General features: G+C 50.1%; 7 protein-coding genes and 1 long non-coding RNA gene across 35 annotated transcripts in view; 4 read left to right on the top strand and 4 right to left on the bottom strand.

Annotated features, from left to right (window-relative positions):
• Positions 1-4059: 4059 nt before the first annotated feature.
• ZMYM3 (zinc finger MYM-type containing 3) lies at positions 4060-19498 on the top strand. Of its 7 annotated transcripts, none has more exons than XM_072815885.1 (25): positions 4060-4110; positions 5519-6204; positions 7166-7209; positions 7527-7599; positions 8041-8335; positions 8605-8782; positions 9134-9352; positions 9647-9797; positions 10052-10167; positions 10347-10433; positions 10584-10734; positions 11031-11203; positions 11415-11580; positions 12463-12560; positions 12642-12804; positions 13091-13206; positions 13349-13523; positions 13708-13854; positions 14306-14409; positions 14731-14899; positions 15264-15415; positions 15911-16025; positions 16709-16963; positions 17792-17909; positions 18038-19498. In XM_072815885.1, the coding sequence occupies exons 2-25, from the start codon at positions 5538-5540 to the stop codon at positions 18228-18230; spliced, it is 4125 nt and encodes a 1374-aa protein (XP_072671986.1). In that variant the 5' UTR covers positions 4060-4110; positions 5519-5537; the 3' UTR covers positions 18231-19498. The 7 variants fall into 7 exon arrangements, with proteins under 7 accessions (XP_072671986.1, XP_072671991.1, XP_072671987.1 ...); XM_072815886.1 differs by lacking the exon at positions 4060-4110 and adding an exon at positions 4304-4326; XM_072815884.1 differs by lacking the exon at positions 4060-4110 and adding an exon at positions 4621-4762.
• Positions 19499-32722: 13224 nt separating this feature from the next.
• GJB1 (gap junction protein beta 1) lies at positions 32723-64740 on the bottom strand. 7 transcript variants are annotated; one of them, XM_072815904.1, is made up of 3 exons: positions 64391-64740; positions 63131-63202; positions 32723-34263 (listed from the first exon to the last, which is right to left on the bottom strand). In XM_072815904.1, the coding sequence occupies exon 3, from the start codon at positions 34245-34247 to the stop codon at positions 33396-33398; it is 852 nt and encodes a 283-aa protein (XP_072672005.1). In that variant the 5' UTR covers positions 34248-34263; positions 63131-63202; positions 64391-64740; the 3' UTR covers positions 32723-33395. The 7 variants fall into 7 exon arrangements, with proteins under 7 accessions (XP_072672005.1, XP_072672002.1, XP_072672000.1 ...); XM_072815901.1 differs by lacking the exons at positions 63131-63202; positions 64391-64740 and adding an exon at positions 41931-42061; XM_072815899.1 differs by lacking the exons at positions 63131-63202; positions 64391-64740 and adding an exon at positions 39756-39910.
• On the top strand, positions 38747-45277 carry LOC140627527 (uncharacterized). 2 transcript variants are annotated; one of them, XR_012026222.1, is made up of 4 exons: positions 38747-38893; positions 40433-40700; positions 43861-44099; positions 44486-45277. It is a non-coding gene; the product is annotated as an uncharacterized lncRNA (long non-coding RNA). The 2 variants fall into 2 exon arrangements; XR_012026223.1 differs by having other exon boundaries at positions 43861-43933; positions 44486-45276.
• A 10669-nt stretch (positions 64741-75409) lies between the features above and the next one.
• NLGN3 (neuroligin 3) lies at positions 75410-97030 on the bottom strand. Of its 4 annotated transcripts, XM_072816282.1 has the most exons (8): positions 96872-97030; positions 93519-94172; positions 92830-92889; positions 88755-88814; positions 86808-86957; positions 80743-80928; positions 77897-78686; positions 75410-77277 (listed from the first exon to the last, which is right to left on the bottom strand). In XM_072816282.1, exons 2-8 carry the CDS (start codon positions 93973-93975, stop codon positions 76434-76436), a joined length of 2547 nt encoding a protein of 848 aa, XP_072672383.1. In that variant the 5' UTR covers positions 93976-94172; positions 96872-97030; the 3' UTR covers positions 75410-76433. The 4 variants fall into 4 exon arrangements, with proteins under 4 accessions (XP_072672383.1, XP_072672384.1, XP_072672385.1 ...); XM_072816283.1 differs by lacking the exon at positions 92830-92889; XM_072816284.1 differs by lacking the exons at positions 88755-88814; positions 92830-92889.
• Positions 97031-98812: 1782 nt separating this feature from the next.
• On the bottom strand, positions 98813-125522 carry MED12 (mediator complex subunit 12). Of its 9 annotated transcripts, none has more exons than XM_072816280.1 (47): positions 125504-125522; positions 119805-119944; positions 119153-119257; positions 118750-118941; positions 118453-118612; positions 117727-117908; positions 117427-117537; positions 117035-117289; positions 116539-116685; positions 116279-116378; positions 116019-116155; positions 115669-115800; positions 114975-115101; positions 114285-114514; positions 113829-113909; positions 113529-113699; positions 113189-113333; positions 112972-113022; positions 112540-112658; positions 112200-112343; positions 111569-111732; positions 111230-111361; positions 110577-110804; positions 110257-110401; positions 109962-110082; positions 109475-109576; positions 109231-109344; positions 108803-108978; positions 108440-108619; positions 107307-107378; positions 106718-106851; positions 106386-106547; positions 105986-106097; positions 105732-105821; positions 105150-105259; positions 104841-104976; positions 104420-104581; positions 103077-103451; positions 102692-102842; positions 102336-102538; positions 102093-102167; positions 101935-101989; positions 101772-101859; positions 99990-100236; positions 99569-99682; positions 99297-99378; positions 98813-99081 (listed from the first exon to the last, which is right to left on the bottom strand). In XM_072816280.1, the coding sequence occupies exons 2-47, from the start codon at positions 119901-119903 to the stop codon at positions 99038-99040; spliced, it is 6462 nt and encodes a 2153-aa protein (XP_072672381.1). In that variant the 5' UTR covers positions 119904-119944; positions 125504-125522; the 3' UTR covers positions 98813-99037. The 9 variants fall into 9 exon arrangements, with proteins under 9 accessions (XP_072672381.1, XP_072672380.1, XP_072672379.1 ...); XM_072816279.1 differs by having other exon boundaries at positions 99569-99679; positions 102093-102170; XM_072816278.1 differs by having other exon boundaries at positions 102093-102170.
• IL2RG (interleukin 2 receptor subunit gamma) lies at positions 122984-126890 on the top strand. Of its 2 annotated transcripts, none has more exons than XM_072816289.1 (8): positions 122984-123180; positions 123378-123531; positions 123745-123929; positions 124143-124282; positions 124903-125065; positions 125586-125679; positions 125937-126006; positions 126353-126890. In XM_072816289.1, exons 1-8 carry the CDS (start codon positions 123042-123044, stop codon positions 126551-126553), a joined length of 1146 nt encoding a protein of 381 aa, XP_072672390.1. In that variant the 5' UTR covers positions 122984-123041; the 3' UTR covers positions 126554-126890. The 2 variants fall into 2 exon arrangements, with proteins under 2 accessions (XP_072672390.1, XP_072672391.1); XM_072816290.1 differs by having other exon boundaries at positions 122989-123156.
• A 608-nt stretch (positions 126891-127498) lies between these two features.
• On the top strand, positions 127499-129621 carry CXHXorf65 (chromosome X CXorf65 homolog). 3 transcript variants are annotated; one of them, XM_072816291.1, is made up of 6 exons: positions 127499-127725; positions 127842-127928; positions 128130-128264; positions 128594-128662; positions 129136-129242; positions 129465-129621. In XM_072816291.1, exons 1-6 carry the CDS (start codon positions 127701-127703, stop codon positions 129564-129566), a joined length of 525 nt encoding a protein of 174 aa, XP_072672392.1. In that variant the 5' UTR covers positions 127499-127700; the 3' UTR covers positions 129567-129621. The 3 variants fall into 3 exon arrangements, with proteins under 3 accessions (XP_072672392.1, XP_072672393.1, XP_072672394.1); XM_072816292.1 differs by lacking the exon at positions 127842-127928 and having other exon boundaries at positions 127500-127725; positions 128099-128264; positions 129465-129620; XM_072816293.1 differs by lacking the exon at positions 127842-127928 and having other exon boundaries at positions 127500-127725; positions 129465-129620.
• A 407-nt stretch (positions 129622-130028) lies between these two features.
• Positions 130029-137639, bottom strand: part of FOXO4 (forkhead box O4) — a 7959-nt gene continuing 348 nt past the window's right edge. Inside the window, exons 1-3 of the mRNA XM_072816288.1 lie at positions 137089-137639; positions 131831-132890; positions 130029-131486 (exon numbers count right to left, since the gene is read on the bottom strand). The exon at positions 137089-137639 is cut by the window's right edge and continues 348 nt beyond it. Coding sequence (XP_072672389.1) covers positions 131479-131486; positions 131831-132890; positions 137089-137550 — 1530 coding nt within the window. The 5' untranslated portion in view covers positions 137551-137639 and the 3' untranslated portion in view covers positions 130029-131478. The remainder of the gene's footprint in view (positions 131487-131830; positions 132891-137088) is intronic.

Raw genomic sequence — 137639 nt, forward strand, 5'->3', positions numbered from 1 at the left:
CAAATACATATTTCCTTTTCTTCATTCCAGGGTACTTCAGAATGGTATAAAACATTAAAGGAGAATCCATGTGCTTCCACTGTTGGTTCTAAAGAGTGAACCTCACTCTAATCAAATGATTGCCAAATAGTACTTCCATTTGTTTGACTAAGCTATATGTAGGCTTGACTGTGGTGCAAAAATAAAAGTTTGACATCCAGCAGTAATTAATTTAAAAAATCATGGTACATCCAAATGATGAAATAATACAGTCATTACAGTTGTGTTGTAGAACATGTTGTGCAAGAGAATTCCAATTTTGCAAAAAACATGTATGCAAAAAAGGACTAGAAAGATATATATCAAAAAGAACAGTGGTCATATCCAGATTTAATAGGTAGGATACAAGTGATTAATGCTTTTTTCTTCAGACTTTTTATATTTTACAAAATTTTTACAGTGAACATTTATTTTTGTAAACAGAAAACATGTATATGTATATATATATATATAATTATATATATAATTAAAATTAAGGAGCTCTCAGGAGGACAGGGATTGAGTTTTTACCTGTCTTATAGTGCTTGCAGCACTTAGGTGCTTTATAAATGATGAATAACAAGTAATAGAATTGAGTACTATGTGATAACTAGCAAGGCCAAAAATGAAAGTGTTGAATTGCAGGCCACATTCTTTTTTTTTTTTTAATTTTTTTTTTAATTTATTTATGATAGTCACACACAGAGAGAGAGAGAGAGAGAGAGGCAGAGACACAGGCAGAGACACAGGCAGAGGGAGAAGCAGGCTCCATGCACCGGGAGCCCGACGTGGGATTCGATCCCGGGTCTCCAGGATCGCGCCCTGGGCCAAAGGCAGGCGCCAAACCGCTGCGCCACCCAGGGATCCCTGCAGGCCACATTCTTAACCAACTCCCCACTCTATTCTATATTACAGCCTTTCATCTATGGCTGATACATATTCAGACCTATCAACTGTGGGCACTCCTGGCTTAGTCAAAGACAAAAATACATTTATTTATTTATTTTAGGGATATTAAGGTTTCAGAGTGCAAAGTCCCAGACCATGCATGAAGTCAGATATATTTATTTTATAATGATAATAGTAATCTATGAAGCAGTATCTATTGAAAACCTGCTATAGGGGATCCTGGGTGGCTCAGCGGTTTGGCACCTGCCTTCAGCCCAGGGCGTGATCCTGGAGTCCCGGTATCGAGTCCCACATCGGGCTTCCTGCATGGAGCCTGCTTCTCCTCTGTCTGTGTCTCTGCCTCTCTCTCTGTGTGTCTCTCATGAATAAATAAATAAAAATTAAAAAAAAGGAAACCTGCTATATGTCACAAAGGTGTACATCCCACTTAATAGCACTCCTTTGAGGTATTAGCTCCAGTATTTCCTTCCATTCTTTTTCCATGTATACATGTACAGTTGATCCTTGAAAAACAAGGTGGTAGGGGTGCTGACCACTCTGTGGTTGAAAATTCAAATATAAGTTTTGACTCCCCCAAAACTTAACTACTATGGTTGACCAGGAAGCCTTACCAATAACATAAATAGTTGATAAACACATATTTTGTATATGTATTATATACTGTACACTTACAATAAGGTAAGCTAGATAAAAGAAAATATTAGGAAAATCATAAGGAAAGGACAATACACTTACAGTACTATACAGTATTGGAAAAAATTCATGTACAAGTGGGCCCATGCAGTTGAAACCCATGTTGTTCATAGGTCAACTGTATATAGGATTTCTGTACAAAGTTAGCATCATATTTTAACTCCTTTTTAGACAATGTAACATGGGGACATCTGGCTGGCTCAGTCAGTAGAGCACAGGCCTCTTGATCTCAGGGTTGTAAGTTCAAGCTCCACATTGGGTGTGGAGATTTCTCAAAAACAAAAGTAAAAAATGTAACATATCAGGAACATTTTTGTGTGTCAGTTCTTTTAATAGACTAAAGTCTATTTTTAGAACAGTTTTAGTTTTACAGCACAAGTGAGCTGAAGTACAGAGAGTTCTCATATATTCCTTTTGCACCCCATGCCCACCCTCCTGGCACAGCCTCCCTCCTTAAACAGCCCTTACCAGAATGGTACATTTGTTACAATGGGTGACACACCATTATCATGCAAAGCCCATAGTTTACATAGAGTTTACTTTTGGTGTTGTACATTCTATGAGTTTTGATAATGCATGACATGCATTCATCATTATAGTACCATACAAAATAGTCTCACTGCCCTAAAGATGGTCTGTGCTGTGCCGCCATTGGTTCTTTTTTTTTTTTTTTAATGTAACCACATCTTAATGAGTATGTCTGTTGCCTGAATAGAGACAAAAACTGATTTAACCAATCCCGTTACTGGACATTTCTATTGCTTTCTTATCTCTGTTTTAAAGGTGAGAAAACTAAGACCTAGTGACTTGACAAGTGACTTGTCCTAAGTCAACCAGCTAAAAAGTGAGAATTGAGATCAGAATCCTCGTCTGTCTCAGGGCCCACATACTTTTTAAAAAAAAAAGATTTATTTATATTTTATGATAGAGAAAGAGACAGACAGGCAGAAGGAGAAGCAGGCTCCATGCCGGGAGTACGACGCGGGACTCTATCCCGGGACTCCATCCCAGGACTCCAGGACCGCACCCTGGGCCAAAGGCAGGCGCGAAACTGCTGAGCCACCCAGGGATCCCCGGGCCCACATACTTCTATGCAACCACAGTGCCTCTGAATTAGTAATACACAATTTATCCTTCCTCAGTCTGTGCCCCTTCAACTTGAAACCAGGCGTTCTCCACAACCAGACCAGCCAAGGATCCAAGCATGTGTTGGAAGGGCAGGCAATATAAAAGAATGAGGTGGATTAACTGAGGTCGAACAAATGGGGAGGTACAAAGACATAGAAATAAGCAGAAGGTGGGAAATGGGTACACAGAATACCCCTTAAAATCTAAAGGAAGCTGGGTTTCAGAAACCTGAAGGGGAAAACTCTTGCTTTTATCTCTGTATACAGGAGACAGCAAAGAGAATCTCAAGGCCATGTGGGGAGCCCGGAAGTATTAAGGTGTCTGGGAAGGTGCATGAGACAAGGGAGGATAAAACTCCCTAGGACTATAAGGCTAGGGAGGCTTAATGTGGGAAGGAAGGCCCAGAGCAAAGAGATAAGCTAGAGCAGGCACCGGACAGCAAACCTATGCGTTCCTAAATCCGTGACACGACTCTCCTCTGGCCTGAGCCTCCTCCAGTATCTCAGATACTAAAAGCTCTCCAGCCCTTAGGGGTTGGAAGAGGAAAGTAGGGGGCGGGGACTGCAAAGTGCTCTAACTATAATGGGGACTGAGAAAGGATCCTGGCACACATATTTTTTTTAAAAACCAGTAGGCCTAAAGCTAGTGCCCCCTCCCCCTACCCCACTTCTCAAGCTTCACCCTCAGCCACACCCACATGCTAAGGACCATCCGGGAGGAGGAGGGAGGGAGAGGGGGGAAAGCGTGTGTGCGCGCGCGTGCGTGCTTGTGCCTACGAGAGGCAGAGACAGAATGAGACAAAAAGAGACCCGCAGAGAGAGAGAGAGAGAGAGAGAGAGAGAGAGAGAAGGAGGAGGAAAAAGACAGGGACAGAAAGAGGGAGGGAGGGAGGGAGGGAGGGAGAGGCACTGAGAGAAAGGAGGAAACGGAGCTATCGGCTTCGGTGAGGAAAACTACTGAAGAGATAACGCAGGGAGCTCCTGCAGGAAGACTCGGGGAGAACATCCCAGAACTTACCCCAAGACCGTTGAGGGAGTGGGGGAGTATCTTTGCTGGGCCTGGTTTTGGGGTCATCAGGCTGTAACGGTTACTGCATAGGCATTGTCACTGAGCCAGAGCCATTTAACCCGCCCTGGGTGGCTGGAGACCAAGCTTTAGACACCCCACAACTATGACATTCAGAATGGTTAGGGGAGCTTAAGGCTGCAGACAAGGGAAGGAGGGGCACGTGAGGGTTGGGTCCCTGCCTCCCCTTCCAACTCCGCTGTCACTCATTACCCCAACAGTCGCCCAGGGGGCGGGCCCGGGAGAGGTGGGGTTGGGGGGAGGGTAATCTTGGCAGGCGCCTGCTGCATGGCGTAGGTAGGCACTGTTGAGGGGGTGCGGACGCTGGGGGGTTGAACACGAGTGGGAAGCGAAGAGACACGGGGAGGGGGAGGGGGCCGGGAACCATTTGAATGAGAGGAGGGGATCACGGGTAGAGTGGGCTCTAGGAGGCAGGGCGGGCACGGGTGTGACGGGGGGGGCGGTTGGTGGTGGCAAGGGGGAGAAGACTCTTGAACCAGGTGAGAGAAGCAGGTGCGTAGATCTATTTTTTGTGGGTTAGTGTACTTGGCCATTCTGTGGAGAGGAGGTGCTGCCTTTCCCGAGGGCGGGCTTCAAAGCTCCGGAGGCTATCTTTTCCTCCTCAAGTAACGGGGCCCCGGGCGGGGGCTCAAGCTCCATCTCCAACGACTACGCTCCACTCCGCAATTTCCAGGCGGCCACTGGGCTGGGAGTCTCGCGCCGGGGGCCGGCGCTGTCTCGCGAGCCCCCTCCATGAGCCAGCCAATGGGGTTGGTTGCTGGCGCCGCCCGCCCGCCTGGTGCAGAGCGCTGGGCGCTGTGAGCGGCGCTGCCATTTAAAGGGGCCGCGACCCCTGTCCCGGCTGCTAGGGAGGGAGGTGGAGAAGGAGCGCGGGGCCGTCGCTGTCTGCAGTTCTAGGCTTGTAGCCGTTACACTAACCCTGCCGCAGGTAGGGGTCGGGCCTGATCAAGCCGAACCGAACCTGCTGGCGGGATCTCGCAGTAGCTGGGGGGGGGGGGTGTCTAAGAAGAGATCGTAGCTCCAAAATGTCTTCCTGTAAATGCCTGAGATGGGGGGTGGGCAACAGGAGAAGGAGGACTAGGGGAGCAATAGGAAGGGGGGACGGGGCTGAGGAAGTGGGCGACCCTGAAAGGTAACTGGGGGGGAGGGGTTAGGAAGGGTAGTTTGTGGGGGCGAAGGAAGGGCTGAGGGAAGACCTTGCAACGCGGGGAGGGGGGGTGGGGCCAGACAGGGTGGGTAAAGACAGGGGAGCTGGGGGGGCTCCAGGGGAGAGGGGAGGGGATAGGAACTGAGACCGCGGGGGTGGGAAAAGCTCTTGGTGGCAAAGGCCCTAGGAGACTCTAAGGGGGCGTTCAGCCCGAGTTGGGGGGGAGTGAAAGGTAAGGGGGGAGGGGAACTGGGAGTTGCAGTGGGGTGGTGGGGACAGGCGGGAGGGTGGAACGACGGACTGCCTGGCGAGTGTGGGCACCCGGCCAGGGCGGGGAACGCCTCTCCCCACAGGGGGCGCTGTATGGGGTGGGGGGAGTGGTCATTCGGACCAAAGCCGATGGAAATGCTTGTCGGTTGTGGTTGGGGCTGTTCATGAGAAATCAAGTGGATGATGGGGTGTGTCCCAGAACCTGTATAAGAAGGAATTCTGGCGAAGACCACCTCTTCTGCCCCCTCTTCTACTCCTAATCTACAGCCCATATCGAGTCATCCTCATGGACCCCAGTGATTTCCCCAGTCCGTTTGACCCATTGACCCTACCAGAGAAGCCCTTGGCTGGAGACCTCCCAGTAGACATGGAATTTGGAGAGGACCTACTGGAATCCCAGACTGCCCCAACTCGAGGATGGGCACCCCCTGGCCCTTCTCCATCCTCAGGAGCCCTGGACCTGCTTGACACCCCTGCTGGCCTGGAAAAAGACCCTGGAGTCCTGGATGGAGCCACTGAGCTGCTGGGGCTGGGGGGGCTGCTTTATAAAGCCCCCTCCCCCCCAGAGGTGGACCACGGTCCTGAGGGGACCCTTGCATGGGATGCAGGAGACCAGACCCTAGAGCCTGGACCAGGGGGCCAGACCCCCGAGGTGGTACCACCTGAGCCAGGGGCTGGGGCAAATCCCTCTTCACCTGAGGGGCTACTAGAGCCTTTGGCTCCAGATTTGCCAATAACACTGCAGTCCCCCCATATTGAAGATGAGGAGACCACCAACATAGCTACAGGGAGAAGGGGTTCCCCTGGGCAGGAGGAGGAGCTTCCCCAAGGGCAGCCACAGAGCCCAAATGGTCCCCCCAGCCCTTCAATGGGAGAGACTCTGGGGGATGGAATCAACAGTTCTCAGACCAAACCTGGGGGCCCTAGCCCTCCTGCACACCCTTCCTTGCCAGGTAGGTTGCCTAATCAGCTGGAGAATACAGGATGGTGAGAGGGTATGGATAAGGAGGCCATGGTTGTATGTTTGGAGGAGGAGGAGGAGGGTGGAGGGATGAGAGTAGGGAGATATAGAGAGTATAGAGGAGTTGGGAGTTTGGAAGGGGGTGTGTGGCAAAGATTAAGGAAAGTAGGGGTAGGGAGGCAGCTCAGTGGCTGTAGGAGAGGAATAGGGGTGAGGTTTCAGGGGGTGCATTGGGAAGAGTGGATTTGTTGGGAGACATTCCCTTTTTCTTACCCCAGTGAGCTGTTGGTGCCAGGGTCCTTCAGAATTTGGAGAGGACACCCTGCTTCTTGGTGCTAAGATCTTTGCAGCTATTTTGTTCTAGAGGATAGCAGGGTTTCTGGGTTTGATGAATGAAACTGGGTTCTGGAGCCACCAACAGTATAGTGATTTCAGGGGAATGGGAGAAATGCAGAGCCTAGAATTGTGTCTCTGATACAATTCAGAGGGACAGTCTGAACTTGAGAGGCTCTCATTTTCCCCCTGTTCTTCCTCTCCCAGGTTGTGACCAGGGTCTTAGGGCTTATATAACCACCTGAGTCCAGGGGAACCTATCCATACCTTAATCTGTCTTCCCCCTCCCTACATTTGGGTGGTTGCATTTGTTTTTGTTAGTGAACTACAAATTTTCTGATGAAAGATGTGCATTACCTGATTTTACTTAACTCCCAATGATTGGGACAGGCTGGTGGGGAGGCTAGGATTATTTTTTTTTCTTGGAGAATAGCCACCCCCCTCCCCTTAGTGCAGAGCTCGAGGTAACCCTGAGAGGGGCCCCAAGAAGCCACAGGCACTTGAGTTTTCCCTTTCAGTTCTGAGCAAGTCTTTCCCCAGGAATGGAGGCAGAGGTTGGGCCAGGGAGGGAGTAGTGAAGGCAAGCTCAAGATTTAGGCTGTTTTCTGCTTCCTTTGCAGGAGACGGCCTGACTGGGAAGGCGAGTGAGAAGCCGCCTGAAAGGGTGAGGGGGGAGGGGATTGGAAGGAGTCTGGTTCCCCCTATAGCTCTGGGAAGGACAGACCCTTCATTTTCCCTCCCAGATGTTGTTCTATGGAGGGTGTGTGTGAGGAGAGTTAGGAGGAGGGAGGGAGCTCTTATGTCTCCTGCTTCTTAAGGAGAAAGTCCAGCCTCCTTTTCTTCCCTCCTCCTAAGGGCTGGGCCAAGGGTCCCTATTCTCCTTTCCTCCTCCCATCTCTGTACCCCCCCCACCCTGCACTAGTGCAGCAGGCCATTTAGCCTGCCCCTGGTGTCAGCTTTCCTCCCTCCCGTGTTTCTAAGGTACAGAAGAGAAGCGAGCGCGTTAGAAGAGTAGAGCCTCCAAAACCTGAGGTTGTGGATTCCACTGAGAGCAGTGAGTAGGACTTGAGGAAGTGTGACTATGTGGGATGTGGCGGGCCACAGATCCCCTGGTTCCTGTGGTGCTGCGCCCTGCAGAGTGTGAAGTGCCTGTCTCTGCCGTGGGTTGGCACGAGAACCAGGGGCAGTAGGGTAAATTGAAAACAACAGCAGCGAGAATGGAGTTTCCTGTTTCAGCTGAGCCATCCCTGTCTCAGAGTCTTCTCACTCAGAGCCCTCCCATGCCCTTCTCAGGAGATCCTGGAGTTAACTGAGGGAGAGTGACACCAGTGGCTTGAGATACCAGTGTAATGGGCGTGGGGGTGGAAAGGCAGGACCTGGGGGATGGGGAATCACTTGGGGACCCGGTATCAGCTGAGCTACCTGTTGGCTGGGGGACGGCCAGAGACCTGGTCCAGCAGCCTTTGCTCCCTGCCCCCTCTCCCCACCTCCTCAGTTCCAGTGTCAGATGAGGATTCTGATGCCATGGTAGATGACCCCAACGATGAGGACTTTGTGCCATTCCGGCCCCGGCGTTCCCCTCGCATGTCCCTACGCTCAAGCGTGGCACAGAGGGCCGGGCGCTCTGCGGTAGGCGCCAAGATGACCTGTGCGCATTGCCGGACGCCACTGCAGAAGGGCCAGACTGCCTACCAGCGCAAGGGGCTGCCTCAGCTTTTCTGCTCTTCATCCTGTCTCACCACTTTCTCTAAGAAGCCTTCGGGCAAAAAGACCTGTACCTTCTGCAAGAAGTATGTGAAGGCCCCAGGTGTGGGGAGGGCGAGGGAGCAGGCTAAGAATATTGGGTGAGGCAGAGACCATGTTGGCAAGAGCCTAGCAGAGCAGAACTGAGAGAGAGGCAGTGGAGGGAGCCCCCCCACCAGAGTAGAGAATATTTGGGGCCCCATTGTGGTCATTGGTCTCCCAACACCCGATCCCCAGCCCCCAGGAGGGATGGGAGTTGATGAAAGGAGAGGGTGGTGCCTAGTGAATGAATACTGAAACCTGTTCCCACCTCCAGGGAGATCTGGAACACCAAGGACTCCGTTGTGGCACAGACTGGTTCAGGAGGCTCCTTCCATGAGTTCTGTACATCTGTCTGTCTCTCCCTGTACGAGGCCCAGCAGCAGCGCCCAATCCCCCAGTCTGGGGATCCAGCTGATGCCACTCGCTGCAGCATATGCCAGAAGACTGGAGAGGTGAGGAAGCTCGATGGGGGCTGATTTGCAGAGCCTGGCTAGCCCTGACCTGCCCCTGCACTCCTGGGGCTGCAGGGGCCAGGCCCTGTGGAAGAGGGGAGTGGGGAGGAGAGGCAGCCATCGTGAGGGAGCATATTCGAGGATAGAGCTTCTCCAGGATGTATGCAGCCGGCCTTCCTTGCCTCCTGGGACCTCACCATCAAGTCGGCAGCCTGATGTGCAGGTTGGGGGGTCCCTGGGCCCACTGTCTGCTGTGAAGGTGTAGGGTGAGGCGGGGTGGGCCATCCTTGCTTCGGGGTGGGTGGTGGTGCCCAGGCCCTAGCTCAAGGTGTGCATGTATGTGTATGGCAGGTCCTGCACGAGGTCAGCAATGGCAGCGTGGTACACCGGCTCTGCAGCGACTCTTGCTTCTCCAAATTCCGCGCCAACAAGGGACTGAAAACCAACTGTTGTGACCAGTGCGGGGCTTACATCTATACCAAGACCGGGAGCCCTGGCCCTGAGCTCCTCTTCCACGAGGGCCAACAAAAGCGGTTCTGCAACACAACCTGCTTGGGGGCGTACAAGAAGGTGGGGCCGAGGGAGTAGTTTGTTAGAGGGCTGTGGAAGGGGGTGCGGTTCCCGGGTGACGAATAAAGGTGCCTGATAGGGTCGAGGGCTGGGAGGAATAAAACAAATAAAGGGGGCTTCGATTGTATCTGTTATGTTTTATTTTTGAAGCTGGCTGGTGGACACACAGGTCTTTGTTATATCATCACCTATACTTTTTTTTGTATGCCTGAAATCTTTCATGTTTTACCAAATTTCACAAATAAAAGTGAAGGGACAAATCCAGCCTCAGCCTCTCCTTCCCCATCCTCACAGAAAAACACACGTGTGTACCCATGTGTCTGGTGCAAGACCCTCTGTAAGAACTTTGAGATGCTATCACATGTGGATCGTAATGGCAAGACCAGCTTGTTCTGTTCCCTGTGCTGTACCACCTCTTACAAAGTGAAGCAGGCAGGGCTCACTGGTAGGTGCAAAGCCCTCTTCTCTGAGACCCCTGCTGGCCTTCCTTCTACCTCCCATACTCCCTTCTTCTAAAGTAATCCCTGCTGCCCGACCTCAGCCCCGGGCCACATCTTCCCATGGGTTTCCTGTTCCACCTCTGCCCTGCCTTACACCTTCTGTGTGCTCTCTCTTTCTCTCTCTGTCTCTCTCTTTCTGTCTCTCTCTCTCTGTCTCTCTCTCTGTCTCTCTCTCTCCCCCTTTCTCTCTGTGCCCCAGGCCCTCCCCGACCCTGCAGCTTCTGCCGCCGCAGCCTCTCTGACCCCTGTTACTACAACAAGGTTGATCGCACAGTCTACCAATTCTGCAGCCCCAGCTGCTGGACCAAGTTCCAGGTACTCCAAACCCTGGACCAGGGATTAAAGAAGGGTGTGGTGACAGAGAATGGGGATGAGAGAATTGGGGTAGGTAGCCCTGGGCAGAGCAAAGAACAAGCCCGACCCCCTCCCCTCACCCTTCCCCGCCACCACCACCACCACCACACACCTCCCTTACTTGTCTTCCTTCCCTCCAGCGCACAAGCCCCGAGGGGGGCATTCATCTGAGCTGTCACTACTGCCACAGCCTCTTCAGTGGCAAGCCTGAGGTCTTGGACTGGCAGGTAAGACCCCCGCCCATCCCCCGCCCCGCAACAATGACTTCTGGCCTGGCCACACCACCAGACATCTGTCTGAAGGGCTCTTTCCACTTGGCTATCACCAGACCCAGATGTCACAGCTCTATCCTCCCTGCCCCTGTGCCCTCATCTCAGGACCAGGTGTTCCAGTTCTGCTGCCGGGATTGCTGTGAGGACTTCAAGCGGCTTCGGGGTGTGGTGTCCCAGTGTGAGCACTGCCGGCAGGAGAAACTCCTGCATGAGAAACTCCGATTCAGTGGAGTGGAGAAGAGCTTCTGCAGTGAAGGTAAGGAGGTGGGGAAGGGGCAGAGAGCCCTGTAACCTCACCCCTCTCCCACGGACTGGGCAGGGAAGGGAGGGCTGGAAGTGTGGCCTGTGGGGCACATTCTGGGCACATTCTGCTCAGAATGCACTCCTCTTCCCCTCCCATCTCCTGCTCCCCTCCCCTCCGTGTCCATCCAGAGGCTTTGGGCTCAAGAGGCTGTGGGAACTTTTACGTGGACCACCTTGAGAAGGTGGGGTCTCAGGGGGCCCTAGGTGATCTCTGTGTCTCAGGACTCCTCCCTCTTGCCCTCTTTCCAGGCTGTGTGCTGCTGTACAAACAGGACTTCACTAAGAAGCTGGGGCTATGCTGTATCACTTGTACTTACTGCTCCCAGACCTGCCAACGGGGGGTTACCGAGCAACTGGATGGCAGCACCTGGGACTTCTGCAGCGAGGACTGCAAGAGCAAGTACCTGCTGTGGTACTGCAAGGTGAGGGGTGTGGTGCGTCAGAGAGGGGGGACAGGGGCAGCAGGAAGCAGGGGCTGTAGCACTGACATGGGGGAGGTGAGTGGGCCCATCTTCAGGGAGGGGGCTCCAGCTGGCCCATCTCCCAAGGGGAGCAGCATGGCTTCTCCTTGGGGCCAAGGGCCCAGAACATTTTAAGCAGGCAGATCTGACCGTGTCCCATCGACACCCCCAGGCTGCCCGGTGCCATGCCTGTAAGCGCCAGGGGAAGCTGCTGGAGACCATCCACTGGCGCGGACAGATCCGTCATTTCTGCAACCAACAGTGTCTGCTGCGCTTTTACAGCCAGCAGAACCAACCCAATCTGGATACCCAGAGTGGGCCTGAGAGCCTTCTGAACAGTGAGTCCTAGGCAGCGGGTGGGGGCGGCACACTCTGTTAGAACCGGCCTGGACCCTTCTGACCCTGGGCCTGGCCCCTCTTTTCTTCCACTCATGATTACATCTCATCCTTGGCCAGAGCTCCTGGTACTGTGGTCTCTTGTAGCTTCTGGATGGTGCAGCTACTAGGGGGAGCCTTGTTTGAAGGTTCTTAGAGTTTGAGTCTACTATGTCTCTATCAAGGATGTGTTTTAGGGAATGAACCCACCCAGGTGGAATGGGGGATGTGGGCACCGTAGTTAGTTTTCCGAGAGAAGGGAGCATCAGCATAAGCTCTACCTTTAGAGAGACTGAAGACCATTGTTTCTAGAAGGTTACCTCAGCCCCTCCACTGTTTCGGGGGGATTAAGCTTCTGAGGGTCATCTGCGTGGAAGGTCTTAAATTGTGAGTTCTTGGGGAAACTATTTTTTGGTCTTCTTGGCAGCCAGGAGCAAAGAATCTTCTTGGCCCCCATTGCTGGGGCCCAGAGAAGACTAGATCTGGGCTGGCAAGGAGGAGACTTTCTAGGTATCCATTTGCATTTAGTGCAGCTCTTAATGGAGCTCTCCTGGAACAGGGGAGGAGAACTGAGAGCAAGGTCCCCAGATGAAAGCATTCATCTGTTGTTGTTGTTTTTTAAAGATTTTATTTATTTATTTGAGAGAGAGAGAGAGAGAAAGAGAAAAGTACCAGCAGGGGGAGGGGCAGAGGGAGAGGGAGAAGCAGACTCCCCACTGAGCAGGGAGCCTACTGAGGGGCTCGATCCCAGGGCCCGGGATCATGACCTGAGCCTTGACCTGAGCCAAAGGCAGACGATCAATTGACTGAGCCATCCAGGCGCCCCTATCTGTTTTGATCTATAGGTCATTCTTCTGAGTCAAAGCCCCAGACACCGTCTCAAACCAAAGTGGAGAACAGCAATACAGTGAAGACCCCAGAGGAAAATGGGAATCTGGGCAAGGTCAGGGCCAAAGCCGAGGGGTTGGATGGCCTCAGAAGAAAGTTTGGTGAGTTGGCAGCACTGACATTCCTGTCTCTGCAGATCCCTGCAAAGACCCGAACGTCTCCTACTGCTTCCACCCCTCCTCCACCCCCACCGCCCCCAGCAACACCCCGCAAAAACAAAGCTGCCATGTGTAAGCCACTGATGCAGAATCGGGGGGTTTCCTGCAAGGTGGAGATGAAGTCCAAAGGGAGTCAAACAGGTGAGCTGGGGTACCTAGACATCGTGGGCTGTGCATTCTGTAGTCCTAGGTCTCTAGTCCTGTGCTCAGGAACCAGATAAAGGTTTTTTTTTTTTTTAAGGTGGCTGAGGTATGGTGCATATAGTTGTCCTAGATCCATAGAGTTATCTCTCAACCTTTGGTGCGAGGGCAGGTTTGTCATGCTGAGTGGGTATTAGAGCTTTTTGGGGCAACGAGCAAGCATCAGGTCCCAGGCCAGCTGTGATAGATCTGGCAGAGGCTCTGAGCAGACCCCCTCTCTTGTCAGCAGAAGAGTGGAAGCCCCAGGTGATTGTGCTGCCCATCCCAGTGCCCATCTTCGTGCCAGTGCCTATGCATCTGTACTGCCAGAAAGTCCCGGTGCCTTTCTCAATGCCCATCCCGGTAATTCTCCCTGCCCTTCGGCCGCGGTTTTTTCTACTCACTTCAGGACCAAGACCTACCCTCCTCCACACTCTGCCAGCTGCCCCCACCCACCACCTGCCGCTGCCGGTTATTGGTGGCTAGTTGGAATGTGTGCCTCCAGGTACCTGTGCCCATGTTCCTACCCACTACCTTGGAGAGCACAGACAAGATTGTGGAGACCATCGAGGAGCTGAAGGTGAAGATCCCTTCCAACCCCTTGGAGGCCGACATCCTGGCTATGGCAGAAATGATTGCAGAGGCTGAGGAGTTAGACAAGGCCTCATCTGACCTTTGTGGTATGCCATGGATGGTGGTAATGAGGGACACAAGGTGCTACCAGTCTTTCTCAGCCTCAGGGGGTGGAGCGTGGTGATCATGGTGCCTTCCCGGGACTAGGGAGTAGTTGGGAGCAGCCCCTGAAGGCCTGTGACATCACTGGGTAGGAGTTGCGGTGATTAAGCCACCTTCTCCGCCTCCCAGATCTTGTGAGCAACCAGAGTGCAGAGGGGCTTCTGGAAGACTGTGACCTGTTTGGGCCAGCTCGAGATGATGTCCTAGCCATGGCTGTCAAGATGGCCAATGTCTTGGATGAGCCTGGGCAAGATTTGGAGGCGGACTTCCCCAAGAGTGAGTAGGATGCAAAGTGTGTCCAGTGAATACAGTAGCATTCTGTGCCATCAGGCGACCTGAGCATGACCTTAAACAGTGCTCCTTGTGACCTGGGGCCGAAAGGCTCTCCTGGGCACTTAGTGCCAGAGATACTGCAACAGGTACTGACAGGTATGCCATTTTACAGCTGGGTCTTGCACTTCTCTTCAGTCATGGTAAGGCACAGAACCTAAAACTTACCATCTTACCTATGTTTAAGTGTGCAGCTCAGTAGTGTAATGAACACTCCCATCGTCATGAGTTTTGGTATTTGTGTGCCCCTGAGCATGTTCTTGGGATGACTTTGCTGGTTCTTCTTGCAGACCGTGAAGCTGTGTAGGAGGCTCACCTCCAGGTGAGCAAGTGGGAGGCTCACCTCTGGGTTGAGGTCTTAAAAATTGAATTTCTTCTTCCTTTCCTCTCTTCACAGATCCTTTGGACATTAACCCTAGTGTAGACTTCCTGTTTGATTGTGGCCTTGTAGGGCCCGAGGATGTGTCTGCTGAACAAGATCTTCCCCGCACCATGAGGAAGGTGAGGGTTGGGGTGCTGGATCCACCAAAGAGGGGAGGAGGCTCAAAGAGCTTGGGAGAGGATCCCATAGCCAAGCCAGCAGCCTTAGTTTGACTGCCCTGGCCTCTGTTCTCTACCATCATGAGAACCAAAAAATAGCCAAACTTTCTCTTTCCCCAGTTCACGAGGTCACCAGGGCTGTTTCTGGGGCTCTGTGCTCTGGAGGCTGGCTGTGCTCTTACACCAATCCCCAGCTTCCCTGGTGGTCCACGCTATCCTAACTAGCTTCCATGGTGCCTGGGCCTTGCCTCAGTCACGCCTCTCTTCTCTCTCCCCGTCCAGGGTCAAAAGCGGCTGGTGCTTTCAGAGAGCTGTTCCCGGGACTCCATGAGCAGCCAGCCTAGCTGTACCGGACTCAACTACTCATATGGTGTCAATGCTTGGAAGTGCTGGGTGCAGTCAAAGTATGCCAATGGAGAAACAAGCAAGGGGGATGAGCTGCGTTTTGGCCGTAAGTACCGGGGCAGAGAGGGTGGAAGTGGAGGAAGGTACCCTATGGGGAGGAGAGTGGGGAGAGGAAGAGGAGGGCCAGTGCTGTGAGGACATGAGAGTGTCTAGAGGATAAGGCTGTGGCCACCCAAGGATATCCTGTGAAGATGGGGAAAAGCTGGAGTTATAGAATAAGGGGAGAGGCCATCTAGGTTTCAAGGCTGAGGGCTTTTTTTTTCTCTTTCTTTTTATTTTTCTTTGAGATCGGTGGGTTTGTTCTGGAGCTGGATGTGACTAAGGGATGAAAGGATTAACAATGGAGCTAAGTGCAATTCTCCATGTGCAATTTTCTTAATCCCATCCACCTCTATTGCATATCACTGCAGCCAAACCTATGCGTATCAAAGAGGATATTCTGGCCTGCTCAGCTGCTGAACTCAACTATGGTCTGGCCCAGTTTGTGAGAGAGATCACTCGACCCAATGGTGAACGATATGAACCTGATAGTATCTACTATCTGTGTCTTGGCATCCAACAGGTACTCCTTCCACACCGCCTAACTTGCCATCATTCTCCACAGAGGAGGCAGGGTCCCACCAGAAATGATTCTGTCCCACTCCGTGTTCCTCACACTGTCTCTTACCCTGAGCAGGTCCCCTCGGTAATCCTCAGACCCATCCTACAAAGGGAAGGATGGGTAGAGCCAGGTTTCTTGAGTCAGGTGGTGGTGGTGATGGTTAGTTCCCACTGAGAGAGGTGGGCTGTGCATTGTGTGACGGAGGGGGCGCTGGCCTGGTGAAGAACCAGCTCTGACACATCTCCTCCAAACTCCCTCCTCTTCTAGCAAGGCCCCAATACCTCAGAGTGGTGGGTGTCCTCAGGAAAGAACATTCTGGGTCCCATAACCAAGCAGCTATTTCTCCCACTGCCTCCTCATCACCAAGGGCGCCATGCTTGGGGCCTTCAGCATCATGTCTTTCCTCTAGAACCTAGAGTCTAGCTTTTGTATGTATGTCTGGTTTTCTTTCTTCAGTACTTGCTGGAAAATAACCGAATGGTGAATATTTTCACGGACCTTTACTACCTGACTTTCGTTCAAGAACTCAACAAGTCTCTGAGCACTTGGCAGCCCACACTCCTCCCCAACAGTAAGGGACAGAGACATAGCAACCCCTATGCCCTTTCCTTCACAGTTTTTCAATATGCCATTCCAAGGGTTCCTGAGTTCCTTGGTCTGCCACTCTTTACAAAGGGTCAGAGGGGAGGAGTTATATACCAGAGGCCTCAGGGTTTAGAGCTAAAGGAGCCAGAGTCCCCATCCTTGGATGTGACTTAGGTCTAAAGAGCCTATCTCTGGGTCTGAAAAAGGTGGCCTAGGTTTGGTTGGTAAGTGAGGAAAGAAAAGAAGGCATTGTGGGACCACTCGAGATTTACATCTACCTGCCTATAACGAGGGTGATGCGAGAGGCCCCAAATGCAGGTGGAAACCATGAAAAAATCCAGTTTGGGTTGCCTAGGTAGTTCATTCAGTTAGATGTCCAACTCTTGATCTCAGCTCAGGTCTTGATCTCAGGGTCGTGAATTCAAGCCCGGCGTTGGACTCCACCTCCATGCTGGACGTACAGCCTACTTATAAAGAAAAAAAATCCAGTTCTGTCTCTACTCTAGCAGAGTATGGGGGAGGGGCTCTTACATGCAGTGGCCACTTACCTAAAGGGTACGGCATGGGAAATGCTCGTGAGCGGGTTATCCAGGGTCAGAAGTGGCTGGGTGTGGGTGGTGGTCCAGTCACTATCACTTCTCACTGGCCCTTTCCCCTTGACTGTTGCAGATACTGTGTTCTCCCGGGTGGAGGAAGAGCACCTCTGGGAGTGCAAGCAACTGGGGGTCTACTCGCCCTTTGTCCTCCTCAACACCCTCATGTTCTTCAACACTAAGTTTTTTGGGCTGCAGACAGCGGAGGAACACATGCAGCTGTCTTTCACCAATGTGGTCCGCCAGTCCCGCAAGTGTACCACCCCCCGGGGTACCACCAAGGTGGTGAGCATCCGCTACTACGCCCCGGTCCGCCAGAGAAAAGGGCGAGGTATGAGGCTGTGCCCACCCCCTTATCCCTGCCTGCTCTCTGCGCCCATGCTACACCATCCCCACCAGCTTGGCCCACTCCTTTGCTTCCCTACCCTTCCGTCCCTGGTCCCCATGTTCACAGAGCCATTATGAACAGCTGGCCCTGCCACCTGCCCCAGCAGTGGCTCTTGCATAAATAGGAGGTGGCTCAGCTGCCTGTTTCCTGGCTTTCCTCAGTTCAAGGTCATTTACTTTCTCTGGGGGCAGGTGGTGTGGCCAAGGGAAGCTAGGTAGGAAAGCTGTTGGGTGTGTTTGGCTGTGGGGGAGAGCTGCCAGTGTGCAGAAGAGGCTCTCCAGTGTTCTTTGGGCATGGTAGAGACTGCACCTTGATTTCCATTCTGGCCCTGGAGTGCCATGCCATCTGAGAGCAGTTTCCAAGGTCCCTGCTTTGGACCCGAGCCTCCACCGGGGTTCCACTGGGACTCATGTGCTGGGGCTGGCACTGTTGCTACTTCTCTATCCTGGAAGGTCAGCCTGGCCTTGCTGGCAGGGCCTGTCTTATGAGCATGTGTGCATAACTTCTGAGGTGACTTCTTTAGGAAATCAATTTGGGAGAGATTATAAAGAGAGGCTTTGGTGGCGAGAACCAGGGAGGCCTGCAGAGCAAACCCCTCACCCCTACAGAATATCTGCTTGGTGTGGGGAGACTGACCGACTACTTCTGCCTTTATTTCTCTTTGAGGCTGTATTTGGTGTCCTCAGGCCTTCTGTGTCCTGAACCATGCTCTTGGAGGTGGTTTTTGCCACCACACTTTTGATGACTCTGGGTCATTTGCCTCCTCTATAGACACGGGTCCTGGGAAACGGAAGAGAGAAGATGAAGCCCCTATCTTAGAGCAGCGTGAGAACCGCATGAATCCCCTCCGCTGCCCTGTCAAGTTCTATGAATTCTATCTCTCGAAATGGTGAGTTGGAGGGTTTGCAGGAACGGCATCAGCATGGGGACTATGGGGACTCCAGGGGTCCGCCTTGCCCTGGTATTGATCTCTATCCTACCACCCCTCCCCCACCCCCACTGTCCTTACCATTGCAGTCCTGAAAGCCTCCGGACTCGCAACGATGTCTTCTACCTGCAACCTGAGCGGTCCTGCATCGCTGAGTCACCTCTCTGGTATTCTGTCATCCCCATGGACCGCAGCATGTTGGAGAGTATGCTCAACCGCATTCTGGCTGTGCGTGAGATTTATGAGGAGCTGGGTCGTCCTGGGGAGGAAGACCTGGACTGAGCCCGTGTGCTATCCATGTCCGTCTCTCACACCAATATCTGTCCTGGGACGCGTCCCACAGGGCGACTGGCCCAGGAACCAATGCTACTCATTCTGAGGGGCCTCGACTGCCCTCATCCATTCCCTGCCCTCCCTAGGAACCCCTGGCTTTTACCTTCGTCCATGCCACTTGACAACCACAGGGCCCCAGTCCTCTGTACTCTGGGGCTGGGCTCCCAGTGATGGGCAAAACGCGGCGAGGCCATTTTCTTTATGCTTCAGAGCAAACCCCTTCTCCTGGGGCCAGACCCTGGATAGGGAGTTACTAGCTCTGGTGATCCTGTTGGCTTTGGGTTTCCTGACCAATCCCACATAGGTAAAGCTCCCCAGTTCCTAGGTGCGGCCAAGGGAAGAGCCCAGCTGCCTTTTCTGCCTGTGTCCACTGCTTTCTCTACTCTTCTCTGGTACCATGCTGAAGGGTCTTTTATGAATGATCTGAAAGAAACTCTGAAAGTGATGAGGGGACCATCTACCTAAAACACAGAGCTTATTAGATCATCTTCCCCTCCCATAAGATAACTGGTGGTTGGAACCCCCTCTCCACCCCTGCAAGCACCAAGCCTTGGTGCTGCAAGTTAAAAAAAAAAAACTTCTGAATGCTTTCTTTTCCTTAAAGGCAGAAAATGACTCTAAGTACGGAGAGCTGACTCCTGTCCCCTTGGTTTATGTGTTTGTCTCTCTCTGCCATCTTAGGTTGGCATGAGCCATGATGTCAACATGCTTAGCCCCCCTTCTGTAACTGCCTCCCTTTAGTTCAATGGACAGAGTTTCCCAAGGCAAAAACTACCTTCTGACCTGGACTGGGGCTGGGTGCCCCACCCTTGTTCCTCCCCCATCGTTAAGAGCCAGGCCAAGCCTGTGGGGGCCCCAGGTCATGCAGGATGGGATCTGTGGTCAAAGGATGGGTGAGGAGCCGTGGGCAGGGGTCCTGCCCCCACTGCCTCCATCTCTCTTCTCCATCTTGCCTTTGTAGCTCCAGAAAACTGTTAGTGTCCAGCAAAGGGGATACCCAGTTCTTTCCCTGTGGCTTTGCTGTTCCCCTGCCTCCTTTTTGTGTTTTTATAACTGTCACCAGTTTAGCCACTGTTTAAATTGTATATATTGTTCTGAGGCGTCTGGCCTATCCCTTCAGTGAGCCATGCCCACCCTTGTGTTGTAGTGAGAAGCTGTTGTCATGACTAACCTTCTGTCTCTGGAATTGTTTGTTTCAAATAAAGAATTAAAATTGTCTTTTGCCTTCTCTGGGCGAGGGAGAGCAGTGTTTGGAGGCATGAGGGATATGGAGGACCAAGGCCAGACAGCCTCAAAGCTCTCGAGGGGTGAAGAAGTGAGGTGTCCTGCCCCAGTTTAAGAATCATTTGTACCTGCCTCACTGAATGAATCCACTAGGAAGATGGTCCTCTTTAAGTTTCCAAGTACTTGAAGGGAAAAAATTCAACAGCTACCTGTTAAGGACCTACTATATTAAAGACCTAAGATGACGAGCTTCAGAGAAGACAAAGTTTAATTAGACCAGAGTCCTATCCCAGCAGGCTCCCAGGATACACAGTTGAAAGACAAGCAGAATGAAATAAATCTTTTTTTTTTTTAGATTTCATTCATTTCAGAGAGACAGAGTGAGAGAATACAAGCAGGGAGGAGGGGCAGAGGGAGAGGGGGAAGCAGATTACTCACTGAGCAGGGAGCCCGCCAAGGAGCTCAATCCCAGGACCCTGGGATCATGACCTGAGCTGAAGGCAGCAACCTAACCAACTGAGCCACACAGGCACCCTGAAATAAATCTATCTAGTGCTATGGGAGAATAGAGGAATAAGGAACTCATTTCCAGCTTATGAGGAGGTGTGTGCACTGAGCTCCCTGAGGGCGATGGCATTTGACCTGGGCCTCAGTAAGTGGGAGGGGTTGGGGGACCCACACAGTCAAAGCCACAGGGAAGGGAAGTGTGAGGCTGAGGTTTGAGGTTTTCCAGCCAGGGGAATGACTGGATCCAATCTGTTGCTTTAGGGAGGAGATCCCCACAGCAGTATAAAGGATGGGGGGTGGAGGCAGGTAGGAACTGGGGCTGATAGGTTCTGTGGGCCTTGATAAGGGCTGTGGGGATAAAGAAGAAAGAGGATGGATTCAGATATATTTTTTAAAGGTTTTATTTATTTGAGAAACAGAACACAAGTAGAGGGAGTGGCAGGCAGAGGGAGAAAGAGAAGCAGATTCCTCGCTGAGCAGGGAACCTGACACAGAACTCGATCCCAGGATCCTGGGATCATGATCTGAGCCAAAGGCAGATGCCTAACCAACTGAGCCACCCAGGTGCCTGGATTCAGATATTTTGAAGTCTGCAGGATCTGAAGGAGAGGAAAAAAGTGAGCGTGAATCCCATATTTCTAGCCTTGACAATTAGGGGAGTGAGATGCCTTTAACCAAGTTTAGAAATAAGGGCAGGGTGGTGCTATTTTGTTTTTGTTTTGCTGGGGAGTAGGAGAAGAATGGGGTTGGTAAGTTGAGGTTTTGGTTATGTTGGATTATGAGACTCTCCTGAAATACCTCGGTTCTGGCTGTGCAATATGGTGAAAGGAACACCCAAATTTGACTTTCTACTCGTGGCTCTGCCACTAAAACCTGGACAGGCCTACCTTTTTGAGCCTCACCTTAAAAGTGCATTCATATTCTGCTCTTTCTCACAGAACTGTTGTAAAGTCCAGATGGAAAAACGGACATGAAAGAGCAGTATCAGGGCATCTGGGTGGCTCAGTCGGTTAAGCATCTGACTCTTGATTAGGGCTCAGGTCATGGGATTGAGCCCTGCAATGGGTGTGGAGCCTGCTTAAGATTCTCTCCCTCTCCCTCTGCTCTTCACCCCCTAAAAAAAGAGAAAGAGCAGTATGGACGCTAGATGCTACCGTACACACTAGGCAGTTGGAAATGTGGGTCTGAGGCTTAGAAAAGAGATAAGGTGTTTATTTTTTGGATGGGCTTTATTGGAAGTACACATGGCATGTAACCGAGTATAGGTTTAAGGGTTATGGCTATGCTGATTTGATATATTTAATATATCACAAAATGGTTACCACCATAGTGTTAGCTAACACCTCCAGCCCGTCGCAAATTACCATCTCTTTGTTTTGGGGGTGGGAACATTTAAGATCTACTCTTTTAGTGACTTTCAAGTGTATAATATTGTTGACTATAGTCACCATGCTGTACATTAGATTCCCCAGAACTTATTCATCTTATAATTGGAAATGTAGAGCCTTTGACCAAATGCTTCCTCATTTCCCCCACCCCTAGCCCCTGGAAACCATTTTACTACACCATTTTACTCTCCATTTCTATGACTTCATCTTTTTTTAGGTTCCACATCTGAGTGAGATCATACAGTGTTTGTCTTTAACCTCTTTTACTTCACATAATGCATGAGATGTTAATTTATAGGTCATCTGTAAAGAGCTAGCTAGCCTAAACTCTGGGATTGGAAAAGATCACTAAGGGAGAATTAAGAGAGAAGGGGACCAAAAAAATGGTACCTGGGAAAGTATCTCCAATTAACCAGACAAAGGCACCAAGAGGGAAAAATCAGAGAAATAGGTGGAGCCCCAATCCGCCAGGTAGAACCACTTGATCAAAAGCACAAGGCCCTCGCTGTCAGGATTATGCAAGTACAGGGTAGGCATTCCCACAACCCTGAGAGGGAGTGCCTCCTTAAACTTTGCACTCTGGGTGCCTCAATTGGCTTATCCTAGTCGTGACCCTGGAGAAGACTCACACATCAATAAAATAACCTGGATACAATGCAATTGTTACTCATTGTTTCCCAGGAAATCAAAAAGCCCACAGAGGTGACCTGGGTGCTGAGTTTCCATGGGAATGAGCATAGTTTGTCAGGCAGAGTAGAGAGGTGGGGATCAATATGCACAAAAGGCATGGAGGTAGAAGAGAACACAGTGTCTTTAGGGGTGGGTGGTTGGGCTTCAGAAAAGGTAGAGGGTATGATAAAAAAGGGTAAGAAGTCACGGGAGATGTTGCTGAGAAAATGGGGACCAGGGTGTGAAAGGCACTGAATGCCGTGCTATGCCCTGCTATTGTGACCAACCAATCTTACTTGGTCTGGGACTTTCCCATTTTTTCCTTTTTTTATTTTTTTATTTTTTTAGAGGGAATCTAAGCTCAACATGGGGTTCGAGCTCATGAACCTGAGATTGAGACTCACATGCTCTAACCCACTGAGCCAGCCAGATGCCCCAGGACTTTCCCAGTTGGGTAATGAAAAGCCAACATCCTGGGAAACCCCTCGGTCCTGGCAAAGCAGGCCAATCATATTGTATCCTCAAAGTAGTGGAAAGCCGTTAACGGATGTTTGCACAGAAATGCAAGATTCATGCTTCAAGGGGACCCTTTCATGTCTAGATGAGGAGGATTGGATCTGTAACTGACCGGCCAGTTACAGGAAGGCAGTGCTACAAAAATGGTTACATGCTTCACCTTTGGCATCTGGCAGACGTGAGTTCCAGTTTCCCGCTCAGCTCCCTTTTTCAAAAAATTTATTTATTCGTGAGAGACACACAGAGAGAGGCAGAGACACAGGCAGAGGGAGAAGCAGGCTCCCCACAGGGAGCCTGATGTGGGACTCGATCCCAGGACTCTGGGATCACGACCTGAGCCAAAGGTCGACGCTCAACCACTGAGCCACTCAGGTGCCCCTCAGCCCCCTCTTTCTGAGCTGTGGGGCCTGGGCAAGTAACTTAACCTAATGTAGGCCTCAGTTTCCTAATCTGTAAAATGGGGACAACAATGCTAGTTACCTCTGCGAGGGTTGAGGAGGGCAGGAGATACCATTGAGTGCATAGCCCAGCACACAGTAAGCAATTAATAAATGTCAGCTTCTCTCATCCAAATGAGCAGTTAGGAGATCATCATCGCCAGGTCCCAAGGAAGGCAGGAGCACAATGCTAATGCTAAGGGGGAGAGGAGCTGGAGAAAGATGTGGGACACAGAATTTCCAAGACTTTGTATGTTGGCAAACTATATTTTCACTTGAATGATTTTTTTTTTGAATGATTTTTAATTGGTGGGAATTCTCGGGGGGATCTGCATCTTTAGACTGCATTATGAAAGGCTTTGTCTCTTGGAAAGGAAGCTGGAGGGAAAGAGAAAGGGGCAAGGGGACACCGCTGGAAAACAAAGTGTGGCTTTGAGATCCCTCAGGTGAAGGCAGAGAAACCATGGCAGTTTCAAGGTTGATCTTGATTTTACAGGCGGGGGGGGGGGTCGGCGGGGGTGGGGAGGAAGTAGGGGTTTTGTTTTAAGCAATCTCTACCTCCAGATTCAAAAGTTGACATTGATTTAACAGGTCAGGGCAGCCTGGGTGGCTCAGCAGTTTAGCGCTGCCTTCAGCCCAGGTCCTGATCCTGGGGACCCAGGATCGAACCCACGTTAGGCTCCCTGTGTGGAGCCTGCTTCTCTCTCTGCCTGTGTCTCTGCCTCTCTCTCTCTCTCTCTCTCTGTGTGTGTGTGTGTGTGTGTGTCTCATGAATCAATAAATAAAATCTTTAAAAAAAAGTTTTAACAGGTCAGGAGCGTGGGGTTTTTTTTTTCATTTTTGTTTTTAAGCAATCTCTCCATCCAGTGTGGGGCTCAAACTCACAACTCCAAGATCAAGAGTCACGTGCTCTACCCACTGAGCCAGCCAGGAGCCCCCTTTTGAAATTTGTATTCTATTTTGTTCAGGTAGAAGTTCTGAATAACCATTTCTCGCTTCTCACTGTCTTTCCTGCACTCTCCAAAGTATCTTGCGTATGGACAGTTTCTGAATCCTGCTCCAGGCGGAGCTCCCTGGAGAAGCCCTCTCCCTCCAGACTGCCCTTCTGTCTGAGCACAGGACAGCCTCTTCCTCAACGTCCATCATTTCTCTCTCTTAACCTTAGGGATCCCCAAATGCATATTTCATTTGCCAGCAGGTTCACATTGAGGGATACTTTGATATATCACACTGAGGTCCTCCCATCCACTGCTGTATCCTGAAACACTTCCTAAGGCAGTGTAGCCCTCTATATTTTGGTATAGAGGAGACAGAACAGATTTTGGATTAGAATAGGTCTAAATTTTGATTCTAGTTTTGCAATTTTAGCGTGTGCAACCTTTAGACATATTACTTAACCTCTCTGAGCCTCCATTTGCTATCTACAAGGACAGGTAGAGCTACCTGGCCATTATTGAGATTATGTATGTAAGTGCTTAATGTAGTACCAAATCTGGTCCACACTGGGTGTTCCATAAACACAGCCTCCTTTCCTTTGATCCACTTACATTCTTTCTTTCTTTTTTTTTCAAGTAGGTTCCATGCCCAATGTGGAGCTTGAACTCATGACCCTGAGATCCAGAGTCTCATGCTCTACCAACTGAGCCAGCCAGATGACCCCACTTACGTTATTTCTAAGTCTGGTAATAAAGTTTAAAGTTTCAGACTATGATTGAGACACATCCTTTTCTTAAAGTGACATTAAGAATTGAGACACACCCCTCACAGCCATCCTCCTATGTATATGTAAATATGGTCATGCAGACTGTGACATATGTATGAAAACATACAGATTTCCTTACTGAAACACACACACATGGCAATTGACAACTGGGCAATCAGGAAAGCATGTTATTGTTTTCTTTGGGTAAATACTCCGTAGTGGAATTACTGGATCATATAGCAATTCTGTTTCTGTGTGTTTTTGTGCGTGTGTGTGTGTGTGTGTGTCTTTTTTTTGAGGAAACTCTGTATTTTTTTCCACAGTGGCTGCAACCAATTTCTATTAACCATCAACAGTGCATAAGAGTTCCTTTTTGTCTACATCCTCACCCAAGCTGCATTATTTCTTGTGTTCTTTATTTTGGCAATTCTGACAGATGTAAGGCGATATCTCATTGTGGTTTTGATTTGCATTTCCCTGAGGATTAGTGATGTTGAGTATCTTTTCACGTGTCTGTTGGCCATCTGTGTGTCTTCTTTGGAAAAATAACTCCTTGGGTCTTCTGCCCATTTTTACTCAGATTATTTGGGGTTTTCCTGGTGTTGAATTTTATAAGTTCTTTATGTATTTTGGGTATTAACCCCTTATTGGATGTATCATTTCAAAAAGATAAATGCACTCCTATGTTTATTGCAACATTATTCGTAATAGTCAGTACATGGAAGCAACCCAAGTGTCCAACAAAAGATGAATGGATAAGGCACCTGGGTGGCTTAGAGGTTAAGCATCTGCCTTCGGCTCAGGTCATGATCCCAGGTTCCGGGATCAAGGCCCAAGGCCCCTCAGGGAGCCTGTTTCTCTCTCTGCCTATGTCTCTCTGTCTCTTTCTGTCTCTCATGAATAAATAAAGAAAATCTAAAAAAAATGAATGGATAAAGAAGATGTCCTAGACACACATACACACACAGATATTACAAAGCCAAAAAAAAAAAAAAACAAAAAGACTGAGATCTTGTCATTGGCAACAGCAGGGACAGACCTAGAAGGTATAATGCTAACTGATAAAAGTTAGGGAAAGACAGGTACCTTATGATTTCACTTGCACATAGAATTTAAGAAAGAAAACAAATGAACAAAGACAAAAAAGACAAACAGAAAAATAGACTCTCAAATATAGAGAACAAACTGATGAAAAAAAAAACAAACAAACAAACAAAAAAAAAACTGATGGTTGCCGGGGAGGAGGTGCATGGAGGAGGGTGTGTGGAGAAACAGATGAAAGGGATTAAGAGTACATTTATCTTGATGAGCACTGAGAAATGTATTGAACTGTTGAATCACTATGTTGTACACCTGAAACTAATATAACACAGTATTTTAATTATATATATATATATATATATATATATATAATTAAAATCCCAGGGGAAAAAAGAATAAAGTTGAATGTGAAATTTTTAAAAAATACAGCATGTTACTTTGGTGAGACAGAGGTTAGCTCAATAGCTGAGAGAGTGAATACAGCTGACCCTTGAACAACATGAGTTTGGACTGTGTATTGAACTGCATACATAGGTCTGCTTATATGTGGATATTTTTCGATAAATACAGCACAGTACTGTAATATATTTTCCCTTCCTTACAATGTTCTTTTTAAAAATATTTTATTTATTTGAGAGAGAGAGAGAGAGAGAGAGAGAGAGAGAACATGAGTGTGGGGGAGCAGCAGAGGGAGAAGGAGAAGCGGACTTCCTACTGAGCTGGGAGCCAGATGTGAGCTCAATCCCAGGACCCTGGGATCATGACCTGAGCTAAAGGCAGATGCTTAATGGACTGAGCCACCCAGGCATCCCTCGTTATGATTTTCTTAATAAAATTCTCTTTTTTCCAGCTTACTTTATTACAAGAATACGGCATATAATACATATAACACCAAAAATATGCATTAATCCATGCGTTAATCCACTATGTTATAGATAAGGCCTCCAGTTAATGGTAAACTATTAGTAATTAAGTTTTGAAGGAGTCAAAATTCATACAAGGATTTTCGACTGCACAAGCGTTCAGCGCCCTACCCCCACATTGTTCAAGGGTCACTGTAGTTGAAGGATGGCACAGGTAGTGAGATGAAATCATCATATCACATACTTGTTTTTTTTTATTAAAGATTTTATTTATTTATTAATTAATGAGAGACACAGAGAGAGAGAGAGGCAGAGACACAGGCAGGGGGAGAAGCAGGCTCCATGCAGGGAGCCTGACGTGGGACTCAATCTTGGGTCTCCAGGTCTCCAGGATCATGCCCTGGGCCGAAGGCGGCACTAACCCGCTGAGCCACCCGGGGCTGCCCACATACTTGTTTTTTTAAATAAAGTTTTTATTTATTTATTTATTTGAGAGAGATAGTGAAAGAGAGCATAGAGAAGGAGAAGCAGACTCACCACTGAAAAGGGGGCCCCACGCAGGGCTTGATCCCAGGACCTCGGAATCACGACCTGAGCCAAAGACAGATGCCTAACTGACTGAGTCACCTAGGTGCTCCCATACATCACATACTTATATAGAACTTACTATCAGGGCACCAGTCAGTTAAGTATCCAACTCTTGATTTCAGCTCGGTTCATCATCTCAGGGTTGTGGGATGGAGCCCCACATAGTGCTCCATGCTTTTTTTAAAAATTTTTATTTATTTATGATAGTCACACACAGAGAGGAAGAGAGGCAGAGACACAGGCAGAGGGAGAAGCAGGCGCCATGCACCGGGAGCCTGACGTGGGACTCGATCCCTGGTCTCCAGGATCACGCCCTGGGCCAAAGGCAGGTGCTAAACCGCTGCGCCACCCAGGGATCCCATGCTCCATGCTTAATGTGGAGTTTGCTTGTCCCTCTCCCTCTGTTCCTGCTCACACTCTCCTTTCTTTCTCTCTCTCTCATATAAATAAAGTCTCTTTTTATAAAAAGAAAAGAACTTACCATTGACTAGGCACTGTTCTAGGTTCTCTACATATAATTATTACATCTAATCTCCGCTATAGCCCTTTGATATAGTATGATTGCTATCACTGTTTTACCGGTGAGGAAACTGAGCTACAGAGAGGCCAAGTAACTTGGTTAAAGTCATACAGGTAGGAAGTGGAGCATGCTCTTAATCACTATGCTATACTGACTTTCCAGAGAGGTTCCAATTGAAATGTCAAGCCATCTTGGGGCATCTGGCTGCTCAGTTGGAGGAGCACATGACTCTTGATCTCGGGATCATGTGTTCAAGCCCCACATTGGGTGTAGATATTACTTAAAATAAATAAACTTTAAAAAAAAAAAGAAATGGAGAACCATCCTGTGTAAACTATCCTTTCTCCGTGAGGTCCACAGTCAGATCACTCTGCTCATTCTTCCATAGGTCATCATCACTCTTAATGCTTCTGTTTGTGCCAAGGGCTGCCCTGACCTGGATCTCCTTGAGATCTTCACAGTCTATATGAGTACCAAATTGCCTGTAAGTCTAGGATAGTGTAGAGTCTAAGCTCCTGTGCACACTTCTAGGTATGGTATATGAAACCCCTCATGGACTGGCCCCAACCTACTTTGCCAGTCTCACCTCCTACTATGACACCCACCCCATCCCATGCATTCTATGTTCTAGTCACTCTGAACACACCCTACTCTTTGTAGACTCTGAACCTTTGTGCATGCCTCTCTCTACTTCCCTACTGCCCTTAATTCAACAGGCTAAGCACCTACTGTGTGTTGAGGTTATGCAAGCAATTTCCATACAATTGGATAAGCACTCTAATGAATAGACACTACAATGTACTGCAGGAATTCAGAATGAGGGGAGGACTCATTCTCTCTGAGGTACCTGGCGGGGGACTGGGAGGAGAGAAGAGAGGTGAAGCCTTCATACGGGAGATGACATTTGAGCTGAGTCATGAATGGTTAGGAGTCTGCCAGTCAAGGAAGGAGAAGGAAACCTCCAAATCATCACAGGCTCCACATGGGCCATTGCAACAGGTCTGTAACTGGTCATTCTGCCTCTCATCCTTCCTGTCCCCAGTCCACTCTCCGTGTGGCTGCCAGAGTCGGCTCCCAGACCACAAATCTGAAGGTGGCACTCCTCTACTCAAAACCCTTAGTGGTTTTGGGGCACCTGGGTTGCTCAGTGGTTGAGTGTCTGCCTGCAGTTCAGGGCGTTGTCCTGAGGTCCTGGGATGGAGTCCCACATCAGAATTCCCACAGGGAGCCTGCTTCTCCCTCTGCCTATGTTCCTCTCTGTGTGTATCTCTCATGAATAAATAAATAAAATCTTTAAAAAAAACCCTTAGTGGTTTCCACCACCGGTAGGACAGTTAAGACTGTCCTCTTACAGTGACACACCAGGCCCATCACAAGCTGGTCATAATTTCCCTTTCCTGTCTCCTCTCTAGCCATTCCACCCTCCAATCCTCCACAGTGGATTATTTGTCTCACTCAAGATAGCATCACACCCTTTCAGATAACCTGTCTGTCCTTTGCCCACCTTATCCCTCTCCCTAGAATGCAACAATCCTTTCCCTGCCTGACAGTTCAGTGGCCCGGCCTAATCCAGGAATCAAAGGGACCCCAGCTCAGGGGGCCTTTATGGCTCCCACTCTCCCATAGGTCACATCTGGCATTTTCATATTGTGGAATCAGGAAATGGAGCAAGCATTCTCCTCTAGCCACCACCGTGTGCACCCAGGCTATCTGATTGGGCATCTGAATCAGTTCATGGTTGCCATGCCAATTCTCTGTGGATACTGCAGCCTGCTTTGAAATTCCAACCCAGTTGGGAGGTGGGGCTTGACTATGCTCCTAGTGTAGCCACTCCCCTCATCCAGAAGCTGACTCTTTTCCTTGTCCCCAGCTCCTAGTATCTCTGCACACGGATGCCTCTAAAACCCCATAAATGTCCCTAAAAGTACCAGTACCAGGAGAAAGAGTAAGTAAGAAGTTCCTGTTACTCAGCTTTTTCTGCCCCCAGATCAGATCCCTTGAATATGCAATATCTCTTGAACTTTGCTGTTTGGATTGTTGTCCACTCCCCAGGGGATCCAACCTTATTATCACCAAGTTCCTTCCGCTAGCCCCAGTCCCACTGATCCAGCCTCCCTCCTTTCTAGCTCACTACAAGTCCTAGCATGCCTTAAGGCTGTGGTATCTGCATTTCTGATAGTATCTTACCTTACTTTACAGTTTCTAACCAGTTTTTGCACACATCTTCTTTGATTCTCACAAAAGGTCTGTGGAAGGAGAGGTAGAGAGGTGATTATCCACCTTCTATAGCAGACGAAGAAACAGAGAACTCAGGGTGAGTATCAGGTGTCCAGGGGGACAGAGCTAATAAGATGGCCAGCCTGGTCTCTTTATTGACAAGCCCTCTTCGCCACTGTGGTCACACTTCGTAGTTTGATTGTCTACGCAGCAGGTGCTATACCCACTTGCCTCCCATTTGGCCTTTACACACACTCTTGGGACAAGCCTCAGATCAAAAAGTCAGTCCTGGGTTAGCCCTGACCGACCCTCCTCCCTCCCTGCAACATCATGTGCTCCAGCCCTCCTCAGAGTCCTCTGGCCCGCTCCCATCTGGGTCACAGGACACAAGGGTAAGTGTCCTCCCTTTGGCTGCATTGCCAGTTTGTGGCTTTACTGTCCCACCACTGCCCCCTGGAGAGGAAAGCCTTCATCTGGAGTTGGAGCTTCTCTGCCGAAGGAGATTTGTAGGATCTTTTGAAGAGAAAACTAGATAATCTGAAGTGATGGGAGGTATGGAGCTTTTCAAATGTGGGGAGGGCAGGAGGTTCTTGCGTGGAACCAGGAGGACGTTTTTAAAGAAAATCATTTTCTTGATGGCCTTTTGGACAGAGAGGAGAGATGCTCTGTGTTCCTTGTGCTCTGTTGGGCTCCAGGGGCAGGGGGAGGATTTTGATAAGAAAAGGAATTTCTGGCACCTGGGTGGCTCAGTGGTTGACCTTCTGCCTTTGGCTCAGGTCATGGTCCCGGGGTCCTGGGATCGAGTACCGCATTGAGCTTCCTATAGGGATCCTGCTTCTCCCTCTGCCTACGTCTCTGCCTCTCTCTGTGTGTCTCTCATGAATAAATAAATAAAATCTAAATGAAAAGAAAAAAGAAAAGGAATCTCTCCCACCTTGGGAGACCTGGGGGTGGGGACCTCTTTTGTCGCAGGATATGGTGGCATTTTCTAAAGAGAAAGGAAATCTCTTGCAGAAAAGTAACCTCTCTCTTTTAAGGAAGGGGGAAGCTGTCTCTCAGGGACTGCTGAGTATGGGAGGGTGGGGGGCAGCACAGGCAGGGGAGGCTTACTCTTTCTTCTCTAAAGGAGAAACCTCCTCGAATGAGGAAACCTTCCATGCTTTCTGTCTGAAGGGAAAAGACTGTTTCTAGAGGAGAACAGTTCTTTTTTAAAAATTTTTTTAAAGATTTATTTATTTACTTATGATAGAGAGAGAAAGGCAGAGAGAGAAAAAGGCTCCATGCCGGGAGCCTGACGTGGGACTCGATCCTGGGACTCCAGGATCGCGCCCTGGGCCAAAGGCAGGCACCAAACCGCTGAGCCACCCAGGGATCCCAGTTCTTTTTTTTTTTTTTTAGATTTATTTATTTATTTATTCATGACAGGGAGAGGGAGAGGGAGAGGGAGAGGGAGAGGGAGAGGGAGAGGGAGAGAGAGAGAGAGAGAGAGAGAGAGAGAGAGAAGCAGGCTCCATGCAGGGAGCTCAATGTGGGACTGGATCCCGGGTCTCCAGGATCACACCCTGGGCCGAAGGCAGTGCCAAACCACTGAGCCACCTGGGCTGCCCTAGAGGAGAACAGTTCTGATGAGATTATGCCCTATTTGTTCTTCCTTTCTGACGTACCTGTCACAGTCACCATACTCTGACAGGGAGTGGCAAATCATTTTTTCTAGTAAGAGGTAGAGGAACTTGCTAGGGAGGAGGTGGGGAGACTTTTACTCTGGAAGGCTCCCTGGTGAGGGCAGCGACTCTAAGATGGGGAAAACCCTGTGACTCTGGGGAAGCCTTTTAGGAATCCCAGAAGCCTAGAGTGCCAAAAGGAGCTTAGACATGGGTGAGGCCAGCCTTCATTTGCTCGCAAGGAAACTAAGGCTTGGCGCAGGGAGTGTCTGACACCTAAGGGACAGAGGTAGGACTTGAACCCAGCCTGGGGCTTTTACCATCACAGCTGCCAGAGGGTGGGGAGGTTACCTGCTGCTTGGGAGTGATGTGATGCCTGATGCCCTGATGACAGGGAGGAGACCTGGCTGTGAAATGTCTGACCTGCATTTGGAGACATCTCTGGGATGGGAGGTTGATTCCTGACAGAAGAAAACTGGGGACAAGGGTGGAATTAGAGGCTCTGTCCAATCCAGGAGAGGGGTCAGGGTCACAGTGCAGTCCAGTGGGTAGCTGGCAGGGGGAGCATCAGTTTGCGGTGAGCACCCAGTTTCAAGGGAAGAGGGGGGACAGTTCTCCCAGGGGTGTGGGGGAGGGGCCCTCATCCAGGGAATGTGTGCTACCCTTTCTGAGACTTGTGAAATCTATCATTTCCTGTCTCTCCAGATGGAGTTGTCATTTTGATGTTTTTCAAATCAGAGGAAGGTGCCCAAGGAAGCTTATTGAGGTAATATAAATGTTTTCTAATATATGGTGGTCATGTTTACAAGACTGCACGCAATTATGAAAAACTTGATAAACTATACTTAGACTAGATGATAAAAATAAAATGAAAGAAGGAATTTAAGGTATTTGTTCTCATAAAGCTGTTATTTAAAAAAAAATGTTAAGTCCCCCCTCAAAAACAAAACAAAACAAGACACACAAAAAAACCAGACAAGTGTGGCTCACGGTGTCCCTATGTCTGTTGCCCATTGCTTTCTAGATCAGCAAAAAACCAAGGCCAGCTCATCCAGGGGGAGGTCAGAGGTTGCAGGAGAAAGAACTTGACAAACACACAAGCCACCTCTTCGTTTACTGTAAAATCCTGTTTAATGTGTAACATTCCAGGCAGAGAGAGGCCTTGGGAACTAGAGGCAAGGGTGGCCCTGACCAACTCCCACTTGAACTTATCTGCCTGCTCCTCCCTCCCTCCCTAATTCCTCCTCCCCAGACCTGTCCTCCTTTTCCTCAAGACCGGCACGCAAAGCCCTATTCTTCCTTTTCTTGCCTCTCCTACCCTCCCTTCTCCACCCACACATCCACACCACCCTCCTTCCATTCCACTTGCCCACTTCCCTCCCCACTGATGTGACTCCAGAAATAGGGTATCTGACAACATGGGGTTAAGATTAGTTTCACAATTGGATGCTGTCAGAGCATCCTATCTCCTGTCCCCAGTGGCCGCAGGGAGAGGGAGAGGGAAGAGAAAGGGGGTACAGATGAGAAGAGCTGCCCACACCCCCAACAACCTTGAGCACTCATGTGGGTGGCCTCTGGTTCCCCACTCCTGGGGCCCCCCAGACAGAAAGCCCTGGGGTGAGGGGAAGGAAGGGAACGAGGGAGAGAAGGACAATTTTGATCCAGCAGTCCCTAGCAGGCAGAGGCCTGCACCCTGGCAGAGGGGAAGGAGGGGCAGGCCTGAGGCAAGGTGGTAGAGGGGGTGGGGGGAGGCGGGATGGGAGGTTGCCTGGTGTGTGGCATCAGCAGGCCGAGCAGCGGTCGCTCTTCTCAGCCAGCCCGGCCCCAGTGCCGGGGCTTCGGCGCAGTATGTCCTTCAGAGAGCCGTCCTGCTCGCTCAGCAGCTTGTTGATCTCATTCTGTTTGTATTCAGGTGAGAGGCGGTGGCCGAAGCCCGAGCCCTTGCGGGAGGGCGGATTGGAGCGGCGCTGGGCCCGGCGGGCGCAGGCCCGGATGATGAGGTACACGACCTCGGCCACGTTGAGGATGATGCAGATGCCAGAGGCGGCCAGCATGAAGACAGTGAAGACGGTTTTCTCCGTGGGGCGGGACACGAAGCAGTCCACTGTGTTGGGGCAGGGGTAGGCCTCACACTTGACTAGCCGCACCATGGCGTAGCCAGGGTAGAGCAGATAAAAGACGTACATGAAGGCGGCCTCAAACAGTAGCCGGAAGACCACACTGATGACGTAGGTCCACCACAGCGTCCCTGAGATGTGGACCTTGTGCCTCTTCACCTCCTCCAGGTGCAGCGGGTCCCCATGGCCCTCGAGTCGCAGCATTTTCTTTTCTATGTGCTGCTGGTGAGCCACGTGCATGGCCACGAGGAGCGCTGGGGTGGAAACCAAGATGAGCTGTAGAGACCACAGCCGCACGTGGGAGATGGGGAAAAAGTGGTCGTAGCAGACGCTGTTGCAGCCAGGCTGAAGGGTGTTGCAGATGAAGGACGACTTCTCGTCACCCCACACACTCTCCGCGGCCACCACCAACACCATGATCCTGAATATGAAGATGACGGAGAGCCATACCCGGCCAATGGCGGTAGAGTGCCGGTTCACGCCACTGAGCAAGGTGTACAAACCTGTCCAGTTCATCCTGCCTCATTCACACCTGCAAAACAGGAGCCACAGGGCAAGCTGGCAGAAAGCTGGGGCAGAAAAGTGGGTGCCGTAACATTGCCTGACACACCCCCTCCTGCCCCCGTCACCCTTTCCGAGAGCCAGTGACAGGAAGGGAAGAAGGATAGTCATCGCTTTCCTCATCACCCCATGTCCACTGCCAGCCTCTCCTCCTCCTCCTCCACCTCTTCCTCCTCCTCCTCCTCCTCCTCCTCACTTGACTTGACTTCCCTGAGCCCCATCTGCCTTCTTTGCTTTCATGCAACGTTCTTTCCTCTCTAGCCCCTTTCTTCACCAGGCCCATTTTGTTCTGCCATCAGCCATTCTTTTTAGCTCCCCATCCCCCAGCTCCTTAGCTCTGGACCTAGGGCGAACCCAACAAATCCCGTTACCTTGGGGAGCGCCTATCCCTGAGGCCACCCAGACAGGTCCCCTATGGTCTCATGTCTGTGCAAGGGGAGTGGTCCCTGGGTCCACGCCTGCGTTCCAATTCATCGCCGCCCGGTGCTGGGGAGTCATATGCTGCTTTATACCCAGTGTCTGCACAATGGGACCTTTGTGGAGCTCTGAACAACGCCCTTTAGAATTCAGATCAAACGCCCTGACTTCCGCCCACCCTACACACAGAGCACTTGTGTCCCAGCGCCGGACACCCAGCCTGCACCCACCTGTTCTGTGCCCGCCCGGTCCATCGCCGCACCCGCCCCACAGCCCCACCAGAAGAATGGCCATGGCAGTGGGGGGTGGGGGGAGATGGAACAATACAGGTGCATGTACAAGGGGACCCAAGGGGACCAGGAGACTCTGGGCTGAGGCCGTCCCCCATGACTCTACTAGAAACTTAGGGTCAGCAGGATTTTACCTAAATTGAGATCCCCTACAGGGGATGGGTGAGTTCACTCATCTGTCCCAAGCCAGGAATTCTGTTAAGCTTTTTCCCATACATTCTCTCCTTGGACCCTCTCAGCAAGCCTCCAGGGACTTTACCCCAGTCTTTCCAGATGAGGAGGCTGAAGCTCAGAGAAGTTAAGTAACTTACTCAAGGTTACACAGCTAAGAAATGTTACAGTAGAACGAAACACAAAAGTATCTGAAGCAGAAGTTTCAGCTCTTTCCACCATATGCTCTTTGGACTTTTGCTGCTGGTGTTGGCAAAAGCAAAAGCCAGCCATTCAGAACGACAATGAAAGCAAGGGTTAATGCTACCCATTAGGACACAAGAAACATGGGAGCAGAGGACCTGTAAATACTTTCCGACTCCAGTGTCACGGAGCAAGGCCTGACCATCCCTCCTTGAGCTTCAGGACAGAGAACCCCCAGTGGACAGGTGGGCACACAGGGAGTACAAACCAGAGGGAGAAAGCAAAAATTAGCAGGCAAACAGAAGGTTAAAAGATGGAATAGGTAAGAGTCATACACCTTTGGGTTCGAATCCTGGTTCTTCGCTTGATATGACCATGGGCTAGATCCCGACCTTCTCTGAGCCAACTTGCTCATCTACAAATGGGGTTAGTACCCAGGGTTATCATGAGCTTCAGTGAAGCAACCTGCAAAAGTTCTCAGCTCCAGTTTCATAGCTGATGATTAAGGGAGGTAAGCACCTTATCAGGAAGAAAAAACATGTTGCTCCAGGGACTGGGTGGTCTGCCAAACCCAACACCCCTCTTTTTGCTGCCCAATGCTGCCCATTGACCTATGGTGTCTGTCCTGAGATAGAACAGACTGTTCTGTGGCTGCCCTGCCCCCAACATCAAATGTACATTGTAATCTCCTGGTTTCCTGAGCTTGGCTATTGCTCTAGGGAAGAAATTCCCCTTCTGTGCTTTAGGCAGGCAAAGAAGGCCTCCTCTTACCTCCCACCACTTATTCCACAGCAGGAAACTGGATGTGAGGAGAATACACAGGCCTGCACCCCTAGGAAATGTAGGGCATTTCCTGCCCCCAGTGCAGGGGCAGTGCTGGTGGCAGAAGCCCTGTATTCAGGTCAGTGGGAGGGGGGTTCTTCTCTGTTGTAGTGGGGAGGGGGAATATATCAACCACAGAAAACTTGGGGAATGGGATGCAAGAAACTAGAGGACGGAGGGATGGTCCACGGGACATAGATTACTTCTCTGAACAAGGTTTTATTTTTTCAAAAAAAAAAAAAGCCTGAGTGACCAGCATAGGAACAGGGGTGCCCTTTTTCCTAAGCCCCTGGTTCCAAAGGCAGAGCTGCCACAGGAGGTATAATGGTTAATGGTAAAGTAATGCTTCATCTGGTGACACACGTTAGTTCACAAACAGGTGGTTGAGGAACATTATTAAGAATAATCATTTATGGGGTGCCTGGGTGGCTCTTGGTTAAGTGTCTGTCTTTGGCTCAGGTCTTGATCCCAGGATCCTGGGATGGAGCCCCACATCAGGCTCCCTACTCAGTGGGGAACCTGCTTCTCCCTCTCCCTCTGCCTGCTGCTCACTCTCTCTGTCAAATAAATAAATAAAATCTTAAAAAAAAAAAAAAGAACAACCATTTTCTGAGCACCTGTGAGGCCAGGCCTTGTGTAAACTTCAGAAACTCATGTAAACCTCAGAACAACCCCAGGAGGTAGGTGTCCCTTTTCATCTTCATGTCACAAAAAAGGAAACTGAGGTAAAGAAAGCTGAAGGGACTTGTCCAAGGGTCACATGGAGTTAGTGCAGTTAGTATGTGATGGGAATGGGATTGCAGCCAGGCCAAGCTTACTCCAGAGCCCATACTTTTTCCCATAAGCTCTACCACCTTGGCTAGAATTCTAATTTTTCTTTCTATGAGTGTTTTTATTTTGTATTTGTCTTTTGAGAGAGAGAGCTGGGGGCGAGAAGGGGGGGCAGAGGGAGAGAATATCAAGCAGACTCCGTCCCCAGCACAGAGCCAGATGCAAGGCTCGATCTCACAACCCCAAGACCCCGATCTGAACTGAAACCAAGAGTCGGACACTCAACCAACTGAGCCTTGCAGATGCCCGTCTATGAGTGTTTTTAGAAAAAGGGAGATCCAAAACTGGTCTGGCTTATATCTTCCTCTAGCCCCTTCTCCCCTTTCCTATTGACTGCTAACTCATCCCTCTTCCTTCCTGGGGCTTGCGGCTCACTGCCTCTGTATCTGTTCTATTTTCCCTGCCTTACCTTTCTCAGACTGCTTCCTCAGACTCTGAAGCAAACGTCAGCTATTCTCTGTGCTCCTCAATGGTGCCTCTCAGTCAGCCTGGCCACTCCTGAATTTTTAGGTTGTGAGCACTCCACCTCTCATTTTGCGCCTTCTGGGACATAGCCAGCAGCTCCCTTTGGGGCCCCTAAGCACCCTTGTGTGGGCACTGAGATCTCGATTTTTGCTCTCTCCTTTGGATGGAGAGCTTATCCCTATGTCAACATCAGTACCTCAAGGGTCTCATTCTAAAAACATCCAGGGGAATGACCTGATTTTGAAATCCAAACTGTTTTTGTGACTTTGGGTTAAAGTCCATGCACTGATATGCTCTGTGTTGCTCCAGACCTGTTTTTACCCTGGTGTTTCATTAGACAAGACTTCTCTGGCTGTGTCAGGCCCTGGTCTTGGCTTCGGATTCACATGTGCCCGGGCACTCCAGCACAGTTCAACATCAGGAGATCGCACTTAGTCCATACAACAGTCCTGTAATACTATCCCCATTTTTTGGACAAGGAAGTTGAGGCTCAGAGAGGTTAAATAACTTGCCTCAATGGCAACTCTGCAAAAGGGTAGAGTCAGGTTTCTGTTTTCTTTCTGCTCTCAGAGCCTTTACATCGCACTGCCTTTAACAGCCTCTCTTACTCTGCGTTCTAACAGAGACCAGGCCCACAGCTCAGAACTTCTACTCCTTCCCATGTGCACTCACCTGTGCAGGTCTGGGCACACACACGCACATGCATATCATACATGCTCATCAAGTCTCTCTCTTTCTGCCCCCACCTCTTCCCTGTCCCTCTTTCCAACTATAGGAAATCCTGGTGTTTTTTGGTTCAAGAGGAGGGCCCTGACTGGACTGGATGAGGTTATATTCAGTCTCAGACTCACACTTGCTCCCCCATTTCATGAGCAGTCCCCGGCCAGGAAAGAACCAGGGGCTTCCTTTGAGATTTCTTCCTGAATTCCAGGCCACCTTCATCTGTTTGGTGTGGCCAAGGCCAAGCTTCCCTGGCCCCCTCCTTCCTTCCCCCGCTGCCCTTCCCTGCCTCCACCCTTGTGGCCTCACTGCACCCAGGGCACTTGGCTTGTCCTCTCCACCCTACCATATATGTATTGTGGCCAGGCTGGGGTCAGGGTCACTTCAGCTCATTCCGGTTTTCTCCTTCCCTCCCTCGGCCACGGTCTTTTCCTAGGAACTGTTAATGTCAGCTCCCTTCCTCACTCTGGACTATACCCTCTTAGTCCTCCTTCAATGATCAGACTTCCTGTTGCTCTCTACTTGGGCTTATTATGACAGCCACCACCTGTGGAATGCCTATAGTGTTCTAGAGGCTGTATGTTCATTAACTCCTGTCCTCACAACAAGCCTGTGAGCTGTGGACTATTGTCTTCAAGTCACAGGTGGAGCTACGGGGGCTCAAAGACACTGAGTAACTTACTAGGCAGCTGCTAAGCAAAGGTGCTGATAGTTAACTTCGGACTCACGGACTCACGTTGATCCCTCACCAGAGCCGGCAGTGGGGGGGAGGTGTCCCTCCCTATTGCTCTTGCTGCATTCTCGTATCTCAGTCTCTCTCTCCAAACCTCTCTGGTCTATATCCTCTCCCGTGTCTCCTTTACTTAGTCTGTGCCCTCTGCTGGGGCCATCCCCAACAGCTGCAACAGCTTTCAAACAGCTGGGGGGCTACCCCTCCTTTCCATCACTAAAATCATCAAAGTTGCTCCAGGCTCAGCTTGAGTCTGCCTAAACTCCCTCAGGAGAGAGGAGAGCCATGCTCCTAAATCCCGGCCCCATTGGCTGTCCCTCTCCACTGCTGAGTGCCCTGCATTCATCCGTCTGTCTGTCCATTGGCAGCCCTGGGTTGTTGCATGCCTGCTTTACCTTCTAATGGGTGGGGGGAAGAAAACAGCACCTGGAAGTGCCCAACAGTACCACCAAACCTTAATCCTATTTGGCAGGAAATGTCTGAAAGAGAGGAACTTGGCCACCCTGTGCCTTGGGGGTGGGGTTGGCGGTGGGGGGCTCAAGTCTTCCTGGGAATTGAGCCCTGTGAGGATGAAGGGAATCCATGGCTGGGAGTAAACGAGGGAGAGAAGAAGCAACTCTGAGCCTGAAGAGAGGATAAGAGTTGAAGGCTCCAGAGAGAGGCTAAGCAACCCTGGCCCCTGGCAGGAGGGGCCTTGCTCTACCCAGAGGGAAGCACAGAAGGGATCTCAGTGGCTTAATGCTGAGGCCCAGAGAAGGCAAAGCCCAGGCCTCTCTCCAGCCCCCATCTCTTTCCCCCTGTGCCACACCAGTTCCCCCTCCCCAGCCTCCTCACCTGGTTGCTGCTGCCCTTTCCCAGGGAATGTCTGCAGGTGTGTCTGCACTATGCCACTAGGTGCTGTCAGCCCAGGCCAGGGGAGGGACAAAGAGCCCAGGGCCGGAGCCAGATATGGCCCACAGCCCAAGAGGAACCAGACAAACATTAACCAGCCCCGCCTCCTCCCACAGTCATTAAATAAGATTGATCCCCTGAGCTCCCAATGGGTTTGGCAAGACAAATCACATAGCCTGCAGTTACTGCCCTGTCCCAGAGGGAGAGAGGCTCCATTGTCACCCATGTGCCCATGTTTAGCCCATCTGGGAGGCTGCACTGGACCTGGGCTCATTAACAGCCCTCAGGCTTCCCCCATCCCTGGGCCATAGGTGGATCTGGTGTGTGGGGCGAGTTGCAGAGAGGGCTCTTGCACTGGGTGCCATCCCTCTCATCCCTTATAGGTCCCAGCCCCTAAAATGATATGACTATGGGGAGAAAAAAAAGACATGGGCAGTGCCTACTTGTACCTACTGACATCAAGGCGGGGGATGGCAGTGCTCCCTCCATACAGCAGGACCACGATGTTCTTTGGCCTTCTGCTTATTGTCTGTGTCCCGAGTGGCTGGACATGGACCAAAGTATTTCCAATCCCATCCCAGAACCCTGAAACCTCTTCAAAGCTTGCCTTCTACCCTCAGGGCCAAGGCAGTTGAACCGCAAAGCATATCGTGTGCAGCAACAGATCTTGGCAATCATTAAGGTAAACAGGGAGTGTCAACCATTAATGAAGGGTCATCCAGTTTGAAGGAGAGTTTGCCTTTGCCTGAAGACCCTGCTAATTCTGTGGCCTGAGCAGCTGTGAAGAAGTGAAGTCAACAGAAACCAATCCCCTGGCTTCTGCTCTTCCCCATAGCCCAAGCTCACTGCCAGAGTGTCAGAGCCTTGGCTTCCCTTGACCAGACACAGGTATGTGGACACATGAACCAATAAGTCTTACTGGACACCAGCTGGGCACCCAGGCTGAGAAAAGTAAGGAAGGGGTAGGTAGCAGAAGAGGGGGAAACCTCCCAGCTGTTTTTAAGGAAGTTATCAACTTCCCAAAGAGACAGGACCAAGACTCAGGAAGTCACAATGAAAACTGTTTAGTTATGTGGTTCTGACTTACACTGCTGAGAAAGTTGAAGGAGGGAAAGTGGGTGTTAGCTGAAGCGATCGGGGAAGGCTTCCTAGGGGAGGTGAGGCTTGAGTGGAGAAATCAAGGATGGGTAGGAGTTTGAAAGGGGAAGGGCAGGGCCAGCATTGCAGGGAGGAGAAAAGGTGTGAGTAAAGGCCCAGTGGTAGGAAGGAGCAGGGCATGTTTGAGGACAGACGGGAGGCAGGGCTGTGGTGGGGTGGCTGTGGAAGATACCATCCATCTGCTAAAGGGATCAGAGTATGAAGGACCCTTAAAGCCAGGTAGGAAAGTTCTTTAGTGAGTGTCTGGTAAACTTGGTATAAGGCAAAATTGAGCCAGATACCATGGGGGTGAGGCTGACTGGGGGTGATCCTTTGGTACCTGGTGATTCCCGCTTTAATGTACGGTGGTGCCGAATAGATAAAGAGGAGTGGCACTTTCTGAGTGCACCATGTCTGAAAGGCAATATTCCAGGCACTTTGCAAGTGTTACTTTGGTTGATCCTCAGAGTAACCCCATGCACTGGGCATTATTAATATTCCCATGTTACAGGGCATTGAGGCACACAGATGTTAAATGACATAACTGAGATCACCCAGCTTCGTTGTTAGCAGTCTGGCTCCAGAATGGGTTCTTTTAACCACTACACCATAGCTTGATGAGCTCTATGGGTCCCACTGAGAATCAGAGTAAGGACTGGTTCCTGACTCTAGAAAGTTCTTGGCTAGCAGGAGAGGTGGGTACCTACAATAATGGAGGTATATGTGGCTATATATATGTAATGTATATGTAGCTATGAGGTGCCAGAAGGCATTTAGAAGTATGAAGAGGGTAGGTTTAGTGGAAGAGGCAGAGTTGAAATTGGATCACAAAGGAGATGGAGAGTCCAAGCGTTCCAAGTGACAGCAAGCAGTGAGATGTGTTTAGGGAATGGTAGGCAGACCTGTTTGACCAGAAGAGAGAGCTCCTTTAGCAGAGCTCCTAGGAAGGGAAACTACAGGTCAATATCACTATGTACTCACTGTTCCTTGGAGTTCTGGCAGGATCTCTTTAGGGTGAGTCTAGCTGTGTGTGTAGTTCTGGGCTACAGGAAATCTATTTGAATAGTTTCTAGCTGTATAAAAAAATAGTCGCTAGTATCAACTTGTCCTCTTCCTATTTACTGCAACTTGCACATGTCTTCTGGATGGGGTCCTGCCACTGCAAGAGAGAAAAAGAAAGAGGACGAGCGAGGAGCGAGAAAAGTGGGCATGGTGGGGTGGGGGGAGACATGAGGAGAAACTGTACTACAGTGAGCAATGAAAATCCATTTGCTCCTGGGAAGCAGCTAAAATCAGCTTCTGCCTGGAATCCTAAGCACGCTTTCTGCTTACAATGGGTGTTCGGGGAGAATATTTTTTTAAAGATTTTATTTATTTATTCATGAGAGACACACACAGAGAGAGGTAGAGACATAGGCAGAGGGAGAAGCAGGCTCCATGCAGGGAGCCCAATGCGGGACTCAATCCCGGGACCCCAGGATCACGCCCTGAGCTGGAGGCAGATGCTCAACCGCTGAGCCACCCAGGCGTCCCATGGGGGAGAATATTTTAAAATTTTACATCCGCCGGCTTATTTCCTCAGATTCACTCAGGGAGAGCTTCTTTAGGTCTTGAAACATGCAAAAGAGGCCTTAAACATAAGCCTGCTGTCTCCGGCATGGCTCAAACATCAGCCTAAAAGAGAGCTTTCCCCAGTCCTATTCCACCCAGGACCAGAACAGTTGGTGGAGGAAACCAGTCCCATTATTAAGAGCACAGCTCACCAGCCACATCATCTGAGTCCAGAGCGTCGGACCTCATCAGCAGAATCAGCAGGCTGGTGGGAGCTCTGATCATTACATTACAGAGCAATGCCACTTGTCTCCACACAGCAATCCTGAGGCTTCCTCAGATGGCATGCAGCAGCACTGCCTCGCATGTGGAATCCATCATCCAGCCTGTCCCTGGGCTTCATTACCAAACAAAATATGGCATTTTGTATGGCTTTGATCAATGAGACAGCATTAATGCACGGCTCAGAAATCAAAGGAGACAGCTTTCAATATAAATGTTGCTTAAGACACACAGGCAAAAATTCTTCCCAAATGGGTCCATAGGATAAGGAAATTGCAAACCCCGAAAATTTGCAGAACATTTTCAAAATTCTCCACCCCATAGCTCAGGCTGTGGAAGGTTTGTGCGAACTATTTCCAGGAAGGGCTGCTAGGGAAAGATAGAAGTGGTCCTGTATTCATAATTGGTGTTGGTTTTCACAAATCCTTTACAAAAAGACACATAATTACATGGATGAGTCTGTGCCCCCCAGGGATTCATTTTTTAAAAGAGGTCAACTTGGGGCACCTGGGTTGCTCAGTCGATTAAGCATCTGCCTTTGATTAAGCATCTGCCTTTGGCTTAGGTCACGATCCTGGGGCCCTGGAATTGAGTCCCCAGGTTCAGAGTCGCATTGGGCTCCCTACTCAGCGAGGAGTCTGCTTCTCCCTCTTCCTCTGCCCTCCTCCCTGATCCTTCTCTCTTTCTCAAAGAAATAAATAAAAATATTTTAAAAAATAATAAAAGAGGCCAACTCGAGGGAGTTATCCATATTTTTTCAAAGGGGTTTCTGAAGAACTTACCCAGATAGTACACCAATTCACTTGACAAGTAGACATATACCTTTTGCTCTAAGAACAGTTTGGAGTGGGGAACAAAAGCAAAGTTGTTTCAACCCCTCCCACCCAAAAAAACCCCTAATTGTATGAAATATCCTACAACCAGCTCCACATAGGATGGCACACTCATTCGACCAATAGTAAAGCCTAAAGGTGAGGTGGTGTTACTTGCATAGATTTCCTGGAAATAGAGCCTTAACCAACACCATATGCACTCCCTGCAATTTGGAATTCACTTTGCCGCTGTTTCTGTGTTTTAGGAAGACCCTAATTCCTGGGGTTCGAGGAATGGTACTATGGTTCACTGATGTCTGATCGGTGCACAAACAGAAGGTATGCTTGCAAATGATTCCAGAAAGTTCTGCATCTTTTCACTAGACCAAGTAGCAAAGTGAAGAAAATGAAGTGGAAAGTAGGAATTTGGGGTCTCCTGTCCTAATGTTGCTTGTTTCAGCCAATACAGCCTGACGTCCATTTCCTGATCCTTCTGTTCTTGCGGGTATGTGTGTGTGTGGGGGGAGGGGGTGCAGTGTAAGACCTAGGGAGTCCTACAGGGATAGAATGTTCCCAGGTTGAATTCAGTCCTGGATTTTTACCCAAGGAGACTAGAGGTAGCGTGGTGGGGTGAAGAATCAGAGAGAAGTCCAGGTCACAGCCGGAAAAATGGGGCCAAGTGTCGAGTTTGAAGGGAGAAGTGAAAAGGACCCAGAAGAATTTAGCTCCTTCTGCTAATTGTCCAAGTTTGGGCAGTCAACCTGATGAACTGATGCCCTGTCCATTAAGTGGCTAGTGGTTTAGTCCTTTCCTTCCAGTTTTCTTTCCTTATATACACATGTCCATCATTGAAATCATATTGTATATACAAGAGATCTTGTTTTTTCGTAGGAACCATTCCCAGGTCTTCCAAACAGGAATCTTCTGATCTCTCATCCACCCCCTCAAACTGATGAGCCAATAAAACATGTAAACCTGGCCCCAAATAGAAGCCCTGGTGTTCACCGTCTCTGTTTACTCTTTGGACTCCTCCGCCCTTCCCTCCTTGGGCCTCAGCCAAGTTTGCCAACGGTAGCACCATGAATGCTTCATCTAGAATCCCCCTGCCTCAGCCATCACAACCACTATCCCTGCTATGTCCCCAAACCACCCAGCACTACCAAGTCAAAACCTAGGGAAATGCCGGCTGCCAATGACACCCTGAAGGTCCAAGCTTCTGCTGAGAAGCGCTGCTCATAGGAGCAGTGGTGGGCTGGCCAGGTTGGAAAACTCAGATGTTTTTGTTTCTACTCCACATGCCCCCGCCAACCCTGCTACAAATTATAGGGCTGATTCCTTGGCCAATTCAGATCTCTGGAATCCCTTGTCTTCTGCCTGAAGCCCCTCATCTCCCTGTCCACGAACATCCACCCATCCTGTGGTGGATAGGGAGCCAGAATATGTGTTACAGGGATTCCTGGACAGCTCTCCACCAGTGTGGATTCTAGCACCTGGTCAGGGGAGAAAACTGTGGGCCCGAGATGCACCCATAAGAGCTGACGCCTGGGTGGTTCAGCGGTTGAGCATCTGCCTTCGACTCAGGGCATGATCCCGGAGTTCTGGAATCGAGTCCCAACCAGGCTCCCTGCAGGGAGCCTGCTTCTCCACCCTCTGCCTATGTCTCTGCCTCTCTCTCTGTGTCTCTCATGAATAAATAAATAAAATCTTTTTTTAAAAAAGAACTTAGTCCAGTGCTAATTCCCATCCATAATGCTTTGTGCCTTCTATGAAACCAACTCAGCTCCAGCCTCAGCCAATTCAGTGTGTGTGTGTGTGTGTGTGTGTGTATGTGTGTGTGTATGTGTGTTGTGAAGGGGAAGATTGGGACCTAGTCCTGTGTACATTCTTTAAACTGCCAAATCAGTCCCCGAAATAGGCTCTGAGCCCCAGATAAAATGGTAAGCTCTAATACGTCTTCATCTTGAACAGCCTCCATTCTAAGTAACCTACTTTCCTTTATCTGTTCCTTGCACCCGAACAGGACAATCTTGCTCCCAAGCCTCCCAAGCAAAGATTTTGTCTCACTTCTATTTCCATCCCCATCTTGCCTTTGGTTTGCAGATTATGGTTCACCTCCAAGGCTTTGCCACCCCGGGCCTCCTCAAGTAAACCCTCTTCTGGTTGGGGGCCCCTAGGATTTCCCCCCGCCTCACTTCAGATGCAGACACATCCAGATGAGGGATTCTATAATTTGTGGGGCATCCACTTCAGATCCTCTGATTAAGCCTCCATTTTGGCCATTTTCATCCAACAAAAGACAAGGATGATTGAGCTACTTCATTGTCTCCTAGGAAATTGGTGCTTGGTGGCATTGGATTTGCCAGCATGAGGGTGCTTTTCAGAATGTCAAGCAGTTATTGATTTCTGAATCTGAGCTCATGCTTTACAATAAACACAAACCTCTCATTCTTGCTGTTGATGTCTCACCTCATAGATCTGGGGCTGGGCTGAGCTGTAGAATGCACTGAGTTTTGGCATTATTCCTAGAGAACGATATTGTCTATAGAACCAAGTTACACACCTTGATAAAGAAGCCCTGTTATCACATGAGTCATAAGAACTTCCAATCTATGATTATTTCACACTCATCACAAGCTCTTTTCCAAGAATTAATCTGTATTCTAAATTATGTAGCCATATACATTGCACTGGAGTGTTCTGCTCAGTTTGGGTGACAATGAGTTTTCCTCTGAGCCATGAAGAGCAATTTGTGATGTCAATTCCCTGAGCTGACTGCTGTTTCCAATTCCACACTCTGCTGTACCCCTCACACTGGAAATCTGAATGTCAGAAGATCTTCGCAACCTACGTCTGGATCCCAGGACATCTCTACGCCACCAAATGGTGTGGCTTTCTCAAACTGGATGGTATCTTCAACTGGGCTTTTGCCCTATCTCTTTTCCTTCTTAACCAATTTTTTTAAAGATTTTATTTATTTATTCATGGGAGACAGAGAGAGAGAGAGAGGCAGAGACATAGGCAGAGGGAGAAGCAGGCTCCCTGCAGGGAGCCCAATGCGGGACTTGATTCCAGGACTCCAGGATCACACTGAGCCGAAGGCAGATGGTCAACCACTGAGCCACCCAGGCACCCTTTAACCAAGTTTTTAAAAAGACACTTCTGTACTTGCTGTCTGCACTTCATCTCCCATTCACTGTTCAGTTCCATTCCCATCTGGCTTCTGCCCCTACAAACTACTTCATTGAAATAGTCTTCACCACAGTCACTTTGCTGCTAAATCTAATGGATAGCCCTCAGAACAAGTCTTACTAACTCTGACGTGTTTGATTCAGTTGACCACTCCTACCTTGAAATCTTCTTCCCCATTTGATATTTTTCTCTTTTTATATTAATTTTTTATGTTTGTCAATTACACAAGTAACACATATTCTTTATGGAAAAATTGGAAAATCCCCCCATAATCATAAGGATAAAAATTACAATAGTCTGTAACACCACCACCCAGAGATTAACATCAACAGGTGTGAAACCTTATAGTTATTTTTCAGGATCCCTGGGTGGCGCAGCGGTTTGGCGCCTGCCTTTGGCCCAGGGCATGATCCTGGAGACCCGGGATCGAATCCCACATCAGGCTCCCAGTGTTGGAGCCTGCTTCTCCCTCTGCCTATGTCTCTGCCTCTCTCTCTCTCTCTCTCTCTCTCTCTGTGACTATCATAAATAAATAAAAATTAAAAAAATTAAAAAAAAAAGAAACCTTATAGTTATTTTTCAATGAAAATACATACATATATTCTTTTTGGTTTAAGCCCAATGCAAGGCTTGAACCCATGATCATGAGATCAAGACCTGACCTGAGATCAAGAGTCCGATGCTTAACCAACTGAGCCACCCAGGAGCCCCTATATGTATCTTTTCTTTTAAAGATTTTTTTTGAGAGAGAGAGAGAGACACAGAGAGAGAACACAAGCAGGGGGAGCAGCAGAGGCAGAGGGAGAAGCAGGCTCCTCATTGAGCAGAGAGCCCACTACAGGACTCAATCTCAGGAGATCATGACCTGAGCCGAAGGCAGCCACATAACCAACTGAACCATCCAGGTGCCCCACCTGCACGTACTCTTTTTTTTTTAAGATTTTATTTATTTATTCATGAGAGACAGAGAGAGAGGCAGAGACATAGGCAGAGGGAGAAGCAGGCTCTCTGCAGGGAGCCTGATGCGGGACTCGATCCCAGGGCCCTGGGATCACGACCTGAGCCAAAGGTAGATGCTCAACCACTGAGCCACCCAGGTGCCCACTTACATGTACTCTTAAAATACAATTGTCATCATATGATATCTATTTTTTTATTGAAGCCTAATTGACATATAACATTACATTAGTTTAAGGTGTACAAGATAATGATTTTATATTTGTATATACTGAGAAATGGTCACCATGATAAGTCTAGTTAAAATCTGTCGCCATATACAGTTAGAAATTTTTTCTTGGGATCCCTGGGTGGCGCAGTGGTTTGGCGTCTGCCTTTGGCCCAGGGCGCGATCCTGGAGACCCGGGATCGAATCCCACGTCGGGCTCCCGGTTCATGGAGCCTGCTTCTCCCTCTGCCTGTGTCTCTGCCTCTCTCTCTCTCTGTGTGACTATCATAAATAAATAAAAATTTAAAAAAAAAAGAAATTTTTTTCTTGTGATGAGAACTTTAACATCTACTCTTGTAGCAACTTTCATATATGTAATTGACTATAGTTACTATGCTGTACACTGCACTTCCATGACTTATTTCTTTTATAACTGAAACTTTGTACCTTTTAATCCTCTCCACCCATTTCAACCACCCTCCATCTCCCATCTCTGACAACCACCAATCTGTTGTCTGCAACATATTATCTTATATCCTCTTTCACTTGCCATTATATCATGACCATTTAAAAATGTCATTAGGGATGCCTGGGTGGCTCAGTGGTTGAGCATCTGCCTTTGGCTCAGGGTGTGATCTCCAGGTCCTGGCATAGAGTTCCACATTGGGCTTCCTGCATGGAGGCTGCTTCTCCCTCTGCCTAAGTCTCTGCCTCTCTCTCTTTCTCTGTCTCTCATGAATAAATAAATAAAATCTTTTTTAAAATGTCATCAAAAGCAGCCCTTTCTGTCCATGGATCCAATCTCCATGCTTTAATAGAAACACCTTAAAAATAAAATAAATAAAATAAAATAAAATAAAAATGCCATTGAAGGGATGCCTGGCTGGCTCAGTCAATGGAGCATGTGACTCCTGATATTGGAATTGTGAGTTTGAGCCCCATGTTAGGTATAGAGATAACTTAAAAATAAAATCTTATAAAATAAAGGTAAAAAGGCATTAATATGGGCAGCCCCGGTGGCCCAGCGGTTTAGCGCCTGCCTTTGGCCCAGGGCATGATCCTGGAGACCCGGGATTGAGTCCCACGTCAGCCTCTCTTTCTCTCTCTCTCTCTCTGTGCCTCTCATGAATAAATAAATACATAAAATAAAATCTTAAAAAAAGGCATTAATATTTCTCTAGAACTTGGTTTATGACTATATAATCTCCTTTGACTTTTGTTACACTTTTCTCTATTGGTCTCTCTCTTATCTTTGCTCCATGCTTTACTCTTACTCCACCCCTTAAAATTAAAAAAATTATATTTTATTTATTTGAGAGAGAAAGAGAGAGAGAGAGAACAAGCCAGGGGGAAGGGCAGAGGGAGAGGGAGAAGCAGACTCCCTGTTGAGCAGGGAGCCCAATACGGGGCTCAATCCCAGGATCCCAAGATCATGACCTGAGCCAAAGGCAGCTGCTTAACCAACTGAGCCACCCAGGTGCCCCCAAATATTTTTTATTAAGTAGACTCTACATCCAGTGTGGGGCTCGAACTCACAACCCCAAGATCAAGAGCTGCACGTTCTACCCACTGAGCCTGCCAGGCACCCCTGACTCTACCCCTTAAACGTCAATCCTCATGGTTCTGTTCTCTCTCTTCTCATCACTCTTGAAATTCTTCCTGAGCAGTCTCATCCACTCCATTCCCATGGCTTCAGTTACCGACAGTTGCAAACCTGTATCTTCATATTTCCTTCCTGGTTTCCAAATACAGATATATTACATGTCGATCTCATCTCTCCTGCTCTCAAACTTGTAGCTCCTCTAGTTGTCCCTTATCCCATTGAACCGTATTATATCCACCTATTGCCCAAGCCAAGAATCTGGGAAATTGGCATGAGTTTCCCCTTCCTGATCACTCTCCTACATTCCATATCCAATAAATAACTAAACCCTGTAGGTTTTACTTCTTCATATCTTTTGACTCCTTCTCTTCCTTTTTATCCCACTTCTACTGCCCTAGTATAGATTCTGATACTTTTACAATTGGAGACAGTTCCCTGTCTCCCTACCTTCATTCATGATCTCTTCCAATCCATTCTCTAAACATTCTTTAGAGTGGTCTTTCTGGAATGTATATCTATCTAATCATGTCACTCCCCTGCTTAAAATCCTCCATTGGCTCCTCACTGTCTTTGGAATAAAATCTGCCCACAACAGCTTTTCCCTGTTTACAAACTCTTCTTCAAAAAAAAAAAAAAAAAACTCTTCTTCATTCTCTGAAATTTAGCTCAGATAGTCTACTCTTCACATGCAAAGGCTGAGGAGTGGTGAGAGGTAGCCAGCAGCCTTTTGTGCTACATTTAAGACTTTAGGTTTTATTCTCTCCACTTTCTCTATCCCTCTGTTTCTCCCCTGTACTGTATTTATCCGTGATGGCACTTATGATAGTTCACCATATTGTCTGTTTACCTGTGTGTCTCCTCCATTAGAACAGTACTTTTCAAGGGCATGGGCCATTCATCTCTGTATCAGAACCTATGTTCCTGGTGCACAATGGGTGTCTACTAAATGACAATTGAATGAATGAATGGAGGTGGCCAACAAGGAAGTGAAATTGTGGGGCACCTGAGTGGCCCAGCAGTTGAGCATTTGCCTTTGGCTCAGGGCATGATCCCAGGATCCAGGACTGAGTCCCACATCAGGCTCCCTTTTGGGGAGCCTGCTTCTCCCTCTGCCTGTGTCTCTGCCTCTCTCTGTGTGTCTTTCATGAATAAATAAAATCTTTAAAAATATAAAAAATAAATAAAATTAAATTTAAAAAGGAAGTGAAATTGAGGCCTGTCTTTAAGCTGTCATCATGAGAATGCAGTCATCTTTCATCTTGGCCATACCCCAGGCCTCACTTCCAGAATTGGAATGAGCCTCACAGCAGCCTTAGCTAAAAGCTGTGTCCAGAATGGCCTGGAAAAGATCCAGCCACTGAGAAACCATAAAGGCATGTCACACATGCCAAGCTACTTGGCCTGCATCACTCATCACAGTTACCCACTCTTCCAAGGGAAACGATCCAAGGACCTCAGTCAAGATTCCCTTTCCAGGAAACATTAATTTCTGGATCATGGTAGCCTCCTTTTACAAATGGCTCCAAAGAGCTCCTGCTTCCACCTCTTCAGCCCCAGTCACTGCTTTTCACTTACTGGTAACCCACTCACTGGCTGGGGGTGATGGGCCTGCATAAATTTCAGTTTACTGAAAAGAATGTGGGGATAAGAGCTTTACCTGTCAGGTTGAAAGTTTCTAAGGCTGTTTTGAAGCACATTGTTGGAGATTTACCAATAAGGGTTCCCAGATTTTTCTTCTCTCAACATGTCACTCCTTGTCGAGCAACAGGAATTGATCTTGCTGAATTACTAATGAGAGGGCAGCTTGAGACTTGGCTCTGCTGTTTTTGTTTCATTTTGTTAAATATTTGTTAAGTACCTATTGTGTACCAGGAACTCTGTGAGGGGCCATGGAGGATGCAAAGGTGAATGAGATGAATTTCACTAGTTGTTTAAATAACCAGCTCTAGGGAGGCCTAGGTAGCTCAGTGGTTGAGGGTCTGCCTTTGGCTTGAGTCATGATCCTGGGGTCCTGGGATGGAGTCCCACATTGGGCTCCCCGTGGGGAGCCTGCTTCTCCCTCTGCCTATGTCTCTGCCTCTCTGTGTGTCTCTTGTGAATAAATAAATAAGTAATCTTTAAAAAATAACCAGCTCTAATATAAGGTGGGTGACATAAGTGTTAAACAGAGGTATAAGCAATATATTGTGGGAACACAGGTGAAAAAGAAAGGGGGGATGGAAACCCACATTTTCTACATGCCTAGCTATGATGGAAACTCCTGTCACATATATTATCATAGAGATTAATTCTGACTTGGGCAATCTGAAAAGTCTTCGTGCCCTAGACATTTGAGTTGGGCCTTGAGTAAGAATTAGACAGAAGGAAAATCAAAGTGAGGGCACTCAAAAGTCAGAGAACAGTATGTAAAAAGTCAACAGGGCATGAAGGTACATGAGCTGCTCAAGGAACACAGAGTATTGGACATGGCTGGGCCATGGAGTATAAAAGATAGTGTGGGTAATAAAAAAATGAAAAGGTGGGCTGACAATAGATTTTGGAAGAGTTTTGATGCCTAGCTTGGACATTTGGGTTTTATTTAGTAGGCAATGAGGAACCACTGAAACCTTTTTAATGAGGGGAACAACAAGATGGAAATGATGCCAATTAACTTGGCAGGATGAACTGGGGATGGGGTAGATGAGAGATTGCAAGAGTAGTTAGAGGTGACTGTCAATAATCCAGGCACAGGTAATAAGTATCTTTTTTAAAAAGGATTTTATTTATTTATTCATGAGAGAGAGAGGCAGAGACACAGGCAGAGGGAGAAGCAGGCTCCATGCAGGGAGCCCGACATGGGACTTGATCCCGGGTATCCAGGATCAGGTCCTGGGCTGAAGGCAGCGCTAAACTGCTGAGCCACCCAGGCTGCCCCAATAAGTATCTTATTTAGAGAGGTAGCAGTGGTGACAGATCCAACAGGGTTATAAGAGGCAATATGGTGTAGTACAAAATGCATTGCCCTGAAGCTTCAATAGCCCTTGATTCTAGTCCTAATTCCTTTTTGCAGACTATGGGGATTTACGCTTTAGGGGTTCACATTTCTTTTCTGAAAAAGGTGAAGTTTGCAGAAAAATGTATCTTTTTAAAAAAATATTTTATTTATTTTTTATGAGAGAGAGAGTGAGCAGGGGGAGAGGGAGAAACAGAATCCCAGGCAGACTCTGTGCCAAGCACAGAGCCCAGCATGGGGCTCAATCTCACCCTCCTGAGATCATGACCTGAGCCAAAGTCAAGAGTTGGATGCCTAAACAACAGAGCCATCCAGGCGCCCCAATAAATATGTACCTTTAAGGTCTCATCTGGCTCTGACGGCTTCTAAGTCACTTACCCAAGATCACAGAGCCAGGATTTGGTCCCAGGCAGTTGTGTTCCTAATGGCAGTGTGCTTTGCCACGGCCCTACATGGATGTTTATACAGGACTCACCGATCAGATTTGGTAAGGGGTTAGCTGACTAGGAGAATGTAGGTGCCATTGATAGGATGGTGGAGTCAAAGAAGGAAGCTAGCCTCATGGGGAACAATTATGTTTCAGACATGCTGAGTGTCAGGGGTTAACGGAACATCTAGCTAACTGTTGGAAGGATGGTAGAGCAGCTCTAGAGAGAGACAGGGAGGAGATTTCAATTTGGCAATCGAAGACTTAAAGGCGATACTGAAAGTTATGGAAACAGACAAGTTTATAGAAAGAGGAAGTGAGTATAGGAGAGTGAAGAGCAAAGAACTGTCGGAAGTGAGAAGAGGGGGAGAAAAAGCCAAGAAAGAAACAATTGAGTGTGCACCTCGAATTAGCTACTTCCATTTGCTGGCTCTTTCATCTCTTCATTTGTAAAACGAAGGGGTTGGAGCCAGTAAGCTACAAGGCTTTCAGGTGAGATGTTCTATGCATAATCAGAAAAGGTAGAAGAGAACAGAATGCAATGGAAACTGAAGAAGAGAGTTTCCAAAAGAAGGGGTCACTTGCATCCAATGCTGCAGATGAATCAGGGAATGAGGACTTAGGCGAAGCCACTGCAATTGGCAATTTGAAGATCCTCTCCACGGTAAGGACCTCTCTGTCCATCTTGTGCCACTAATTTTCTGAACCCTTTCTTCTACCACTTCTATATGTGAACATTCCGCAAAATTCTGTTCTCTGCCCTCCACAGAGGTTCAGTCACTCTCTGAGATTGACAGTTATCTCTACAAGGTGAATTAGAAACCTCTGGTTTAATTTCTCTTTTGCCCTTTGATTCACATTTCCAACTGCCTGTTGGATATTTCCATCAGTTACTGAAATTTGGCTTGCTGTAAACATAAGAATATGAAACATAATAGCTAACATTTATTGAATATTCAAAACAATAGCTAATGTGTATAACTTACTCTGTTTAGTCCTATGAGTAGATACTTTCTTAGCTTATTTTGCAGTTGAAGAAGCCGAGGCTCAGAGATGTTAAATAGATGTCACACAACTGGGATGTTGCAGAGCCATGATTCTTCCTGATTCCAGAGCTCAAGAGCTTAATAATTTCACTATGATCATTCTAAAATCAAGTCATCATCATTATTTCCTAAATTAGCTCAACTGCCTTACTTCCCTATTTCTGCCTCTTTCTCCTCCAACATCTTGCCTGTCTTTTAGAACGGGTTCTCATCCCCTTATACTCAGATAGCTATGAAACTTTCTGCAGTTTTCCCCCTCCCAATTCTGGACATGTGACTAGCTTTATGAAATTCGGAAGACTTCCCTTTATCTACGTTAAAGCCCAGACTTATTAGTATGGCCAAAAGATCCCCTTTACAATCCAGCCCTGCACTTTATCTGCACTGAACACCTAGGCATCAACAAACATGACAGAAACATTTATATCTGCAAGCCTTCACTTATATGGCCCTCTGCCTGGAATGCCTTCACCACCCTTCACCAGAACTTCCACTAGTCTTTCAAATCTCAGCTCTATTGTCATTTCCTCTGCCTGTCAAGACTTCTCGGATTCCCAACTCTTTCTTCTGATAGAATTTATGTTCCCTCCTCTGTGCTCCCTGACAGTGACCATTTGTGGATATAATGGTGTCTATCAGAAGCACATTAAACTGAGGTGAATGAATCATTTAAAGAGTTATATATATAGAAAAATATATATATATACATACCCCCTAACAATTCCCAATTAATAAACATTCTGGGCACCTGGCTGGCTCAGTCCGTAGAGCATCTGATGCTTGATCTTAAGGTTGTGAGTTTGAGTCCCACATTGGGTGAAGAGATTACTTAAAACAATTTTTTTTTATTATTTATTTATGATAGGCACACAGTGAGAGAGAGAGGCAGAGACACAGGCAGAGGGAGAAGCAGGCTCCATGCACCGGGAGCCCGACGTGGGATTCGATCCTGGGTCTCCAGGATCGCGCCCTGGGCCAAAGGCAGGCGCTAAACCGCTGCGCCACCCAGGGATCCCTAAAACAATTTTTTTAAAAATGCGCCCTATAGTGAGGTACATAGAAAAAATGGATCTAATGTTTTCTCTAGCCGCATGGGCCTCTCATGACACCAAATGGGGCTCGAATTTATGAATTTTTCAACAACATGGGTCCTAACTGCATTTCCATGATTCCTCAAGGACTCAACTCATGAAATAGCAATCTGTCACGACCTGATTATGTAGAATTTCTTGAGAGAAAGTATGTTGGTCTCCAGCATGACATCTTTCTCATAGGTTATTTTTTTTGGGGGGGTGAAGTAAACTATAGTTTCTTGGGAGGAAGCAAAAGTGCAAAAGGAAGAGGAGTTGATTGAAAGACAATTAAAAGAAAAATGTTGATTAAATAATAGCACAAGTGGTCACATGGATCTGGCAAAAATTGTGAAGGTCATTCTTGGATGACTAAAGTTTGGGAAATATTGCCACTCCTGTGGTGACTGGGAGAACTGGGCTAAATTGTATCCTTGGAGAGTCCAGCAAGATACTCTTACACTGACTTGCAGAGAGGATTACATTACAGTCTAGTGGGTTTGTGGAGGTGGATTCCTGGTCCTGACTTGCTGGTCTCTAATAGAGGGCTGAGGAAGCCTATTCTGAGAGGGCAGGTGCATGGGCAGGCCCATCAGGAGAGGCTGGGTCAAGGCAAAGACTGAGACAAGGGCAGAGCAACCCCAACCTTGATAGCTCTAAACCTGTGTTTCCAATGGCCTTCTAACTATTTCGTGGATGTTCCTCAGGCACCTCTCTTAGTATGCTGGAGTCAGCTGGTACTGGCAATGGATTATTAATTTTTTAAGGACTTAATTTTTTTAGAGAAGTTTTAGATTCACAGTAAAAATTGAGAGGGAGGTACAGGGATTTCCTATGTACCCCTGCCCCCATTCACAATGGCTTACTCCATTATCAATATCCCCCATCAGAGTAGTACATTTGTTGTAACTGATGAACATACATTGACACATCATAATCACCCAAAATCCAGAGTTCACCTTAGGATTTACTCTTGCCGTTGTACATTCTATGGGTTTAGACAAATGCATAATGACATATATCCACTGTTATAGTATCACACTTAGTGTTTCCACCATCCTCCAAATCCTCTGTACTCTATCTATTCATCTCTCCCCCAACCCCCAGCCCCTGGCAACCACTGATCTTTTTACTGTCACCATAGTTTTTGCCTTTTCCAGAATGTTATATAGTTGAAATCATACAGTAGGTACCTTTTCAGATTGACTTCTCTGAACATGTTTAGTTTTATATGCAATCACCAGACCATTTTTCTTTTCTTTTTTTTTTTTCAGACCATTTTTCAAGGTGTCTTCCATTTTACAATCCTGTCAGCAATAAACGACTGTTCCTGGTGCTCCATATTCTTCCCACCATTTGATATTGTTAGTACTCTGGATTTGGGGCACTCTAATAAGTGTGTGGTGGTATCTTGTTGCTGTTTTAATTTGCATTTCCCTAATGGCACTTGATGTGAAGCATATTTTCATGTGCTCATTTGCCATTTGTATATGTTGTTCGATGAGGTGTCTGTTAAGGTCTTTGGCCCGTTTTTCAATCAGATTGTTTTCTAATTACTGAGTTTTAAGAGTTCTTTGTATACTTTGGGTAATAGTTCTTTATCAGATATGTCTTTTGCAAATATTTTCTCCCAGTCTGTCATTTGTGTTCTTATTCTCTTGTCATTGTCTTTCACCGAGAAGTTTTTAATTTAAAATTTAAGCTTATCAACTCTTTCTTTCATGCATTATGCCTTTGCTGTTGTATCTAAAAAGTCATTGCTTTACCCAAGGTCATCTAGGTTTTCTTCTATGTTATCTCCTAGGAGTTTTAGTTTGGTGTTGTACATTTAGTTCTAGATCCATTATGAATTAATTTTTGTGAAGAGTGTAAGGTCTCTTTCTAGATTTTCTTTCTTCTTTCTTTCTTTCTTTCTTTCTCTCTTTCTTTTCTTCTTTCTTTCTTTCTTTCTTTCTTTCTTTCTTTCTTTCTTTCTTTCTTTTTGCATATAGATGTTCACTTGTTCCAGAACCATTTGTTGAAAACACTATCTTTGCTCCATTGTATTGCCTTTGTTCCTGTGTCAAAGGTCAGCTGACTATATTTATGTGGGTCTATTTCTGGGCTTCCTATTCTGTTCCACTGATCCTTTCCTCTATTCTTTTGCCAATGCCACAAGTCTTGATTACTGTAGCTTTATAGTAAGTTTTGACATTGAGTTTTGTCAATCCTCTGAATTTGTTCTTCTCCTTCAGTATTATGTTAGTTATTCTGGGTCTTTTGCCTCTCCATTTAAACTCCATAAAATCAGTTTGCTGATATCCACAAAATAACTTGCAGGGATTTTGAGTGGGGTTGCTTTGAATCTCTGGATCAAGTGGGGAAGAGCTTACACCTTGACAAAATTGAATCTTCCAGTCCAAGAATATGGAGTATCTATATATTTAATTCTTCTATGGTTTTGTTATCTTCCTATAGATCTTACACATATTTTGTTAGATTTATACCCAAGTATTTCATTTTAGAGGAATGCTAATGTAAAATGTAATATTGTAATGTAATATTGTGGGTTTTTTTTACATTTTTATTTATTTATGATAGTCACAGAGAGAGAGAGAGAGAGAGAGAGAGAGAGAGAGAGAGAGAGGCAGAGTCACAGGCAGAGGGAGAAGCAGGCTCCATGTACCGGGAGCCTGACGTGGGATTCGATCCCGGATCTCCAGGATCGCGCCCTGGGCCAAAGGCAGGCGCCAAACCACTGCGCCACCCAGGGATCCCTAATATTGTGTTTTTAATCTCAAATTGCAATTGTTCATTACTGGCATTTAGGAAAGTGATTGACCTTTGTATATTAACCTTATATTCTGCAACCTTGCTATAATTGCTTATTAGTTCCAGGAGTCTTTTGGTCAATTCTTTCAGATTTTATGGACAATTATGTCATTTGCAAACAAAGGCAGTTTTATTTATTACTCCTCAATCTGTATAACAACTTTTTTTCCTTTTCTTGTGTCATTTGCATTAGCTAGATCTTCCACTACCATGTTGAAAGGAGTGGTGTGAAGGGGACATGTTGGCTTGTTCCTGATCTTAATGGGAAAGCTTTGAGTTTGTCATTCCGTTGTGGTCTGAGGGCAGACATTGTATGATTTCTATTTTTTGAATTTATTAAAATGTGAGGATTTTTTTGTCACAGAATGTGATCTCTCCTGGTGAATGTTCCATATGAGTTTGAGAAGAATGTGTATTCTGCTGTTGTTGGGCAAAATAGTCTATGGATGTCAATTGTATCCAGTTGATTGATGGTGCTGGTGAGTTCAACTATGTTCTTGCTGATTTTCTACCTATGGATCTGTCCACTTCTGACAGAGGGGTGTTGAAGTTTCCAGCTGTACTAGTGGCTTCATCTCCTTGAAGTTCTATCAAATTTTGCATCACATAAAGATAAGGAAGACTTTTTCAAGATAGGGGAGAGAGATCAGGCTTAACTCTGAATACAAAAAACAAACAAACAAACAAACAAACAAAAAACAGACAAATGGGGATTTAGAGCCAAGGAGAAGAAGGAGAGGGTCATTGGATGGAAAGTTACAAAGAGGAGATGTTAAGGATGGAGGATTCTTGCTAAATTTACCTCACAGTCTTGTTAGAGACGGGCCAAAGACTTAGAAATCAAATATAGGAACTGGAGAACTTGATCAGATATCAAAGGTAGGAGGATGACGTAGCAGGAGTCTTTGCTAAAACTGGGCTGGACAGGCCAAAGACAGAGAGGGCCACAGTTGAGGCCTAGTGAAAACAGGACTTACAGGAACCTAAAGTGTGGTTAAGGGGAGGGTCTTTGTCAATTTCTCCTCCTGTTCAAAGAAAGAAGAGACCTTCTTCTTTCCTCTAAAGATTTAGGTCCATTTATCATCTGATCACCCTTTTGTTCATTAAGGACCAGTTTTTGAGACTTGGTAGTAGAAGGTATTTGTTGGATGGTGTGAGCCATCAGGCACTCAGTAATGGGAACTTCCATGAAAAAAAAAGTAAAACAAAGATTAATGTTAGAGAAGGTTATAAATCCAGTTCCTGAGCCTAGAGCTAGTCAGAAAATGTCTATATACTGGGCTCAGAGCATCTTTCAATGGTGGAATGAAGACAACAGTGGAAATCTGACAGATTTTTTTGGTTTGAAGTTTGCATGGTTATTTCTTAGAGGAGACCATGGAAGATGCACATATCCCAGTGAGTGTCCTACAGGGCCCACAGAGCAGCAGGCACAAAGATCACCCATATATGATCTGCTGTGGTGATGACTCTTTTGAATTCATATCAAGTTGTCCAGCTTCAGTATATAGGGCTTCTTTGGATTCTGGGGGAAAGGTCAGCTACAAGACAACCTGCAGTCCCAATAAGTTCTGGGCATTCATGGTACCAAATCAGGAGAGAGGGAGAAAAATTGGAAATACAAAGTTGGAGAGTTGTAGCCAGACACTGAAGGAAATGAAAAGAATTAAGAATTGGTAAGGACTGACATAATGTGTAGGATGACAAGACCCAGTCCAATTTATAGATAGATAACAAAGTGGTAAGTAAAATGAGTTTAACAAGAGTTGAAAAATAGCTCAAAGACAATGAATGGGAATAGCATCTAATAAGCCACAAAGACATGCTATGGTTTTTGATTGAGACATAAAATTTCTCTTAGTCACCCCCACCTTTTTGATTCTTGCTTACAAAATAAGACTGATCTCATTAAATTTGGCCTGATTACTAACATAAATGTGGGAAGAGTGGTAAGTGACCACATAGGCCTTTTTTAAGTCTGCCTTGCTGAAACTTTTTTTTGAGATGGGGTGGTGTGGGGGGGGGGAGCAAAGGGAGAGGGAGAGAGAGAATCTTAAGCAGGCTCCACCTCGCACAGTGCAGAGCCCAACACAGGGCTCTATCTCAAGACCTTGTGATCATGACCTGAGCCGAAATCCAGAGTCAGATGCTAAACCAACTGAGCCACCCGACCACGCCTGCTGGAACTTTTCATAAGTAATCTCACATTAGACCTTCAAAAGCCTTCTGGAGCCAAGCCAAGAACTTGCCACCAGATTTCGCCTGTAATACCTATAGATTTGGGTGAATTTCTCTCTTCTCGAGATTCCCCCCCACACACACACACAAACAACCTGCTCAGAAGTGACCCTCCTTATTCATCTGTAAGGCTGGGAACCCTGTAAGTCAGGTACCAGGCAGTTTTCTCAAGAGGGCTTTGCAGGCATTGGTTCCATAAAAGTCAACCTTGTTCCTTAAAACTGGTCATATCTGATTCTGTGCACATCATTCTTAAATATGACATTCCGATCAAAGCTTTGGTTATATAGGCAATGTTTCCAATTATACCCTATTACAAAGAAGATAGATTCTTATTGAATTTGTGCAAATAATTATATTGCCACAGAAATAAAAATGCTCAGTAAGAGTTTTCAAATTCTGGAGAGATTAGTTTGGGAGAAAAGATAAATGTTTCATTTCTGTTTACAAAAGAATAATTTACTAGTTGTTACAAGTATAGATAACTTGACAGAAAAAAGTGTTTATTAAATCCAGCATCAATATTCCAAACAAAAGCCATAATTATCCTTCATCAGTTCACTCAGTCCCATGGAATTCATCCTTGCTCTGCTTGATCTTGGGTTGGCAGTTTTATGAACCCACTGGAGTTCTGAAAAATATTTTTTTTAAAAAAGTAATTTCTAGGGCAGCCCTGGTAGCGCAGCGGTTTAACGCTGCCTGCAGCCTGGGGTGTGATCCTGGAGATCCAGGATCGGGTCCCGCATCGGGCTTTCTGCATGGAGCCTGCTTCTCCCTCTGCCTGTGTCTCTGCCTCTCTCTTTGCTCTCTCTGAATGAACAAATAAATAAATCTTAAAAAAAAAAAAGTAATTTCTACACCCAATACGGGGCTTGAACCTACAACCCTAGGACTAAGAGTCACAGCTCCACCAACTGACCCAACCAGGTGCCCAGAGTTCTGAAAATCTGGACTCAGTTCAGTGGTGTGGTCTCAAAATCATTTAAGCAATGCCATCAGAAGCCTGTGTCCCAGACTACATGGCACAGTCCTTTCCAGGGCTCGCTGAGACTATTAAATTTTCAGGATTTTTGTGAGTGGGTGGCCATCACATTGGTAAATCTGAAATTGGCCAGTGTGGGCATATTTACACCATAGGAATCATCAAATAAAGTCTCCCTCCACCACCCACCCATATCTGGTTAGTGAACACTTACCAGAACACCACTGGGCACTTCCAACTCAATTTGTCCTAAACTGAGCTCCCTATCTCCTCCCATAACACCTGCTTCTCATCCTAAATTATCAATCTCTATGTGAATTATGTTCCCATAGACCCAGCTATCAAACAAGAAATCTCTGGAGCTGTCCATGGCTCTTTCTCCCCATCACTCAGCGTTATCAATCACTGAATTTTGTCAACTCTTCCTCAGGAGTATTTTCCTGAACTGATCCTCTCTGTCAATATCTTAGTTCACACTCCAATCATCTCTTGCCTTCAAGATTGCAGTAGCCTCTTGAGTGATTTGCTTACCCCTACTACATCTGGACATTATTTCCCACGTAATCCTCCTAAAAACCCTCAGTGCAGTCCAGTCACTTGCCATCATATAGACTATAGGAAGCTTTCCTTCACCTGTGGAAGAATGTCCAGGACCTTCAGCAGCCCCCACAAAAGCCTGCATATTGTGGCCATGAGTCTTCCTCAGACACATATTCCCACTCCTTCCTATGATACACCCATTGTCCAGTATGAATTGCTTATCGTTCCCTCAGTGTGGCCTACACTTTCAAAACTTTATGCTTTGGCCTATGTCATTCCTTCTGTCTAAAATCCTCTAAACCACTCAGAGCCTGGAAAATTTCTCCTCTTCTTTAAAGACCTAGCTCAGAGGACACCTGTGTGGCTCAGCTGGTTGGGCATCTGCCTTTGGCTCAGCTCATGATCCCAAGGTCCTGGGATCGAGTCCCACATTGGGCTCCCTGCTTGGTGGGGAGCCTGCTTCCCCCTCTCCCTCTACTGCTCCCCCTGCTTCTGCTCTTTTTTTCTCTTTCATATAAATAAATAAAATCTTTTTTAAAAAGATCCAGCTCAGGGCAGCCCTGGTGGCTCAGCGGTTTAGCGCCGCCTTCAGCCCAGGGCGTGATCCTGGAGACCTGGGATCGAGTCCCACGTCGGGCTCCCTGCATGGAGCCTGCTTGTGCCTGTGCGTGTGTGTGTGTGTGTGTGTGTGTATCTCTAATAAATAAATACAATCTTTAAAAAAAAAAGATCCAGCTCAGAGTTAATATCCTTGGTGAATTCTCCCAAGAAAAGACAGTCTCCTCCCCCCACCACACACGCAGTCTGCTTGTGCCTCTAATAGGGAACTAATCACACAGTGTTGTTGCTATGTTTTAAAGGTCTGGCCCCCTCACCATACCGTGTCTTACCCCAGAGATTCGCACAGCACTTGCAACATAGTGAGGATGCCAAAAATGTTGAAAGAATAGATGAGAAGGAGAATGAATGGAATTGATTCCTAGCTTTAATAACTGGATTGTTTCCCTGTTTATTGCGTAAAAGCCCCAGCCTTAAGCCCCCACTCTGGTGCCCCCAGCTTCTTATTCCTACCTTGGTGCCCTGTGTGACACCTTAGTCTTCACAAGAGTAGTGCTTTATCCAGCTCTTGCCAAACCTTTTGACATCTGGCATCCTGCTCTGGAAGCCTGGGCCACATGGCAGAGCCTCTTTCACTGGCTGCCAACCACCTGCCTGCCTGGGCTTCCTTCTAGTGTCTGATGCATTCCAGATGTTTGCTCTGTCTGTTGAAACAGCTGGCTGGGGTTTCTGTTGCTGCTCCTGGGATCTTCTGCTTTCCCCCAGTCTGCCCTCAAAGTTTTGGCCATCTCCATTCTTGCTTCCACTGCTACCAAGGGAGTCTCATTTTTATCACTATCCAACCAGAAGATTAGGTAGAGCAAACTGATTAAATTCATGGACTCCAGACTTTAACTGTCTAGATTCAAATCTCACCTCTTCCACTTACAGCCAGTTGTGCAATCTCGGGGCAAGTCACTTCATCTCCTTGAAGCACAGTTGGCTCACCTGCAAAAGGGGCATGATAATGATAGCTACATTATAAGGTCAATGTGAGATTTTTTTCAAAGATTTTATTTATTTGAGTGAGAGAGAAATAGAGCAGAGGAAGGAGAGGGAGAGAGAATCTGAAGCAGACTTGCACTCAGCGCAGAGCCTAATGTGGGGCTCCATCTCACGACTGACCACAAGAGCATGACCTGAGCCAAAACCAAGAGTGGGACCCTTTAACGGAATGTGCTATCCAGTCGCCCCAGGTCAATCAACGTGACATTTAAATAGGATAATGGGCTTAACACAATACTTGGCACATATTACTCAATAACTATTTGCTATCATTATTATTTGTATGTTTCCAGTATCTAGAACAGAGCTGGCACTCAACCAACCGTATGTGTTGAGAGGGAAGGAGGAGAAAGAATAACAATCACTGGCTACTTAAGGTTTCCTGATCAAAGTCTACTCCACCTGCTAATTCCACTCCCACCTCACGATGTAAATACATTATGGCCATTTGTTTCTGCCACTCACCTATTTCTTTAGTTCCACCTTCTCCAGGAACCCTTTGTAGTTGAGAGCCAATAGCTTCAATCATCCCCACCTGACTTGTAAAACTCTCACAATTGCCCACTTGCACTTTTCACTGCAATTACATGCATTTATCCTGATTCCTTAGCCGCTGCCACCCCCACCCCCGCCCCACCCTGGTTGCACTGACCCCAAGATGCATCGCTGGCATCTCCGGGCTATACATTACACTGAATCTTAGCCACTTCTCCCTCCACCACGGGTATGTGCTTTCTGCATTTTCGGCATTAGCCCTTGTTGCCTCTGATCGTCAGGGCAAGGACTGCATGTAAACTAATGAGAACAGCCAGAGCCTCGAACAGAGAAATGCTTGAGAATTGTTTCATGGGCAGCCCCGGTGGCGCAGCGGTTTAGCGCCGCCTGCAGCCCGGGGTGTGATCCTGGAGACCCAGGATCGAGTCCCACATCGGGCTTCCTGCGGGGAGCCTGCTTCTCCCTCTCCCTGTGTCTCTGCCTCTCTCTTCGCTCTCTCTGAATGAATAAATAAATAAATCTTATTAAAAAAATAACCACTCTAAAAAAAAAGATAAAAAAAAGAGAATTGTTTCATGATGGAGAGAAGGCGGAAGCAGAAGCTGGGGAGGGGATAGGATTTGTGTATTCACTTACTTTTCACCCCAGCAGGAGCAGAAAGCATGCCTCTTCTTTTCTGTTCTTTGGCTACATTCCTCTCAGAGGCCAAAGCCGGCAAGCTTGGACAATGCAAATGAGCTGTGGATGGGACTTAGCCAAGGGGTCCCCAAAGGGCTGGCTGGGAGGTATTAGAAAGGGAAGGTGCCCTACATATTTTTCAGCACCTTCTTTGTTTCCCCCAGTGGCAAACTACTCTTTTCTCCTAAAGACACAATATCAAAGTGCAAAAGCTCCCTCCCAACAGATGCCTGAGTCTCAGAGCATTTTGCAGACTGGGTGGTCCCCAAGTCTCTGGGGATACTCAGACTCCCGGGAAGTTGTTGTGCACTCTCTATGCACAAAGCCCCATACAAGGCAGTGTAAATCCCAGGCGGAACTGGAAGCTTTCAATCACAGGCTCTAGCTGTGGCATAAGAGGCACAGCAGAGAAATGGTGATGATTGTGTGAGCATGAAAGAGCAATTGAGCCTACCAGCGCCGAAAGGGGACAAATTTAGGCAGTTCTTTGCTAACTTCCTGCTATAGATCTACCGGTTTCATTTGACCTTACCCAGGAAAGCACGCTGTGAAGAGGGGCGTGGGCACAGCATGGGTAGGGCCCCTTGCCCAGGTGAAAGTCCATTCATTCACCTATTTAAATGGACTGGGTCTGGGACAGATTCTTAGTTCAGTCTCAGTCCCCCTTCCCTCTCCCCACTCATTAACGACTCATGGTCCATTTCCTCTCTAGGACTGTGGTCTCCAGCAAAGGTGCCATAGGTGCCCAGTACAGACGCCCCAAGACCCCACAGAAATGCCTGAAAACTCCCCATCTAATTGTGCCTTCTTGGACCGCTGCCTCAGCGAGGTCGGCCATTGGAGCCGGGACAGCTTGACCTTTGCTAGGAACTCAGAGCTGCCGGAGGTCTAGAACTGAAGGGAAACCGAGGCAGAAGCCCCGCTGGCGTCTCTCCCTCACCACTTCCCCTTCCATCAGGGAAGTGAAGGGAAAAGCTTTAAAGGACAGCGATGGGTTAAGCTCCTTATAAGGAAGCGAGCCTCCTCTTTCCTGTACAGCAATCGTTTTGCGCTCCTCTATGTTTTAAAGTACGCGGCAAAGACGACGCCGGACAGGCTTCACCCAAACCATTCCCCCGGGCGTGGGGGCCAACTAGGAGCCAAGGGAGAGAGGACGGAGCGGGGCGGGGAGGAGGCAACCGAGCGAAGCATCGGAGGGATGAGTCATCAAAAAGAAGCGAGGCAAGAGAGCGGAACTAGTCACCGAAGCCGGGAAGGAGCCGAGCATTCATTAGACGGGCGTGATGTCAATCACATCCGCTCCGCAAATGCCCTGAGAGCCTTCGGGGCCTCCCAGACCGGAAGAAGGGTCTCGGTGGGCGGGTCTAACGGCCTTGAAATCGGAAAAGACCGAGCGGAGCCGCCTTCAGAGGAGTGCGTTTCGGCACCGGCAGGCTTCTTGGAAAGATGGCGTTTGCCATCAAGGTCACATGGCCACCTTACGGGACTAACGGAAATACTAACTGGGAATAATAGGAACGGCCCTCTGTGGGATCCGGATTTTCAGAAGCAGTCTCAAATCAAAATCCACCCCCCTCTCCAGTAGACTCATTTGTCAGAACACATGTCCTAAACTACAACATCAAAACAATATGTGGAGGGGTGGAGTTTCACCAGGGCTCTCCTCTCTCTAGGAGCAGGAGATCTTGAGGGAACCCAGGGGCCAGGGTGACAGCAGAGTCCCAAGGCAGCACCGATGCTCCCCACTGGGTCTGCCATCTCACCAGATCTATGTTAGGCTAAAGACTGAGCAGCTTGGTCTAACCTCTGACTTCTCACCTGTTTTGAAAGGTTGCCTTGTACATTGAACCAGAGAAGTTCACCTACATTTAGGCTTTACTTGATTGGATAAGAAATGTGAGTTTACCCATAAATTCATCTGCTTGTATGTTCTTTTGTTCATATTCTTGCTGACTCTCCTAGCAGCTGTTACTTTTTAAAAATTTCAAGCCTAGGGGATCTGTGGGTGGCTCAGCGGTTTAGAGCCGCCTTCAGCCCTAGGATGTGATCCTGGAGACGGGATCAAGTCCCACGTCAGGCTCCCGGCATGGAGCCTGCTTCTCCCTCTGCCTGTGTCTCTGCCTCTCTCCCTGTGTCTATCATGAATAAATAAATAAATAAATCTTTAAAAAAAATTTCAAGCCTGGGGGCATTGGGTGCCTCAATGGTTGAGCCTCTGCTTTTGCTCAGGTAGTGATCTCGGGGTCCTGGGATCGAGTCCTGCAGGACTCCCTCTGCCTATGTCTCTGCCTCTCTGTGTCTCTCATGAATAAACAGATAAAATGTGTTTAAAAATTGCAAGCCTGTTGAAGCTAAACTACAGGATAAAACGGGATTTGTTAACTTCTTCACCTATCTAGGGAGGGGGCTTCCACTTCTGTCGCCCTGTAGTGTAGAGACCCTGGAAAAGCAGGGCATATAAAAGTAGGGATCTGAGAATGGAATCCTTTCAATCGAACTGATTCCTTGCCTTTTCACTTAGGCCATCTCCACGCTCCTGCTCACAATCCAAAGGCCAGACTAAGAGCTAGCCCAGGATTCATTAGCACTCAGAAGAGCCTGAAAAGGTAATGCCTCTAGAGGGTAGCACACAGCAGAGAATCGGACTCTAAGAGGGCCTGAAAATGGAGGCAGCATAGGGGGGATTGGCTTTTTTACTGGTTCAGTCTTGTCCTTGCCCAGTTGGGGCCACCCCAATTCAAGCCACCTCCTCAATCTACCCTCTAACATTGCCCCATCGTGAGGCACCATCAGACCAATCTGGTTTCACTTTTATTGATGGCTTTGAATGTATTCAAGAATGGGGTTTGATGGGGAAAGTTTGCCACCATTTATTCTGTTGTCTGAGGCCCTGGTTCTCCTTCCCCTAATCTTTCAGAAGGGCTGTAGAAAGCCTAAGTGTAGCCTCACAGAGCGGATTTCTTTTGGAGGAGCTTGGGCTCAGTCATTCTAGAACAGTATAGCCCACTTGGGAGGAAACAACAGTTAAACCTGAGTGCATGGAGGAACCAGACCCTTTTACCATGACTTCCTTGGCCACCCTAGGGACACGTGACAATTTCTTGTGCTCAGGTGTCAAAGAGAGCTTCTATCATCTGTTGAGGATATTCAAGCAATCTTGAGAGTGTGTGTGAGTGGGCGGTGGGTGGGAGGAGTGGGGACTTGGCAAATACGGTCCTATAATTCTAAGGAAAATACATGTCCCCAGGGGTACTCTGAGGACAAGAGCAACTTTGGAGGCAAAGGGAAGGACATCCATGAGGCCTGGGGTGGCACTTTCCCTTTCTCCCTCTTCTTTTCCCTCACCCAAACTACCCCCCTCCACCAGTGTCTACCCTAAGGAAAATGTTCTACCCTAAGGGAAGGAAGCTAGCCCTATCCCTAGATGCCTGGAGGCAGTCTGGTGCCCTAAACTTAGGAAGGAGACTGCTACACCATTGTGCTATAGTCTTTTTCTGACACCAGGTGGCACCAAATTATAATCATAACTGAAGAAACAGGCAGGAAATGGACCTTGAGAGCCCTTGAACTATCTTCCTCTCCCTCCCTGCTCCCCACACAGATTGAAGAGGAAGAACCCTTTATGATATGGTGGATAGCTCTGCCTCAGTGAAAACACTCTAGTCTAGCTTAAGCTAGAGCCACTTCCAGGTAAAGATCCCTAGGATTTATATGTGGCCTTGGTCTCTGCTCTTCCTGGAGACCTATGTCTCAGTCAGAAACAAGGTGACTTTCCTGGAATCTTTCCAGATGCCTCCATCCTGTAGAAGAGTTGCTTTTCTGCAAGGAGGTTAGCGAAGAATTACAGGCATGAGACCTACAAAGGCTATGCTCATCCCCCCCCCCCCCCCCCCCCCCCCCCCCCGCCATGCTGATCTCCGTTCGGAAGGACTACATACTACATACTCTTTCATGGGTATGCTGGGAATGACCATGTGTCTCCAAGTTGCGATGTGGCCGACCGGACCGGCCTCATCACCTCTTGCAGGCAAATGGGACTGCTTCCAGCACCTCTGACCCACTCCATAAATTCCCACTCCTAGGCTCCTCCACCTAAAAAGCTGTCCTCTCTCAGCCATTTCTGTTTGTCCAATCTATCCCACTTATCGAGGTGCAGAGAGACCTCCAAGAAGCCTTCCTTGATTCCCTCCAGTCTGAAGGGGCCTCCCGCTCTGCTAAATTGCTATAACAACTTGTGCCGTTTGCCTTATTCTTATACTTTATATTGTAGATCTCTGTGAACATATCTCCCCTACAAAATTGTGAGCTACCCAAAGGCAAGGGCTATAGATTGTATTTCTTTCTTTTTTTTTAATAAAGATTTTATGAATATATTCATAAGAGAGAGAGAGAGAGAGAGGCAGAGACCCAGGCAGAGGGAGAAGCAGGCTTCCTGCAAGGAGCCCGATGTGGGACTCGATTCTGGATCCTGGGATCAGGCCCTGACCTGAAGGCAGAGACTCAACCGCTGAGCCACCCTGGCATCCTTTTTTTTTCTTTTAAATCCTGTACTGACGAACACGGTAGGCACTCAATAAATAATAATAGTGTCTTACATTCGTATAGTGCTTACTGTTTACAAAGCATATTTACATCCATTTTCCCATTTAATCCTCACAACGGCCCTGTGAGGTAGGTGTTACTGTCCCCATTTTGCAGATAAGCCAACAGACTCAGAGAAGCCAAACAACTTTGCCAAGGTCATACAGCTAGGAAGAGGCAGAGATGGGCCTGAATGCACGTTTTCTGGCCCTAAATTCAGTTCTCATCCTTCTGTGGCCAAGCTGTTGGCTGGAAATCGCTTCATGGAGACTGAAGCCATGGGGCTCATCATGGGGACTGGGAAATGGGAGATCGAAAGGTCAGACTCCTCCTGTTTCATTTCTGCTCCCTTCTCTCCTCCCTCCCTCATTTCCAAAGAGGATTTCAGAATGCGATCTTATTTTGTTTAAGAATGTGCTGGAGTGAGATGTCCTTGTGGAAAATGTGGGGTGAAGACAGGACAGTAAGGTGTATTCACAGCCAGTGACTAATGGATCTTTGTCAGCCTGGAGGGAGGTCCCTGGTCTCTCTGATAATTTAATTAACAATTTGGATGGGGACATTGATGGCGTGCTGATCAAATTTGTAAATGACATGAAGCTGGATTCAGGAAGATCCCAGGAGGCCATAATGAACCAGGAAAATGAAATGTAATGTTTCACAGTTTGTCACAACCAAATGCTTCAGTGCAAGGTAGGAGAGACATGACTTAATAACAATCAGTGTGAAAAGGTTTCAGGAGTTTGAGGTGCCTGTAAGCTCATTATTTTTGACACTAGCTGCCCCAAATGCTAATGCATTGGAGGCCAGGATGCAGGAACCCACAGTTGGGCTTTCTTCACTGCTCATTAGACCACAGTGGAAGATTGTCTTCAGTCTCAGACACCACATATGAACAGGGGCATTAGCATCCTGGAGCATGCACCATGAGAGACAGACACCAGGAGGGTGGGAGGATTTAAAACCGCCATGTATGAACTACCGGAGCTCTTTAACCTGGAGAAGGGATCACCAGGATGATGGTGGTGGTTCAGGAACGAGTTTTCAAATATTGGAAAGTTTGTAATATAGAAGAGGGATTCGCCTTATTTTGCTTTGTAAGAGGGTGCCATTAGGAGCAAAAGGGTGAGTGTTATGGAAAAAGATATTTTGACTCACCCCAAGGAAGAACTTTATAATGGTTTGAGATGCCCAAATATTGTGCAATGATCTCCTTTGAAAGAACAAGATTTTCGCATCACTGGAGGTATTTAAGCAGAGACAAGATAACTATTTGGGAAGGAGGTTACAGAAAGGAATCAAGCATCAGATCATAAGGGTGGGGAATTAGGCAACCATTAAGGCTGCTTTTGACACTGTAATTTTGAGATGGGGGGGTTGCTGGAGGTGAAAATAGTCTTAGCTTTCAGAGTAGGTACCTCTTAACCTGTTCTTATCTCTGTTTCTAGTCTCTCCTCCTCCAGCCTGCCCTGCATCTAGGCTCCAGAAATATTTTCCTGAATACTTTACCATGAGACCTACCAGCTCAAGTATCATAAAATCTCAGTAACCCTGGTCATCTGGTTTGAACCTTTATCAGATGCTTCCATTGCTTTTACATCATCCATATGGAGTGGTTGTCCAGTGGTTGCTTGATTATCTCTGGAGCAGCCTACCTTTTGGGAGAGCCCATTCCAATTCCAGAGAGTACTACCAGTACTACCAGTCATTAAAAAGTTCTTGCTAAAAACAGCAGTGTGCTTATATTAGACTAAGCAATGAGCTTAGAATCTTTTTTCTCCTCTGTTTTTAAAATTGTTGGTAATAAATTCTACAAGGACTTCAACGAGGCTGGCGTCATAAGCTGAAACTTTTATTGTCACTTTTTCATTTTTAAAAAAAGAGGGGGAGAAGCACCTTTCTGATGTCAAACCAAAATCTGCTTTTCTTTCACTTTCATCCATTAGCTCTCAGAGCCCTTGGAGTCATACACAGGACAAATCCGCAGCTTCCTCTTCCCCATGAGCCCAGTCATGATTTGCTGACAATGGACACATCTCTTGGGATTTGCCAGTTCCCACACTATTCTCACCACCTTTTCTCTGCACATACTTTCATTGACATCTCCCTTGAAGTGTGATGCCTGCACTGAACAGACAGGTCCTCAAGTATGGTCTGACCAGTGCAGAGTAGCACAGGATGATCACCTCCTTCATTCTGGACATTATACCCTTACTAATACAGCCCAAGGTCACAATACTTTCTGTAGCAACCAAACCATGCTTCTTACCCATACTCACAATGAGCTTTCATTTACCCCAAAACTCCTTTAAGCGCATCTCTCACATCCTACATTTGCAATGTTAAATTTGGGACTTCAAGGCAGGGCACCTGTGGGGGGCTCAGGGGTTGAGCATCTGCCTTTGGCTCAGGTTGTGATCTTGGGGTCCTGGGATTGAGTCCTGCATCAGGCTCTCCGCAGGGAGCCTGCTTCTCCCTCTATGTTTCTGCCTCTTTCTCTGTGTTTCTCGTGAAAAAATAAATAAAATCTTTAAAAATTTTTGGGGGGACTTCAAATATATGACCTTATCTTTGTCCCTATGAACTTGTATTATCTTGTAGTGAGTCCATTACACCAGCCTCTTGACATCTCTGTGAAACCTGATTCTGTCATCTCACCTTTTGGCTCTCTCTCCCAGCTGTATGTAATTTTCAGGTTTGATCTGATGACAGTAAAACAGAACCCTGTGGTATGCAGTCGTTCAACAAGCTAATAACCAGCCTAGGTTTATCTTTACCCACCCCACATTTCTCCATGGTGTCCCAAGTATCATGAGAGGATGTTCTGTTGAACTCCAGATACATCATAGGTCTAGCATTCTCCTCATCTATCCATCCAGACACCCTAGCAAAGGAAATGAGCTGAGCGGGGAGTTACTTGTTTGTCGTGACTCTACACAGGGGCTGAGAGAGTGTCGCTTCCTTTTGTAAGTGCTCACCAGCCACCCTCTTAATCATTTGTTCTAGAATCCTGCCCTCAATCAATATCAAACGTATTGATCTGTACCTTGTGGGATTCATGTCTTCCCATTTTTTAGAGTGTGGTGTCACGTCTGCCAGTCTCTAAGCTTCAGTGTGCATCTTCTCCGCTCTCCATAGGGTTTTCAAACTTGAGCTGCAAGTCCTTGCAATGCCCTGGGCTGTTTATCGACCCAGACTCTGAGACAGAGTTACTCAGGTAAGAGCAGCTGAAAGCTCTCTTCGCCTGAACTCCCTTTTAGGAGTCTCTCCGTGGTGCTCACTTTGTCCTTTCTACTCTGAAAACCCTTCTCCTTACAGAAGAGAAGAAACAAAAGAGAAGCTGGGAGGGGGCTGTTTTCTCTCCCTCAAGCCATTAGCAGAAGACAAAAGCAAGGTGTCCTATCACATGCAGCAACACTCCAAGTCTTCTGCTGGTATGAAGACCACCTGGCTTTTGCATCTGATGTTCTGCCCTTTAACTTGAACCCTCTGCCCTCACTGCATCTGGAGCATACCTAGACCTTCTCGTCTCCATGCTTGGCCTGAGGCTTGTCTCCTAATTTGAAATGCCCACTCTTCCAGCAGGACATTCAAATCCCTCTGTAGCCTTTCTCTAGTTCCTTTAACCTTTACCATGCAATTGAAGTCACATGCTAGATTCTGCACTTTGTTCGTTTTATCATAGTTCAGTCTTGTATTCCTGACAGTATGCATCCCAAAGGGGCTGTCTTCTATCCCTCATAGGATATAAACTAACATAGGGCCTGGCCTCCAGTCCTGATCATCATACTCACTTCCTATGGAGATTTCCATATTGATCAACCTCTGGCCCTTCACACACACCACAAGATCCCAAGATAGCTGTGTCTAGCTCCCCAAAGGACTAATATAGAAACCAGATAAATCTAAGGATGCAGGCTGGACCCAGTCTAGGCAGGAATGATTTTTGCAATGTGAAATAAAATACAAGGATAGCTTCCACATCTCTTCAAACAAGGAGCTGGGCTTTGCAGCTGGGGCTCAGGGCTGGTGGTCAGTAATGGGGCTGAGAATATTCAGGCTAGCTGGTCACAGGACCGACTGTCAGTTAGGTTGAAACTTTGCCTGTCTTGCAGGCTACCTCTTCCACCTAGGCCTTCCAAAGGTGTGAAAGGCCAACTGTAATCTCCCATTGATGGGCCCAAACAGGATTGGACCTGTGTTTGCTGCAGAACCTTGAGCTCTTAGAGGAGAACTCTAGAATATCTAAAGCCTTTTCACACAGAGAGCCTCCTAATTCAGGGGCGCACACACACACACACACACACACACACACACACACCAGAAGATGAGGTCCAGTTTGGTAATATCTGTGATGGAACAATCACAGGATCATAACAACAGAGACTCTGAATTGACCTGAAAAGTTCATGTAATCCAGTGCTCTGCTTTCAGAAGGATGAACACCAGGGCTTTCCTGAGTAGCCAGTTATTCAATTTGGCAACTATTACTGAGGACTTACTGAGTGTGTAGTAAAGTCTTTTCTTGTGTCTAATTTACTCTTTCCCCCTCTCTCATTCTCGGAAGAAATGGAGACTAGATCATCAGCTCTGCCCTTACTTAAGAGGTACATTTTTGAGGATGATATAGCACACTTGGCACACAATGATTGAATGTTATCTCATCAGCTTCTTCCTTTCTAAATAATAACAATTTTAAAAGACCTGGTCCTTTGGCACATTGATTTTGCTCCGCTCCAGACCCTCTCCAGCTTTTCCATGTATGCTGAAAATGTGTTGGCCAAGGGTAGACCCATGAATGCTTTAAAAGGCTTAAAAAGAAAAGGACCAGGGCAACTGGGTGGCTCAGTGGTTGAGTCTCTCTGTTCGGCTCAGATCATGATCCCCTGGTCCTGGTATGGAGCCCCACATCCCTCCCTGCTCAGTGAGGAGTCTGCTTTTCCCTTTCCTTCTGCACCTCCCCCACTCATGCTCTCTCTCTCTCTTTCAAATAAATAAATAAAATATTTTAAAAAAATAAAAAGAAAAGGACCATGGGAAAGGTCATATATGATTGGATGGAATCCTGGGTCTGCTTCTAACACTAACTGTGATGTCAGCCTTTCCTGGGCCCATTTCCCCAGTTATAAAATAAGTGGGTTGGACGACATGCCCCTGAGGTCACTTCTAATTTGAAAACTCAGATCACTTCCCAGCAACTGCATGCTATATTTTTGTTATCATATGCTAGGGTTCACATTAGTTTTGGAAAGAAGACAGGGAGAGAGCTAGGGAGAGAGGGAAGGAGGAGGGAGGGAGGAGGAAGAGAGAACACCAGTTCTACACTATGGACTCATTCAAATTGTGACCCACCCCGTCACCCTCCCCCTACTTCTTTTTTTTTTTCTTTTTTAACCAAACCGTGTCAAGTCAGTCACTGCGCAACTCTCTTGTTCCCATGTACCCTAGTAGTCTATTAGTTCTCAGTTTTGGTCCTTGTGCTATCTTGTGCTCATCTCATCTGAACATCATCCTGTTGTGTTGGTTCATCTCCCTCCCTTTGCCAGGGTCACTCTGAAGGATTCTATTCCTGGTTTCTGAGGTGTCAGCAATAACCCTGCCCAACTGTCACACTTGATGAGCAGACTCCTGGTTTGGCCCTGGGAACAATGCAAACTACCATAACGCTAACCCTGTGGAGCCACATTGAATCAGCAGCACCCCCTATGTTGATGAGGAGCCACAGACCTCAATCCTGGAAAGAAATCCCTCCCAGGGCTCCAGTGACTTCTCCAATTGTAATTCACAGAACAGGAAACAAATATCCCTGGGGAGGAAGAGGCCCCTGCTCTGTCAGTCCCCCAAGGCCAGGGGGTCCACATATCTGATGCCACACTGGATTCAGATATGAGAAAGAATTTCAACCTGTTAGAGGTCACACCTCCTCCCAGCCCCCAGTCCAGGATGGGGGCAAGATGGTGCTGATGGTGGCAGTGGCAGCTGCGGGTGGCCACAGTGGTGGTGTGAGGCTGCACAGGCTGAAGTGGCAAGGAGGAGGAGGAAGTGTTATTTTTTGCCATTTCATTAGGAGGCCCAGGGTACTGAGAGAAGGCTTGAGCCGCAGGAATCCAGAGCAGAGCTTTGGGGGGTGGGGCAGAGGGTTATGGGGACAGCAACCTGCTTAAGATTGGACAGACCTGTGTGTGGGGCCCAGCAGGGTATAGCCCGGGCTTGACTCAGCTTAAAGGCACAAGATGCAGAAGCAGGCTGAATTCCTAGCCGGCAGGGGCGCCCTGCTGGGAGGTCTGTTGGGGCAAGGCCTGTGCAAGGGAGGCAGGTTGGGAGTGCTAACTGGATTTTTTATTTTTATATCAAGACACTGTGTTTAAAATTTTTACAAAGGACAAACTCCATGGGTTTCCGTTAGTGTTTTAAGAACTTTTCTTTAAAAAAAAAAAAAAGCCAACAACAACAAAAAACACTGCCTTTTTGAAAGAGAAATGACAGACACAAAAGAGACTCTGTAAAGAAAATGGGGCGAATTTCTGATACCATGACCCCAAGGGCAGAGGCAGAACCCAGATTACACTCAGGGGCCCAATAATGACATGGTCTCCACCAGAACCTCATTCACCAAATATAGGGTCCCCTGGTCTAGCCAGGCCAGTACTCCTGGCCTTTGGGGAAAGCAGGTCACCCTGCAGTCTCTGCAGCCCTCCACAGGGACACAGAGATGGCTGGAGAGTTCTCCCCTATGGCCCTCCAATCCCATCCAGCAGTAGCCCCTTCCTCCTTCTACCCCATGGTCTTGCTTGAATCCGTTTCTTTCCTGGGGGCGGGGGTCATGTTCCTTGACTGGATTGTGTGAGCACTGGGGGTTCCACACCCAGACAGACATAGGCCTGGAGCCTCCCTTCTGGAGCCTCTTTGCGCTCATGGGTTGGAGAGGCATTTGTTCCAAAATTATTTTTAAAATCAACAAAAACAAGACCCAGAAAAAAGACCAAGTCTGGGGGAGAAAGAGCTACTCTGCTCTTTAAAGCTCCCAAGTCTGGAGTTGGTCGGTGGTGCAGTTCCAAGAGAGGCGGAAGGCGAGCACCAAGGGGGTGTCCAGCTGGTGCTTTCAGGCCCCCAGAAGTGTCTGTGATCAGGCTCAAGGAGCTGGCTTCAGCTGCTGTTCCACAGGTCCTCGGTTTCCCAAAGACTCATTTGCGTCCCTATTTGAAGGGTTTGTTCAGGTTTACTTCCTTATTTGTGTTTTTGTACATGAGGGTGCATGTCCACATCTGTCTATGTTTGTGCAGGTGGGTCTGCTGTCGGGCGTGGGTGCGTGCGTATACATATATGTCCATACGTGTCTCTGTGTGTGTGTCTGTGTGTGCATGTGTCCGTGGGTGTGGGAGGGAAGGAGCCGGGAGATAGGCTGTGCTCTGGGCTGGAGCTATACCCGGGTGGTGGAGTGTGAGTGGGGCAGCCCAGTACTATTGAACCCTGCGGCAAAGGTGTTATAGGGGTGCAATGTCTGCAGCCCCACTAAGGAGTTGGGAATCATAGTGATGGTGTTGGGTGTCATGAGTGGGATGTCATCAGGGGAGCGACGCAGGGTCAGCGTGTAGTCAGGCAGTGCAGTGAGGCGCAGTGTGTCATGGGGGGGGGCAGCCTCACATTCATGGTGGGTGGGGCCCAGCTGTAATGCTGCCAGCTCCTCCTCAGGAGCAGCTCCCAATTCAGGGGCCCCGGCTCCCCTCTGAGGGCTAGGCTGCCGCAGGGGCTCCTGACGCCGTTTGTCCTTGCGGTAGTAGAGGGCAGCAAAGGCCAGAACGTTCAGGAACAGGAGGGAGGCCCCCACAGCGATGGTGACACTTAATTCAGTGGAGTAGTCACGAGGGTTCTCCACCAGGAGTGGCCCTGCATCCTGGTCCCCATTCCAGGACCCTTGGGCATTCTCATTGCTGTAGGCAGGGGAGATGGCTGGACGCTTGGTGCTCCAGGTCTTGCCGTTGGGCCTGCGGGTGATGTGGGAGCTGTGGGTGGTATCCGGGGGCGGCACTTTGGTGGTTGTGGACGTATAGTGGAACATGTCATGCAGGTTGTATAGGTGGGGCACCAGATGTTTCCAGAAGGCCACCTTAGTGGCCCGGTAATGATCGCGGACCCTTGGTTTCAGCCCGATGTGAAGGTAGAGTTGGTCTCGGGGATTGTATTTGGACCAGGCCACTTCCTCAAAGCGGTTGGCCTTGGTGTGAATGAACTTGGTATCCTGGGGGACCGGCTTGTTCGGATCCCTGAAATACCACATGGAAATCTGGGGTCACCACTCTACCTGGATGAGCAAAAGGCCCAGAATTCTTCCTCTCACACCCACTTCTAAACCTCTTCCCCAGCCCATAAATTCCCACATTTCCATCATTATTCAGGGCCCTTTCCTCTGTCCATGCCCCTCCGCTTTGCCTGTTGCTATGGCATCATGGAAATGGTCTCATCCTTCCCTGTGCCCAACCTGTAAGGTCATGCTATAGATGCTTTTTCTTCTCACATGCTATCAAGCATCCATCAAACTTTTCAGCCCAATTTTTCCAAGAACCCTTGAAAGGCTCTTTATGAATGTACTTTATTTCCATTTCACTCGGCCTCTGACCATCTAACTTTGAATCCTATAGTTTTGCCAGTAACTCCCAGGGCTGCTTGGTCCTAATGCTAGCTAATTCTGAGCCTCCACAAAATTTTTGAGGGAAGAAATGGCACGAAAGACTCAAAAGGAGGAAGTAGGAAGGGGGTGAGGAGGTTACCAGGCAGGATTTGGGGAATATCTCTTAAAAAGATGACAGAAGATGTTTAGAGAGAGGAACAGAAGAGAGGACATGCTGGGGTCCCAAAGAAGCACAACCCCCACTTTCTCCTTACCCGGTCTTGGCAAAGTTGGTCCAGTAGGTCATGACGACAGCGCTGAGCATAACGTCATTCTTGGAGAAATTACAGGGGAAGAGGTCAGTGGGGCCTACCATAGGGACACCAAAAACATAGGGTACTTCGTCCCCATGAGCTGCATCTGACCAAGCAGGCTTCATGAGGCTCTGGCAGTGATGGTAGAAGGCATAGAAGTAGGTGGGTGAGCCATAGCGGGCGTGCAGATCAGCGGTCACCACCGAGGGCTCCACCCACTGGTGGTCAGTGAAGAGTGCCACCAGTGTTTTGCGGCGGGTCTCCGGATTGTCACGGTCTGCCCAGTCTGTGTACATGAACTTGATGGTCTCCCGCAGGGTGTCCTTACCCTCAGGATAGCCATATAGATTGTCCACAAAGTTGGAGACTGAGTAGTCAAAGTCGGTGCCAGAGACGCCGTCCTCAGGGTCAACCACCCCTTCCACGAACTTGAGTCCCTCGCCCTGGTTGACCCCTAGCATAATGTCATAGTTGAGGAACTCGCCCTGCTCCATGAGAATCTCGGGGTCATCAGGAATGACGTCCCCATCGATCACAGGGCCAAAGGCCACATGGTAGCGGGCTGGCTGGATGTCCTGCTCTACTAGCTCCTTGGCACTCTTTTGACGAAGACAGTCCACCATGTCCACTGTGTCTAGCACGTTACAGCCTACCTTGTCTGCCAGCAGGCTGGTATACTTCACTGGTTGGTAGTTCACAGCCCAGCTGGACAGAGCAGAACCACTTTGGATGATGGCCCTCTGGAAAAGCCCTACAGAAGATAGGCATCCCCGGATCAGATCCATCATGTCACCCACAGCCTAGGCCTCTCTTACCTGTCTCTGAGGGGCAAATCAAATACTTCCTCCTCATTCCTTTGTCACTGAGGCTGCCCTATGGGTGAAAGAAGCTATGAAGGAAGAAGAAACCTTTTATCTGGGATGATGGATCAGGACCAGAGGAGGGGTTGCTGGGCCCCTGCACTGACTTATCCCCTGCCTGTTTCTTGCTTCCTTGTTCTGGGATGATGGTTGGTAACTTGGGGGTTAAGGAAGTGCCAGAAAGAATTAACCCCTTGGGTCCCAGACATCAGCTTCCTTCTGCTCTCTCTCTTTATCTCTCCTTGTCTTCCCTTCTTGCTTCCTGCCCAGCTGGGCCCAGCTCTGTGCCAGCATACCACCAGGGAGCTGGCGCTTCCACCACAAAGGGGTCTTTTTCATGAGAGATGAGAAATGCAGGCAGGAGAGAGCCTCACATTCTGGGAGTTTGGGGGAAAGATTCCTGAGGGCAAAGGCCTTGGGATCTCAAAGTCTTCGGGGAACGCGCTCTTCCAGGGTGTAGTCTCTATAGAGACTTTCCTTTTCCAGAAACTACTGATGCCTCAGATCCAGTTTTTTCCTAAGCCAAGAGGGAGCCAGTCCCCCAAACTCAAAAAGTGGATTATTCTTCTTCCCTACCTCCCCTGAGGGGAAAAAAAATGGTATCATGCTCTCCCTGGCCCCAACATTCCCAAGTAAGGGATAATCTGGCCCTCAAGTATACAATTCCTTTCCTCTAAAAGGAAGGCAGTTTGCAAGGGTAGAAAAAGAGGGAGAGAAATATAGATTACTACTTAAGAGAAAGCCTTGCTTTTCAAAAAATTATTCTCCATGAATCAATTGCAGAAAGACAGAGGGAACAACTTTTTACAGCAGCCAGGCCCCTCGGGAGACAGAATACGGCAGCACTCCAAGAAAGGCCTTCTCCTCTCAAGGAAATAGTTCTCTACCAGAGGAGGTGCTATTCCTCTTTTCAGACAGGGGCGCCCTCACAGACGGTCACCTCACCCTCCCCTTTGTGGAGAAAAGTATTCCTGTCACCTAGAAACACATTCTAAAGTGTGATGCAGATTTCACCCTGGTCTTCCCTCACTAGGGTAGTCCCTGGAGGGACAGAGGCAGAATGTCTAGGTCAGATAGGGGTGATTTGTCTCTCTCAGAGAGACGGGCCTTCTTCAAAGAGGGACTGGAAGTCTTCCTGTGAGAATATCACTCACTCACAGGGTTGATTCCAGCAAAACTACCTTGTCCTCTCTCACAGATTTCCTTACTTCGGAGAAGAATGTGCTCTAGAGCCCAGAGGTGAAGAGAACTTTGCCTGCTGTGCCAAAAAAGGGGCCTGTTCAGCTCCCTTGAAGAGTCACTGGCAGAGGGACCCATGGCAAGGAGAGAGGCTTTCGTCTGGGCTAAAAATGAGAGTCTTCCCTTAGGGGTTGTATAGGGAGGAAGTCTGGTGTGGGCTATCAGATGGCTGCCCCTCAGAAAAAAAGCCCACCCCACAGGTTAGTGATCCTCACTGTTCCGACCCATCTCCCCACTTAAGGACAGTTTCTCTCCTGTACAGACTTGTTCTTCAGGGAGAAAGGCAAAGAATGAGTGTTTCTTACACCTAAAAACTAATTCCCACCCTAGATCTCTACCCTGAAGTCACATGTCCTTCCCAAACTGAAAGAGTTGCCCTGCCCCCAAAAACCCTCCACTGTCCCTTCAGAGACACATTCTACTCCCACTCAACCAAATCCAACTTCCATCATGACAGAAGGAGCATCTTGCTTTCTCAAGATATAAACGGGATTCTCTTTTTCCCTCTCTCACAAGGGGAGAATTACTTCTTCTCCTAGGGGAACATTCCTATTCCACTTCTCCCCAAAGGGATGCCAAGCTGTTAGAAGAGGGCTAGCTGGTTCTCCTGGACACTCTGGAGCTTGGGGTGGGGAGACGGGGGACCTGAGGCTCAGGGTGGGCAGCTGACACTTTGCTAGCTCACGTTTTGCCCCAAATGCTACTCACCCTCCGAGTGATGCGACAGAGTGAGGAGGCTCACACAGGATGCACCGATGCCTGAGCCAAAGACAGTGATACGGCGGGGATCACCACCAAAGAAGGCAATGTTCTCGCTCACCCAGCGGAGGGCCTGGATTTGGTCAAGGAGCCCATAGTTGCCCTTGGCAGCCTGATCACCGGTGCTCAGGAAACCTGGATTCAACAAAGGGCATGAGGACAGTGAAGGTAGAGGGATGGGGGATTTGGGTTATAATGGCAGGCAGGAGACTGGGGATGGCGGCGGGGGTGGGGGCGGAGGGCATGAGGACAGAGGATGGGCATGCAGTGTGGTTCTTTCCACCTGGCTACCCTCTACCATAGCTCCTTTCTGCAAGCTCCAGCACCATCAATATAGGAAGGATCAATTCCTTGCCACCCACCCATTCTCCAGTTTGGAGGAAGGGGTCTCCAGACTATTCAAGGGGGACCCTCCAGCTAGGAGACTTAAGCTGCAGGAACTGCAAATGGCCAGGCCCCGGATGTGCTATCCGGGACATTACCCTAGCCCCTGGCAAGACAGAGTGGAATAGGCAGGGACTCTGGAGTCAGATGGTCCTTGGTTCGAGTCCTGACTCTACCTCTTACTAGTCACATAGCCTTGGGCCAGTTATTTAAAATATCTGGGCTATAGTTTCCTCTTCTGTAAAATGAATATAAAAATACTTCAAAGGGCTGTAGTCAGGGTAAAACGAACATAAGCATCTCTAATATGCACCGCACTCTCTAAGTCTATAATTACTTCTCTCTCCCCTTCCTCCTCTCTCTGAGGGAAGTGAGGATCCCAAGAGGCAACAATCCCTAGGCTCTGCTTGCCCTTCTCCTGCAAATGAGCCCATCTACACCTCATTCCAGGGCCTCGAGTGGCCCCTACCTCTCATTCTCAGGGCCGGTTCTCATTTCCCTTCCTCCAAGACCTAATGAATCAGAAACTCTGGGGAGGAGGCCCCGCAATCTGTGTGTTTAACAAGCTCTTCAGGTGATGTGGTGCTTGCTAAAGTTAGAAAACCACTGGGTTAGACCATCTTTTTCATCTGGTGGAGAAATGGGAAAGTCAGTGCAGTGTGTTACCAGAGAAACAGGTCTGCCCGCCCACCCACTGGGATTTGCTGCTGAGGAGACATGTCACCATGGAGACTACCTTCCCGCCCACCTGCTGGGATTTGCTGCTGTGGAGACTTGCTACCATGGAGACTACCTTCCCGCCCACCTGCTGGCTATCCCACAGAGATGTCCTATATTCCTCCCCCACCACACACACACCCTGCTTCCATTTCAGACTGATCACGCTGCCTCGTTTCATCTCTCGTCCTTGATCTCTAGGCTCCATGGAAGGGCTCTATCTTGTCCTGCCCTAGGCTTTTGGAAGGGTCCTTTCCAGGTGGGAGTCATGGCGCTCCTACACCTTGGAAACCCACACCTAGATCGGTCTATTTTGACTCCATGTTTACGAGCTCGTTCACAGCACCTGGGATCAAGTTTTTGCAAGGCCATGTCTGGGCACCCTGAGCTCACGGAGAGCTCTCAGGCAGTCCTGGCAGCCCATGGGCAGAGGCTGGATTCGAACAGACTCCAGCAGGCCCAAGACCTCATCCCTGTCTTTCTCAGGTCCTCCTGCTTCTAGCTTCCATGAAAGAAAAGGGTTTCACCCTCTTCAAGGGTGTTATTAATTTACATTTGGTGCAGTTAAGTATGTAAAGTACTTAGTTATTCCTCTCAGGACTCAATCACAAGCCCTCTTCAGGCGAGGAAATGTGAAGGAATTAGAGAAAGCCTGAATGAGGATGAACGGAGGAGCCCTTGTTCCTCCAGACAAGGGAACCAGCTTCTCCTCTGCCGGGCCCATTCACACATTGAAGCCGCTGCTGCAAGTCTTCAAAAGTCTGCTGACCAAGATCCAACCCAGCTGTCCAAGCCCGAGACCTTCCGGCAAAAACCACTATGTGCTTCCCCCAGCCCTCCTGTCCCCTCTCTCTTCCTTTCTCCCTCCTCCATATTTTCTTTCCCTTTTCTCTTATGGAAGCCAGAGTGGCCGGGGCTTCAGCCTCGAGCCAAGGTAGCAGCAGGGGAAATGTATCAGTGTGTCTGTCCCATCAGCGGGAGGAGCCTGTGCCCAGATGTAGTAGGGGAGATTTCTCCAATGTGTCTGGATTCCCCCGGTTAGGAGCAAAGGCCTGAAAGGGCTGGTTGGAGGAGTCAACTGTCACTTGTAGCTCCCCGAGCTCCCACCGATCTTGGGATGAGAGGCGCTGAAGCATGCGGATGATGCCCTGTCAACCATCCCCTACTACAAGAGTCCTGTGTGAAGTGCCATATTCAACAGGCTCGGGCACATGATCCAGCAAATGTGATCGACCGTGAGCACACAGAAACCTGGCAGTGCAGTAGAGCAGTCATTTGCTGCTAGTTCCCCAGTAACTCAGCCATCCACAGAAACCACATGACACTGAGAGCTGAACTGCCTAACTCCTTAAACTGTCAGAAGAAATCTGAGACAGTCTCCCTGAACCCAGGTCTATACTGCCATCTACATAAGGTGCCCATCGACAGAAGATGAGGGAGTTTGGCACACTGTCCCCAAACCACAGATCTCTCACTCAAGGCTTAACATTTACCAGGTTTTTGGTTTGCCTGAAGGGTACCAGAGCAAAGACGTAGGATTAGATTCTGGAACCCAGAATAAAAATCTGGCAAGCCCCTACTTCCTCAGCCCCAGGGATATCTACATCTGGGATCCTGCTGTGGTCCCTTTCTTTGGATGGTCTCCAGCTCAGTGTGTTTTGTGGGGATGCTCCTCAAATAATAAGATGGGATCCATGGACTGGCCTGTGACATTCTCCAAATAAATGAATCACCCAAGATGTCCAAAGAAGCACCTCAGAGTAGATCATCTTTCTGGGCTCAGTGCTTCCAGAGAAGCTGAAGGGAGGGTGAATGTGCATGCAACTGGGACCCCAAACTGGCCGCCTGATCTGGGATGCTTGAAGACACAAAACAACAAAGTGTCAGCAACACGGCAAAAGCCCCAAGTGTCAGGGACAGATCTATGTTCTACATCTGGCACCAAGAGACAAAAACATCTTGCATGGACCCAGAATCTAATCAGCGGCTTATTGGTTACATTTGTGTTGTAGAGCAGGCAGTGAAGGAGACATAGGAAGTGGTGGGGGAACTTCTGACCAAATCTCAGGTTATGACTCCTTCTGAGGTTTGGGCAATATGTCGATCATTAACACCTGAGGCCCAAATAATAATATTCCTGCTCCTAGATGTTCTGTGCTGGTTATCCAAATGAGAGGAGGCTATAAAAGGAGGGGGATGGGGGCAGTTCCTAACCTGAGCTCCCTGAATGACTTTTGGTGGTGACCACGGAACCATTTCTATAACTTCTTGAGTGTGTGTGTCCATTTTACTGGGGGAGAGTCCATAGCTTTTATTAGAATCTCAAAGGGGTCCAAGACTCTCCCAAAGGTCAGAAACTTCTGATGGAGAAACTTAAAGATTAGAGAAGTGGAAGGTTATCAAGTACTCAGCAAACCAGGATGCCATAGTGAGCACTCCCTGGCAAGAGCCTCTACGGAACCCACAGCTCTCACAGTGATGCTTCTCATCCTGACTCTCTCCATCCCATCTCCTCTTCTCTTCTCACTTTCTCCCCTCTTCCCCCCGCCCCAGCTCCTCCTCTCTTTCTTTTCCTGCATCCCTAGCTGGTCCAATCATTGAAAACCAAAGTGCATTCTTAGTACTCTCTAGTGCTTTCCAATAAAACCAACAGAATGGAGCTTGGTATGTCTCACTTTTTAAAGCAGCCATGTCACTCTCACTAACAAAATAAGGTCGCAAAATTCCTTCTGGCCTTTAACTACTGTGTATGTGTGGCTGGGTGTCTGTGTGAGCTTACTTGTGGATATTCCTGACTCTCCAGGAACTGTGCAGCTAGCTTATGGATTTAAGGCCCCCTTCACCTCCCCTTCACTGTCAGAGACTCAGGTCCACTTCCTCAACAGGACAGAACCCTCAAGAGAGCCTCGCTGGGAGGTCTGGGGCAACTTGGAAAGATAGAGGAACAGTGGCCAAACCATGAGACCCAAGCCCACCAGATGTCTTGCGCACTTCATCCCTGAGATCCAGATGCCATTGAAGGGACATGGGCTCCGCTGTTTTCACGGAATATCATTTCTCCAGCCTGAACCCCCAAGACATGTCTTGCTGGCCCACCGAGTAATAACGGTAAGTCAAGAAAAGATTGCCTTTCTGTGTTCATAATTGGCACTAGAAGTGACATGCAGTACCAGGGTCTTTGGAAGTAGAGCTGGCAAAAACAATACACTCAAAAGCAAATTAAAATAAGGTCCTGTCAGCCAAGTGGCCAAGTGGCTGCTGGTCCAGCATCTAGGCCTCCAGCCCTGATGCATGGCATAGCCACCCTCTCCCCGCCCACTGGAACTTAGAAGACACAAGCTCTTTGGACAAGTTATCTTCTTCATGTCCTTATGGGGCCATATGGCTGCATGTGCCCTCGGAGGCCTGGGTGAGTGTCTGAAAGGGAGTAAGACCCTGTATGTTGAGTCACCCTCTCTGAGGTACTTGTTTACCTCAGGACCCTGGCCACAGATAGGCAGTCCTAGTCATCCAGGAAGAGACAACACAGAGGGGCAGCCTACATCACAAAAATAAGTGGGCAGATGAGAGAGGATGTGTAGGGAAGGGCAGCTAGGTATATATGATGAAGCATTTGAGAAGTAAGCATGTATATGTGGGAGTGCATTCGTGTAATGAGGTGGGAGGATATGGGGATACAGGCACAGAGAGAGTAGTGGACATTTGTACATGTATATATATATGGGGTAAGTGTGGGCTATGTACAAATGTGGGGGTATGTGCATGGATGGATCTGGAGGTCAAGCAGGGATATATGGATGTGTATGTGTTTGTTGGCTGGGGGGCTATGTACATATGCATTCTGCATGTATATATGCAAGCTCTGATTGGGAGGAGTGTCCATGTGTGCACATATATGTGGGATTGTGGGTATACATGTAGGAGGTCCATGGGTATGTGCATACAGTGGAGAGATATGTAAGTGTGGTGCATGGGACACATATTGTAGACGTGGAAGCAGGGATATGAGGGGTGTGTTATAGTATTTGTATATGCATTGGGTGGGGAGATGTGGACATGCGAATATGGATACATATGCATAGGGTGGGGGAATATTGGCTTGTGTTTACATGGGGAAGTTGAGGGACATATGTGTGTATGTGGGTGTTGGAGTGAATGAGGAAGTGAGGTGTGCAGGGGGATACGTGGGTATGTGTAATGTGTATGGGTGTAGCCGTGCCTATAGAGATGTAGAGGGGCGAGATATATGGGAATGGGGGCAGTGCGAGAAATCTGTGTACATATGGGGTACAGATGTTGAGTGTACAGAGGTATATAGTATGTGGATATGTGTGGGGGGAAAACTGTGTGGAGTGTTTATGGAGTGGTGGGGAATGTGCGTATGTGAGAGGCAGTTTGTAGATGTGGATTTTGGGGGGTTCTATATGTGTATGGGTATATGTGTGTATTTGTGGGGTGAGAAATAATCGTATGCATGGGCAGCATGGATGTGTGGCCATGTGAGGGTATGTGAGCATATGGATATGTGACAGGTTAGAAGGAGTATCTGTGTATGTGTGGGGTTTTTAGGGATGTGGGCCTGGGAGGGTAGTGATAGGGGAATGACACTAGAAAATTAATGGACCCTGCAAAACTCAGCTAAGCGAAAATCTGAAAGCAGTGACTTGGCTTGAAACTTAACAGAAGGTGTGGAGGTTGAACTGAGTTTCCAGTTGCAGCTAAACATTCCAGGAAAGGGCCTGGGGACACGGGGAAGCTCCCAGCACTTGGGTAGGGACTGTGTGATAACAAATGGCATTTGACTAGGTCATTGGCATCCGCTGAGAACCAAGGCCAGCATTAAATCCCCAGCATTTTTTCCTCCTTCCATAAGGACTCAGTCTTCCTTCTAGGCACCTAGTAGGGAACCATACCTAGTACCCCAACCCGATAGTTGAGGGTGATGACGATGACGTTGCCGTAACTGGCCAGGACACTGCCATCAATCATGTTGCCCGTCCCTTCCATGTAAGAGCCTCCATGGATGTAGACCATGACGGGCTTAGCACCACTGTCCCGGATGTCTGCAAGGAGAAGGGGTGAGAAACAGGCTGGGTAGGATGCCCTTCCTCCCCCACCCCCACCAGCCCTGGCCGGGGCGGGGGACGGGTTGTGGGCAGCAAAGCTATCCCAGGTGCCAGGACACCACCACCAGCTCTGAGGGCAGGACTCATGGGGCTGCTCAGCCTGGACTCAAGTGTGGGCCAGAGACTTGGCCAGAGGACTTCAGCGCCGTTTTTAAAGACTCTGGTTTCAGCCTCCCAGCTGAAGGCAGTCAGCCACACCTGTTGGGCAGGGAGCGGGAGGAAGAGGAAGGCCTGGTCTCCTTAGCTGGATCAAGTGAGTCCCTGCCCCGGGGCACCCAGGAGTCCTGGGACCTGACATGGCTTCAGAGAGCAGAGGCTGGGGAGCCCTGAAACCCCCAAGACTAGACCAGTTACATGGAAATACGGCCACTGGCAGCAGCTGGCCCCCCCAGTGCAGACAGAGACAAGAAGGGTGGGAGTAAGGGGTGGCACGGGAGAGAACAAGGAAGGTTGTGGATAAAAGGGAGTGAATGGCAGAGACGGGGTGTGGGGGACCTTAAGTGACATGGTTTCTCAGCCATGTGCCCAATTACCCCATTCTCCCTGGGCATCAAGCAGACTTAACTGGAAGCACTGGGGATGGGGAAGAGGAGAGGAGGAGGCCGAACTAAGAATGAGAGAGACCCCTGCCTCGCCATCCCCCACCCCCACCCCAGTCAGCATTAAGATGAAGATGGAGCCTTCCCAAAGGCCATTCATTGAGAGACCTCCAAGCGGCTGCTCCCAAGCCCAGGCAGTACAGTGGCGTTGGAGCTGGGCAGTCAAGAGAAGGCTCCCGGCCTGACCACCTCTACCTGCAGCCTCTCAGTGTGTGAGCTGGACCACCACTCTGCCTCACCAGCACAGCCCTACCAGCCACCAGCAAGGGGTGGGTAGGGGGGAGAGGGGGCCCCCCTGAGCTGTTTGGCACCTCCAGGGGTGGAGGGGCAGGGCCAGGGCCAGGGCAAGGAGGTAAAAGGGAATGCTTTCTGTTGCCAAGCAAACACAACCTGTTTTCCCAAGGAGGAAGGAAGACTGGTTCAAGCATCACACGAGGATCTTATACCATCTATGGACTGGGCCGTGGCGTTCTGGCCTCAGCATTTTAGCCCACAGCCTTTCTGGCCCTGTCCTGAGCCTATTGTGGCCCCTGACCCCGAGGACAGGTCTCTCTTTCTGGGAGGGGGCTGGGGAGGTTCTAAGTGGTGCTAATCTCCAGCCCCTTGGGTTGTCACTGCCTCACTCCTTCGTTCAATATCCTGCCGGGCCCCTCTCGCAGGAGCCAGTCTCCCCGCAAAACACAAGTGTCTCCTCTGCCAGTGAAACACAGGTATGTCCTCATCATCCAGTTCCCTTCATGCCTCTCCCAGCCTTCCCTCTGCTCTGCCTTCTCTCCATTCTCCCTGCTGATCAGTAGGGGCAGGTGCCCGTGAACCACAGAAGACGGGGGAGGAAGCTGTCTCTGTCAGTGCCTGCTGCTACTGGAGGGCAGAGGATGGGGGTAGGGGACTGGGGCGAGGAGGAGGCCTGCCCCCTGGCTCTGCTCGTGGTCTCTTGCTCCCGCCAGCTGTGTCCATCACCCCGGAACGCCCAGTGGCCAACCAGGCCAAAGATGGATGAACAGCCCAACAGCCTCGTATAGGAACAGAAACACACCAACGGACGGACAGACAGACAGACGGGGCTTCTCCCCATCGAGAGGGGGAGGGGCTCTGTGCCATGCACCAGCCGCCGCGCCCTGCAGCCCCCAAATACCTTCATCTTCATCCCCGTCATTATCCGCTAAGTCCTCGCCCTGTTTCTTAGCGCCGGATCCTGGGGACCAGACACGGGGAGACACAACAGCACAGAACAGAGAACAAAACAGAGAGAGAATTCAAAAACAGCATGACTGCAGTGTGGCCCAGCAAGCCAGCTCTGGGCTTGGGCCCAGGACAGGCAGGAGGGATGGCAAGAACCAAGGGAATGGGTGGGCTGAGGCCCAGACCTTCATCAGGATGATGGTGTTGCAGGCCCCTGCTGTGCTGGCTTCCCTGCACCTCCCTGCCCTGCCTCCCTGTCCCCAACAGCCCGTCTCAATCAGCTACCTTCCCGGAGGGAGCAGCATACGGGCCAGGGCAGAGCCAGAGGCCCACGCAAGGACAGGATTGCTCCCAGGTGGAAGGGGGCTGCAAATGTGGACACTGGTAGGCTGAGCTGGAGAGCAGGGGCAGCCACCGAGGGTGACAGGTGGCACTGCCAGAATGTTGGATATGGAAGTGAGCTATTAGGGCAGAGACGGGGATTGGGGCCCCCAGCCCTGAGCTACCTGGGCCCAGTAGGAAGGCTAATGTGGGGCCTCAGCTGACCCTGATTCCCAGAGGAGAAAATAAGAGATAAAGCTTTGCCTCTGGTCTTCCTCGTTGGGGCCCCCTGCTCTGGCTAATGGCAAATGGGGTTCTTGCTCCCAGGAACCAGGCCTAAGAGCAGCAAGCACTGCCCGGAGATCTAGAGAGAGATAGAGAGGGAGGGAGGGAAAAGAGGAAGGGGAGGAGGAAAGAGGGACGTGAGAGAGATGGAGAGAGAGAGACAGAGACAGAGAGAGGGGGGTAGACAGAGAAATAATAATAACAGCTCCTACCATATACCGAATATTTACCATGTGCCAGACACTCTACTGCTGCCATATTGTTTGATCCTTACACCCCAATGAGGTAAGTACTGTCTCTATTCCTGTTTCACCGATGGGGAAACTGAGGTTCAGAGAGGTAAAGTGACTTGCCCAAGATCACACAGCCAGGAAGCACTAGAGGTAAGATTCAAACCCAGGTCTGCTCAACTGCAAAGCCCATGGTCTTTCCACTGCACCATACCACCTTTCTAGGATGGGGGAAAGGGAAGGAAAGAATCAGCGAGAAAAAAGGTGGAGCGTGGGGTGGAGGGAGAGAGGAAGGGGGGGAAGGAGAGAAAAGAAGGGACCCAGAGGAGAGAAGAGAGACATTGAGGACCTGTGGGTAAGCTGGCACCAATTCTCTTTCCTGTTCTAAGGAGATGATAGGTGCATCTTGGGTATGGCTGTGGAGAAAGAGGACTTGCTGCCTGGACGCTGGGCAGAGTGGGGAGACAGAGGTCATTCCACCAGTACCCCAGGGCTTACCCTCTGCTCTGTGACACCAGATACTCTCAGCCTGGAGGCAGCAAATAGCCCCCTTTCCCAGCTGGTCTGGTCACTGGTGACTAAATTCCCTTACAGCTATTAATCAAAACAGGAGCCTCCCTCATATTACAAAATGGCTTTTCAAGTAGGCCAAGAGCTGGGCCCGAGGTGCAGGAATGGCCTCTAGCTTCCCGAACCGCCAGTGGCACCTACCGTCTTAACACCTGCCAGTACTGCCCTTGGAAATGCCGTGGGGCCTGTGGCATCATGGCTGGCACAATGGACAGCCCCCCCCCCGCCCGGCGGAAGGCAAGTACTCATCCAAAACATGCATTCCCTCCAACTTGATGGAGTGGAAGTGGGGAGAGGGGGCAGATCCTCCCCCGGAAATCCCTCACTTCCCAAGGGCACTGACTTAGAAAGTGGGTCCCTATTGCACACACACCCTCTGTTCCCCTGCTGCCCCGCCAGGAGCATCCCTGGGTTGCTGCGTTGTCCCGGCCTCATCTGTGACCTCTTCTGCGCAGATGCCTTTGCTCCTTCCAGCGCAACCACCATCCCTGGTCCCCACACTGTGCTGCTGCAGGGTCCATCTGGACCAGGCCTACCCTATGCACACCACAATCCTAACAACCGCTGCAGATAGGATATCTCTCGCCCCAGAAGTGGGGTCAGAAATTCCATTCTGAATGGCCAACCGGCCCTGGATAGGGAACTAATTTGAGCCATGCCTCGAAATTACCAAATACCCTCCCTGCAAGCTGTCTGGAACTCACTTCCCAACTTGGCCTGTGGGGCTCAGCTGAACCAGCTTAGTTTCAATCCTAGGACAGGAGCTTCGTCAGAGTAGCGATGAAGACTTTATCCATTATTCCTGAATTGTGCCTTTACCTCATACCCCTCCAACAGCCCTGCCTAGCACACAGTGCCTAGCACATGGCCTTGCCCACAGTCACTGATCCTGATAGGCAAATGTTTGCAGTTGAGGGGAGCTTCCAGTCAGCTCTCTAGCCAAACTCTGAGGACTGGACTCCCCTGGGCTCTCACTGGCACCCTGGGGAGATGATTCCTCCTAGGAATAGTTACTGTCTAGTCATCCTCTCTCCCAGCAGCACACCCCCACACCCTTCAAGCAAGTAACCCACAGGAGCAGGCTTAAGAGACTTTCTTCCTGAATTCATTCACAGGCTAATGGAATGTCAAGGCTGGAATGGTCCCCCTACCATCTTCAGAGGCCAAAGTGGAAGTCCTTTTGTGTGTGTGTGTGTGTGTGTGTGTGTGTGTGTGTGTCTCGGGGGGGCTTGCCTAAAGTCTGTCTCACTGTGAGCGGAAGAGAGGTGGGACTGTCAGGCTTTGGGGTTCCCAGACCCATACTCTTTCTGCAATGCCACTCTTGTGGGACAAGTGTTTGCTGATCGCCTACAGCATGTGAGGTCCTAGGCTGAGTGTGGGACCTCACACTGTCCCTAGAGCTGCAGGCCCCCCTGGGTGCTTCCGGGTGCATCAACAACACTCAGCGCGCGCACGCGCGCGCGCGCACACACACACACACACACACACACACACACACACACTCCATGTGGATTTTGGGAATGTGTCCCCTAGAGATTCCTGCTCAGCAGGGAGCATCCATGCGGGCAGGAAATCCTGACAACCCCAACTCAGGGAAAGCCTGCCCTACGATTACAAAGGAAAACAAACCCCAATCTTGCCAAAAGGTTGTAGGGATCAGGCTGTGACTTTTCACCTATTCCTTAAGCTGGTACTATTTCCAATTTGGCCCAGCCCATCCACATTTCACCATTGTTTGCAGAGTTGGGGAGGTGGGAATGACCAGATGGGAGCCTTGCGTGCTACAGTGGAAAGAACACCGCCCTGAGGGTCAAGAGACCCGGGTTTTGGCCCCAGTTCTGCCACCGACCAACACAGGGCCTTGAGCAGCAGCAAGTCACTCCCCTGGGCCTGTTTCCTCATCCGTAAAATTGGGAAACTGATTCCTGCTTTACAAGCTTCCAGAGACATGGGGAGGATTTTACAGCTAAGTATGAAAAGTGCTTTGCAGAAAACATGATGTGGTATTTGAACAGGAAGAATTATTTCTGCAAGGAGAACAGACACCTCCCAGCAAGAGGGTAAATGTAAAATACAGGATCTCGTGCCTCCTTTAGAGTCCATAGTTCCCAGAGACCCCCAAGGTCTAGCCACCAGACTAGCCTGGGGCACTCAGCTATGCTGTGGCCAGAGGTGGAGTCAAGGGTGACTTTGGTCTAAACTTCAAGGCTGGAAAGTTGAGTCTAGACTTTGCACTCAGGAAAGAGTACATAGGGATGAAGCAGTGGCTCCCTGTTGGGAAAAGGGCAGAGGCCTTTGGCTCCAACTTGGCTGTCTAGAGTCCCCCACCTCCACCCCCTCCACTGAGGTGGCTCAGAGAAAACCACTGGCTCTGTGCACATGCGTTAGTGTGGAATTTGGAAGAAACGGGGTTGCGGCTTCTGCTCTGAACCTGCCTTAGGCCACCAAATCCTCCCTGCAAAGCAGCCAAGGCCCTTGGCTATGGTGGAGCTCAGGCCTGCTCACCGACCGCCCCCTGAGCCTGGGCTACTTGAAGGAAGGCTGGGTCCTCAGGGGCAAGGGCAGGTGGGCAGGCAGCCCTCCCTCTCTCTCTCTCTCCCTCCCCGCCGGCTCGCTACCTACCTCCTTTCCTACAAATTTTCTTGTTGGGCTTTCGGGCGCATTCCTTGGAAATCCGCTTTACTGTAAAATGAATAAAAAACTAAAAAATAACAGGAGGCCTCTGCTCAGGGGCATGCACCCCCATCCCCCCAGGCCCCAAGAGCTGCTCTGCAGGCGGCACATGGCAGAGAGCCTGTCCCACCATCTCCTTGTTTCTGTCACTTACCTGAGTGTGACCCCCGCGGGAGGAGGCATCAGCTAGCCAAAGAGGAGGTATCTAAGTGATGCCCACCAGGCCGACCCCCCCCTCGCCCCCCCCCACACCCGGCTCCCTTGGCCACAGGGACCTACCACCTTTCAAAGCAGGTGGAATGGCAACAGGGGGGCCTGGTGGAGCCAGCATCCTGGGCAGCTGCCAGCAGTGACCCATACTCCCCCAGGGAACCCCCATCCAGCACTCAGGCCCTAGATCCATCAAAGCTCTCAGGCCTGGCCAGGCTCCTCCTGGTAACAGTGTCACTCACACACGGGAGCTCAGACAATGCTGGGGGAGGGAAGAATGGGGAGGCCAAGCTGAGTGATGGTTAGAAGCATCTTCATAGACAACGGACAGACGCATGCTGCAGGACACACACAACCACATGCGAGCCACAAACACAACAGGGCGGGCGGGAAGCAGGGAAGGCACAGTGCCTGGCCGCAGCACTCACCATCCTCTGTGGGCACATAGACATTCAGGTAGAGGCAGTCTTCATTGGGCTCCTGGATGTAAGTAGCGACAATATCCAAGTTGGCAGTGAACCAGACAGGCAGCATGACTTCGGGCACAGCCGTGTGGATGTTCTGGGGGCACACTGGGGGAAAGTGTGTGGCGTTCCGGATGCCCGACCAGGAGGGGGGTGGCTCAGGGGGCAGGAAACGTTTCTCGCCGATGGGGGGAGCTGCGTAGGGCACCCCCAGGTACTGATCCACAGGCCCCAGGATCTCACTGGGCAAGGGTACCCGGGCACCCCTCAGCTTCCCAAAGTGGGTGTTGACTGTGGGCGCTGGGGCCTGGGTACTGGCCCTCAGCACCAAGCTGAGGAACCACAGGGTGAGGTACAGGCTCCGGCCAACCGTGGATTCGGGGCTCAGGAACAGCGAGGGCAGGCCAAGCCGCAGCCACATGTTCCGGGCAGGGGGACCGGCAGGAAAGGCAGACTCCGGGGTCACAGCATCAGCCCAACAGGCAGCCCCTTCATGGCCACACTGACTTGAACCTCAAGACTGAGCTCTCGGGGGACACCTACAGGTGCCCCAGCAATGCAGAGAGGTTGTCCAAGCACCACAGCTTCAGAAAGGGACTCCCTCAGGGCCAGACAGGCCTGTGGAGAGAGGGAAGCATGCGTCACCTGACATGGTCTGGGAGGAGGGCTAAGGGGAGTTGCTTCCTTGTCCCCCCCCTCCGCTGGGCTTGGGCTGTCCTCCCACAGTGAGGAGAGTTTTCCCATGCCCGGCCTGGCGTTCCAGGGGCCCACAGATGATCTCTATTGCCCATCAAAAGCAGTCTGTGTGCCTTGCTACGGCCCAGAAGATCCTAGGGGATTGACACAGTGACAGTTGCTGCCACTGCAAGTTTCCAGTCCCCAGCTCCAACTCCTCAGCCAGTGGAGCTCATTGGGGTCAGCCAGACCCAGAGTAGCCTGTGGAAGCAGGAGGCGGGGAACACTGGAAGGGGGGCTCAGGTTCCGGAGCAAACTCTCTAGACCCCTGGCCCCAGTTACTCCACACGGGGACCTCCCACACCAGAAAAGGGTAGGATTGTTAACCTCGTTCAGGGGTTCTAAGTCAGAAATAGGAAAAACTGGCAGATAGGCATAGCATCCCACATAGAGACCCCCTCACCAGCAACCAGGGCAGGCAGTGGGGTGGAGGGGTAGCAGGATGGCCACTCACCAGAGTCCCTAGACCCTCCTGTGCCCCTGTACATTGCTCCTCAGCCCTGCTCCCAAATTCTTAAGCCTTGGTCCTTTCTGTGGGATATCTCTAATTCACACCGAGTGCCAGAACTGAGGCAGAGACCGTAGTCCTCCTTCAGTCCTCCTTCCGCCTAGCACCCTAGGCATTGTTAATACTCAGCCAGTGTAAAATAAACAACGGGGTGTGGGGGACACACACCCAGAGACCTATGGAAATAAAGTCATAAAGACTCAAAAGGGAGTGCGAGAGACCAAGCCAGGATCACAGACACTGTGATTCACTCCCACAGACATATATTCCAAACCCACAGTGATCCCTCATATCGTCGCATATCCTGAGACAGAGAGCCTCACAGAGCCAGAGAATCACAGAGAAATACATTCAGAGACACACACAGGGACTCACTGAAATATAATCACACACATACTACATAGGTAAATATCCAGAGACACTACAGCATAATGGTGACACATAGGTGGAGACAGAGACAGAAATAGCCACTCAAGACACACGGGCTTTCTAACATACAGTTATACAGCCAGCACATACATATGGGTGCACACAGACACTGCTGCATGGAGACATACACGCGTGCAAGACTGCGTGCGTGCACGCGCGCACACACACACACACACACAGACGCACACAGATACAATTTAGTTTTCCCTATTTCTCCCGCCTTCCAAGATTGCCGGCCTGCTCCTTTAAGAACTGGCTGAAGGGGTGGGGGAGGGAGATTGGGAACGCCCGGCCTTAGGCCACAACGAGAGGGGAATGAGAATGTGTGTGTGTAAGAGAGAGAGCAAGAAAGGGAGAAACAGAGAGAGGAAGAGAGAGGGAGGGAGGGAGGGAGAGGGAGGGCAAGAGAGGTAGAGGGAGAGGAAGAGAGCTAGAGAGAGAGAAGGAGAAAGAAAAGGAGGGAGGGAAGGAGGAGGAGGAGGGAAGGCGGGCAAAACCACTAAAGGGATGGGGGCTCAGAGGAAATGGGGAGCAAAGTAGGGGGGCGGGGGTTAGATCCCAGACATTGCCCAGAATGCACCTGGGTGGGGGGGTGGGAGGAGGGGAAAGGGAAGGAAGGGGTAGGAGTAGGGAGGTGGGGCAGAAGGGAGCGTGTGTGTGTGTGTGTGTGTGTGTGTGTGTGTGTGTGTATGGGGGGGGATAGTCCGCAGCTGAGTTCACACAATCCCCCCATTCACCGTCTCCATGGCAACTCTGGGGCACAGACCGCTCATTCACACGGCTTCCCCGCCAGCACCCCCCCCATACCATTAACCCCCTCGGTGCTGCCCCTCCCCACAAATTCCATTAACCCCTTCGGGATGCCTCCCTCTCCAGTAACCCTTCAGTGCCAAATACTGGTCCCCTCTGAGTCAATTCCCTGCAGCCCCTCCCCCGTGAACACCTAGACAAATCCACCGACCCCCAAACGCCCTCTGTACCCTAGGACCCACTGTGAGTCCCCAAGGCCGAGATCTCCATCCTGGTCCAACTTGCAATTTGGGAGAAGACAAGGGGAGGCGGCAATGCTGGGGATTAGAGTGGCATCTGGGGTACTTTGGGGGCTGGAGCAGTATTGGGCAAGGGGAATTGTGCAGGAATGGGCTGGTATGGAGAACTGCAGTATTGGGGGCTACACGGGTTCGGAATGGTATTGGGGGACAAAGCTGCATTGGAATGGGGGAGGATAGGATAAAGGCCTGGGGGGAGGGGGCTGCAGAGAGTGGGGGAGGGAGCCTGGCTGTGAGATGCTATGATGGAAAAAGGATGGGGCTGCACTGCGGGGGAGGGGGGACTGGCAATGTGCAATACAGGAATAGGGCTGGGGGCACTTAGTAGGGGTATTTTGATGAGCATGCGGCCAGGCTGTGGAAATAGAGGGACCACGGGTGGGACGATGGTAGGGATGCGGGATTCAGGGAGGAGGCGGAGGAGAGAAGCAAAGCGGAGGAGGATTGGAGGGTCAGGGGTGCCGATGGAGAACATGGGGGTTGAGAAGGATGGGGAGCATTGGCTGGGGAGTGGAGGAGCCCGGGATTGGGAGGGGATAGGATCGGAGCAAGGTATGAGCAGCTGGAGGATGAGAGACCGGGGCAGGCGGCCTCACCTGTTCCCCGGGCTGTTGCGAGCGACTGAACCGGGCCGCGGACCACCCATATCGCCTCCAGGCCAAGGGCTCCGCACCTGAATCCCCGAGATCTGCTCTCCGGCAGCCTGGCTGCTGTGCCCGCGCACCGAGGGGGCGCGCTGCGCGTGCCCGGACACGGGGGGGCGCGGTCCCTGCCATTAACTCCTTTTGTGCCAGAGATGGCTCAAGTCCTGGGGCATGGCCCAATTCCTCCCATGCTCAAGCACACTCGGCTCACCCCCTCTCTCCCTTTCACACACACCCTGCTCAAATGAAGACAGGCGATCTTCCAGGGCAGCTTAACTCAAACTTTACCTGCAAAGCTCAAAACCTTGAAACAAAGGGAGAAACTGAGGCACTGCTGTCTGCAAGAGCCCGCAGTCATACTCTACAGAAGACAAGCCTCCACCTTGCTCAGCATCCCTTGCTTCTCCCCTCCTCAGCACCCGCACAAGGCAAGCAGCAACCAGTGGAGGGGTAGGGGTACTTTGCTCTCGTCCTGTCACTCTCCCAAAAGTCAACGGTTGTTCCTTTCTGCTGCTTCTGTTGGGGCATGTCAGACAGCACGCCAGTTGTCCCACCATTTCAGGCTCTCCCCTCCAGATCCAGCTTTATGTCTCATGTTTCTGTATATGGTGCACCTGTCCCATTCATTTAGCCCCCACCACCACCACTGTAAGTCCCCCTGAGTGTCCCTTATCTCAGCTGAGCCCCTAACCCTGTAGCTCATCAGAATGTTTTTGTCTGGATAGAACAGATCAGAAGCAAGCTTTGGTCACATCTGCCTTGACCCTGTCCGGGGAGATCTGTTCCTTGTGAACACAACTCTGAAACTTGGTAAGTCCCATATGAGCAAGGGCGTTCTGGACCTCAAAGGGGGATTTTATTTATTTTTATTTTTTATTTTCTGGTGTTTGGGTATTGATGGCTGATCCTCGGTTTTACCAGCACATGTGACACTTGCCAGTGACCCAGTGTGACTATGGCTTGGATGTTACCCTGAAGTTGTCAAATCATCCGGTACCACCCACCAACAAGGCTGAGGTTGGTCCTCTTCAAGCCCCAGCTGGACATACCAGAAGACTCCTTTGTAGTACACCAGTTGACTCTCCTGAATAGCCTTTATGTACTGCCTCAAACCTGAAGGCAAAGGGGCTGCAAATGACCCCGCCACAGTTCCAAATGTGACTCTGGAGCAACAGTTTTGAGTTTTCTCTACTGTAAAATGGGAGGGATCAACAGTCATCCTGGGTAACTGCCAAGGTGGGTCAGGTGAAAACAGTTTCCAGCAACAGAGCAAAGAGAGAAAAGGGTCCTTCCTTTTCCTGGGTCTCTCTTCCTCTCAGAACCATACCTTCCTTCCACCACCAATTCAATGGTGACACATGCCAATGGAGGGCAATTTTTCATCCCAGTTCATCCCAGAAATGTGACTCTTGGGAGAAGTTCTCTAGGATGCTGCTTGGTATATGACAGGGAGCGCAGGAGTTGGCCAAAAGGGTAGGCAGTGCCAGTCACACCCTCCACCCTGGAAGCTTGTTCAAAACCCAGCAGCACAGGGAGTGGGGGGCAGAAAAATCAGGTTCCACTGATTTTTTCCCCTCTGGCCTATCAGCCCCTCCCCCACCCTAGTGGTCTATCCCTCATGGAGAGAAGCTACAAAGAACCCCCAACATCTAGCTGAGAAGGTAAGCTGCCCTTCTTAAGAAACTAAGGGCCCCAACGTATATAATATGTTGTCAGGTTGAAGAAGGGAGAAGAGAGTAGCAATCCAATTGGAATCTAGAAATTGGTGGGATGGAAGGTAAACAGGAGAGCTGATTGGAACAGAACAGAACAAAGGCTCTGACTGGTTGGTCCAGCCCCCAGCACTCTCCTCAGAGCCTGCCCTTCCCCACCATGCAGAACTCACACACTCCCTTTGCAAAGAAGCTCTGTGTATTGGGTGCAACAGCTCTGGGGTCTCTATATAAATAATATACAAAACCCAACAGCTCAATGCCTCACATTAACAAAAATACTAAAAACTTATTAAAAATGGAGCCTGAGGGAAGAGCCCCAACCACTACTGGTGCTAGCCCAAGAAGGGGACTGGGAATTAATAGGAAGGGGTGGGGCTACATCCAGGCAGTTCTTCCAGATGGCTCAGTAGCGTCCAAATATGTTGGTACTGGGCTGTGGCTGGGTATCTGTGGAAAACCAGAGGTCATCAGGGCTGGGAGACCAGGCAAGGATATAGGTATGTAGGAGAAAGGCTATTTGAGTACCAAAGTAAGGGACAGGATGCCATGCTTCACACCCATCACCCCACCCCAACCTGGGCCTGAAGCGGTCACCTGCCCTCCCCGCCCCCCCACCACCATGTAGTCCCTGGGGCTCTCCCTAGAGAGGAAAGCAGGCTTACTAGAAAGCTGTTGTTGGAGCTGCCGGACCAAAGCTGCTGTCTGTTGCTGTTGCTGTGTCTGCTGAAGCCCCTGGCGCTGGAACTGAGGTGGAAACCGGAAGTGGAAGACTGATCTCGAACTTTCCGCTTCCTTTTTCATCCTCATCTCCTGACTCCCTTTTTGGAGTGCCCCACCTTGCCTCCCACCTCTACTCACCCCCCCACTGCCCCCAAAATGCTGTGCCCAACCTGGGCAACTGTCCCTGAGCCAGGGGCTATGGCCCAGCAGCTACCTGGGGCTGGGACTGGGGCTGGGGCTGGGGAGGAGCTGCCTGCTGCTGCTGCTGGTGTGCCTGCTGTTGTTGTTGCTGCTGCTGCTGCTGCTGCTGTTGCTGCTGCTGCTGCTGCTACAAACAAGGGCAGTGAGCCTCAGACATGGTGGTGGCTCTGGGGAGGGGAACTGGTCCACTGTCCCCCTTAATAGCGCAAGACTCCCAGGGAGATCCCACTGACCACCCCAGAAGCCAGTGGCGGGGGTGGGGGGGGACACAGGGGGGAGGGTAGGAACTTCTCAGGCCCCTACTGCGTGCTTGGGGTGCTCCAGGGAGTGGGTGCCGGCTTCACTCGGTTCACCATCATGTCAAACCCTGGAAGAGCACCTGCCTCTCCCCCTCCGGGGGTGCCCAGGTCCCACTTGAAGGCCTGGGGCCTCACCCGCAAAATCTGCTGCTGTTGCTGCTGTCGGATGTGATACTGCTGTTGTTGCTGCTGCTGCTGCTGCTGCTGCTGCTGCTGCTGTTGCTGCTGTTGCTGCTGCTGCTGCTGCTGTTGCTGCTGTTGCTGCTGCTGCTGCTGCTCAGGCAGGATGGACGCCGATCGCACGCCGGCCTGGACGCCCTGCGCACCCAGAGGAGTCATGGTACCTATCATGGGTGCCTGCTGCAGGGTCTGGTGTGAAAACCTGCGAAGACCAGTGGTCCGAAGCTCAAGGCATGGCTGGGGGGGTGAGGGGATAGAGGGATGAGGGGGTTGAGGGGTAGGGGAGGAGTAGATGTCTCAGGTCCCTGACCTGAAGAAAACCTAAATAAGTCGTTCTACTCATCCCTCCCAGCACTAACCAGAAGGGCCCTTCTGGGTTCTGACACACTTCTAGGTTGGGGAGTAAGGGGCAAAGACATCACCCCGATTTAGTGGTTCATATCCTTCACAGTGAGGCATCTTCCAATCCTGCTTTTGCTGTTTTGCTCTTACGAGAACAAAAACTGGTCTTAGGATAGGAGAGGCACCCACTGAGGTGCTTTCTGCTATTGGTGGTAGTGGTGGTACCCAATGACATTTCAGAATCTGAAAAACTACTGACTTCTACTGCTCTTTCGCCCTCCCACGTATAGCACAGCAACAGGCTACCTTCTGGCTGGCTGGCCAGGCTCTCTATCTTCATTCTTCCGTCTCCTTCCCCATGCATCCTATCCCTGCATCCCATATTCATCTGTCAACACATCAACTCACTATATGGCTCTCCCAATCAAAAGAACTCTTTCAGGGACTGTCTCACTTGCCCTGCCCCTCCCTGGCCTAGCTCCTGCTACTGCCCCAGCAACAATTTTACACTCTATCCACACTCTTCTTCCCATCCCCTCCCAGTCACCCCCCTCACTCTGGCCCCTACATCTTTGTTCATGTTGTGTCGTCTACCCAGACTCCCCTTTCTCATCCTTCACTCCGCAAATCCAAATTACAGCTATCCTTCGAAGGCCAACTCCAATCGCACCTCCTTTATGAAACTCTTCAATGACTCAGGCCCATGAAGACATCCCATACCTTTTTCTGAATTCCCATTTACTTCATGGTGTACAGCCACACACCTGATCATACCTCTCCTCACCATAGTCTTTAGATGTTCTTCTGTTAAGTCTCACCAGCCCAACCAGATGAAAGGTTCTCTGTGGTAAGGGACCTTGTATTTTCTAAAGATCTCTTCTCACCCTACCCCATCCTGGCATAGTGTGGGCCACATGGTGGACGGCCAACTGATATTTCAAAGTAAAGGGCTTTCCTCTGGTCCACTCCCTGGTATTCTAAAACCTAAGCTGCAGAGCCCCAAGATGTGACTCCCACATCTTAACTAAAAGGCCTGACTGGCATTCAGCATGGTGGGAGGGCTTGCTGGCTCATCTGTTCCAGTGTGGAACCACTCTACTACCGGCTGGATGAGTCCTTACCACACACCACATCTAAGAATCCCTTATCTCTCCTTATCATAGCTGTAGGAAGGATATTTCTCTCTCTGGGCCTCGAAGAAATATCAGGCAAGCGGACAGAAGACTACTGGTCGCCAGGTTCCCTTCCAGCTCTGGCATTTTGTGGCCAGATAAGTGTTCTTCATATCTGCAAGAGTTCTGACTAGTTCCATCACTTCCTGGCACAAGTTCTCCCCAGCCAGATGTGCCTTCCCAGCCCAGTGTGTCTTCATAGCCCCCCAGATGCCTCGGGTACCTTTGGGTGGAGGTCAACCCATGTCCGTAGGTTGGGGCCTGCTGGTGCACATAGCCACTGGGCCGCTGTTGCAGGTGGCGAGTAGGATCTACAAGAGTAGGATTGGTAGAAGGGTGGGTGCTCTGATAAGGCTGGCTGGAGTAGCTGGGGGGCACCATGGTACCTGCAGGGCCTGTGTGTTGCTGCAATCCCACATGAGAAACATAAGGAGTATAGCCCTGGAGAAGAGGAGGAGAGAGAGGGGGGTCAAGGCCAAGACTGTGCAGAGCAGCTAGCCTCAAGCCCCCCACCTTCCCCACTGACATCCTCTTATGCCCTCACCTGGGAGGTCTGCAAACCGTAGGAAGAGCTGGGAGTCATCTGATGGACAGTTGACTGTCCCAACATCCCCTGACTCTGCTAAAGGGAAAAAAGAGACAAACTCAAACTCGGGAAATGCTTTTAGCCATCTTGTTTCTTGTATCTCCTGCTCTGCAAGGCCTTGTGAAGATCCCAAGTGTCTCCTCAGTCCTGTGACCCTCCAGAGCCCCTCTCCCTAACGACCCTCCCTACTGCCCCTCTCACTATCTTTGCCTGGAGCTGTTGGCGAAGGCGCTGTCCTTGGGGCACGGTGGGCTGCTGCTGTCGGTATACAGAGGTCTTGTAGGAGGGTTCTATCCCCATGACTCCAGTCATGGTTGTGGGCAGCACTCCAGTGTAAGGTGGTCGGGTCGGCAGCTTCTGCATTGGCAACCGCACAGGGCGGTATGGGTCCACGCGAGGGCCACCTAGAAAGAGGAATGGGCTGATCTCTCCAGGCTCCTTGTCCCCTCAGTCCCTGCTCAGTGTCCTGGTCACCCACAGATCCTCAGGGATGTGTCCTTGTCCCCCTGGTGCGGGGAATGTTCAGATAACTCTCCTTCCTAGGGGCTGGCACTTACCTGCAGGTAGTGGCTGATTCTGGGTGTACAGGCCTATGGAGCCCTGCCTGTAGCTGAGATGGGATATGGAACTGGGGTTAGCATGGTGTAGGAGGTCCGGAGGCACCGTCACGCCATAGGGGCCACTCCTCCCTGGGCCCATTCCATAATCCTGTGTGAACAGCAGAGGAGGAAGGTGAGTGGGCCATAGCTCAGTGGGGTGGGGTGAGGTGCGGTACCAGGAGTGAAGATGAGCTAGACCTACATGGCTCACTTTTGTAATGCTAATGGCACCTCTTCCCCATTGCCCCCAGGAACCAGAAACGGCACAGAATCATGGAGAGAGAGGGAGAAGGCTTTTCTGTAGAAGAAGCATAAGTGGGGGGCCAGGCGGGGCAGCACTAACCTCTGTCTTGGGGGCTGGCTGGCTGCGTTTCTTGCCCTTGGTGGACTTCTTCTTGCGTTCCTCTGTACTGGGTGGGGCAGCCCCAGGTTTGTCAGTTTTGGGGGGCTCTGGAGCCTTTTTCTCAGGCTCTAGCAGGGTGGGAGCAGGGGGCTCCTCATCTTCTGGTGGCAGTGGAAGTGGCTCCAGGTAATAGGCACGGGGCCGGGGCCTCAGGTGTGTGTGGTAGAGCAGCAACCGCTGCTGTTCCTCTCCTCGGGCCACTCGCCGGTCGACTCGAACCGTTCCAAACCATCCCCAAGAGAGTGGTGCTGATGGCTTCAAGCCCTCAAAAAGATCCCAGGGAGAGATCTTTTGTTTGGTGGAAACCTGTAGACCCTGCTCCAGAAAATGAGAAACAGTGAGCTGCTAAGATTTGGAAAGTGGGAGACAGACCTTGAGGGTCTGCAGGAGAGGTGGAAGTATCTGCAGGCAATAAGAGGAGATGACAAGGGTGTGGGTAGGGTCAGGGGAGACAGTGAGAGGAAGCAGATGGACACGAACATGGATATATAGCAACACATACACACATGCACACACAGAGCAGACAGAGAGTTAAGAGGGGGAGAGGGCGAAGGGCCAGCGGAGCAGAGATGGACACAGGCACTGAGGTTCAGAGGAAGACAGAGATGGGAACGGGGAGGGAGAGACAAAGAGGTGAGTGGAGAGACACCAAGAAAGGACAAATGAGAACCAGAGAGAGATACACAGAGAGCCACCCAGACAGATAGATAGGCGGGCCAGGAAAAGACATGAAGACACTGTATGTATGACCGGGTCAGACTTTGGATGTTAGACCCTGCATCTTCTTTTCCTTCCCCCTCTCTGCTTTCCACAAAGATTCTGGTTACTCAAAAAATATCACAACTGACAGACAGAAGGGACAGAGAAATTTGTGCAGAGATGGCTGGGTTGGGGCAGAGGAATGAAGGGATAACAGATCCAGCAGGCAGCCAGACAGATGGGTGGGGTATAGGCTGGATGGAGGAGGACAGGGGGCCGAGAAACGGGTGGTAAGTTCAAAGGTGGGTGTGGATGGGGAAGGTAGGGAGAGCTGGAGGGACAGACCCAGGAAAGAGGATGAAGCTTCCAAGATGGGGAGAGAAACCTAAAAAAAAATTAGTGATCAACTCCACATCCCAGAGACGGTGCTCACCAGCAGAGCCTGATGGATTCCCTGGCCTGCTGAGCCTGCCGTAGCTACAAGGTTGACATAGGGAAAGCTCTTGCCCAAAGGCAGGGAAAGAGCTGTGCGTGGGGGGATAATGCTGGGGTAGGAACAGGGATGGGAAGAAAAGGCGACGTGCCTCCTTCTTGAAGATGGAATCGAAGCCGGCAATCTTGTTGCCCTTGGTATCAATGAGGGAGCCCTGTGGCTCACACGTGATGACGTCTCGGGTCTGCTTGGGCAGTGGCAGCAGCTGGCGAACTTTTTCCAGACTGTCTGACTGGCGCTCCCCCAGCTCTTTCTGTGGGCATAGGAAGATGGGGCGAGAGTTCAAGGACACAGATAAAGAGGGATGAGGAGTCTCAGGGGACAGCAGAGAAATAGGCATGAAGATGACATTCAGTAAACCCTCCCAGTACAAAGAACAAACAGAAAGGAGACGCAAACAGGGAGGGGAGATGGCCAGATCTGGACCAGAACGAAGTCCCTGAGGCTGGGTGGCATACCCAAGGTCAAGGGGAAAGGGAATGGAGCCGCCCGGCCTTGCCTCCCCTGCTCACCCGCAGCTTCTTGACCAGGTTCATGTAGGCACGTTTGTTCTCCTCCATGCTGCCTTGAGAGATGCTAGACATGTCCGCGGCCAGAGTCCCGTTGATGAGCACGCTCAGCATGTCCAGCACCGTGGTGAAGAGCTCGCTGTGAGGAGAGGCCCAGGAAAAAACCATAGAGGAAAGAGGCTAAGACAGACAAAGGCCTCAGGGTAGGATGCAAGCAGAGAGGGCCACACCAGTTATAGTGGGTCGTGCACCCGGTGTGGGGGAAGGGAGTTCCTCTTGGGCACAAAACTGAAGGGGGTGGGGATGCTTTACTTGTTGGACTGCATGTCGACAGTGCCGCTGATGATGATCTCCAGGAGGAGCACAGCCCACTCCGTAGTCTGCTGGGTACTGCGCTGCACCGTGTCAAACATACCCCCCACCTGCCAGGGCCACAAGAAGTCAGTCAGATGGTTCAGGGGTAAAGTGTAGCATTTAGGGAAAGCTTAGACCATAACCTGGCCTGGCTGTGGCTTAGCACACCACAGGGCATGTTTCAGTTGTACGTGTGATCTGCTACATGATTTTGGGCCAATGACTTAATTCTTGGCACCTCAGGGCCTCCATTTCCTTAATTATGAAATGATGGGGGCTGGACTAAGGGATGTCCAGGATCCCACTCAACATTCCACAATGGGTTTCTAGGGCTCCTAGGGCCCAGGTCTCTGCAAGGATCCAGGCCCTCAACCACTTTTAGGTCCAGTGTCTTTAGGAGCTCCAGGTTAATATTTTGAAGACTCAGAAGCAACTAGGCCCTCCATCTTTGCGCCCACCTGCCCTTGACAGGCAAGAGGGGGGCTCTGCAGTGCAGTTCTATCTCACCCTTGTCTTTCGTCTCCCCAGCTGCCCTCTCACCAGATTGAGCCGCAGCTTGAGAGCCTCGTGCATTAGCTGCTTTGGTTTGCAGTCATCTAAGTACTGGTCATCCCGCCAATTATTCACAATCTGAGACAGAAACAAGCATAACGCACGGCTCAGGGATCTTCTCGTTTCCATTCCCGAACACCCAAGGCGTTGATCCGAAAGTACAGAAGGTTCTGGGTACACGGTGGCCTCAGGTGTGCCCATCCCTGCCCTCTGGCCTGGCTCAGCAGCCCAGAGACCCATACCTGGTGCACCTGGCTATAGAGGGAGGTGAGAAGGCCCTCACGCTGCTCATCCTGCCCTTTCAGACATGTCAGCACCAAAGATAAGAATGGCTGCTGGCTCAACAGGGACATGCTAGAGAAGAGAGGGAAGGAAAAGGAAAAGAGAAAGAACAGGACCATGGGATAAAAGGTAGCTTCCAACCTCATTATTCCAGAAGCCCCAGCCCTATTCTCTCAAGATCTAGCCTCTAGCCCAACCGTGCCCACTCTTCCCCTCCAATTTTCCACTTTTCTGTGATTTTTTTATCCCCACCCCTCTGTCCCAACTTATCTAAACTTTTCTTTTTCCCCAGCCCCACCTCCTCTCCTTTCTAACCCTCAATCCTGATCCTTGCCCCCCTCCACCCCACAGCAGCTTTACCTCTTCTGCTTTTGTCGGTCACGTTCTTTGCGGGAAGAGGAACCCAGGTGCTGGCCTTTCTCCAACTCCTCTCCGGCTGCCTTTAACACATGCCCCTGGACTGAGGTGGGCAGCTTAGCGATGAGGGGAGCGACCAGCCACACACCAGAGCGCTCCAGAGAGCTGGAGGACAGATGGGAGTAGACAGAGTTCCAGAGGAGCCAGGCAAGGGTAGAACAAGCCATGCTCTCCCTGCCCAATGGACAGGCCTAGTATCTCTGTGAGACTGAAATCATTTACACTATGAGAGAACAAGTCATAAGGGGAGGGGTCTGAATGCATTTCTACCCAACCTGAGCACTGGCTTTGTTTTGCTGCTGCTGGGCATGTTGCTTGTGGTGCTTCCAGAAGATGACCCTGTCTCTGCTGACTGTTGGAAAACCTCGATTGTGGCCTTGGCGATGTTCTCTAAGAGGGAGTTCATCTCCTGGGGAGGATGAAAGGCACAGAGGTGCTCAATAGGTAACTGTGATAGGAAGGAAAACAGACGGCAGGAAAGATGGGAGATGAGGGCGGAGAAAGGCATCTGGAAGGTAATGAGAGGGAAAGACACAACTCTGCTGAGAGCCTGCCCTCCAGAGCCTCCCTATTTCTCCAATTCCCCCACTGTCTTCTCCTCACATGCCTCCTTACAGTTGTGACCAGAGAAACTGCCTCCCACCACCACCATCGCCAATCTTCCCCCACACCACCGAGCCCCAACATTCCTGACCCATTTCCCCCTACTCATCAGCCCCATGCGTTTGCCATCTTCCCACCCTCTCTTTCTCAGCTCAAGAACCTGAAGTTCCATAGGACACAGGTTCTTCTATGGTAGCCCACACCCCTGACACATGGAGCTGGAAGTGAGCATGGGACAGAGAGGGCCAGGTGCCAACTCACATTGTTAGGGGTCTGCTTGATCATGAGCTGCAGCTCCAAGGAAGACTGGCGCATGGTCCACTGGTCCAAGTTCTGTGATGGAGACGCCACCCCTAAGCTCATCATCATCCTGTCCCCCCTCTCCATTTCCAGCCACTTACCCCCCACCCTGACTAAGCCACCTCCTGATCTCTCACAACCTTGAAACACATATGCCTACAGGTCTGAAAGGAACTTCCACGTCCCCATCTTTAGGAAAGACTACACCAAAATGATCCAAAATCGTTGAAAAATCTAGCCTATTTTAAAAACGGTTCTGGAAAGATTTCCCATCTTTCCCCTGTCTCCTATTCCAGAGCTTCACATTCCTCCACATGGGTAAGTTCTGCTTAGCACTTACCCTAAATCTTTGATGTTAAAGTTGCAGGCTGTTTTAAACCAGCTGTTCAAAGTCCTTTACAGACCCAAGGGCTAATGTGAGTTAATCTCTCTTTAACATTATCTCCTCTGGGCTGAAGAGACTCATTCCTGTAGCTCTTTTAACAGCTTTATTTCTCCACCCTTCAGTTACCTGAATGCCTGAAGCAGCATGGCAAAGTGGAAGGGGCACAGGCCCACCTGGGCTCGCACCCTGACTCTAAACTAGCTGTGTGACCTTGGGCTAATTACTTAATAAACTCTTCAAGCCTTGGTTTCCTCCTTGGTCAAACTTGGCCACTCCTACCTACTTTCTGGGGGTTGGGACAGATTAAATGAGAAGATGGACATAGAGTGCTGAGCACAATACTCGGCATGAAGCTGACACTTGGTAATCAAGAGCTATGAAGTACTACTGCTGTTCGTTACTGAGCTGTGAGCAAACACCAAACAAGCAAGGCCTTAAACAAGGCTTAGCAGATGTTGTGCCGCCTCTCACTGATAAGCTACAGTCCCAGATAGCCATGCCCTCATCCAGCAGTTGGCTCTAGGGTCTGGACTGCACTGGCCTGACTTCAAAACCCACATGGGGGCTGTTGCTCTGACCACCTTTTGCCCACATCCTTGTTCAGTCTTCCTACTTGACTAACCCCCTCTTTTTCCCTCAGGGTCCCCATTGTTTCACCCAGGGCCTGGGCCCCACTGCTTCCTCTAAGACCCTCACCACCTTGGCCTACCTGCAGAATACGCTTAATGCGCTGCCGCTGGGGGTTTTCCCCGTCCTCGTTGTCCAGCAACCGATGTGGGTAGCAGATGAGCTGCATGAGGCGCTGGGCCTGGGCACTACTCAACACTGGGTCTTGCAGGTCATTGCTATCCTCACACAATGATTTAAGGCAACGCTCTCCTACCCATTCCTGAGGAAGTAGATAACCAGGGCACTGGGGCAAACAGTGAGTGGGGGTAAGGAATAAGGGGGAGATGGGCTGGGGGTTGATGAGAGACGTGATGTATAGTAGGAAGGTGGCATGATCAGGGCTGGAAACAGGACATTATTATATAAAGGCATTTGGGATGCATGGGGGGAAGGTGAGACTGACCTGTTGGCAGATGCTGCGCAGCACGTACTTGGCATAGACATCCAGACTGGCTGTCTCCACAGAGATGTTGCGGCCACCCTGCCTCCGACCGCCACTGCCACCTCCTCCCTCCTCCTCTGGAAGTTCTTCTGTTCCTCCTGTCACAGTGAAGCCTGAACCCTTCAGTTCCGCATCCCCTGTGGTTCACGGGCGGGAGATAGGGAGGGCAGAGTGAGATCTGAACACGGTGTAGAGACCCACCCCAGACCCACAGAAGCAGCAACTCCCCCAAATCCTGCCCTATGGGACAGAAATATACTTCCCTCCCTCCTCTCCTCCCCAAAGGTCAGAGAGACCACCTTCAGGAGGGAGAAAGACTTTCCTTTGTAGTTTAGCTGGCACTCCACCCCACACACACTTCTGGCACCACTCCCTTCCTACCCCCATACCAAGTACAAATACTGCCTTGAGAACAGCAAACACAGCTCCATCCACGATGCGGTTCTGGGAGGCAGCCAGCAGGTGGCGGTCACAGGAGGAACGGATTCCTACTGTAGGCTTGTCTGGAGAGGGAGCCCAAGTCATGAGAAGCAAAAGTAGATCCAGTGGGGTGCAGGCAGTGGGTGGGGCGGGGGGGGGGGGGGAGCAGCCACACTTTCTACTGCTGGCTAGGCCCAGATCAGGGTCACTTACTTCCATCTGACTGGCAAGGATTGAGTTGAGGCGTCTTGAAAAGGTGGAGGAGGATGCGGCAGGTCAGCCGGGCCCCTGGCTCAGAGTCCTGCTCACTGCAGGCTGCAAAAAAAAAAAAAAAAAGGAAAACAAAGCAAATTGGACAGGGCAAAAGTGGACTGTCCGTGGGTTTGTGGGTGGCAAGGGGCTAGAAGGGAAGGCGAAGTCAGGCAAAAGGAGAAATAACAAGATAATGGGGGAGGAGAGACAGAGCAGTCAGCTGTCTTGCAGTGTGATGGGGGGGGGTCCCTTAGGAGGGTCACAACAGGGAAGGATCAGGGCAGTCAACACAGCGTTAGAAAGAGGCCGCTCTGGGCCCGAGGCCCATCACACAACTGGCCTCTGGTGATAGCGGGGAGCCCCACACTCAACAGTGAGGGTGTGGCCATGGAGTGTGTAGTCAAACTTGGGATCCAGAAATTCTAAGGGTTACGGACTGGTGGTTCACCGGCATTAAGGAGTGAAGGGATGGCAGCACAGCGAATCAGATCCTCAAGGAGCAGACATTGCCGAGCGATGAGGATGGCAACAAAAGTAGCCAGAGAGTCATGAAAAGACAGGTCACTGACCTGGAGGACAAAGCAGACAAGACATCTCGACTCAGCCTGCAGAGAGGGGGCCAATTCAAAGCAGTAGGCCTCCACTCTGTGGGACTCTGTCTCTTGACTATTGCAATGACTGTGACCGGCCCCCTGCCCCGGGAACCACCCCACACCCTGGCAGGACCCTGGCGCAAGCCTCACATCTACATTGCAGAGGAGGTCGTTGAAACCACAAGTGCCATTGTTAGAGGAGCAGCATAAAGCCTTGAGTACTCCTAGCCACTCGGCACTCAGTGACTTGCAATAGCCAGTCAGCTCTGCACACAGGATTGCGATGTCATTCACCCTGGGGAAAAGGATAAATGCCCTCAGGAAAAACCTTGTTCCATAAAACCTCAGACTCATTAACTTCTCATCTCCACCCCAGCAGTAACCGTGGTTGCAGTACCTCCCAGGCATCTCATCCCTCCCAAACTCAGGCAGGAGCGTGGTGCCCGTTCCCAACTCAGGACGCCCCATACCTATCGGGATCATGGTGCCCCACACAGACGTGCATAAGGGCATTGCAGACAAAGCTGTAGCGGTTAGCGGGGTTCTCACTAAGACTCTTGCCTAGCCCCGTGTAGGTAAAGGTGTGAGCTGCAGGGTTCTCCAGAGTGTCGATCATGAACTCGGGTGCCCAGCGCATGTTGGATTCTGAGGGCTCCACGTTGCAGTAGATAGTGTTTTTCACCTTGGAGCAAAAGTCGCTGCAGGGGTGGCAGAAGGGACATAGGAGTGTTGGAGGAGAGCCAGTGGGGCAGAGGGGTGGTCAGGAGAAGGGAGAAAAGGAAAAAAGTCAGGGGCTGGGGGCCTTGGGACAAGAAAGGAGATGGGGAGATGGGCCAAAGCAGACTGGGCAGGAAAGGGACCCAGTTAGACTAAGGCACAGGGGCCTCTGGAGGCAGGGACAAGGAATTTGGGTCCCGTTGAGATGGGCCGGAGGCCAGGCTGAAAAGGAAGAGGAGGAGACAGGCCTATTCTTTGGAACCAAGAACATGTGATGGCTATAGCTCCCAGACAGCCCCGCAGAGACAGAGGGGTCCTGAGCTGTGCTCTGCTCCTAAGTTGAGTGGTAACGGGAAGGAGATGGGACAAGATCCTGTTCTCTACCCTTACCTCCCACCTCTCTTACCTGAAGAGCTCCCCAAATTTGCTCTTTAAATGGCTACAGGAGGTGTACAGATCATAGAGATAAGCAAGGATACAGCGTTCTGCAGAGGAGCCATCTGATCGGTTCATCCCATGCTTCACTACGCCACACAGCCTGTCACAAGAGGGCGAAGTCAAGATGGGGCAGTGGGTGGTGTGCACAGGTGAAGACACAAAGGTCCCTGGCCACAGACTCACAACTCTTGGCGATACTCTCCCCTGTCTGCCCAAATGGCAAGGTAGCCTCCCCAAGTCTTTTGGGGGTCACTTCCATCAGCATTCACTGGGGTCACGTGCATGATCATCCTGCAGCCCCACTTACCCCTCAAAGACCTGTGCCATCTGGTCCTGGTTGAGGATGAGGCAGGCATGGTAGTGCCGCAGGACAGCCACGATGCACAGACACAGGCTGGTGGTGTAGCTGCCCACCAGATCCGAGGACTTGAGGAGCAACTCGGCCTCAACCACGCTCAGTTCGTTTAGTAGCTAGCAGAGAGAGTGGTGGGGGGTGGTGAGAAATGAGAAGAGGCCCATGTGTTATATATACCCACCCTGCCTGTGAGGGAATGGCCAAGGCAGGCCTGAGGTGCCTCATTCTGGGAGAGCCCTGTTGCCATATGCCACTATCCTTTATTCTATTAACGACACAAGCCACAAACCACATGGACGATCTCACCGGTCTCTAGAATATGATTCTGTGAACTCTACAGTGGGAGGACGCTCTGCCCCCAACACTTTATAAACTAGTTCTCGGGCCTCTATGCAGAGCATGCAAGCCTCTAGTCCTGCCTGCTTAGCTCCTGTTCCCCTTCACTCTCTGGCTCCCATCATGCTGGCCTTCTTGCCCCTCCTAAGTGGCCCAGGACACCGGCTTGAGCCCCTATGCCGCCCACCCTGGTGACCCTCTATGGTACAAATGCCTTCCTCCCCCCTGATCCCCCTAACTTCCCCACCTGGATGGCAAAGTCGATGAGGCCACTGATGCTGAGCGAATATTCCATGAGGTCAAAGATGAACTGCACATGCTGCACCAGAGGCAAGTGATATGACATGCCAAGGGCAAAGCTCGTGATCTGCTCCAGAACATTCCGGGAGACCTGATAAAGGCAGAAGGAGTGAGACAGTAGTGGAAAGAGGTGGGGAGAACCAGGGAAGCCAGAAAAGGAAGACGGAAGGGGATGAGACTGGGAATCAGCCTAGTGCCTGGTGGTGGGGTGGGGAGAGGGAGAAGGAGGAAAGGAAAACAGGGCAGGCCAGCAGAATGTGGGAAGGGGGCAGGGCTTAGGCCCTCACCTGAGCCGTGACCTGGTGCTGGTCATAATGTGAAAGGTGCTGGAACTTAGCAAAGATGTCTTCGGCAGTGGGGAAGGCTTCAGGCCGGTTGCGCCGCCGCTTCTGCCCGTCCTCCCCACCTGAGGGGACAGTGGAGAGGGACCAGTCAGGAGAGGGAAGATAACTAGTTGACTGGGGGTAGGGAGAGAAGGCTATGGGGGGGTGGGGGGAGGGCCAGGGGGAGGAAGGCGGGGAGGAAGGGTGGGAGGGAGAAAGGGAAAAGGGAAAGGAGGGTTGAGGAGGGGGAAGGGGGGGATGAAGGGAAGGGGACAGTGAAGCTGAGGTCTGGAGGACCACAGACTACATGGACCTTAGAGGAATACATACAGGGAGGTGCTAGGTCGAGGGAGGGGAGGGGGAAGGGCGGGCAGTATGGGGCTTACTGTGAGGTACCTAAGAATGTCAGGTCTCCAGGATTCAGAGGCACAATAGGAGCAAGCTGGTCTGCAGAGGAGGGGAATGAGGGGGGAAGTTTCAAAAGGACTAGAGCTCTCAGGAGACTCCAAGAGACAGGACATTGGGACATGACTGGGGGTTCCCTGTGCTGGGGAAGGGGAGACTGACTAGGGCATTCTTTGGGGGAGCTCTGTTTCGGGAGCCTCAAACCCACCAGTTTCTGCTGTCCCTTTGCGGTTCAGAACCTTCAGGATATCCTTGGTAATTTTCTTGATGGCATGGCGGGCATCATCTCGCTGCTTTCCCACCCCAAACAGTACGACCAACCGCTGGTTGCACTCATGGCTGCATGACTCCTCCTGCATCCCGGCAGCACCATCAGACTCCAGCACGGAGCTCCTTCCCTCCTCTTAAAAGCATGCCCCCTGCTCCTCAGCCTCCCAGCCCTTCCCAGCACACCATGCCCGCAACGATGGCTCCAACCCCTCAGAACGGTCCTTGAACAGAAACCTCGGCTCCAAACCCACGGTCTCCAGGGGCTGGGGGAACAGTACCTGGGGGATGGGAAAGTGGGTGGCATACTGCACATGTCGTGGCTGGTCATAAAGAACCCCAAGGGTCCCTTCTATCTTCTCCTTGGGTGGGGGCTTCACCTCCTTCTCAACATCTGGTTTCTCGGGGGATGGACTGCCCTTCCCCTCACAGGGCATAGTAGGGGAGAACAACTAAGGGAAGGTGAGAGGGCAGAACAGTTAGAGGGAGGAAAGGGGGTCAGGGCACAAAGAGATTCCCCTGAAGAGGCATAAGGGCAGGACCTCGGGAGCTGGGTTCTTCCATACCAGGGTTGAACTCACTGAGAAATCAGGTTTCTCCATGTCCTCGAAAAGCACACTGGAACTAGGGTCAATGTCCATGGACTCTGAGAGCCCTGGGTCCTGGGGGCACAGAACATAAGCCAAGTTGCTTTCGCCTGGGGAATGGCTCCCCACCATCTAGAAGGGTCAACTGCGAAGTCGGAGAGAGGAGACTACGATGGGGAGAAGCAGTGGCTCTGCAGTCGAGCTCTCTGACGGGTCACTTACCCACCTCATGCTGTTCCCTCCAGCTTAAAAGTGGGGATCAGAGCACCTCACCCTGCTGTGAGGAGCAGATGCCAACAGCAGGTGCAAGAGGGCTTGGCCAGCCCCGAAGCACCCCTGGGCCAATACTATCCTCCTTATGTTAGGGGAAGGGATTCCCGGAGGACTGTGGGAGCCAGGAAGCTGGGAACACCCAAAGAAAGGAGCCGGGGCAGGACAAAGCGTGCTCACCTCCAGCTTGCTACTGCTGCTGCCCTCGGTCTCCTTGCGCTCCGAGTCATCAGCGGGGTCATCAAAGGGGGATGGAGGCCGGGGACCGGGGGCTCCAAAGGCCAAGTCCCCCCGTGAGATGAGGGTGCAAGTATACATGTTGTGTGAGAAAACATCATGCCGAATCAGTTCACAGAAAAGCAGGACTAAGTTGAAGAACTCCACTCGCTCACTCTCACTTCGGGGGTCCGCTGCAGGGATAGAACAAGAATAGAGGTGTCAGGAGGGCACAAGAAATGGGCAGCAAGGGAGAGAAACACACCTAAGACCTGGTGTTCCTAGAGTACCTGAGGTAGGCCAGAAGAAGAATGACACCCCTCCACCCCCACCCAAAAAAACCCCAAAGCTGTTGAGGGACAAAGTATAGTTGGTTAACCCTCCTCCTGCCCTGCACCTCGTCTTGGAAAGGAATACAGCATCCTTGCTGCTATTTATATGTGAGAATGCTTCCGTTGTCTGTTGTTTTTACTCTTTTCCTTATCCTTTTATTCTGTTAAACTCCAAGATAATCAGAAGCTAGAATCATGTCTGAAAACCAGTCTGCATAAAGCCCAAGACAGAAATGTATACCAGAAAGCCCTTAATTATGCTTCCTGGTGACAGTGGTGGGTAACTAGGCGGAGGGAACCAGAAGGGGGCAGGAGTCCATACTCAGCATGGGAGCCTGGGTATCCAGAAACTGCAGGAGGACATCCTGGAAGATGGGAGCACTAGGAGCAGAAAGGGATCCAGAGGCAATGGAACCCTTCTCATCTGCGGCTTCTGACTCTCCACAACGCTGTAAGGTGAGAAAATAAACCCTAAGCATCAGTTTTGCTGTTTCTTCACCTTTCTATGGGTCATGTTTGAACTGCCATCTATTTTGCTTCCATCCCCAGGCTCTTGGCTTCCATCCCTGCCTTGACCTCCATTTCCTTTACCGCCTCCCAACTGAATCCCTGCCTGCTTCCCTAACTCCAACATCGGTCTCCTTTCTACTTTTGCCCTTATGTCCTCAGCCTCCCTTTTACGTTCCCTATCCCTTCTTTATTCTCACCTGAACTTCAGTTCCACTGCTCAGCTCTGTCTCCAACCCCAGCTGCCACTACTCCATTGGCTAACTGCATTCTCTCTCTCTCTCTCTGTCTCTCCCTCTCTCTTTTTAAGATTTTATTTATTTGAAAGCAAGAGAGGGCATAAGTGGGGTGAGGGGCAGAGGGAAAAGCAGACTCTCCATTGAGTAGGGAGCCCGACGTGGGGCCTGATCCTAGGACTCCAGGATCATGACTTGAATGGAAGGAAGGTGCCTAACCGACTGAACTACCCAGGTGCCCCCAACTTTATTCTCTTATCTCTGCTACCTCACCTCAGCTTCAATCTCAGCCTGTCTCTTCTCTAGCAGCTTGGCTACCACCATAGCACGATGCCGACCAGAACGCTTGCAGCTGACAGCCCATTCACACAGTAATGATACTACGGCGTCATCATCCGAGGAGATCTGGAGACCAAAAGAAGACGGGGGTGAGTAAAGTAGGGTTGAGGATACGGAACCATGCCCCAATTCCTACAAAATTGGGTCCCATCCTAAAACCTCCCAGACCCAGTAAGGACATCTCCTCAGACATCTCCAGTATCTGTGCCTTGCCATGCCTTCCCCTCATGTGTACTATTGCCCTTGCAACGTTTTTTGCCCCTTCCAGTCCCCTTCTTGCTTACCTCGTGCCCATCCTTGCTAGGCCCCAATCCAAAGATTCGGTTACAAAGGGAGTCGAGAGAATTACTGAAGTCAGAGCGTTCAAAACTATGGCTGTCCAACACTTCCAAAGTATGGAGCACCCGTCCAATGGTGAAGCCTCAGGAGGAAAAGCAGTAAAGGGGACTTAACCAGAGGCCCAGTCATCCTGACTCTCAGAGTGATAGGTCCTTACCATTCTTTCCTCATACATTCTTCTTACTCTTTGTCCTCTGGCACCCACCTGCAGTAGCTTCCTGGCACTTATCAAAAGACCAGCGAACCTCAACTGCCTGTCCTCGCTCCTTGATCTGCTGCTCAATCTCACGCAACTTTGCACGGACCTGTATTACAGGGAAGGAAGGCTTTCAGAATGCACCAAAGTATACAGAAGGCCAAGGCCCAGATGAAAAGGACAGCACCAGACTCCAAGTCACCATTTCTGAAAGAGCAATTCAGCTTTCCATCTCAATCCAGGGGTACCAGGCTACGGGTGAGACTTACCTGCTGAGTAAAGGCACTGTTGCCCTCTGGCATGGGCAGGTTGGAGGGGGCAATAGGCAGGTGGTCAAGTGGTGAGCCAGTCTTAATGCGGCTGTCGGTCAGCGAGTAGTGCCAAACTAGGGCACTAGGACAACACAGGAGGATGGTCTGCCAGACAAGAATAGCTAAATCAAACTCAGTCACCATGACTACATTTCTAGAAGCCCACCAGAAGACCTGACCCTTATATTTCTGACCCAACATTATTCCAGGTCCTTGGTGTATCACTACTCCACCTCTGAGCCCCTCCCCACATCCACTTTCCTCAAAGGCTTTGGGCCTACTCTGGTCCTGGAAAGGAACTAACACCCCCCAAGGATGAGAAGCAATAATCTCTAAGCAAGTGCTCCGTGCTTGTTCCTACCTCCCATTTAGAATCACCCCCATTCTCCAGGATGGGCATCCCACTCTTCTCAGGATGCCTCTTAATGCCTCCTTGGGCCCACCTGGCACCTACCTGAAGGATACAGCTGAGGCCAAAAACCAGGGGCCGGTGCTGAGGGCACATCAGTAGGTCACTAAAGGGTGTAGAGGGTGTGCTGCTGGTTGGGGGCTGAGGAGCAGGGGTGGTGGGCAGTGTGCTTGTCGACTGAGCGGATATAACGTGAGATGAGTGAGTGCTCATGCCGTCCAGTTGCAAGGCCAGTCTCCGGGTACAGAAGTAGGCAAGGCGGCGGGAGAGGTATGCAGACTGAACGAATTCCCCCGAGTACTGTAAAGACATGCCGATTAAAACCCCCAGGTCTCTACAAGGGACATTGAACTCACATCTTATTCCTCCTCAAACCCTCCCTAGGCTCCCCACCTTCCCCGCCCCCCGCCGCCGTGCCCCCAAATCCTAGGCCTTACTCGGAGCAGCAGGGGCAGCAGCAGTTTAAGCAATTCATCCTCTCCAGGACGGATTTTCTCAAAACACTCAAGTACCCAGGTCAGGAACTCGTGTCTGTCCAGCATTCCATCCTATGGTCCAAGGGGTAGGAAGAGTATTAGTTTCCCTGGGGGGGACTATTAGAGATAAGGCAAACAAAGTAAATGAAAGGAGGAAGAGAGCCACATCTAGGCCAAGCTGACAGGTAGACTCTGTCCTGGACTAGCAGAATGTGAGGCCAGGCTCCACCATGGCTTCAAGGGACATGCCCTTCTTCCTACCTGAAACATGAACATTGCCAGCTTCTCATTGTAGTCCCACTGCCGGATAGCCACCTCTATGTCATGGGGCAAGGGCCCTATAGTGGAACCACAGCCCCCACTGCCTGTGGGCCCTGGACGGTAATATTCAGCCATCTTTTGCAGCTGCTCCCATAAGTACTTGGTGATGATCTGAGTCCATTCTAGGGGAAAGACGGGAACAGGGGCTATTTTATACCATCCCTCTCCTTAGAACATCTTCTGTGTCCCTCTCCCATGCCCACGCCAACCACCCCCCAATTGCCATACTTCTAAATCCTATTCATCCTCCTAGGCTCTGGCCAAACGCCACCTTCCTGAAGCCTTCCCAGGTGTCCTCCAAAGAAAGTAATCTTTCTGTCCACTGAAATCTCAAAAAACCTTTCACCTGCTCTTTTGAGACACGCACACATACATACACATAGACACACTTTCTATGTTTAATTATGGGACTCATACACATGCCTTAGCATCCCTATCAGATAAGAAGCACCCTGATGGTGGGAATAAGGTACCAATCACCTTGACAGCCTGGGACATGTACCCAGTAGATACTCAAGGTACTCAGTATTTACCAATTGAGTGTAAGATGCAAGCAGAAACATCAGAGAGACCCTTAGTATTGAGGAAGGAGAACAATACCAAGGGTCTCTCTGTCACTCCTTGATGCCATCAGTGGTGGGACCCATGGTATTAGGAGGTACTCACCCATGAAGGGGTCAATGACATGTCTCTTCTTAACCTTGGTCTCAGTAATTGCTGCATAGTAGGCACAGGTCATCTTGATGAGCCAGGCGGCCCGCATCACAGGCACTGTGTATTTGGCTAAGTACCCAAAGACTTCTTCCTTCTTACTGAAAATGGGGACCTGGACAGACATTGTAAACAGTGAGATCTCTATGACTACCACAAGCTGGCAACCATGTAGCTTCATCTGGGAATAGGATAGTTACTTCATACCCATGCTCCCCACCTTGGCCTGGAGATCAGGAACTAGCACCTCACCTTTTTGGCTAGTTGTGTGAGTGGCTTGGTGCCAGCCAGGTCAGTGAACCAGGTGTTAATGGCACTCTGGGATCGTGCAGTCACCAGCCAGAAGTTGTCCTTCTGGTTCACTTGGGGCTTCCTGCGACCAGTGTCAGGGAGAGTGTTACAACGTAACTTCTCTGCAATAATGCTGCTGAAGTTGGAACTGATCTGAGGAAAGAAAACTATACTTCAGGGTGGGAAGAAGGGGCAGAGAGGCACTCACGCCTCTGACAGGCAAATACCAATGTGGCGGCATGAAGCCACGAAGGAACACTCAGCCAGCCATTCAGGTCATCCCTTTGGTTCTTCCCAACCCAGGGCCTTTGCCCCTCCTCAGATTCTTCCAGCCTTTTTCTTCAGCTTGGCAGGGTTGTCTCACCTTGGCAGGATTGAAGTTGACGTTCTTGGCACTGCCATGTTCATCCCCAGAGACAGCAGGCTGGTTATTGAAACCTTGTTTTACATTCAAGGCTGTCAGTTCATCCTGAGGCAGGAAAAAGACATTTTAGCTTTTCCTTTATTTTATTTTTTCCCCCTTGGGGGTGGTGGTGGTGGAAGAGGAGGGCAGGAGAAGAGAACAACGGAGGGGGAAAAAAGGTAGGAGGACTCTGAGTAGAGCAGATTGTTATTTAAAGCTAGGCCCTTATATTCCTTTGGACCCCACCCTCACCCCCACAGTCACTAAGATTTCCAACCACCCAGCGCTCGCTCAGTATCACTCTTCCTTGCAAGCTTGCAAGCAGCCGCAGCTCGCCAAGCTGCCTGAGACAACTTTCTGAGGTGTGTGTGTGTGTGTGTGTGTGTGTGGAGGGGGGCGCCTCCGGCGTGGCCCCTACATCATTCCCTATTCACACCCAAGAGCCTCCTCCCCCCCACCAGGTCCCACTCTCCTACACCAGCCCACTTTACTCTTAACCCGTTTTGGGACTTTGGCTCCCACCGAACCGCCCCGCCCCCCCCAACCATCAATGCTTCCTCCTCTGCCGATCGCCCGCCTCAGGCCCCTCGAGAGCCCCGATTTTTGAACGCACCTCCTTCTGTTTGGGATCTTGCGGGTACACATCGGGAGGGCCCAGCCGCGGCCGCTTCAGTGGCCGGTGTTCGTAGCTCAAGATCCCGAAGGCCGCCATCTTGCCCAGCCCGTAGCGCCAGAGGCGCCTGCCGGGGCCGGCTGAGGGGGGAGGGGGAGAGGGAACCGAAAAGGGGGGCGGCGGTTGCGAGGACCGCAGCCGAGAGACAACAGGGGGGACGTTAGAAACTCTCGATCGTTGCCGGAAACTACCGAGGAGAACCGAGGGACGCCGGGAACCGTCGGACAATACCGACTGCAGCGGGGGCGGGGCCCAGCCCGGCGTGGGGCGGAGCTCCGCGCGGCCGAAAATCAATTTCACTCCCCAAGTCTGTGACACAGCCTGGGGCGGGCCAGTGGGCCGGCGGGGGTGCGACCCCGCGAGGAGGCAGGCAGCCGCGGCGCCGAGCTCTGGCTGAAACTGGGGTCTCGGGGCTTCGCTGGGTTTTGGGCCTGGAATCGGTGCTCCAGTGTATTTGCATCAGTTAGGGACTCTGTCTTTTACTCTAAACCACTTCTTCCTTTCTGAGTTTCTGCATCTGAAAAATGGGTGTTCTGTTGCTTCCCTCAAAGGGCTATTGTGAAGATTAGAAACCTTTTGCATAAGAAAGTATCTATTAAACCCCTGAAAGGCCAGCCCTAATTCCTCAAGGTCTTTATAGTCTGGCACCGAGGTTCTTAACCTTGTCTAATTCACAACCCCTTTAAGATGCTGATGGATGGGATCCCTGGGTGGCGCAGCGGTTTGGCGCCTGCCTTTGGCCCAGGGCGTGATCCTGGAGGCCCGGGATCGAATCCCACGTCGGGCTCCCGGTGCATGGAGCCTGCTTCTCCCTCTGCCTGTGTCTCTGCCTCTCTCTCTGTGACTATCATAAATAAATAAATAAATACCTTAAAAAAAAAAAGATGCTGATGGACGCTTTGGCCCTTCCCAGAAAAATTACAGAGGAGTACAAAATGTTAGATACTTTGCAGGGACAATCTTAGAGCCCTTAAAGGTCATTAATGCATTCCTTAAGTGCCCACGAACTCCTGGTTGAGAAAGAGGCACCTACTAAGTGTCAGATACTTTCGGCCATCATCTTTAATCTGCAAACAGCCCCATGAGTTAGAGATTATAATGGTCTCCATTTTGCGGATGAGGAAGCTGATTTTCAAAGAGTGAAAGTTCACTTGCCTGATATCATTCAGGTACTGTGAGAGCTGAGGCTAAGATTTTTTCCTTGACTCTTGGGCCAGTACCCTTTCTGTGATGGCATTGCTCTTTAGAGAAAGGACAGAATGCTATAATAAAAGTAAGAGGGATCCCTGGGTGGCGCAGCGGTTTGGCACCTGCCTTTGACCTAGGGCGCGATCCTGGAGACCCGGGATCGAATCCCACATCGGGCTCCTGATGCATGGAGCCTGCTTCTCCCTCTGCCTGTGTCTCTGTTCTCTCTCTCTTTCTCCGTGTGACTATCATAAAATAAATAAAAAATTAAAAAAAATAAAAGTAAGAGATAACAACACATTTAAAAATAACAAAACTAGCAAACAACAAATCAAAGTAACACCAACAAAATGCTATTGAATCACAACGGGAAAACAAATTAATCCTGTTAGGGTAGAGGACAACATATTGGAGGAGGTAACATTTGAGCTAACCATGAGGAATTTTAACCCACAGAACATTAAGGTGGGTAAGAACATAAGCACAGAGCCTAGCACATATTTAAGGCTCAATAAATGTTTGCTGAATAAACAATTTCTACAAACACTGTCTCCAATCAGCTCTGGTTTGGGGGAAGATAAGTCTGGCAATAAGATGGAGAATGGGTTGGAGAACAGCGGTCTTTAGAAGGGAAGGCCAGGGGACGCCTGGGTGCCTCAATGGGTTAAGCATCTGCCTTCAGCTCAGTTCATGATCTCAGGGTCCTGGGACTGAGTCCAAAATTGGGCTCCCTGCTCAGTGAGGAGTCCACTTCTCCTTCTCCCTGTATCCTTCCCCACCCCCGCCCTCTCTCAAGTAAATAAAATCTTTTTAAAAAAATGAATGAATGAATGGGAGGCCAGGGGTGCCTGGGTGGCTCAGTCAGTAAAGCATCTGACTTGATTTCAGCTTAGGTCATGGATGATCTCAGGGTTGTGAAATCGAGCCCCCCCCCCTGAGGGGGGGGCGAGTGCTCTGTACTGAGCATGGAGCCTGCTTAATATTCTCTCTCTGCATCGCCCAATCTCTCTCTCTTTCTCCAAAAAAAAAAAAAAAAAAAAAAAAAAAAGGAAGGAAGGAAGAAAAGGAAAGGGACGCCAGTTAGTAGGTTCTAGGAATAATCATGACTAGTGGGAATGAAAGGGTGATTTAATACAGTGGCTGTGCTCACGGAAAGGAGGACATTGCTGAGAGAAACACCACAGACGTAGAGCTGATTGCATTCCCAGGAATGAGAGAGAGGGAGTAATTGATGATGATTTTGAGGTTTCACGTCTGGGTGAGTGAGAGGGTGATGATACATTAACCAAGATAGGGAACACAGTAAGAGAAGCAGATTTAGGGGAAGATGAGGAGTTTGAAGCCAGTATTGTTGTTTCTCCATTTCCAGAATCTACATCTAAGTCCAACCTCCTCACCAGTCTCAACAGGGACCCAGCTCAGACAGCAGCTAAGGGTGGTTATTCTGGTTTGGATCAGGTCAGAAGAAACAGCTATATATGTGCCTACAAGAGCCAAGACTGTACTTTCCACCCAAGACAGTAGGGCTTTAACAGAGGTTTCAGGGTGACTGAGCCAAGGAGGGAGCATAGCACAGGGTGGGGAGGGAGGTTCAGACCCTTCACTCTACAGGATAAAAAGACTTAGATGAGAAGGTGGTTGGGAGTGGTGGTGGTGGTGGTGGCAATGGCAGTGAACAGATCCTTCCCAGAATCCAGGTAGTCTGAGGATTCTTGAGACTGTGATGGCACTGTATGCCCAGCCTGGGACTCTACTTAACACCACTTTACAGTGGTGGTGTTACACCTACAGATTAGATTAACACTTAATCTCCCAGAGGATTTAGCCTGTGTCATAGCACACATTTGCCACACCCTCTGTAAAGCCCTGGTTTCTAAGGTTCTTTCCACCGGAAACTATGACAGAAGGAAATGTGTGGGTGGGGAGGGGTAATGGGTGAGGGGCCCAGGTTCCTGACAGTCTACACCCAGGGAACGAAGAGCAAGCGCCATGTTGAAGCCACCATTGCCACTCAGATCCCTCTTATTCCTGCAGCTGTCTCTGCTGGGGGTGGGGCTGAACTCCACGGTCCCCATGCCCAATGGGAATGAAGACATCACACCTGGTGGGAAACATGGGACTGGAAGGGGTTGGTGAGAGGGGAGCCTGTGGGAAGGGGTCGCATAGAAATCTTGAACCTGCCATGGGGCATTAGAAGGATGTGGGCAGAGTTTAAGAGTGCTGTGGAGAAGGAAGGGGGAAGGGGTTCACTGCCTCATGCTGCTGCTTCTTCTGACCATCATTTCTGGTTTTTCCCTCCCCCTCTTCATTTTCTCCACAATCTAGATTTCTTCCTGACCGCTACACCCTCCGAGACCCTCAGTGTTTCCTCCCTGCCCCTCCCAGAGGTCCAGTGTTTTGTGTTCAATGTTGAGTACATGAATTGCACTTGGAACAGCAGCTCTGAGCCCCGGCCCACCAACCTGACCCTGCACTACTGGTATGAGAAGGGAAGAGGGGATAGCACAAGGGAGTATGAGGGGGTGGTCTGAATGGGAGGGACGGCATGGGGGCCAAGAAAGAGGGTAGCCAGTCTCCCAGCCTCCCCACCATTTTCTCATGAGGCAAGTCAGTTCAAAGACGAGGCTAGGCTGTGGTATCTGTAGTACCCAAGTGTATGCCACTTTTCTTCTTCCTCCCATTCCTTCTCTAGGTATAAGAACTCCAATGATGATAAAGTCCAGGAGTGTGGCCACTACCTATTCTCTAGAGAGGTCACTGCTGGCTGTTGGTTGCAGAAGGAGGAGATCCATCTCTACGAAACATTTGTTGTCCAGCTCCGGGACCCACGGGAACCCAGGAGGCAGTCCACACAGAAGCTAAAACTGCAAAATCTGGGTAATTTGGAAAGGGTGCCCAGAGAGCCCAGGGAGCTTTTGTGGGGCACTGGAGTATATGGAGTGGTGGTGTTCTTTTACCATAAGGATACTTAGGCAGAAAGGAGGAGGTGAGGGATTGGGATAGGGAACTGAGGAGGGATCGGGGCCCTACCTTCAGGATCCTAACTTGTTCAGGCCAGGGGAATGACCACACACACACACATATCTCCAGTGATCCCCTGGGCTCCGGAGAACCTAACCCTTCACAACCTGAGCGAATCCCAGCTAGAACTGAGCTGGAGCAACAGACACTTGGACCACTGTTTGGAGCATGTTGTGCAGTACCGGAGTGACTGGGACCGCAGCTGGACTGTGAGTGACTTGGGTCATGAAGGTGGCAGCAAAGGCCAAGCAAATAGGGATAAAGGATTCAATCAGCTGGGCACCTGGGTGGCTTAGTCTGTTAGGCACCTGCCTTCCAGCTCAGGTCATGATCTCAGGGTCCTAGGATAGAGCCCTGCGTTGGGGGTCCCTGCTCAGTTGGGATTCTGCTTCTCCTTCTCCCCCCACCCTGCTCATGTTTTCTCTCACTATCACTCTGTCTTAAATAAATAAAATCTTTTTTAAAAAAGGATTCAATCAGCCAAATAGGAGGGCCTAATCTCAAGCTCCTGTCTCTGCCTCCCAGTTCTTCTGCTCTGTCTCTACCCTCATTCAGCTCTTTTTCCCTAGCATCACCAAGGACTCTCCAAGAACGTTTCTACCCATACTTTTCCTCCAATACCTGATAGACAAATAAACAAAAAGGAAGCCTTCGAGGGGATCTGGCTAGGAGGCATTAGTTTCTACTCAGCGAAGGGAGTGGTGTGGCTTGAGTAGTCAAGAGAGGAGGGAAGAGCTGGGAAGAACCAGTTGATGTGGCAGGGGGCAGAGTTTTAATTCTCTTTTCATTTTTAGACATCCATCTCCCTCTCCCCCTCTTCCTCCCCAAGGAACAGTCAGTGGACCACCGAAATAGCTTCTCTCTGCCTAGCGTGGATGGGCAGAAGTTCTACACGTTCCGTGTCCGAAGCCGCTATAACCCACTCTGTGGAAGCGCTCAGCGTTGGAGTGAATGGAGCCACCCTATCCACTGGGGGAGCAATACCTCCAAGGGTAAAATGGGCCAAAGGCTTCACCCTGACCCATGAGCCCAGCACTCCAACCTTTCTAGCATCACTGTCTTTTGCCCTGCTTGCCTACCCCTGAGCCCCCTAAACTTGATGGCCCATCTCCCCTCACCCCAACCCCCAGGTATCAGGGCTTTTCTGTGTAAGGTTGGGTCAGTATGTTGTTAGAGTTTGGGGAGGGGGTTGTCAAGAAGGAGGCAGAGGGGCTAGAAGATGTTTAAGATTCCCCTACAGCATTCGCAGAAAGCCTGAGTGGTAAAGATGGCTTTGGAACCAGACAGATGTAGGCTTTTAAACCTGGCTCTGCTGCTTATTCCCTCTTTGACCTCTGGCACATCACTAACCTCTTTGATTCTGTTTCCTCATCTGTAAAATGGAGATAATGATCATCCCCCCACTCTCAGGAGTTGTGAAGATTAAGTACCTGGAAAGAGTCTAGCACCATGCCTGGCACCAAGTTGGGGCACTACAGATGTGAGGCCTCTTTCTCTTCTTTTTTTCTGTAGAGAATCCTTTGTTTGCATCGGAAGCTGTGCTTATCCCCCTTGGCTCCATGGGATTGATTATTAGCCTTATCTGTGTGTACTACTGGCTGGAACGGTGAGATTTCAGATATCCTTGGAAAATGAGGTGGGGTGGCTGGGAAGAAATAGTAGAGGAGGATTATCACAGGCTCTCCAGGAGTAAAGAGTGGGACAATAAGGAATAAGGGGTCACTCAAGTGGACACAGTAATGGAAGGAAACTACAGGTACAGAGAACACAGAAATCCCTTCATTCCATCTGGAAGAACTGGGAGAAGGGTGATAAAAGGGTGTAAACTATGGGCTCCTGCTCCCTCTTTCTCCCCTCCTTCAGGTCGATCCCCCGAATTCCTACCCTCAAGAACCTGGAGGATCTGGTTACTGAATATCACGGGAATTTTTCGGTGAGAACATTGCCACAGGCAAGACTGCAGTTTGTCAACTACTCAATTCCCCCACCAGCAAGTCAGACAGAGTATGGGGGGTAGAGGGGAGGGGAAGGGGCCTGCACTAACTGTCAGGATGTGGCCGACCAGTTGGGGGATGGGCTAGATGGAGACACACAAAAGAACTGATTATATAGATTGGTTGGGGCAGATGGAAACAGGGGTAGTAGGGGCCCCAGGAGTCTGTGTGTCCCTTCTGTAATCACAGAAGTTGCAGACGTTGTAAGAGTTCCCTTGGCACAGAGCCTGGGTGTTTTACTCCCTGCCCCTGATTGACCCCTGACCTGGAGATATCTGTCTTTAGGCCTGGAGTGGAGTGTCTAAGGGACTGGCGGAGAGTCTGCAGCCAGACTACAGTGAATGGCTCTGCCACGTCAGTGAGATTCCCCCAAAAGGAGGGGCTCCAGGGGAGGGTCCTGGGGGCTCCCCCTGCAGCCAGCATAGCCCCTACTGGGCTCCCCCATGTTATACCCTGAAACCTGAAACTGGAGCCCTGATACCCTGACAGAACCTCAGAGTCCTGTCCTCCTATATTGTACTAACTTCCCCTTATCTAACCAGCCTGGGTCCAATGCTCACCTCGCCCTCCTGTGGCTGATTCTGAATTGTATGCCCCTTATAACTTCCCTCCCCCCCCCCGCCCCCCTTCAATATCTCCTATCATCCAATTGCCCCTCTGCCCCCATCCCCATCCATACTTCTCCTCTTCCCCAATCCAGCCCCTCCTCCTTGCAGGATTCTTCCTCCAGGAGTCCTGCCATCCTTCCCTCCCTCTTTCCATCCACCCTTCAATCATTCTCCAAACAATGAGAAATAAAGCTTCTGTTGATACTCAACAAGAATGTCTGTTGTTGGGGTGGGGAGCAAGGGAAATTTGGGGTGCAATAAGAGTGGGAGGCATGGCACTGGCAGTAGGAAGGAGAAGTAGACTCATGATGTGGAAGCAGTAGCACCACAAATTAACTAGAGAAGGGTAGCATTCGAGAAAACTGGCTTTTCTCTAGGTGTCCTGCACTCCTACCAGGATACATTTTATTATTTTTTTAAAAGATGTTATTTATTTATTTATTTATTTATTTATTTATTTGAGGGGCCGGGGGAGGGGCAGAGAGGAACAGAGGGAGAGGGATAAGCAGACTCCCACACTGAGTTCAGAACCCCATGCGGGGCTCAAGCTCAGGACCCTGAGATCCTGACCTGAGTCAAAAGCAAGGGTCAGACACTTAACCAACTGAACCACCCAAGCACCCTGCAGAATGCATTTTAGAATTAGAGTTACCAAAAAAAAAAAAAAAAAAAAAGAATTAGAGTTACCATGTCGTCTCCATTCCTGGCAAATCTTTCAGTGTCCCTACCCAGGTTCTTCTCTCCTTATCCTTACTCCACCTTCTGCCACATATACCACTTCTGACCTCATAATCCCTCAACTGCAGCCTCAGGCCCCACCCCTAGGGATGTTGGTTATCCACAACTGCCACCAGCTCTCTCCTTTCTGCCCAGTTTGGGCCTCTTCAGCTTATGTGATCCATCGACCTCTCCAGACCCCCCAACCCCATGGGCCCACTTGCTACACCCTTCCCAGACCTCTAGAACACTCTCCTTCCAAATGACTCATCAGGCCTCCATCTGAAGAGTGAGAAGATCTTGAGAGCATGTTCATTTTCATCAAACATGGAGGTGAGGGGCATCACAGAGCTGGAGCCTCTATTTAGGGCTGGGGAAGTTTGAGGGCAGTGGTCACAGGGATGGTATAACTAGAGAAGGGTGACATGCCCCATCCCATGTCTTCTCAGATAATCAGCAGTTTCTGGTCAATACCAATTGCTCTGTCCTTCTGTTGCTGCATTACACCCGCAGTAGAGTAGGGTTGCCTAAAACAGGTGAGGAGTTGGGGGAGGGGACTAAGGGCTAAGAGTAGGAGTAAGTAGGATAATTTCTAGCCCCCAAGCCCTCAGACTGACAAGAAGAGAGCTCTTTGAATCCAACAGTTTCCTCCACCCCATTCAGGAGAAGATCGCTGCCCTGTTTTGCTCTCACCCTCCTTTCTTAGCTGCCCCAATCATTCTGTGGCCTCCATCCAGACACCATCGATTTGTGTGATGAGACGGGGACAATGAAGTTGCTTTTCCTGATGAAGACCCCTGGAGACTATGCCAGCAAATTCCTTACTGCTCGAAGCACCTACTACATTTGTAAGGTGGAACGTGGAGCACCAGGTAGAGGCTTGGGAGCATTCCTGAAAGATTAGGACAAGGCCCTCAAAATGGACTGTGAACCTCGTCCTTAACATAGGGCACCCTCAACCAGATCCAAAATGACCATCTCTAGTCAGCCTAAGAAAGAGCACTGCATCTATGGCAATAGGGTGGGTTTACTCGTATTATGTGCCTCCCCCCTCACCTGATCCTAGAGTTGGTCCTGATGGTGGGGAATAAGGTACATTAGCTCACAGTACTGTTGAGTGTTAGTTTCCTGAAATCTTGGCCTTTGGAAGGGTGGAGATGGGATGATAGGGGCTGGGGATAGCATACTGCTGTGTTTACAGGAACCCGACTAGAAAATGCCTACAAAGCTTTTGTGCCCCTCCTGAAGAATCCAGAACCTGAGCTAATTGGTAAGGAGCATGATGGAGGAAGGAGAAACATGGAGAGGACTGTACCTAGCTGGGTGATAGAGTACGTTGTCTATATAGAGGGGGAATGGTGTAATATACAGCATGTAGCATCACAGGAGCCTAGGGAAAGGGGAATATAGCCAAGGTCCACTTTAGGATGGATGTTTAGTTCAAACCAGCTGGAGTTGCATGTGTCACTCACCCCTACTCCCCACCCCAATTCCTTGGGCACTGTCTCAGTGTCTCTCTCTGTCACCACCCCATCATTTCCATCTTCCTCTTCATCCTTTTCTTTTGGAGTCTTGGTGTCTCAATTCCTGCTGAAAAGAACAAAACTTAGGTACCTTCGGGTCACTCCTTGGCCTAGCTTTAGGCCCAGTTACTCCAAGTGATGGCTGGAATGATGGGAGGAATGGGATGGGTACATAAGGTCTCTAGTCCTCAGAGATGGGGGACCTTTCCCTGGTTCTCAGATGCTTTGCGCACACAATGTGACCTCCTGGAGAGGAGCCGTATAAAATTGCTCAGAAGCCAAGAAGCCAAGAAAGTCGTTCCGATTGAATCCTCTGTGAACCTCCCAGTAAGACTCATCAAATGTGGTCTGGCCCTGTACCCCCCTTTCCTGCTGGTCAACCCAAGGCTCCTGCACCCTGGCCCCCTGGGAAAAATTTCCTTCCCAAATTCAACATCCATGCCCAAGACCTGCCTCTGGCCTCTTTTGGCCCTGCCGCTGGCCCTAGTTTGTAGAAAACTTCCCTGGAGGGGCCTCTTCATCTACTCATGGACCCCTTCCTTTTTCCAGTCCAAATCAACAGGAAGATCAGATGAAGAGGGGCCCACTCGAAGAGGTCTGCTCTTTAAGACCAGAGCAGACTTTTTCAGTAGAAGGGATAAACATCGCTAACTAAATAAAGTGACCGAGTGAGAGCAGTAAAACGAGGTGTGAAATTACTGGAATTCAATATGAGGTCCCTTCTTCAAGAAAGACTCCTTCTTCCAATATCTGCACCAACGCTTAAGTGTGCCCCAGGGACTGTGGAGGCTCTCAGGGAGGGTAGGAGTGGCAGGAGAGGACTAGGGTGAGCACATGGGTGAGGGTGAGGTGAAACAGTGAAGTCTTGCACAATGAGCCTTTGGGGGACAGAGTAGGGGGTGGGGTCTTCTCCAGCCAGACTACCCCCCCAAGAGGGGTTTGGTGACAGATTGGCATCTTCCCTCCCCCCCAAGATCCACCAAGTCCCCTTGCTGAAATTCCCCCACCCCTTACTTCTCCACCTCTGAGTAGTCCCTTATGCCAGTCCTCTGCCTCTCCCCCTCCCTTCCCCTTATCCGAGGGGCGGGGCACAGCAAGGCAGCTGAAACTAGAGCTGGTTATAGGCATTTATTGAATTTATTCATTTATTGATTTGACACACTTCCCCACTCCAATCTAGCACATGATACAATCTGGGTAGGCCAGGCGCTGACACAGGAAATGATGGAAACCCACAGCAGGGGCGGGGGAGGGGACAATGCAAAGGGGACTGGGGGAGGGGCTGCTTTGGGGCTGGGGTAGAGAAGGAGCCCCAGATGGCCACCCTGGCAGGTGCCAGTAAACCTGATCCACATTCCCCTCCATCCCTGCTCATTTCCCAGACCCTCAGCCAAGCTCCCCAGCTCCCTCTTCCCTGTTCCACCCCTCCCCCTGCCTGCCACCACACACACTTCCACATAACCCCTGTAGTCAGGCAAGGGGAAGAAGGGCAGCAACAGCTGTCAGGGGCCTGGAACAGGGAGGTCTCTGTGCCTAACTTTACCACCCTAAATCCTTCCCTCCTTTTCTCCCCCCTCCCACCCCCTTCCAGGCCACAAACTAATTCCAGGCCTTCAATGCACTCTCCCACCATAGCACCCCAGCACCACACACTCCCAGACACAAGGTGAAAGAGGGGGCCTGGCTTAGCTTTTTCCTTAGGGAAACTCTAAGCTAGTTCCACACATGCAGATCTTGTTCTAGACATCTCCACATTAGAGTTCTTCCCCTTGCTCAGTATTGCTCTCCGCTGCTGCTCCCCTGCCCTCAGCTCTCTGGCAGCCTGGAGCTCTCTCTCCCCCACTTCCCATGCTTCCCCAAGTTATGTCTGTAGTGTTTGCATCATGTCACTATGACAAAGCCTTCAGAAAGAAAGAAAGGAAAAAAGCATTCTCCCCATCACTAGCACCTTACCACTGTTAAAAATCTCTATATTTGTGTTTATATTTCTTTAAAAGTTTATAAAAAGCCTTTCTGTTATCTGCAGCCTTCCAAGGGTGATTTGGCCTGGTGAGCCCCTCAAGTGCTCAGACCTTGGCCCTTCCAAGTCCTTGCCACCCTACCCCACCCCACCCCACTGGCCTAGGGGGCCACTGCGTAAAAATCCCAGGCTCAAGCTAGCCTGGACCAGCTCAGATAAGACTACAAAAGATCCTGCTCCCAAAGGCAGGGGTAAGGCCACTGGTGACTTCACATTTCCAACAGCATTGCCCACCCCTGCTAGAAAACCTAGGGGGTGGGAATGGAGGGAACCAAGGCTGGCTCCCAAGAGGGGGCCTCACCCTCTAATTGGCACAGTGAGAATAAACCCTTTCCCTTTCCCCCACCCCTCTCCCTCCCTCCCCCCACAGTTCCTAAATGGGGCAGCTTTATCTTTATAATTTCCTCAACACCGGTGTGAGCAGACCCCACCCTAGCTCTAAATCGGGGTCCCAAGTTCCCAGAGAGGGGCCAAGGGTAAAGAGTGGATATGGGCACGCCTGGTTCCACCTCTAAAGCAGAGGACAAAGCTTCCAGCCATGGCTCAGGGATCTGTGGGAAGAAGAAATGGAAGACAAGGTAAGAGGCTCATCTGGGATGTGATAACTTTCTGCCCTTAAGGTCCATACCCCTCCCCCCGCCAAAAAAAAAAAAAAAAGAGAGAGAGAGAGCCCTTCCCCCCTATCATCTCTCCTGTGCTGCTAGGGGTGGGTGTCGCTGAGGGCCTGGAGGTCCCGTCAGGAAACTGTGCCCCTCTAATATGACACCCTCCCTCCAATTCCCCAGGAGCTGCAGCCACCCCCTGTTCTAAAGTGTCCTCTGGCTCAGATCATGGGACTAGCCAGGCACCCAGGAGTGGCTGTAGGTTATTAGATGCGAAGAAGTGCCATATGTACCTGGCTCGAAGTTGAAGTCCAGTCCCTCGCCCCCATCCATGAGGTCACTGATGATGTTATCCACATCACACTCCAGGTTCTCCATATACATGTCAAGATCCAGATCCTGAGGCATTCTGTCTTGGCTTGCGGCTTCAGTAGCAGGTGTGAGCACAGGAGTCCCCAGGGTCTTGGGGACGGGAGCACCTGCCAGGACTGGAGGTGGTGCTATCATAGAGAGGGTGGGAACCAGACTGCTGGGGCCCGGGGCCTCTAGGGGCTTGGGGCAGAGGCCAACTCCTGCAGCCAGCTTACTGGGGGAAGGTATTCCCCCTAGCAACAGAAGTGTTGGAGCCTGGGACAGAATGGGATCTACCTGGGTCATGAGGACATCAGCAGGGGGTGGTGGTGTGTCAGAGGTGAGCAGGGCCTCCAGAGACTGGGAGCTTGCGAAGCACCCTTCTCCTGCTGATAGGGGCCCCTCTGCTGTGCCAAAGAGAGAAGTGCTGTAGGTGTGTAAGGGACCTGCGACCCCAGGATGCTGCAAAGAGAAGCCAGAGAGACTACTCCTGGAGAGCAGGGAATGGGAAGATGTGAGATTGAGCCCATCTAACAGCTCGAGATCTTCATTTAAGGTAGGAGGGACGCCCCCCGCATAGCTGCTGACTGAGGCTGGCACCTCCTCCTCTGCCAGCGCCTCAGACTCTGGCCTCCTGGGGGAGTGCCGAGTGCTGATGGTGCTAGCGTTTGAGCTGCTTCGTGGACGGAAGGTGGTCCACACATCTGCTTCTTCGCGGTTTCGAGAGCAAGGGCTGCCTGACCACTTGGCAAAGTGGCCAACGGGGCTTGTTGGAGTGGCGCCTTCAGATGGAGCTGGCAGCACAGCAGGTTTCTTCTTGGGGGCCTTGCTGCGGCCCCGAAGCAGCTTGCTGCTGCTATCCATGGAGGCTGCCCGGCGGCGGGGGGCCTTGCCACTCTTGCCTCCCTCAGGGTTCAGCATCCACCAAGAGCTCTTGCCAGTAGCCTCGTTGTGAACCTTGATGAACTTGCTGTGCAGGGACAGGTTGTGGCGGATGGAGTTCTGGGGGAGGGGGTCAGAGGCAGCAGGAAAGGGGTATGAGGTACATGCAGGGGAGGTCAGTGGTTAGTAGTCCAGCCTCAAAGCATGCTGGGACACAGCAGGGGCATTTCTAGAGACCTGGAGCTACCAGAAACAGGCCAAGGTAGGGGTGGGGATTGGAGCTTGCAAGCGGGGCTGGGTGGGATGGGGGAAGGTGGTGCGGGGTGTTGGGGAGGAGGGTGAGGGGGAACCTATGCTGTTCCCTCCCAATGACAAGATGCTCAGCCTCTGCTCCAGATGTCTCCTCACAAGGGCCTGAGTAACAATCTACTGCAGAGGGCACTGGGCCCCCACTCTGGAAAAACTCCCAGCACTGTACTCCTCCCAGATGTTTGGAGGGGGGTGCTGTCTGGCGCTGGTGGGCATTGGGGAGCCAGACACACTCCTGATTCAGCAAGAACTAGGATTAGGTAGGAAAGAATTCCACAGCTCCAATCTGTTTCTTGAGTGTAGGCTTGGGTGGAATTTACAGGACAGTGGTGTAACATCAGCCTAAGACTGATCCACCCTGTCTTGAGCCAGTTCTCTGAATAGGCTTAGGGGCTGGAACCTCAGCAGAGCTGGTGTCCTGCTCCCCATGGGGCGTTGGAGGTCCTGTTCTCCAGAGGATTTGAAGATCTTCGTTTTTCTGATTCCTCCCAGTCCTTGGACAGATAATGCTCAACTAGGTTCAGGCCAGGCTCCTCGCTGGGCCTCAGAGGCACATTCCCTTATCCTTTCCTCCGTGTACTAAGAAGGATCTCCCTTCTGTAAATTCTGCTAATTCCTCAAGACCAAGCGTTAAGTCCCCTCTTAAGTTCTTCTATTGAGCAGTTGCTTGACTTCTGCAGCTAAATTTATTGTATGGTATTTTTTTTTTTACCTGTTCCACATGATCTTACCCAACCTTTATTGTATTCTTTTTTTTTAAAAAAAGATTTCATTTATTTATTCATGAGAGACACAGAAAGAGAGAGGCAGAGACAGAGGGAGAGGGAGAAGCAGGCTCCCTGCAAGGAGCCTGATGTAGGACTCGATCCTGGGGGGTCATGCCCTGAGCCAAGGCAGATGCTCATGCTCAACCTCTGAGCCACCCAGGTGTCCCCCAACTTCTATTGTATTCTTTACAATTTCATGCAATTAGTCTCATCAAGTATAAGTGCCCATGGTGGCAGACCGTGTTGTCCAGTCAGGCAGCCCCCAATGGTGCCCCCTCAGAGTGCCACACTCCCAGTACTTGATCAATTACCTCTTGTTTTATTGGTGGGTGGCCCCCTTGTGACAACAGTGAGCCTCCCCCTGAGGTTCTATCAGCTGTGGAGTACTTTGGGCATTGGAAGCTCTGTGTTGTGCTTCCCTCTTTTCCTCCCTCTATTCTCCCTTTCTCCCTCACAGCTGATATTCTGTTAGAGATAAATTCCCCCCCAGCCCAGGGGCCCAGGGAGCTGAGATTGGCAGCTTCTTGAGCCCCCAGAGCAGCTTCTTTTTACTGGTTTGCCTCAGGATAGTTACATCATCCTTTTGTGCCCCCCCCCCCCACCTCCTTCTCTGTCCTACCTCCTTTCCCCTACTTCTCCTCCGGAATTTATGCCTAAGATCTCCAACCTTAGGGGCATTTGACTTCCCAGGAGCTCTTTAGTGTTTAGAATCTTGGGAGGAGCCCAGAAGGGCTTGGAGCTACTAGGAGGCTGAGGCTCTGACTGGTGCTCCAGATAAGGAGACCCTCTGCCTGGGGAAAGATGCTTAAGTAGCTTCTTGTTCCAGAGCTCTTTAGCCAAAGAACTCCTTGTCTCCCTCGGACCCTTCAGTAACGGCTACTAACCCTGGCTGCATTGGAACTCCTCGTTCCTTCAAGGAAGGACATATGCCCATCTAGACAGTGACTGTCCGGCCTTAGTAACTTTTGGTACTGTGACTTACTTCCTCCCTTTCCGTCTTTTAGCTCTGGGTCTACTGAAAAGGTCCATTCCTTTCTCTACACTCAATTCCCATGGGGCCCATTTGTTTATCCCCTCTTCTTTAGACCTCAGAACTAGTACATAGTACAACCTTATACCTGGAGAGGTCAGTTCCCTAGAAGCCTATAATTCTCTTCCCTGTTGGAAGTGTGTGTGTGTGTGTGTGTGTGTGTGTGTGTGTGTGTGTGTATTGGGGGGGTGACTGCTAATTGTTCCCCCAAACAACCTTAACAAAGCTTTCTTATTCTAAGTGAGTGCCACCCCCTGGTGGGGTGGGAGTAGTCTTGGTAATTCACAAGAGGAGCCAGTTCAGACCCTGAGGCTTACCCCTTGCAGTGGGGTGGGTATAAGGGTGGGGTGGGGTGGGAGTGCGAGTAGGGGGATGAAGAGGCCAGGAGGCCCCAAGCTCAGTCTGATCCGGCTTCGTCATCATTCCAATGAAGAAAATTTGGTGTCATGGACTAGCAGAAAGCGTATATGACTTATACTTAGACCTGAGTTCAAGTCCTTGCTTTACTGTTTTAAAGTGAGTTTCCTGAGTTTTTGATAACTTAGTTTCCCACTATGTAAAATGTGGAGTCGCAGGATTGCTGTGAAGAGCCATAAAACAAAAAATTTAAAAACTACTTCGGGATCCCTGGGTGGCGCAGCGGTTTGGCGCCTGCCTTTGGCCCAGGGCTCGATCCTGGAGACCCGGGAACAAATCCCACGTCGGGCTCCCAGTGCATGGAGCCTGCTTCTCCCTCTGCCTGTGTCTCTGCCTCTCTCTCTCTCTCTGTGAGACTATCATAAATAAATAAAAATTAAAAAAAAAACTACTTCATAAACTAAAAATCCTCAAATAAGTGTAAATTATAAGGAGGGACTATACTCCCACAGCATAACAAACAGCTCATGATTATTTCTTCTACCCTGGAAAATGAACCTAAGGAAAAATAAAAAAACAGCTGTGTAGGCTGGGTCCAAGGAGGGGAGCTCTTTATGAGCTGAGACTGTGGCATGGCAGTCTACCCAGAAATAGTGCCAAGGGTCTCAGTCAGCTGTCCTCTTTTCTGTCCTGCCCAACTCCTAGGGAGAGTGCAGATCTGATACCTCAATCTCCTATACCTAGGAGGGGACCCTCTGCTCCTTCAACCCTCTGTACTTCCTTGTATGCTGATCTCACCACCTATGGAGGTTCAAGGTGTCCAGGGGTTGAAGCTCCCCATTTCATAAGTAGAGTCCTATATTCCTCAGGATAAATTTCTAGCAAATCTTTCCTCACAGTTTCTTCATGGAAACCCAAGGGACCTCCCAAGCTTGTGCTCTAGAGTCAGAGCCCGTGGTGTGCCTGGGTGGCACAGCACGTTGAGCGTCTGCCTTCCGCTTGGCCTTGGGTCATGATCCCAGGGTGCTGGGTTTGAGCCCCACATCGGGCTCCCCACTCAGCAGGGAGTCTGCTTCTCCCTCTCCCTCAGCTCCTCCCCCAGCTCATGCTCTCTCTTGCTTTCTCTCTCAAATAAATAAAACCTTAAAAAAATAAAGCCAGAGCCCTATCTTTCTTTCATAACTAATGTTTCTCATCAGTAAATGAAAACTCCCCCCCCAGACTTAGATAGCCCCTTACTCAGGAGAGTTTCCTAGCACTACAGGGTAAACTGAGGTAGGTAGCAGCTCCTGGTCCTTTTTCCCCCTCCTGGTCCATAAGAGCAGCTACCTTACCCCATGAATATCACCTTTTTCATCTATGCCACTTTACCCTCTTTTCTTGGGTAGAGGCATTCTAGAACAGTACCTCTATGCTGAGGTATTGAGAGGCAAGCGGGGAATCCAAGTAATCCCACAGGAATCGGAGAAAAGGTGTTGGGATGGGAGGTGGGGGAGGAGGGAAGGCTAGGTTCATGTGGGGAATCCACACAGTTCCTGCTGTACATAGGATAAAGACTTCTCTGTGGGAATAAGTGTCTGGGGCAGCCCAAGCCAAAGTGCTGGGAGTGTTGAGCAGTGAGCAGAGAATTCGATTTTCTCCAAGGCAAGGACAGTGTCTTATTCATCTACAATCCTCCAACATCAAGCTCTGAGCATGGCATATACTATGTCTTAAGTAAATGTTTGTGTAATTGATGATTAAAGGTGGATCTCTGGGGTGGGTGCGGAAAAGGCCCCCCCAGAATGGCAGTAAGGAGGCTAGGGGGCCCAGGGGGCAGAAGGTATTGGGACAGAGGTAAGGGGGTCATAGTTACCTTCCATCCTGCTGAGCTGTTGCTGTCACCCTTGTCCTTGAAGTAGGGCACAGTGCGGACCATCCACTCATAGATCTGGGCGAGTGTCAGCCGCTTCTCTGGGGCGCTTTCAATGGCCTGGCTGATGAGTTCTGCATATGACTGATTTCCCCAGGCATTCCGGCGGGAGCCTCCCTTCCGAGGACCTGTTACAGCCCCCAGGATCCCGGGCTGGGGGCCCCCTGCCGGCTCTGGGAGCTGGGAGGGCAACAGGGTCGGCTCTGAGCGCCCCTCCGGGTGTACCTTCTCCCCCAAACCTGGCTCCACCTCGGGCGGCTCGAGTGGCTCAGACGGCTCAGTAGTGAGCTCTGGTCGGGGAAGGGGCCAGGTACAGGAGCGGGGACGGCTCTGGGGTTCGAAGTCGGGATCGAGGTCTATGATCGCGGCAGCCTCTGTGGCTGAATTCTCATTCCTCGGATCCATACGTGGAGTTGGACCGCCGCCGCTCAGCGTTCAGAGGAGCCTGCCACCGTCCCTTGCGATGCCTCCCCCCAGGGGGGAAGCACCGAGGG

Source organism: Canis lupus, chromosome X (assembly GCF_048164855.1).
Source record: "Canis lupus baileyi chromosome X, mCanLup2.hap1, whole genome shotgun sequence".
In the NCBI taxonomy this organism is placed as follows: Eukaryota; Metazoa; Chordata; class Mammalia; order Carnivora; family Canidae; genus Canis; species Canis lupus.

Excerpts from the sequence above, each read along its gene's own strand:
- MED12 (XM_072816281.1), bottom strand. The coding sequence starts at position 119,903 with ATGGCGGCCTTCGGGATCTTGAGCTACGAACACCGGCCACTGAAGCGG. Across the intron at positions 106,548-106,717 it reads AAAACAAAGCCAGTGCTCAG|CTCTCTGGAGCGCTCTGGTG; the intron begins GTTGGGTAGAAA and ends TCTGTCCTCCAG. Across the intron at positions 100,237-101,771 it reads GGGTTGACCTCCACCCAAAG|GTTTTCACACCAGACCCTGC; the intron begins GTACCCGAGGCA and ends TGGTCTTCGCAG.
- ZMYM3 (XM_072815885.1), top strand. The coding sequence starts at position 5,538 with ATGGACCCCAGTGATTTCCCCAGTCCGTTTGACCCATTGACCCTACCA. Across the intron at positions 9,798-10,051 it reads GAAGCAGGCAGGGCTCACTG|GCCCTCCCCGACCCTGCAGC; the intron begins GTAGGTGCAAAG and ends TCTGTGCCCCAG. Across the intron at positions 10,434-10,583 it reads CTGAGGTCTTGGACTGGCAG|GACCAGGTGTTCCAGTTCTG; the intron begins GTAAGACCCCCG and ends CCCTCATCTCAG.
- NLGN3 (XM_072816282.1), bottom strand. The coding sequence starts at position 93,975 with ATGTGGCTGCGGCTTGGCCTGCCCTCGCTGTTCCTGAGCCCCGAATCC. Across the intron at positions 92,890-93,518 it reads CTATGTGCCCACAGAGGATG|TAAAGCGGATTTCCAAGGAA; the intron begins GTGAGTGCTGCG and ends TTCATTTTACAG. Across the intron at positions 86,958-88,754 it reads TGACGGGGATGAAGATGAAG|ACATCCGGGACAGTGGTGCT; the intron begins GTATTTGGGGGC and ends TTCTCCTTGCAG.
- CXHXorf65 (XM_072816291.1), top strand. The coding sequence starts at position 127,701 with ATGTTCATTTTCATCAAACATGGAG. Across the intron at positions 128,265-128,593 it reads GGTGGAACGTGGAGCACCAG|GAACCCGACTAGAAAATGCC; the intron begins GTAGAGGCTTGG and ends CTGTGTTTACAG. Across the intron at positions 129,243-129,464 it reads AATCCTCTGTGAACCTCCCA|TCCAAATCAACAGGAAGATC; the intron begins GTAAGACTCATC and ends TCCTTTTTCCAG.
- IL2RG (XM_072816289.1), top strand. The coding sequence starts at position 123,042 with ATGTTGAAGCCACCATTGCCACTCAGATCCCTCTTATTCCTGCAGCTG. Across the intron at positions 123,930-124,142 it reads GCTAAAACTGCAAAATCTGG|TGATCCCCTGGGCTCCGGAG; the intron begins GTAATTTGGAAA and ends ACATATCTCCAG. Across the intron at positions 126,007-126,352 it reads AATATCACGGGAATTTTTCG|GCCTGGAGTGGAGTGTCTAA; the intron begins GTGAGAACATTG and ends ATCTGTCTTTAG.
- GJB1 (XM_072815904.1), bottom strand. The coding sequence starts at position 34,247 with ATGAACTGGACAGGTTTGTACACCTTGCTCAGTGGCGTGAACCGGCAC.